Raw genomic sequence first — 144179 nt, forward strand, 5'->3', positions numbered from 1 at the left:
GCTTTGAGTAGGAAAACAAGTCATACAGTGAACTTGATGATTTTAGCCAAGGAACTTTGTGAAGAATTTTGGAAGTTGAACTTAGAGGTTGTAGAGTATGGCCAAGTGAACGCTCAGTTGAATGCAATGTCAGTCAAACCTACTATATATGATGAGATTCGTGAGAAGCAAATGTTAGATGAGTGGTTGACCAAGGTGAGAAAGATGAAAGAAGAAGGAACAACAACTGAGTTTGATGTAGATGATAGTGGAACAGTGAAATACAAAGGGAGATGGTGTATTCCTAAAAATGAAGATCTCAAAACGAAGATTTTAGAAGAAGCTCACAACACCCCGTACTCTGTACACCCAGGAGAAGTTAAGCTCTACAAGGATCTTAAGAAACATTTTTGGTGGCCAAACATGAAGCGTGAAGTAGCCGAGTTTGTGGCAAAGTGCCATACATGTCAAAAAGTGAAGATACAGCATATGAGACCTGGAGGGAAACTGCAATCATTAGATGTGCCAGGATGGAAGTGGGAGTCTATCTCTATGGATTTTGTGATGGGATTACCACTTACAAGGGCAGCAAAGAATGCTATTTGGGTCATAGTTGATCGTCTAACAAAGACAGCAAGATTCATAGCAATAAGGGATACTTGGAATGTGAATCAGTTGGCAGATGCCTATGTGAAAGAAATTGTGAGGCTACATGGAGTTTCTAAAGATATTATTTCAGACGAAGATCCAAGATTTTTATCAAAGTTCTGGAAGATGTTTCAGCAAGCATTTGGTACTATCCTGAAGTTTAGCACAGCGTTTCACCCTGCCACATGGACAGACAGAAAGAACAATCCAGACCTTGGAGGACATGTTGAGAGCTTGTGTGATGGACTTTGGTGGATCGTGGGACGAAAGATTACCTATGATCGAATTTTCATACAATAATAGCCATCATGCGAGCATAGGAATGGCACCTTATGAAGCGTTGTATCGGAGAAAATGTAGGAGCCCTTTGTGTTGGAGCGATGTCAGTGAGTCTTTAACTTTGGGGCCAGAAATGATTGAAGAAACAACGAAGCAAGTTAGGCTTATCCAGGCAAACATGAAGGTAGCTCGGGATCGACAAAAGTCATATACATACCAGAATAGGAGAATAGTGGAATTTGAAGTCGGGGAAAAGGCTTTACTTAAGGTTTCCCCTACCAAGGGAGTCATGCGCTTTGGTAGAAAAGGGAAGTTGAGTCTTAGATACATTGGCCCGTATGAAGTATTGAAGAGAGTTGGAGAGGTAGCATATCAACTAGCCTTACCCATGGAGTTAGCCAATGTTCACAATGTTTTTCATGTTTTCCAACTTCGAAAGTATGTTCATGACCCTATGATGTGTTCATTTTATATATATATTTATCCCCGTCCCTTGGTCGTAATTAGTAGTGTTTTTGGCTCCTGCGAGCCACTTTTATTACTAATTTGTGTTTTCCAGTGCTTTGGTAGTTTTGCTTGAGTTTTGTAGGGATTTGCGTACTTGGAGCAATTTCCCGGGCTTTTCGAGGAGCATCTACAAGTATTGGAAGACCGCGACCGCGTTTGATAGCCCAAGGCCGATTGGAGGGATCAAATCGGTGATTAAGGGCTCGAGTATGAAGATCCAAGGAGGAAACTCGGATTGGGCCAAGGAAAAGAGGCCCAATCGAGATTTTGGTGGCCCGAGCAGCTTGCCCGGACCAAATGCTCCGCCCGAAGGCGCGCCCGGCCGGGCGGGGCGAGGCAACAGTCCGCCCGGAGACGCGCCCGGACGGGCGCGAGAAGGCCTATGAGAATGAAAAGGCGGGCCCGGTCGGGCGAGCCACTGCCCGACCGGGCGCGAGTGTAGCTTAGGGATTTTGGCTTTCCGATCAGTTTTGTTTTAGCAATTAATACTTGCTTAGTATTAATATGTTATTATTAGGCAAGATTAGACTATCTTTTATTCATTATTATTACTCTAGTTTTATTTTCTCTTCCTTCTCTCTACTCAACTTTCTCTCTCTAGATTTTATTTTCTTTCTTGTTCCTCAACACAATTGTAATTCCGCCGTCTTGGTACGATTTCTCCCTTAATTAATCTCAGTATTTTATTCTTTCCAATTTCTTTCATTTCTTGTTTAATTATTATGTTTTGTTTAGTTTTGATTATGTCTGAGTAGTTTCCTTCTAGGGTTTATGGGGATCTAATAAATAATATGAAGGGGTTAATTTTATGATTGTTGAATATTAATGCTTAATTGATTTCCTATTGATTGTTTATATGCTATGCAATTAGATTTGGCCAGGTTTAATTGTATGAGTTTAGCAATATTGATTCGAGATTCGAGAGATGAGAATTGATGTTTAGGCTTAGTTTCAATAGGCAGATTAATTTATAAATGGTTAGGTCGAGATTCGAGAGATGAGATTTAATACCGGTAAATTAATTATGTGATTGTAATACGTAGCTGTTTAGGGTAAAAATACCCCAGGTACGTGGCCCAATCTCATAGTGACACGTGGCCCAATAAACAGGTGACACGTGGCCCTATGAGAGTGAGACACGTGTCCCCCTGTTATGGTGACACCTGTCAGCCATGTCTAAATACCCTAAAGCTACAATCAGAAAGAGAAAAGGGCTTTGATGACCTCAGGCCCAAATCCCGAGAAAGCCTTGAAAGCCGTAAAACGGCGCCCCCCACGACACGTGGCGACCTCTGATTGCGCAGCCAATCATGTCCCAATATTTTAGGGCATAAACCCTAAGGGGGCACATGCTCCCACCCCTATATATACCCCAATCATTTATGATGGGAGGGGTGGATTTTGAGGTGACATTAATACAAGAGCTCTAAAAACGCTCCAACTTCTCTCTACTTTCTCTCTCTAGCCTTTTCCGTTTCCGTTCTCTAACTTGAGCGTCGGAGGCGAATATTCCGATCACCGGAATATTCGTTATTTTGCAGGTGTCCGAGTCTTTGTCAACAGAGCGCGACCAGTATCCGAGGGAATCACAAAAAACCCCGAAACATTTGGCGCCGTCTGTGGGGATACTCGTCCGTTATGGCAATAGATGGTCAGACACCTAATCCTGGACCTCGTCCAGGTGAGGATGGATATGTAAAGGACATATGTACTACCATACACTCAAGCAATCCTTTGACTGCCTCATTTGAAGAGGCCGAACAACCTACCCCAGCTGCCTTAATGGCTGAGCTGACTAAGCTCCGCAAGGAGTTGGCGGCTGTCCAGCAAAAGGGGGGAGGAAGCACCTCTAAGAAAGCTAACAACAAGACCAATGCAACTGATGCTGGTAACACCCCATTCCGTCGTCCGCACGGAAGGTCTCCCCGAGTCCCACGGACCAATTTCTCTAGCCTGCTGGCGAAAACACAGTCGGCTGGGGGGAGGGGCAGACAGCCAAAAAGAGTTGAGGTTGAGCCGTCACAGTGCTTTAAGGACGCAAGGGATTACATTCGGCACAAGCAAAGGGAGAGGGCCGCATACTCTGACACGGCTTCTACCCCAACCATGCCGGATGAGGCCTCCAACCGATCTTTCTCCCAATACACCAACACGGCTGCTTCCAGCAAGAGCCATACTATTACTCCCCGTCCAATTCAGCCATTGCAATATCAGCCTCCTCAAGTACCCAATGGGTTGGTACAACCAACTCCTCAAGTCTTTGGGCAGTATGGGCCGTATGGTCAGATGTTCGGCCAGGCTCCCTGTCTGGCTGGAACGTCCGCTCAGCCTCAGCCTATTCATTGGCAGATGCGTTTGTTGAATTTGGGAGATAAGCCGCCTCCGTTTTCGCAAGACATACTAGCGTCCCCTCAACCAGCAAAAGTGAAGAGTGTACTAGTGGGTGCCTATGATGGTACGGGCAACCCAGAAGAGCATGTTACCTCGTACAGGAATCTGATGTACTTGCAAAGTGTAGATGATGCTACATGGTGTAGATGCTTCCCGGCCACTCTCAAAGGGGTAGCTCAGGATTGGTTTAACAGCCTTCCAGCCGGATGCATCAATTACTTTACCACCCTCAGTTTGTTGTTTGTGGGAAACTTCTCATACAACATCCCACCAAGAAAGACAAGTCTCAACTTGGCTACAATTGTCCAAGGAAAGAACGAAGGACTACGCTCGTATGTCCAAAGGTTTAACCAAGAAAAAGCCCAAATTCATAATCTTCTGGACGAAATGGCTTACTCAGAATTTCTCCAGGGATTAAGGCATAATGGTTTCAAGTTTGATTTGGTAAGAAAGAAGATTCGGTCATACGCAGGTGTATTGCGGGAAGCCGAAGCCTATATTGAGGCCGCGGACTTTTGTTCGCTCACCAAATCCGAACAGCCGGCCAAGGGGGCTAAGAAGAAGCAATCTTCTCAGCAAGACTCGGCCGGCCGAAAGAAAGAAGGAAACAAAAGAAAAGAAATCTGGGTAGCTGATGACAAGCAACCCAAGTCAAAGAAAAGCAAGACGTACGAACCTCAGTATGAGTTCAACAAGGATGGTTACTCCATTTTGATGGAGATAAAAGACAAGTTTGAGTTTGAGAAGCCTCGGCCTTTGAGAGGCTCGGCCCAATACAGAAACAAAAACAAGTATTGTCATTACCACAAGGATGTGGGTCATGACACGAATGAGTGTATCAACTTGAAGAGACTGTTGGATAAGTTGGCCGACAAGGGTCTGCTGAAACCCTATGTGACCAAGTCCAAATTCACCTTCAAACGGACAGACAACACGTCCGAGAAAAAGCAACAAAATGAAAAGAATGACAAGGAAGATGATGGGAATAACACTGATTCAGGCTTTGTGGCCGTCATATCAGGAGGCTTTGCTTCAGGCGGCCCTACCATGAAAGGAATCAAGCAGGACGCTCGAAATTTATCAAATTTGATGCAAACGGACGTTGTTAAGGCCGAGCCATTTCCTGAAGTGATCATAAGTGAGGCTGACCGTGGAGAGGTCAAAGCTTTGCACAATGATCCCATGGTCTTTGTAATGAAAATAACAAATTTGAAGGTGGGACGGATATTGATTGATACGGGTAGCTCGGCCGATATCATAAGTCTCTCTGCCTTGAGGAATTTAAGCTTCCCAGAAGATGCTCTCCAAGATATAACTCACCCCTTGGTAGGATTTGGGGGGAATATCATTCATCCAGTCGGACGGATTGACCTTCCCGTCCGTTTTGGGCAGAAGGGTGAAGGAAGAGACATGGTCGTCCGTTTCCTTGTTGTAAAAGAGTTGACTGGGTACAATGTAATCCTTGGCCGCCCTACTCTCAATGCAGCCAAGGCGGTCATAGTGCCCCATTTGATGTTGCTGAAGTTTGAAAGGTCGGACGGAAAAATTGGAACAATTCAAGGAAGCCAGAAAATGGCTAAGTAATGCAATCAGCTGGCCGTGAAGCCAACAGCACGCGGCCCAAAACTGTCCGAGGTTAAGGAAGAAGGAACCTCACTCCCAGCATACCAGGTCGGCCAGAAGCGTAAGGCGACCAGGGCAGAAGAAGCCTAGCAATTAATGATTGTCGGCCGGCTAGATGAGTTGAGGCCCCAGCCGGCCGGAAGCCACCAGGATATAGTGCTTGACTCCAACTACCCAGAACGGACAGTAAGTGTCGGCACTATAGCCCTGGAATTGCTTGGGGATAAGTTGGTTCAGCTGTTAAGGGATTTCAAAGATGTGTTTGCATTTGAAGTTGGTGAAATGCCAGGAATAAGTCTTGACCTGGCCGTGCACAAATTGGCCGTGAATCCTTTAATGAAGCCTGTCCATCAGAAGAAGAGAAATCACGGAGAAGAGAGGAATCAAGCGGCCGCAGCAGAGGTGAAAAAGCTGCTGGACGCCGGTTTCATTCGGCAATGTTTTTACCCAGATTGGGTGGCCAATGTAGTCCTTGTGAAAAAGCCGAATGGAACTTGGAGGATGTGCGTGGATTACACGGACTTGAACAAGGCGTGTCCAAAGGATAGCTTCCCCTTGCCTAAGATTGACCGTTTGGTTGACTCTACGGCCGGACACGCCCTTATGAGCTTCATGGACGCATACTCCGGATTCCATCAAATTCCTTTAAGGGAAGAAGATCAAGAGAAGACAGCGTTTGTGACTGAGCAGGGGTTGTACTGTTACAAGGTTATGCCATTCGGCCTCAAGAATGCCCCTGCTACATTTCAGAGGCTTGTAAATACGGTCTTTAGAGATCAGCTCGGCCGGAACATGGAGGCATATATTGATGACATGATTGTCAAGTCAAAAGAGTCGGCCGACCATCTCAAAGACCTACGAGAAACGTTCACCGAACTCAGGCGGCATAAGATGATGTTAAATCCAAAGGAGTGTGTATTTGGTGTTGCGTCCGGCAAGTTTCTCGGATTTTTTATTGATCAACGTGGAATTGAGGCCAACCCTGAAAAAATTCAAGCCGTCCTTGACATGAAGTCTCCAAGAACAATCAAGGAAGTGCAAAGACTGACCGGCTGCTTAGCAGCCCTTGGAAGATTTTTGTCAAGATCAGGGGATAAGTGTCGTTACTTCTTTCAAACCATCAAGAAGAAAGCCATGTTCGAGTGGACAGAGGAGGCCGAGGAAGCACTCGTACAGTTGAAAAATCACTTGCATACATTGCCTCGCCTCGTCAGTCCACTCAAGAATGAGAAGCTATATATTTATCTTGCCATCTCCGAACACTCTCTAAGTGCCGTCGTCCTTGCTGAAAGGGACGGCCATCAGGCCCCGATATACTTTGTCAGTCATGTGCTCCATAACGCCGAGCTGAAGTACCCCCCAGTAGAAAAATTTGGCCTGGCCTTGTATATGGCATCAAAGAAGCTGCGGCCATACTTTCTAGCCTATTCAATTGTGGTCTATACAGACCAACCCTTGAAGAAGCCGTTCTCAACCTTAGAGGCAAGTGGTCGCATGCTCAAGTGGGCCTTAGAGCTCAGAGGTTTTGATCTTGTGTTTGAACCAAGGAAGGCAATCAAGGGGCAAGCCTTTGCGGATTTTTTAGCTGAAATGACACGACCTGATCTTCAGCCGGCCAGGGACCAAGTCTGGAAAGTGTTTGTGGATGGTAGTGCAACAGCGACCGGGTGTGGCGCTGGTATTATATGTGAATCTCTTGAGGGAGATAAGTATGAGTACGCGTTGAGGTTTCAGTTCCAAGCGTCAAACAATGAAGCTGAGTACGAAGCATTGTTGGCCGGCCTAAGGATGTGTAAAGCGGCCGGGGTAACCAAAATTGAAGTATGCTCGGACTCCCGGCTGATAGTTCACCAAGTCAATGGTGGCTTCAAGGCCAGGGAGCCGGCCATGATGAAGTACATGCAGCTAGTTAAGGATGAGGCCGAGGGCCTAGAACTTTTTTCTCTCAAGCAAGTTCCTCGTTCAGAAAATCATCAAGCGGACGCCCTCTCCAAATTGGCTTCCTCGGCGTCATGTGATACTCCAAGATCAGTGTTTTGGGAAGTAAAGGAAAAAAGGAGCATTGATGCCGAGCCTGTTCAGATAATAGATAGAAGTTCAACCTGGATGGACGGAATTATTTCCTACTTAAGAGATGGAATACTTCCGGACGATCCAAAAGAGAGTTGGCTATTGAAGAGGAAGGCGGCCTGGTTTGAGATGAAGGATGGGGAGCTATTCAAAAGAGCTTTTGTGAAGCCCTACCTTAAATGTATAACTCCTGAAAGAGGGCATGATGTGTTGGATGACCTTCATCAGGGCCATTGTGGTTCACATATTGGAGGACGAGCCTTAGCTGAAAAGGCAACACATTTGGGATATTACTGGCCGAGCCTGAAGTCGGACGCCATGAAAATGGTGAAAAAATGTGACAAGTGCCAGAGATTTTCAACCCTTATTCATCGTCCAGCAAATAGTCTATCAGCCATCAGTAGTCCGCTTCCCTTTGCCAAATGGGGCATGGACATTTTGGGGCCGTATACTCCTGCATCCGGCCAGAGACGATATGTACTAGTGGCAGTAGACTACTTCACCAAATGGGTTGAAGCTGAGGCCGTCCGGGGCGTTAAATGGACGGATGTGTCAGCCTTCATTTGGAAAAGCATAATCACTCGGTACGGAGTACCTCAGTCAATGGTGTTTGACAATGGGCCCCAGTTTGAGACGCGTCAACTCAAAGAGTGGTTGGGAGACCAAGGCATTACTCATTGTTTTGCCTCAGTCGGCCGACCACAAGCCAATGGTCAAGTTGAGGCCTATAACAAGTTGATTTCAAACGGGATCAAACGCAAGCTTGAAAAAGCAGGCGGCCTATGGGCAGACGAGTTGGTCAATGTACTTTGGTCCATACGGACAACAGCAAAGAGTTCTACCGGGGAGACTCCATTCTTTTTGGTCTATGGAGCCGAGGCTGTACTCCCAATTGAAATGTACGAGCCCACCTTGCGAGTAATGCTTTATGATGAATCGGCCAATTGGGAGGCCATGAAGACCGCCCTAGATTTCCTTCCAGAAGCTAGGGGCAATGCGGTGCTTAGGCATGAAATTTATCGCTTAAGGATGACAAGGTAATATAATCGCCGAGTGTCTAAGCGGCCGCTCAAAATGGGGGACCTGGTATTGAGAAAAATGGAAGCTGTTGGCCGTGCCAATGAGGATGGCAAGTTGACTCCAAACTGGGAGGGGCCGTACAGAATCAGGGAAGAAGTCCGAGACGGCACATATCGCCTCGAGGCAATAGATGGTCGTCAGATCCCACGGACGTGGAACACTGATAACTTGAAGAAGTATTATGTTTGAGTTTTGTTTCTTTAAGTTCTTAGCCAAAAAGCTGTTTATACAGCTAGGTCTACTGACCGAGCCTTGTAATTAAATCCAGACGGCCACAACAATGTACTTTTGACAACATTAATGAAAAGTCAGGCATTGTTGAATTATTTGTTGTTTTACTTGTATTTATTTGCTTGTTTTTATTTTTAACGGCCGAATGAAATGACTCACCGAGTTGCTTCCAACATAGTAACACGGCTTATCATTCTTTTTGAATGGCCGAGGTAAAAAGCAGGCAAGGTTGCTCCCAATATAGCAATCCGGCCATAAAAAAAATGATTAAAATTCAGAGAACATTGCGTCCACCCCAATTTTAGGCGGACGATTAAGGCATGGTATTCCAAACTTGTGTAGAAAGCAAGTGTCCTTTACAAATAAGGCAAGGGCATACCAAGGCGTTTGGCCCGGCCGATCAAGGATTTCTAGGGTGCGTCCGAGCGATAGATTCAACGGACCACTCGTACAATAAAAGCCAAACGGCCAATTAAATTGATTCGGTGCTTCGCCTAGTCCAAGGGCAATCATTATTATGATTTGATTAACTTACTAGTCGTCATACCCCTTTAAGGTATAAAAACTACCAAGTTAATCAAACCACTTAGAAAATGGACTAGGCGAACACCAAATAAAGGGGCATACCCCTAGAAGCGTACGAAAAGGCATAATATTGAGACGTACGAAAAACATGCAAAAAGCAAAAAATCACTAAGTATGAAACAGAAGTAAAAACCGCTCAAAAGGCGGACAAAATTTCATTAATTAGACCGCACAAAGGCGGCCGAAATGTTTACAAAACCGCTCTAACAGGCGGCCTCAAAATAACAAAAAAAAAAAGAAGAGTACATGAAAAGCTAAGTAAAAAGTTGCAAAAGGAAAGAAGTTGGGAAGCTGGGCAGACGGCTGCTGGAGGACCTGAGCTCTACTGAAGTAACGACCAGCTCCGGAGGAGGCATGCCAGCCTTCAACGCATCTTCTCGAAGGCAGACGTACTGAAGCCGCTTTTTGAAGCGTTCCTCGTAATAGGCGGCCTCTCCTTCGTCCACTATCAAGTCGAAGGCATCAAAGAAGTATGCCTTAAGTCTGTCTTCCGCGTTCTGCTCTATGCGGATGACTTTGTCTACACTAATTGGCCGAGGAGCTTTAAGTTTCTCCTCATAGTCCGCAAGGGACTTCTTTAAGGTTTCCACCTCGGCCTTCAGCGCGTCCGCCTCATCTAGCGCAGACTTAAGGTTGGCTTGGGCCAACTTCAGCTCACTCTTCAGGGCCTCGGACGCCTCGAAGCCCAACTTCCACTTTTCCTTCTCCAGGATGGCCTCGTCCCTTTCAACCCTCATGGCCTCCCTGGCCAAGGACTCCTGATCGAGTACCTTGCCCAGTTTGACCAGGTCCTCTGTTTGCCGCGCCGCTTTGTCGGCCAGCGCGGTTATTTGGGTCTCAAAGTGTACCCTTTGGACGGCGGCCGTCCCAGTTACAACATCCTCGGCTTTCCTTATTTCAAGCCAAGCATTCTTCAACCGTTCGTTCTCCTTGTCCTTCCAATCTAGGAAGGCGTTCAGACGGAGGAAGAGCTGCGGACAGAAGAAAGAAACTTAGTCAAAAATATGGAAAAATTGGCTAAGTGTTGGAAAGAAAAAACATAAGGAGATAGAAGTATACCTCGGCGCTGCAATTTAGCATGGGGCCGAGGAAGCCTTCGTTGATCCCCCGCAGCTTATCACGCTGCGCTTGGGGGACCGCGCGAACCATGGCCTCGCGCATGGCCTTCCTGTCCGCACCAGTCAGTGACTGGCCGGGTACCTTCAACTGCATCTCCTCTGATATATCTGCGGACGACCGTGTAAGAAAAGTTAGCTAAAAATCACAAGTAAACAAAGACTTATGAAAAGTGAGAAAAAGGTGGCTAACCAGTGGAGAAGGTTGGAGGAGAAAGGTTGGTGGGAGGAGGCGACAAAGGAGTTTCCCCCTCCTCCGGACGGCTCCCTTCAGCGTCGCTGGACGGCGGGTTGACCAGCATTGTCCCGATCCAGCGACCGGTCATTTGTTCTAGGGTTAACCTATCCCCACTGTTTAGGGTAATTTTACCCCTCCCACGTGGCCCAATCAGAGGGTGACACGTGTCAGCCCGGGGATGGACCAAAATGGACCTATCCCCGTGTGACACGTGTCCTCCCAGATATTTGGGAGAATGTCGGCCTTCAGGCCCAAATCCCGAGAAAGCCGTAAAACGGCGCATCCCATCTCTGATTAGGGTTCTGTCACCTAATCAGGGGCACAAATCCCAATGACCCTATAAATAGGGAGATTCCCCTCTTTTGGAGGGCACGTTCCTTCATTTTACTAAAAACAGTCCCTTTGATAGAGACAACTGAGCTAGAAAACCTAGCAGATCCCCACCTAAATTTCCGCACCTTTTTCTCTCCTTCAAGTTACTAACTTGAGCGTTGGAGGCGGAGCACCTCCCAAACGGTGTCTCCGTTGATTTTGCAGGTACAGAAGCCCTCCAGACCAGTCTTCGAGTTGTAACTCTCCCAAGGGACAAAAACACCCAAAACATTTGGCGCCGTCTGTGGGGAGAGTACCTCAAGATGGTTCAAAGTTTTGTACCGATTCTCAATTCTACCTCTCTACGCCCGGGCACTCAGACGGGTGCCCCGGACGACATGCAACCGGTTATTCAGCCGATAGGGTTTGAAATCCCTCAGCCTCCCCCTCAGCCTCAGCCAGAGGTATTCACTGAGGAGGAGGAAGATGATGAAGATGATGATGTGGAGACCTACACATCTAAGGATGGCTCCCTCATCTCTAAATCCATTCGTTCCAGGGATCAACTGGAGCGAAATGAAGACCAGGCGGGCCCAAGCAGGCGCCCATCTGGAAGGTCAGAAGGGGAAACCCAGAAGGCCAAAGGTCAGGCCCCAGTCACCCGAGATGAGCTCATGAAATTCATGAACTCTTTCAAAGGTGAAATCAAGGCTATGATCAACCAAAACAAGGCAGGCTCTAGCAAGAGTTAGCCGGCTAAAAAGACTCCCAATGATGGGAAGAAGAAGAAGTCGGTCAAGGACAGGCAGCCAACTCCTCACCCAAAGGAGAAGGCAGCCGCAAAACTTGACTGGTCTAAGATTTTGATGCCCCGGCGACCCCAGCCGGAGGCCAAGAAGACGCCTACCTTCGATGCAAGAGAAGTCATTAATCGAAGGAGGCAACAGCAGTCTGAGTCAACCTCTACCTCGAGCTTTCCAGACAGTTTCAAGCAAGCATTAGCAAGGAACTCTATGTCCTTGCATGAGAGTCGGACAGGCGGTAAATCTGTCAACACCGAACCTCAACTGATGATAGGGTCGATGCCATACGCACCTCAGGCGCAGTATGGGCAATATGGCCTTCAATTCATGCAGCCACCTCCTTTTGGGGGTCAGGCGGCATATCCTCCTGCCCAGCCTCTGGACTGGCAGCTTCGGCTAATGAGGCTAGGCGAACAACCGTCTGCCTTTGCAGCCAATATAACCGAGGCGGCTCAGCCGGCCAAGGTTAAGAATGTACTGGTGGGCACCTATGATGGTACCACCAACCCCGAAGACCACCTGATGGCATACACCAACCTCATGTGCTTACAGGGTTGGGATGATGCCACCTGGTGTCGATGTTTCCCAGCTACACTGAAGGGCATTGCCCAGCAGTGGTTTGGCAACTTGCCAGCCGGTTCTATTGACAGCTTCAAGAGGCTAGCCTTCTTGTTTGCTACCAACTTCTCTATGAACATTCCTGCCAAGAAGACGAGCCTTGATTTGAGCACCGTCAGGCAGGGTGAGAGAGAAGGGCTACGCTCATATGTCAGGCGGTTCAACCTGGTCAGAATACAGATCCAGGGGCTGTCTGACGAGGTAGCTTTCACATACTTCTTCAAGGGTCTGAAGGACGGGTCGGCTTTTAAGTTCGACCTTGTCCGAAAAGGGGCATTCACGCTACAGGCGGCCCTGAGGGAGGGAGAGAGCTACATTCAGGCTACCGACCTCTGCTCGCCTGGTAGCAAGTCAGACTCCAAGAAGTCTGACAAGCAAAAAGAAAGCCGGTCTGCTCAGCCGGGTAACAAAAAAGAAGAGAGCAAGAAGAGAAAAGAAGTCTGGGCGGTTAGTGATTCTGACCAGCCGTCCCAGAAGAAGAAGAAAGAGTTTAAACCGTACGTCCCCAAGTACGATTTTAACAAAGACTGCAACTCCATCCTCATGGAGGTGAAGGATCGGTTGTCTATTGAGAAGCCGAATCCGATGAAGAGTTCCGTCCAGTCTCGGAACAAAAATAAATTTTACCAGTTCCATGAGGAGGTTGGCCATGACACCAACAACTGCTTCAGTCTACAGCGGACGTTGGACCGTCTGGCTGACAAGGGGCTCCTTAAGTCCTACATCTCTAAGTCCCCTGCCGGAGCAAAGAAGAAGAATAAGGGTCAGACCTCCAAGGCTAGCTCCCAGCCTGCTAGTAGCTCGGAAACCGACAAAGATCCGGTCTACACTATAGCAGGCGGATTTTCATGTGGTGGCCCTACCATCCGGGGCACCAAGAGCCATCTTCGAAAGATGGATAAGGATGATGATGAGCAGGCGTCTGCCTCCTCCACCTTCCCAGACATCCTTATAATTGAGAAGGATAGGGGCAGCGTCCGCCGTCCGCATGACGACCCGGTCGTCATTGAATGTAAGGTTGCCAACCAGCTGGTTGGACGGATCCTTATTGACACCGGCAGTTCGTCGGATATTATCAGCCTCCGGTGCCTACAGAAGCTGAAATATAATGTCAGCAGCATGCATCCGGTCACCCACCCCTTGGTTGGTTTTGGGGGTGGGATGGTCTACCCAGCCGGCAGAGTTGACTTGCCCATCCGGCTGGGAGAAAAAGGCCAGGGACGGCATATTGTCGTCAGGTTCTTGGTCGTTGAGGAGTTGACCGCCTACAATATCAACCTTGGTATGCCAACCCTCAACGAAGCTAAGGCGGTCATTATCCCGTCTCTCATGCTCATCAAGTATGAGCGGGATGATGGCTCTGTTGGTTCCTTGAACGGGGATCAGAAAACGGCAAGGGAGTGCTATCTCTCAGCCGTGAAAGATATTGTGGCCCCAGACGGCCAAGAGAAGGAACCAATAGACCTTGACGATGTCAAGGATGCCAACCCTGCCCCACCAGCCGTTGGTAAGAAAAGAAAAGCACCTCTGCTGGTGGAGGTGAAGAAAGAGAAGAAATAGCAATCACTGACCGGTGAACGGTCAGATGAGCTCCGTCCCCAACCGGCTGGAGAAAACATTGATCTCGTTCTGGACGACAGCCGTCCAGAGCGTACGGTGAAGGTTGGGACGGTTGCTTATGCTACTCTAGGTGCAAGCTTGCACCTTCTGCTGCAAGAGTTCAAAGACATTTTTGCCTTTGAAGTGGAAGAGATGCCAGGCATCAGTCCGGATCTCGCTGTCCACAAACTCGCCGTGGATCCCAAAAAGAAGCCCATCCGGCAAAAGAAAAGAAACCATGGCGAAGAAAGAAGTCAGGCGGCAGCTGCCGAAGTCAAAAAGCTGCTAGACGCCAGGTTCATTCGGCCCTGTAATTTTCCCGACTGGGTGGCCAATGTGGTCCTTGTCAAGAAACCGAATGGGACCTGGCGCATGTGTGTAGACTACACAGATCTCAACAAGGCGTGTCCAAAGGACAGTTACCCGCTTCCAAAGATCGACAGTCTGGTCGACTCTACAGCCGGTCACGCCTTGATGAGTTTTATGGATGCCTATTCCGGCTTCCATCAGATACCCCTCTGGAAAAAAGATCAAGAGAAGACAGCCTTCGTCACTGATTTGGGGTTATTCTGTTATACTGTGATGCCGTTTGGCTTGAAGAATGCGCCTGCCACTTTCCAACGTATGATTAATACGGTCTTCATTAATCAAATTGGGAGGAATGTGGAGGCGTACATAGATGGCATGATAGTCAAATCCAAGCAACAGGCGGATCACCTTGCAGATCTCCGAGAAACATTCACCACCCTCAGGCGGCATAAGGTCATGTTAAATCCCAAGAAATGCGTCTTTGGTGTTGAGTCTGGGAAGTTTCTCGGATTCCTGATCGATCAAAGGGGGATAGAGGCTAACCCCGAGAAGATACAGGCGATAATTGACATGAAGTCACCCCGTTCTGTCAAGGAAGTTCAGAGACTAACCGGTTGCCTGGCCGCCTTGGGAAGGTTCCTCAGCCGGTCAGGTGACAAATGCCTCTACTTCTTCCAAGCAATCAGGAAGAAGACCAGGTTCAAATGGGGAGACGATGTTGAGACGGCATTCCAAAAGCTGAAAGAGCACTTGCACTCTCTGCCTAGGCTGGTCAGTCCCCTACTTAGGGAGACGTTGTATATGTATTTAGCCGTCTCAGATCATGCTCTCAGTGCCGTTCTCCTTGCTGAGCGAGACGACGTTCAACTCCCGGTTTACTTCATTAGTCATGTTCTTAAAAATGCTGAACTCCAGTACCCTGTGGTGGAAAAATTTGGTCTTGCTTTGTACATGGCATTCAAAAAGTTGAAGCCTTACTTTCTGGCCCATCCGGTGGTGATTTACACCGACCAGCCACTCAAGCGGCCAATGTCCACTCTGGAGTCATCCGGCAGAATGTTAAAATGGGCTATTGAAATGCAAAGTCTTGAAATCACCTACGAACCAAGAAAGGCAGTGAAAGGTCAGGCGTTTGCCGACTTCATTGTGGAAATGACCCGTCCGGTGGCTCCGGGTAATCTCAATCAGGTTTGGAAAGTGTATGTAGACGGGAGTTCAATAAAAAATGGCTGTGGTGCAGGCGTAATTTGTGAGTCTCCTGAGGGAGACAGATATGAGTACGCACTACGTTTCAAGTTTCAGGCCTCAAACAATGAGGCGGAGTACGAAGCCCTGCTAGCCGGAATCCGCATGTGTAAGGCGGCAGGGGCCACAAAAATTGACGCCTACTCTGATTCACAGTTGGTCGTTAGCCAATATGAGGGCACATTTGAAGCAACTCACCCGGCTATGATCAAATATCTTCAGGCTGTCAAAGAGGAGGCTGGGTCACTTGAGGAATTTCATCTGAATCAAGTACCCAGGTCTGATAACAACCAGGCGGATGCTTTGTCAAAACTTGCATCCTCCGCTTGCCATGATACGCCTCGGTCAGTCTTTTGGGAAGTACTTGAAAGAAGAAGCATCTATGAAGATCCCATTGGAGTCCTAGACCGAAGCTCTACTTGGATGGATGGCATCCGGGCTTATCTCTCAGACGGGACACTTCTTGATTCGCCACAGGAGGCAGCCGTCCTGAAAAAGTGAGCTGCAAACTTCGAGTTAAGAGATGGAGAGCTCTTCAAGGCGGGGTTTCTTAAGCCTCTTTTGAAGTGTGTAACCCCAGAGAAAGGGAAGGAAGTTCTCGAAGATTTGCACTCAGGGTTCTGCGCCTCCCATATAGGCGGCAGATCCCTAGCCGTCAGAGCCAGACGACATTATTTTTGGCCCACTTTAGAGGCAGACGCCAAGGAATTGGTGAGAAAATGTGATAAGTGCCAGAAATTTGGCAAACTTATTCACCGTCCGGCTACTGATCTGACGGCAATCCACAGCCCAATCCCGTTTGCCAAATGGGGCATGGACATCTTAGGTCCTTACACGCCTGCACCAGGCGGAAAGCGTTACATCTTGGTGGCTGTGGATTACTTCACCAAGAAGGTAGAGGCTGAGGCGGTTAAAAACATCAGGACCTCAAACGTGATCTCCTTCATCTGGAAGAACATCATCACCCGGTATGGGGTTCCTATGTCTATGGTGTTTGATAATGGGCCTCAGTTTGAGACGCCTCAGCTCAAGACTTGGTTGGGAGATCAGGGGATCTCAAGTTATTTTGCATCAGTTGGCCGGCCCCAAGCAAACGGCCAAGTTGAAGCCTTCAACAAATTAATCTCATACGGTATAAAGAAGAAAATTGAAAGAGCCGGTGGCTTATGGGCTGAAGAAATAATTCATGTCCTATGGGCCATCCGGACAACTGTAAAGGGGGCAACCGGTGAAACCCCATTTCTCATGGTATATGGTGCTGAAGCCGTCTTGCCCATTGAGCACTATGAGCCTACTCTCCGAGTTATGCTATATGATGAAGAGGCAAACTGGGAGGCAATGCGCCTAGCATTGGACTCACTTCCAGAACGCAGGGGCAATGCCGCCTTACGTCATGAGATTTACCGTCTGAGAATGACAAGAGCCTACAACAAGAGAGTACACAGGCGTCCCTTGAAAGTGGACGACCTTGTGTTACGAAAAATGGAGGCAACCGGTAGGGCCAATGAGCTTGGGAAGCTGACCCCTAATTGGGAAGGCCCCTACCGGATCTATGAAGAAGTAAGGGATGACACTTACCGCCTGGAAACTCCAGACGGCAGGCGCCTGCCTAGAACTTGGAACGTAGATAATTTAAAAAGATACTACGTCTGAGATTTTGTAATAATTTTTTGTAAACAAGAAGTGTACTTTAATGAGAAATGGCTTTTTGTTTTCATTTTTGAAGTTTTTATCCCGTCTGAAACACAGACGGGTTGCATGTTTATTTTTTCTAAGTTTGATACTTGGAAATCAAATGAATGCCTGATTGGCAAAGAGGCCAATGGCCAGATAATTAAGCTGAGCACAAAAACGCTCAGTGGCTACACAGCCGGTCTAAATCAAGACCAATGGCCAACGGCCAGACGGCTGATTTTCCCATAAAACCGCCTGTCCCTACATGGACTAAGGCGTCCGGCGACACCCCTCCGGGTGCAATCGTCGCAGAGAGAAGCCAACATGCTTACTCTACGTACCAATGCAGGCGGCCACGATTGGACGGCTGAATCAGCCGCTCATAGCCGTCTGCCTGAACAACTTAAGGAAATATTAAGGTTGGAGAACCGTATGTCAATTGACATCAGTCGGCTTCCTCTACTGGCTGCATTCCTTACTTAGCGTTTTTTCGCATTAAAATTGTATGCATCCTCGTTTGGGGCAAAAGAGTTGTACAAATGGCTTAATGAACTTCACCTAGGCGGTCCTAACCGTCTAGGTAGAAGCGGAAACGCCTGTAAATGTACGGCTGTGCACTTGGTTTGGGGCAATCACTATTGTGATTGATTGACTTGCAAACGTATCATGCTCTCTGCAGCATCAGACGTTCCCAAGTCAATCAACCAACCCGGTTTAAAACCAAGCACACAGCCGTCCAGGGGCAAGGACAGCCGCATACTTTTGATAAGTTAGGCAAAAAATTGAAAAATTGAAGCCGCATGCTTTTGATAAGTTAGGCAAAAAATTGAAACATTGGAGTGCAAACACAAGCGCAGAAAATACCAAAACCGACTCAGTCGGTGCATTCATTAAGACTCCACCCAGCCAAACAGCTGTAGTGGATCAATTGTTATCCGGGTCCCGTCCGGGAAAAGAGAAATGGTTAAGCAAACACGGCTCCCTAGCCGGTAAAAATACAAATGTACTCGGCACACAGGCCGGAAAAGCAAGTTTGTTGGCATACTTGGCGCACAGCCGCTGAAACTATTGCCCTGCAGACGGCCCCTCCTGGTCCTTCCCGCCTTCCTCCAGGATCTCAACCTCTGGAGCTTCAGCCTCAACTTCGGCTTCAGGCTCAGGATGCTCCGTCTCAGCCCAGACGAGGAAGGATTCCGGCTCAAGCAGCCCCTTTTCTCTCAAGTAAATGACCTCGTCAGCATACTTGTGAGCCAGAGCCCAGACGCCATACTCCTTCCCAGGATTCAAGGCTTCCCAGGCAATTCTCATCATGGCGTCTTGGTCGTTGGACATCTCAGAGACCAGGCGGTTTTGCTCCGCCTCAAGAGTTTCCTTGAAGTTCTCCTGAGCCTTATCTGCCGCCTCCTCCAGCCGGGCCACTTTACTCTTCAGATCAGCATTTTCTAAAGAGGCGTTTTGGAGCGCTTGGAGGCTCTCCTGGGCCTTTTGGAGGTCCTCCCTAAGCTTGGGGAGGTCAGCCTCCGCCTGCTTCTGGGCCGCCTCTGCAGCTTCAGCCTTCTAGTTGGCCGCCTGCTGCTGCGACTCCAGCTCCGAGATCCTGGCCGCCTGCGTCATTTCGGTTGCTTTAGTTTTAATTTCATTAACTATAAACGTGTGTAAAGCAACGTCATTGGCATTTGTGGCAGACTGATTGGCCCGTCTTACCTCATCCCGTTTGCGGGTGTAGGGACGCTTGAGCCCGTCTACCCGCAACATGGCCTGCAAAAATAAACAAGGTCAGGAATACAGGCGGGGAAAGGGGCAGAAACAGATATAAAAGCAAAAGGAGAAAAATGGCTAAGTAAGCTACCTCAACCAGAAGGGTCAAGATGCGTTCCAGATTGAACGTCTCAATCCCCGGGATAGCATCTTTATCCCGCTTGCCCACAGCCTCCAGCATTGCCCGCGCATGCTGCTGGACGTCTGGCCAGCGAGGCGACCGATCTGCACCATAATCAGCATCAGATTGAGTTACTAAAGCTGCGCCTATCTGGTCTCGACCGTCTGAGGATAACGTTTGCTGAGAGTGTGATTTCACTCGCAACGGCCATCCTAGCTCAGGCGGGGATTCAAAAGGATTCTTACCTGCAGAGCCGGCGTGGCGAGAGCCGCTCACAGCCGTTGATTGCCCCCCGGTTGCAGGAAGACGGACCAAATCTAGGCCAAAGGGGCCTGACACTTGCTCGCTTCTTCCCCCAATTCTCATTTGCCTCCCAGACGGGGCAATAGGGGTGGTCACAGAGGCGGCCTTCTTGGAGGACTTATTGGTTTTGGAGACAGGCGTCTCCTCCCTAGCCCGTTTGAGAGATTTCTCAAACGTCTTGTCCACTATGCCTCCCTGAAAAAATAACAACATAATGTCAGCAGACGAAGAAAGGAAACTTGGAAAGAAAAATCTTAGAAAAGGGGTCAGGCGGTTACCTTGGCCCTGAGTTCTCTCGCCTGAGCTTCCGCCAAGTCCCGGCGGATCTGAGCGGAGGACCGCTTGGGGGTTTTCTCTTCTGGCAGCATGTTTAATGCGTCTTCTGCAAGTTCAGACGGGAAAACAGTTAGAACATTGTTAAGAAATATACTTCCGATACAAAAGTACTACAGACGGAAGTAAGTCAGGCGCATACGTCTATCAAACATGTGCCCTAGCCCGCAGGCGGCTAGAAAACACTCATCCCTGAACCAGGCGCTCTTGGGGATCCAATTTTTTGGAACCTTTATTGTTTCGCCGGTTGACAGAGTTGCGTCTGTGAGGCCGAAGAGATCAGCCTCAATTATTTTATCGTAATCCTCATCCGGGATTCGAGGAAGAAAGCATTTCCGGCCCATAAGCTCGGGCTTTTTATTGTACTGACGGAGTTCGTAATTCTCCCGCTTGGTGGGAGCTGTGCACAGGTAGAACCTGTGTTTCCAGCCGTCAAACTTGGATACCTTGTCCAAGGTCATCATATACTGGGGGAACGTGGTCAGAGTATACCACGCTCTGTACCCGCCTGGGTTGCGACTAAGATAGTGCATTTTGGCAAATGCTTCCCAGCCGGGGTGAACCCCTTGAAATTCGCAGGCGGCAACATACCCCAATATGTTTGCCCAAGAGTTGGGGGTAAGTTGCCAGACTCCGAGGCCGTAGCCCCTCAAAATTGCCTTCACCGCCTGGTGAAAGGGGAAACGAAGGCCCGCCTTGAACGTTGCCTCGTAACAGCCAAAATAGTCGTTTGCGTTGCGTTCATCATCTTCCCAAGAAATGGTGCCGTCTGGGGGAGGCACCCTTAGTTTCCACCCGTCTCCCATGGGGTGTGCCTTCAAGAATTTATCAAGACCTTTTTCCATAAGGTCAATGTCCTTTGAGGAGACGTGGATCTTAAAGGGATCATCTTTCTCCTTCCACGTCTTCCTCTCTTCTTCCTCACTATCCTCAAACGGAGGAAGATCATCAATATTTTCTGAAGAAGAGGCGTCGAGACCACTTTCCGTCTCCTCCCCAGATAAGGATGAGGAAACTGAGGCGGCCTCCTCACCGCCTTGGTCGTGGATCTCTTCCACGCTTTGGTCACATTCCTCCAAAAAGGAATCTGGAGGAGTTGGGGGGCCACGCGGTGGAGATCTCTCTGGAGCCGTCTGGTGTCCAGAGCCAGACGTCTCCCTTTCAGGCGTTTGGCCGCCTGAGGCATCACTTCTATAATCCGAATCTTGTGCCGTCTGCATTGTCCGAGCCATTGTGTCCTGCACAGACGCGCAAATGGTCGGAATCCAAGCATGTGAGGGTGGTCCCAACACCCTGAGACGGCACTATCAGTCCTAGACTCAGCCGTCCCTGGTGAACGGCTGGATTCTACCCTAGGTTGTGCCGTGTGTGTTGGTGATGAATCCATTTATTGCAAGGAATATATACAAACGAAAAAATATAAAAAGAGCTGAAAGAGTCAGAGACGGTACCTTTAGATTTGATATCTGAAGGTAGACGGGTCCGCCTGTGTTGATGTGGCTAAACTCTTCGGAAAATATGTCTGACTCAGACGGATGACTTCTGTTCTCTCTTTCAAGAATCTCTCTAAGTTTACTTTGAAAATTTTTGTAAAGCGTAAAATGTGAGGGTAAACGGCTACATAAAGAGGGTAAATGAAGGGGTATTCTCGTAATTTACCCAGAAGTTGAAAAGTTAAAATTAGGCGGTAAAATTACCACCACTCAGAGAGTGACACGTGTCACAGATGCCACGTGGCGTGCCACGTCACATCTGTGAGGGGCAAATGTTTAGGGTAATTTTACCCCTCCCACGTGGCCCAATCAGAGGGTGACACGTGTCAGCCCGGGGATGGACCAAAATGGACCTATCCCCGTGTGACACGTGTCCTCCCAGATATTTGGGAGAATGTCGGCCTTCAGGCCCAAATCCCGAGAAAGCCGTAAAACGGCGCAGCCCATCTCTGATTAGGGTTCTGTCACCTAATCAGGGGCACAAATACCAATGACCCTATAAATAGGGAGATTCCCCTCTTTTGGAGGGCACGTTCCTTCATTTTACTAAAAACCGTCCCTTTGATAGAGACAACTGAGCTAGAAAACCTAGCAGATCCCCACCTAAATTTCCGCACCTTTTTCTCTCCTTCAAGTTACTAACTTGAGCGTTGGAGGCGGAGCACCTCCCAAACAGTGTCTCCGTTGATTTTGCAGGTACAGAAGCCCTCCAGACCAGTCTTCAAGTTGTAACTCTCCCAAGGGACAAAAACACCCAAAACACCCACCGTCCGAATGGACGGACTCCTCATGGACCTGATCAGCAACAGGTTCCATGGGCTTGGAGGCCCCGCTTTGTGTCAGCCGGGGTTGTTCTCCTTTAGATTGTGTAGAAACAGTCTGCGGCTTTGCCGTTGCCGCGGCCTTGGAAGACGGCTTGGAAGCAACCGTCTTTCTCCGTTTGGGTGCGGACGCATCCGGAGTAGACGTGGCCGGCTGCTTCCGCCTGGCCTTCGGAGAGGAAGAGGAGGTCTGCAAAAATACAAAGTTAGAAAAATTTTTGAAGTCAAAGCATAAGATGGTGTCCGTGCGATTTGGGAAAGGAGCTCCCTTCCAGCATGCATGAACGGACATAAAGTGTCCGTGCAAACTCAGGAAGTGGGTTCCTCCCAATATAGCAGAACGGCCACGTCAAGGGATGAAAAATTCGAAAAATAATCTAAGTGTTTACCTCTTTGATCTGCTCGTACATCTTAAAACGAGCTATGTACCTGGCCAAGTCCACCTCGGACAACTCCACTTCAGCTTTCTGGGCCGAGTCAAGCATAGCGTACGCCTCCGCTGCAAAGACAAAAAGCAAAGTGTTAGAAAATTTTTCTAAAAAACTCTACATGTGTACAAAAAAGGGTCTATATTTCTAAATGTCCACCTTGGGGCATGTTTTGGTACAGGCCGTACGCAGACATGAAGACAGGGTCCCTAAGCCAATTGGCAAGAGGAACCCAATGGCTAGGGACTCGTTCAGTTTTGTTACCCCGCTTGACTCGGTTGACCTTGAAGTACTCAAACTGGTGTTCTTGGTTTGGGTGGATGGGCGGCTTGTCAGGCTTGTGGTCTCCACGTCCGAGTTGAATAGGCTCTGGACGACACCTGTTCATGCGAAGGTTGAACTCCGCATCTTGAGTTTTGATGCGGTAAAAACGGTGCTTCCAGTCCCTCCATTTGCTGACACGGTCGACCACGACCATATAGTCCCTGGTTGAACTCAAGATGAGCCAACCATCCACGTCCTTCTCCAGCCGAGTAAGTGAGTGCAGCTCACAGAAGACCGCAAAGTCTGGCGTGAATTTTTTGGCGATGCACGTCACCAAGTACCCAAAGATGTTCAACCAACTGTTTGGCGTCAGTTGGAAGAGGCCGATGTCATACTCGTCCAGGAGTGTCCGGACGAACGGATGAAGAGGGAAGCGGAGCCCCACGTCCAAGGTGGCCCTATAAACGCAAAACGCCCGTTTGCGCGGCCTCTCCTCATCCCAGGTAGCCACGGCCAGGGCCTTCCTGGGGACTTGAATTTCGAATCCCTCCCCCAAATGGAGGGACTCCTTGTACTTCTCGAAGTCCTTCCTTAAAAACTTCAGGGCTGTCTCCCCAACTGTACAAGCGTACGGGTCCCTGAAGTTGTCTACATTGGCGACGTTTTCCTCGACCGCCGCCTCACCTTCAGCCGTCTCACCCTCGGCCACTTTCTCAACTTCTTCTTCTTCCATTGGGTGAGAAGGGGCATTCCCAAACTCCGAGGACAGCACTCTGTCCAAGTCTGCTGCCTCGGCCGACATTGGGCCCCTTGAACTTGGGACGACCATTGAAGAAGGAACGTCCTGCTCGAACATTGGACGCTTGCCTTTATCCTTGGCAGCGTCCGCCTCATTTCCCAAAGCAGGGGCGTTGCGAATAGGCAGAGCGGACGGTTCTCGGATGGAGATTCCGGTTAAGGGCCTGTCCGCCCCACCCAGTGGAGGCCGAGGTCGAGAAGAAGAAGTGGGGACGGACGAGCCAGCAGCGTCCGACCCAGGATTGGAAGGGTTGTCTCTGCAAGCTACCAGCTCGGCCCCATCCATGACCGAGTTGGCAAACTGAGGGAACCTAAGTTCCGGGGCAGGAGCGGACGAGGCGCCTTCAGCTTGAAGGCGTTCCTCGAAGGAAGAAGTAACCTCCACGGCCAAATGTTGGGAGCCGGTGGAGGCGGTCGTAGTTTGAGTGGTGGAGTTAGTCTCCACCATAGTACTTGGGTTACTAGGGTCATAGGGGACCCTAGGATGAACCAGACTGCCGTCTGGGTTCCTGGCCGCATGACGCTCACGCATACGCATGGTTCTTGCCATTGCCTGTTGGGACAAAGAAGAATAAGTGGGGGTGAGTATGTACATATCAGACATAGACTCACTCCAAGGAGGAGACATCCCTTCTCCGTCCACTCTAGATTCCTCAGTCCCAGGAGAACGGGCGGCCTCATGAGAAGAGTCGGACGAAGCCGAGTATGGATCCAGAATTGAAGTAAAAGAAAAACAAGGAAAAATATTAAAAAAAAAAAAAAAAAGAAAGGGAAAATGTAGACGGCCTACCTCTGTACATTCTGAAAACTTTGAAGGTGGTGGTGAAGCTCTTGAAGATTGACCGGAAAACTCAAATATGCCCGGAAAACTCAACGGAAAACTCAAACTCACGGCGGCGCTCTTGAAGATTAGGGGAAAATCACTTTCTCTCACTAGAATGCTCTGCCTTCTCTCTAGAATTCACAATTGGGTAAAGTGTAAAAATGAGAATTTACTTCCCATATTTATAGAATGAATTCATGGGGGTAAAATGGTAAAATCATTTTTCCCGCCTAAACATTCAAACGGTAATTCTTTGAGAAATTACTCGAAGAAATGAGTGGACGACGTTAGGGTTCTATTAACTTGTGAAAAAGACCAGACGGACAATTAACGGCACGTTAAAGTGAATTGAAATGAGTTAAGTGGAAGATTCAAGAATTTTACACCTTCAACACTTAGTCTCCACAACTTGAGAAAATCTAAGTTGAAAAGCGTTCGCCCAGTTCTCAGACGTACAGTCCAAAACGGGAATTCAGACGTACGAAGCATGATTAGAAAGCCAAGAAGTACGTCTGAAATCAAGAAAGCCCAGGTCACCCCAAAAGAAAATATGTGGCCGTTCTGGGTGGTTAGGAGATAAGCTCCTCCCAGAGTACCAGAACGTCCAGTCTCATTTCTGTGGCCGTTCTGGGTGGTTAGGAGATAAGCTCCTCCCAGAGTACCAGAACGTCCAGTCTCATTTCTGTGGCCGTTCTGGGTGGTTAGGAGATAAGCTCCTCCCAGAGTACCAGAACGTCCAGTTTCATCTCTGTGGCCGCTCTGGGTTGGTAGGAGCAACTCCTCCTAGAGTGTGAGGACGTCCAGTGGACGACCGCATGAATTCAGAGGTTAAGCCTCTCTCAGAGTATGAGAGCGTCCATTACAAAATATGGACGTCTAAATAAGCAAAAAGCCAAGCTCATTCCAGACTACGAGGACGTCCAGGGCAAGATATATGGACGTCCACGTAGCGAAAAGAGCCTTGAATCAAAAGTATATGGACGTCCAGGGCAGGTGGGAAGCAAATCCAACCCAGAGTACCAGGACGTCCACAATGCAAGATCAGAGGAGGCGGCCAGTAAGTGTACGAGCCACCCCCTCTAAGGGGCAAAGGTTTAGGGTAAAAATACCCCAGGTACGTGGCCCAATCTCATAGTGACACGTGGCCCAATAAACAGGTGACACGTGGCCCTATGAGAGTGAGACACGTGTCCCCCTGTTATGGTGACACCTGTCAGCCATGTCTAAATACCCTAAAGCTACAATCAAAAAGAGAAAAGGGCTCTGATGACCTCAGGCCCAAATCCCGAGAAAGCCTTGAAAGCCGTAAAACGGCGCCCCCCACGACACGTGGCGACCTCTGATTGCGCAGCCAATCATGTCCCGAGATTTTAGGGCATAAACCCTAAGGGGGCACATGCTCCCACCCCTATATATACCCCAATCATTTATGATGGGAGGGGTGGATTTTGAGGTGACATTAATACAAGAGCTCTAAAAACGCTCCAACTTCTCTCTACTTTCTCTCTCTAGCCTTTTCCGTTTCCGTTCTCTAACTTGAGCGTCGGAGGCGAATATTCCGATCACCGGAATATTCGTTATTTTGCAGGTGTCCGAGTCTTTGTCAACAGAGCGCGACCAGTATCCGAGGGAATCACAAAAAACCCCGAAACAGTAGCGAAAGCCCTTTACGATCTGATTAATTAATGCATTGATGATTGATTATTGTGTTTTACCCTGGAATATTATTTATTAGTGAACCTATGCCCTAGACTTTATTATTATTGACTTCTTCCCTAATTATTCTCCTTACTCATAATCTTCGTAGTTTAGTTAATAATCACAACAATTATTGGTTACTTTAATAATTTGGATTATAATAATTAATTAGGAATAGAAAGACTAGTTTCCCTGTGGATTCGACCCTACTTCCCTATCTGCGTAAGTTAGTGGACTTAGGTAATTATTTTTGATTAGGTGATACGACTTTAGCCTGTCACCCTACCCATGTTATCCAACCCGAGACTATTAAGCTAGATGAGACCTTAACTTTCGAAGAACGCCCTGTGAAAATTCTCGACACCAAAACAAGAAGTACTCGAAATAAGGCGATAAAATTAGTTAAAGTGCTATGGTTTAATCAGAATTCTGAAGAAGCAACTTGGGAAGCTGAACATGACATGAAAAAGCATTACCCGGAACTTTTTGAGCAAGTATGCTAAGTTTCGAGGTCGAAAATTTTAAAGGGGGGTAGAATGTAAAACTAACTTAGCCTTTGTCATCGCATAAGCCTTGTTTGAGAGCTAACTTTAAAGTTCGAGGACAAACTTTTGTTTTAAGGGAAAGTAGATGTAATACCCCAATTTTCAAGCTAGTATAAACTTTTAAACTTAACTATATATGTTATTTTAATAGATTTTATGATTATTATTTTCGGATTTGATATTATATATATATAAAAAAAAAACAAAAAAAATACTGAAAACTGATAATTTTCAGAAAGTGATTTTTGGATTATTTCAAGAAACTGATTTTGTAAAAAAAAAAAATAAATAAAATAAAAAATAAAGAATGTGAAACCGATTTTCTAGAATTGGTGTTATCGGATAAAAAAGAAAAACAACAAACAAATTCTATTTGAAATCAGTTCTTATCTTGTAGAAGACCTTCTGGATGAATCCACCTTCACAATATTAAGTTTATAAAAGCTCAATCTCACGCACCCAAATTTTTATGAGAAAATATTAGCTCCAAGAAGCTTTCTTTTTCCCTCAAACCGATTACTATCCCTTAGTTTGTTTCATTTGCTAAAACACCAACTATAATTGATTGAGTATAGTGGTAAGCCATGATTCTTCTTCACCTACCATTCTTGATAATAATAATTGTTAGCCAACCCACCACGAACTACACCTTCGTCCCTTGACCTTGATTTATGTTTCTATGGCTTTTTCCAATTCACATTTTAAGGAGTATGGTTTTTATTATATATTTTTGTTTGTTAAAAAAAGGGGGGGGGTTTGTTTGGTCTTCTGTAAATTGTAAGATGATTCTTTCAATCATAGACAATGGTTAGGCGAGCAACAATGGTGGGGAAAGATGAGTAACTGATCTACAAAGTTAGAAAGAGTTGGCAGACATCTCTTTTATAACAAAAAAAAATCTACTTCCTTTCTTTTTTACGTAGTGGTGTACTAGTAATAGGCATCAAGCATTAATGATGTTGCCTAACTAATTCGATTGGTATACTAAACTAACTTGGACTCGTTTATTTATATACGGAGGCTACTAGGTGGACGTTTCGGAGGTTATTTACCTTGAGATATTACGCACGATCAAGGTAATTTTCAATGTCCATTATCTTTAGAATCCCGTTAGGAAATTGTTTTGAAATAATATGTGTCAAATACGTGCTTATGTAATTATATGTGATGAGTGTGCTATCGTATGATAATATGGAATCATATATATTATATATGAGTTTTTCTATTTTGTGAACTAGTATATGTAATTTAAAAAAAATATATGATTATTTGTTATCGTATGAGTTATTTTATATAAATATAATCTTGGGAATTAGATGATTGATTATATATAATTGATGGTCTCTAAGGCCTATTGAGAACCAAGTTATAATTAGTATGTCATGTGGAACGTCTATGTGCTAATAATATTGGAATTGAAATATTGTTACTTGGGATTAATTATTTGATTTGTGCAATAATGCTTGTGACCGGATGATTTAATCTAATAAAATGTACAGTGAAATTTAACTTAAGAAGGGAAATGAAACCCGAAAGGGTGAAGAACAGGTTGTCCACTAGTAGTTATGGTTGCTACTAGTTGGTTTAAATTATTGAATATTGCTGTTAGTCTTCCTCCTAATCACTGGGTATTAGTGAGGAGTGTGCACACTAGGGACATTCTGTTTTATTATATGGCCATTTGGGGTTACGCGCGACCCTTTGTAAAGTAGGTGGTGACAGAGACTAGTCCCGGCTTACTGGCATTCTCTTTCCCTTTCTTAAATAAAGTAATAATATGTTATGAGATAATTTGAACTTGGTTGAGTATTATGATGTTATATTATGTGTAATATGTTTTGAACTAAAATTATTTATTTTACGGGATGGAGTTGGAATTACTCAATTTATCTGATTTTTGGGAGTTTTCTTACTTTTCCTTGTTTCTAATTTACTTTGCAGGTTGGTAAGAGGGTACTCGGTTACGTGTGAGGAGACGTTAGAATATTGACGTGGGGAAAACTATGTCGTTGAACTAATCCTCCCTACGGTCAAACAAATTTATAATCACTCAACTACCTAAATACAAGTATAGAGGTAAGTCAAGGGTCGAACCACTAGGAACGGTTATGTTCAAGTATTTCTAATTAACGCCTAAGCTAGGTCGAAGTCTAAGGTGAAAGGTAGCGCTATTCTACTTCCTAAATCAAGAATCAAACAAATGAAACACTAGGGAATGGGGATCAACATGCATTCATGATAACCAAGCTAATTAGGGAGTCAAGCAATCCAAGCAATGCAAAGACAAATAGTAGGAGCAATTAGGGGCATTCAACTAATCATCCTCACACTCTCTAACATAGATTTCTCTAGTGCTAAACAATATGAAGAAACATAATCAAATACTCAACTAATTATGATCAAATCGATATCAAGTGGTCATGTCAATCAATTCAATCATGCAATCAATGCTAGCAATCATGGTTAGCTATTCCAATCAAACTTATGCAACATGCAAACCTCCATGAATCAATTTAATCACAACACAAGAACTACTCAAATTCCCAAATCAATCTCAATCCATCAATCACACATGTTTACCCAAACCCTAGCAAGTAAACTACTCAAGAAACATCATCATCAAATCTACTATCAACTATAGAAAACAAGAATCAACAAAATATCAAGAACAATTACTCTAATCAAACATCAAATATCAAAATCAAACCAAACAAACATCAAATTAAACAAAACAATTGAATGAGATAGAGTTTAGAAATGCTCATTGATAACTAGGAAGATCTCCAACACAATTGTCACACTTGCATCTTCAATCTCTCAATCACCATTGAAATTCTTCACTTTCTCTCTCTAAAACTACTCCTAAACTAGAGAGAGAAGCTCTCAACCTAAGAGAGAGAAAACTATTCTAAAACTAAAGAATTACATCAATCAAGAAAAAAGGAAACAAAAAACTATATATACAAAAGAAGAAAAGAAGCTTAAAAATCGTGAAAGACCCGGAAACCCGCGCCCGCGGAGGAAGACGGAAACCCCGATAGCCGCGTCCGCGGCAAGCCCGCACCCTCGGGGAGCCCTCGGGACAACCGCGGGTGCTTACTGCCCAAAAACGACAGTTTTGGAGCTGCAGCAACCCCGCGCCCGCGGGTACTGTAGCCCGCGCCCGCGGCAGAATTTCAGGGCTAACTTCGGAAGGTTGTAACTCTCAATCTATAAATCATATGAGGACGTGCGACCTATCATTGGAAAGCTCTTTAAGTCTAGTTTCCAACCCAACTTGAATCACATCAATCCGAGTTGTAAAACTTGAGATATGGCTGAAACAATGAACAAAGGTCCTATTTGAAACTTTGCAATCCTTCGTTTTCCTTTGTTTCAAACTCAAATTCAATTCCGAAAAGTGCATATTGATGCTAGTGGGTGCTATTTTCAATTTCCATGCATATGGCCCGCGACGTACCTACAAAACAACACAAAGAAACGGAGAAGCGAGAGAAATAGCCGAGAAATGAATAAAATGATAAGAAAACCATCAAAAGCATGCATTTCTCTAAACTAACACAAAATAACACAAATCGAGCATTATTTTCTATAAACACGACACAAACAACTAAAAACGAGCATAGAAATATAAAGAAAACATAGCCTAAAGGTGCCATAAATGGCACGGATCAAATAATCACGTAGCTAAGACAATTTAGTTATTTCCGAGTTTAATTATTTCCTTTTAACTAGTGTTTTCAAAATAATTGCAGTTTTGATGTAATGACTATATATATTTTATTTTGCCACAACTTAGACCACTTAGTTTATTTAAATATTATGTTATTTTTGCTTTGCATTTATTTTCTACGGAAAATAAGTGTAGCAGTAACACTCCCAGAGCTCGATGGTTGGTTTTTTTTTTAAAGTTAAAGGTTACTCTTATTGTTTTTAAAGACTCGAATTTTGGGTGTGTACAGACAAGCCTTGTCGCGTGGCGATAAGCCTGTCGTTTGGCGATGGCTTGGATTTTCACGCGCTTTCAATACGGAGTCCAATTATCAATCAAAATTGATCTGGAGAGTTCGTACAAAGGCTAAAATTGTAATTTTTCATAAGACAATATTTTATTCCAAGAAAAACTCATAAAGACACAATTATCAATCCTAATTCCATTAGGATTTAAGAGAACCTACTAGAGAGTTCTAGAAGACTATAATCAATCCTTATAGCTTTAGGAATGATAATTGACATTGGGCCCTCCCCTAGATCATTGGGCCGCATGTGAGGATCAAACCGAGCCCAGTTTAGTATTTTGGTCATAACTTCCTCAATATTCATCGGAACTGGGCTTATAATATGTCGTTGGAAAGCTCTTTGCGAGCCCCATACAACTACACTATTATTGGACCCTTATCATGGACCAAACTAAACTGGATTGGCTATTTTCATAAAATAGAGTTGATTTTCGAAAACAGAAAAGATTTTAATAGAAACTAACCGTATCACAAGACTTTTCACACTTTCACTTCATTCGATTATCATTCGACATGAAAGGTATTCGTCATTGGGTTTGGTTTTGGGGAGACATAAATGGGTGTCTACAATAACTAATTTCATGAATCATCTTATCTGTTACTAATTAATAAAGTTATATTCTACTGTTTTTCACTAACATATACAAGGTTACTAATTAATGTACTAACCAAATGAAAAAAGATGGGGTGGGGGGGGGGGTAGTAATATTAGTTATAAACATAATAAGTAATCATAATAATAATAATAATAATAATAATAATAATAATAATGACAACAACAGTGTTTCTTTCAAAAAAAATGAAAAAACAAAAATAACAATAGTGTTTACTTCATTATTTTTGCTCATGTATCTTATTTCCCACGCTAAATGATTATTTCAATTGCTAAAAATTCTTCATTTCTAAATTATTTATATTCTTAACTTGATAGGGCGGCCTTTTTTCCTCAAAACCATTATTTATTTTAAAAAATTATAATTTTCACTGTAACATTCCCTCAAAAAATATAATCGATTACTAAATAATGTACTAACCTAACTAAAAAGTATGAGTGTGTGGGGGAGTAGAAGTAGTAGCTAGTAATAATAATAATAATAATAATTACCAAAAAAAAAAACAATAATTTCTTGACCTGCCTTTGGTTTAACACCTCTTAAAAAACTTAAAACTGATTTTAATATAAGTTGATTAATAAGGGCTCAAGTTAAACACTATTTCCAAGTGAAAAGAGATTATAGTATTGATAACCTCTTTACCGTCTTTTAGTATTTTATTATATAAGATATGTCGCATATCAATAACGACTATTTACAAATGAAGACTTTTCAATTAAATATTTTATATAGAATGAAATACAAGCCAAAGATTATTTTTTCAGAGGACCATATCAAATCGTGATGCTAGTTTGTTAAGGATTTGAGAAGAAACAATACATTTATTACAATTTTATACTCTGTAATATAGAAAGTTCATTTGACAAGTATACACTGTTTAATTGTTTGAAAGTGATCTGTCAACAAATTTATAGTATTTACTCAATAATTTTGATTGTGACATATGACAAATTTCAAACTAAATGATTATTACAATTTCTAAAAAAATCATCATTGCTAAATTATCTATATTCTTACTTGATAGGGCAGCCTTTATTCCTCAAACCTTTGGTAGTTTAAATTACCAAAAAAATAATTACACAAGATCACTAAAAAGGTAACAAAAAAAATATAATAGAAGGGAGAAACATTGCTTTTAAACAATCACGTTACTGGGAATCGATATGTGCTTACCAAATGTACTTCCCTATGTTACTAAAATTTATAGTATGAATTGTTGTGTCGTTTTCAAATTTGTGCGTACCAAGTATAATTTCCTGAGTTACTAAAAAAATTTCTAATAACATTGTTCGAATATTTTGGGGGTTTTCCGCCATTGTCGACGACCTAACACCATTTTCAACCATTGTTGTTGTCGGCCTTCAAATCTCCTCATTATTTATTAATCAATATGCCCTCGGTTACTTGTGTGCCTATAACAAATAATTAATATAATATTCCAACATATAATCCAAATTTATTTGAAATCGATAGGAAGAGCATAGCCATTTCACTACTTCAATTGAAATTGAGTATATTCTGCAAACATACCCATTTACAAATTGAATACGATTAATGGAGAAAGAATAAGTCAATTAAACCGCAAAATATTTAGCACAATAGATTCTGCAAAATAATATATACACGTTTACATAATTAACTAGAATATATCCAATTTGAAAACCTCCAAATCGAAAATTCCGAAACCTAATTAACTTGTTCTCAACATTCTCAGGTACACACCGATTATTTTGTTCAATTAAATCGAATAACCTTTGCGGTTGATGTAAATTTATGCTTCTGCAAATATAATGAAGCAGCTTCAAGGATTTATTGTTCATCTTCCATCGAGACTCTATCGTCGCCCATTTCGCCCTTTCTCTCTACGAGGATTAATTGCTGCATTGGAAATGACAAATAATTTGAAATTCAAACCTTTGAATTTTCATTTAATTTGAATGAAATCTGAAACAAGTGGATCTTGGGCTCCCACATACGATGAATGTATGTGTAGCTTTTTCGGGCTACTGCTGTCTAGGTTACAAATGAGCTAAAGGGGAAGTATTTATACTTCCCGAAACACATAGGTAAACCCGTCAAAATAAAACGGATTCCCAGCAAGGAGCGGCCGCTCCACAATGAGGAGTGCTCGCTCCTCAGCTAGGAGCACCCGCTCCTGGGTGCTGCATGCTCTCTCCAGCTTCCTTCAAAGAAAGGCATATTCGAAGGTGCCTAGGAGGAGCGCTCGCTTTTCAAAGGGTGCACGCTCGCTGATATGTTCATTTTATATAGAGATTTACCCCCGTCCCTTGGTCGTAATTAGTAGTGTTTAAGCTCTTTCGAGCCACTTTTATTACTGACAGGCTAAAGTCGTATCACCTAATCAAAAATAATTACCTAAGTCCACTAGCTTATGCAGATAGGGAAGTAGTGTCGAATCCACAGGGAAACAAGTCTTTCTACTCCTAATTAATTATTATAATCTAAATTATTAAGGTAACCAATATTTTTGTGAATAAAATCTATGCTACGAAGATTATAAGTAAGGAGAATAATTAGGGAAGAAATCAATAATAATAAAGCCTAGGGCATAGGTTCACTAATAAACAATATTCCAGGGTAAAACATAATAATCAATCATCAATGCATTAATTAATCAGATCATAAAGGGCTTTCGCTACGTATTACAATCACAGAGTTAATTTACCGGTATTAAATCTCATCTCTCGAATCTCGACCTAACCATTTATAAATTAATCTACCTATTGAAACTAAGCCTAAACATCAATTCTCAAATCATCTCTCGAATCTCGAATCAATATTGCTAAACTCATACAATTAAACCTGACCAAATCTAATTGCATAGCATTCAAACAATCAATAGGAAATCAATTAAGCATTAACAATTAATAATCATAAAATTACCCCTTCATATTATTTATTAGATCCCCATAAACCCTAGAAAGAGAACTACTCAGACATGATTAAATATAAACTAAACATAATAATTAAACAAGACATGAAGAAATTGAATGAATAAAATATTGAGATTAATAAGAGAGAAATCGTACCAAGACGGTGGAATTACAATGGAGTTTAAGGAACAAGAGAGAAAATAAGTCTAGAGAGAGAAAGTCTAAGTAGAGAGAGAAGGAATTAAAAACTAGAGTAAGAGAAGTGAAAAAGAGGTATCTAATCTTGCCTAATAAAATTACATTAATACTAAGCAAGCATTATTCGTTAAACAAAAACTGAACGGAAACAACTAAGTCCTCAAAGCAACACGCGCCCGGTCGGGCAGTGGCTCGCCCGACCAGGCCCGTCCTTTTCTTCTCAAAGCATCTTCTCGCGCTCGGCCGGGCGCGTGCTCCGGGCGCGGGCTTCCTCAAACGGTGCCTCGCCGCGCCCGGCCGGGCGCGCCTTCGGGCGGCCCATGGTGGATCCGGGCGAGGCTTTTTAGCCTCGGGCTTCTTCTTTTGGGCCTCTGAACTTGGCTCAAGTGCCTTGTAACTCCAAAACTGAGCCCTTAGTCACCGATTTGTTACCTCCAATCGGTCTTGGGCCATCAAAAGTGGTTGCGGTCTTCCAACACTTGTAGATGCTCCTCGAAAACCCGGGAAAATGCTCCAAGTATGCAAATTCCTACAAAACTCAAGCAAAACTACAAAAACACTGGAAAACACAAATTAGTAATTGATGTGTTCATTATATATATATTTTTACCCCCGTCCCTTGGTCGTAATTAGTAGTGTTTTCCAGTGTTTTCCACTAATTACGACCAAGGGACGGGGGTAAAAATATATATATAATGAACACATCAATTACTAATTGGTGTTTTCCAGTGTTTTTGTAGTTTTGCTTGAGTTTCATAGGAATTTGCATACTTGGAGCATTTTTTCGGATTTTCGAAGAGCATCTACAAGCGTTAGAAGACCACGATCACTTTTGATAGCCCAAGACCGATTAGAAGAAGAAAATCGGTGACTAAGGGCTCGGTTTTGGAAATACGAGACAATTGGGCCAAGTTCGGAGGCCCAAGGAGGAAGCCTCGAGGCCAAGAAGCCTCGCCCGGATCCACCAGTGGCCGCCCGAAGGCGCGCCCGGCCGGGCGGGGCGAAGCAACCCCCAGCAGCTCTCACTCCCGGAGCACGCGCCCGGCCGGGCGCGAGAAAGAAGAGGGACCGACCGGGTGCGTGTGTTTGAGAGGGAGTGATTTAGCTCCGATTAGTTATGTTCAGTTTTGGACTCTTGCTTAGTATTAATGTAATTTTATTAGGCAAGATTAGTACTTCTTTTTACTTCTCTACACTTTAGTTTTATTTTCTTCTCTCTCTACTTAGACTTTCTCTCTCTAGACTTTTATTTTCTCTTGTTCCTAAAACTCCATTGTAATTCCGTCGTCTTGGTACGATTTCTCTTTTATTAATCTCAGTATTTCATTAGTTCAATTCCTTATGTCTTGTTTATTTACTTTGTTTTGTTTAGCTTTAATCATGTCTGAGTAGTTCTCTTTCTAGAGTTTAGGGGGATCTAATAAATAATATGAAGGGGTGATTTATAATTATTAATTGTTAATGCTTGATTGATGTCCTATTGATTGTTTAAATGCTATGAAATTAGATTTGGCCAGGTTTAATTGTATGAGTTTAGCAATATTGATTCGAGATTCGAGAGATGATATGAGAATTGATGTTTAGGCTTAGTTGCAATAGGTAGATTAATTTATAAATGGTTAGGTCGAGATTCGAGAGATGAGATTTAATACCGGTAAATTAACTATGTGATTGTAGTACGTAGCGAAAGACCTTTATGATCTGATTAATTAATGCATTGATGATTGATTATTATGTTTTACCCTGGAATATTGTTTATTAGTGAACCTATGCCCTAGGCTTTATTATTATTGATTTCTTCCCTAATTATTCTCCTTACTTATAATCTTCGTAGCATAGATTTTATTCACAAAAATATTGGTTACCTTAATAATTTAGATTATAATAATTAATTAGGAGTAGAAAGACTTGTTTCCTTGTGGATTCGACACTACTTCCCTATCTGCATAAGCTAGTGGACTTAGGTAATTATTTTTGATTAGGTGATATGACTTTAGCCTGTCACTCGCTCCCTTGTTCCACATCATAGACATATTTGATCTTCAAAGGAAGGATCGCCCGCCCGCTCCAAGGTGGGAGCACGCCCGCTCCTCACAGGTCAGGATTGGGCAGATTGTGACTTAAGTTGAGGAGCGCTCGCTCCTGGAGAGGTGCACGCCCGCTCCACCAGAAGCGGGCTCTCCTTTCTCTAATTTCTTGCCTTGAACACATTCCATGCTTTGAATGTTTATTGTCAAAATGAGTCATAAAACCTGCAAAACATGGACTAACAAAAACAAAGGGGGACAAGGCCGAGATAAAACATTTTCATTCAAAAACAGGTTAGAAAGAGGGGTAAAGATTGCAAAATCGGGTTTAAATCAATACTATAAGTGGTCAAAAACCGTGCATCGCACGGGCTTTATCTAGTTGTGCTATATTTAGAGCCAATAGCCAAATCACTCATGCACCAACATATGATGTAACACCCCGAGTCAACATGACACCACTACAAGATATAATCCTCTGTAGACCGCAAGAATTTGTTTTGGTGCAAGACAAAAAGTCTTACACAAAGGCCTCTATGTAGTTGAGGTATCAACCCTCATATATGGATGGCTTCGTTCTCCTCAACTTCCAATGTGGGAGAGTCATAGGCACATTCTCCCCTCCTTTGAAGAGCCTGCAACCTGAAGGCACAATAAGACACCGAAAATAGGCCCGTTATCAAACCGACCAACCTAAATCGATTTGACTTAAACCGATAATGACCAGACTTGATTTTATCAGATATGTTTTGAACCAATATCTGTTTTCAAAGAGACCCAGTTCAATTATGACTTGTATAGATGATGACCAACCCGATATCACCCGATCTGTTTTGAATCGAAACCCGTTTACAAACCGACCCAGTTTAAACTAGACTGATAATGACTTGAACAATTACAACTTGAAGCGATAATGACCCGTTTTGTTTTGAATAAAAATCCCCTTTAAATACGAAAAACCCATTTTTAAATCGATTTTGTTAAACTCGAGCTGATTATTATCCGAACCGATTACCACCCGACCTGATTAGGACCCAACTTATATAGAAAATGCAATAAAAAAAGCTAAACCAAGCCGACTGAATGATTTTCAAAATTTACCTGAATCGGCCTGCTAATCATTCAACTTTTTATACAGTAATCCATTATTGCGCGAAACTGATAAATCTAACCCGAAATCGACTAGTTAACCCGAATTGACATCCCCTTCAAGGCTCCGACGGTCCAACCCATTGAATTGCTCTGCCTCTAATTGGTAATTGTCAAATGTCAACAACTCAAAAAGGAAAAAACAAACAAACAAAAAATAAAAAAAATAAAAACCCGGATGAACGTAGCTATACCTCTTCCTTCTCTTTCTCAGTTCTCCATTAAAGCGCATATGATGTTCTAATACCTGTGTCCCCCTTTGAAGCAGCTCTCTGAGGTAAGTTGTTGTTTCCTTTTGTAATCATCGTATCAATATCACAATCTAGGGTTTAATTTAATATAATTAATTTGTCAGTGTAGTTAGTTTAGGGTTCGGAAATCTGAACTATTGGTTTTAATTACTAAGATCATGAAAGATAATAACCAGCGATTCTGTCGTTAATAAATAAAATTATGAGCCTAATTGATCATTGAATCAAATATGCCTTTTCTTCCTATCTTGTGTGATAATTGAATCAAAAATGGTTGCTAATGTATTGCAGAACCCTTTAATGTTAAGATCGAACTATGAAATAAGAATTAAACGTAGTTTTTCGAGATTACTTTGATAATTAAGTCAACTTTGGTTGCTAATGTGTTGCAGGCTTTGGTTTATACTCTTTAATGTCAGGACGAAAACATGAAAATGGCCCTTATTTCCCTGGGCAGGGCAGCTGCCCCACCTGCCCTTGCTCAGGGATGGGCCTGCTCATATAAGGTGCAAAATCATTAGGCATGTGAGAAGAAACTTGTATGTTACAGATAAATGATTTGTAAAATCTTATGTGACAAACATGATACATTGATATGGGTCATAAAATAAATTACTGAGCTTACTTGTTTCCGAAAATGAATCTAATTGTTGTGCACAATGAATTAACGAGCTAACACGTGTTGCATCAAGGCACATTATAAATTTTGCAACTAGTCTATGCCCGATTTGGGAATCAGAATAGGGTTCTTCTATTATTCATGTATGTAAATAATATACTAGTATTCCGACATTTTCACAATACCTAAAACTACAATTTACTTAGGGAAGAATAATCCAACCTTTGCCTGATTCTTCCAAAATAAAAATCCAACTCTTTAATTATTCTAGAATAATCCAACCTTAAGGGGTATTATACTCGTACACAATGTATAAAAAAGCTCAAGGCATAAAAAAGCTCAAGGCGCACTGAGGCGAGAGGGGTTTTGCTGCGCCTAAGGCGCGCCTCAGTGCGCCTCTTTGAAGTGAGGCGCAGTATATGGGCTGAAATTTGCCTCATGTGCGCCTCAAGTGCGCCTCGGTTGCGCCTAACCCAAAACGCCTCGTCCCCTGATCGCCTTGCGCCTCAAAAACACTGCTCGTACAAATCGACCGATTACATAAACATGATATTTTTTTCCCTTTTCCTTTTTAATTACATTATAAATATAATTAACTTATTTTTCATCAATAAAATGAAATTAAAAAATAAATTGCTCTCCCTTTACCACTACCAAAATCACCAATCCACCATCCACGCCTTCGCTGAAGCCAACTCCAAACCCAGCCTTTGTTTGATTCTTCCAAAATAATCCCACTTTTTAATTATTCTAGAATAATCCAACCTTAAGGGGTATTATACTCGTACAAATCTAAATGACCGATTACATAAACAACACGTTATTTTTTTCCCTTTTCCTTTTTATTTACATTATTAATACAATTAACTTATTATTCATCAGTAAAATGAAATTTAAAAAAAAGTTGCTCTCCCTCCACCACTACCAAAATCACCAATCCACCATCCACGCCTTCACTGAAGCCAACTCCAAACCCATCCACCATATCCAACACTTCCCCACCACCACTCTCCTTCCTTGAAAAAAACAAACATATCACCACTTTTGCTCCCCTCTACGCCAACTGCCCCCGCCCTGACCTCACAATCCAACATGGAAATCACCTCCGAACGCCTCCACCGAATGCGCACCTACCCCTCCGCCCTCAAAGCCATGAAGACAACCACCTTTCCCCAAAAAAATCCAAACACCAGCATTGCCATCGCCCCATGGAATCCACCCTAACCATCTTAAAGACAATATCAATCCCCCTTGGAAACCACCCAACCCAAAAATAGAAAGAGAGAAGAAGAGGAGAAGGCAGGTTAGGTAAAGAGGAAGTGGCGTGGTGGATTGATGGGGAGGAGAGAGAAAGGAGCAAAGGGGCATCTGTAGAGGAAGAAGAAGGGGAAGAAAGGAAGCTACGGTGGTGGGGTCTCATGGGAGGGGAAGACAGAGAAAGAACTAGGGAGAGGAAGACAGAGAAAGAGGGGGAGGGTTATTATATTATTGTAATTATTAGAATTATAAAAATAAAAATAAAATTATTTTCATATTTAAATAAAAAGTTTAAGTCAATTAGAACATGACACATAGATTGGCAACCGAAAATTAAGGTTTGGTGACTTGCTGGGTTGCTACGAGTACATAGTATCATAGCTTGGATTTTATTAAAAAAAATCAAAAGATAATATTATTGTGGGAAAAGTAGAAAAATGTTGTATTATTTTGGGCAAAATTTTCTGAAAAATAATAGATATCATGAAACTAACCGCTACGACGAATTAATTTTCTTCTTATAGTCAGACTTAAACTTTGACTCTCAATTAGCATATGGAGTTAATATTTACACTTTGTTTGGACAAAAGGAAATGAAGGGAAAAGAAGAGAAGAGAATGGGAGGAGGAAACTTTTTCTTGTTTGGGTAAAGTTTTGGGGGAAGGAAGGTGAAGGAGAGGAAGAGATCCATTTTTCTTCCCTCTTTAATAAGCATAATCCCCAAGGTTGGAAAGATTTGGAGAGAAAATGGAGCTCACCTTTTCCCTTCCCTTCCTCCCCTTTCCCTCCCCTTCATCCTCTTTCCCTCCCCTTCTTCTCCTTCCTTCTTTGTTAAACAAAATGCAACGAACGGAGGGTGTATATGCTTTAAAATTGTAGTGTGAACTGATGGTGTTTTATAGTGGTTTTCTGGTATATCTTATGTTCTATCATTAGACACCTATGAACGTAATTGTTTAATAAAACTGCTGTATCTATGTGCACAAATATTCCTGTTGGTGTTTTTTCTGCTGGCTTACTATTGGCGTGTGTCCCTATATGGTATCTTTAGATCTATTGTTGTCAATTTTTGGAAATTAAATGGTCTTGGATCCAAAAATGTGATATATATCCCCAACTAATGCTTCTAGAGATTCTTTTCAGATGCGATTTAGTGGAGTTTAGCACCGTATCTGATATTAGGTATCAACAAAGAGAATCAAGATTCTGTTGTGTATTGCCAGAGGTAGTGGATTCTGTAAAAGCCTAGGTATTTTAGCTTACAGCAATTGGGACTTGTGTTACTACTAGTGGGTGCTCCTTCATAGGTATAATACTTGTCTCTACTAGGCTATTATTTTGTGAGCAATGCTTCCACAAGCTTCTGAGTTGTGGGAATATGCTGTCCATCTGGAGGATGTCTATATTTGCTTTGGTTTTTGCATTTATTTTTTTTCCTATGCTATCTGCAGCATCTGAGAGTGAAGAGGATAATAGAATGGCACTATAAGGACAATGGAGGTCCTAGAGAAAAAATATCCTGTTGATGCAAAGGAATACAAGTTGTATGAGGAAGTTGGGGAAGGTGTGAGTGCTACTGTGTACAGGGCTCTTTGTATTCCGTTCAATGAGGTAGTTGCTATTAAGGTTCTTGATCTAGAGAGATGCAATAATGACCTGGTATGTGCTTACCGTATTATTTCTGCACTCATTGTATGACTTGGAAATATTATTTGAATCTAGTTGTTGCAATCATTTCATTTACTTGTTGCCTACTTTTTCATAATTGTAAAATACTTCGTTTGGAAGTATTCTTTCTAGAGCACGTGATTACTATTATTTGAATGTAGTTGCAACCATTCCATTTACTTATTGCCTATTGGAAATATTCTCTCTAGAGCATGTGATTACTATTGTATGTGTTTTCTATTTCATTATTTAAAGTTGTAAATATTTTGGAGTCCCTATAAATATGAGTAGGGCGATAGAGTTACAAATTTACAATGGTGGCCTATATGGGAGATGACCTGATTAGTAGGCTTATACCATGTACATTGGATTCTAAACATTAAAGACTTCTTCTGAGTTCTGGAGTGTACCCATCATGGCAGTCTTGTATGTTATTGAGTGGAGGACAAAATAAATGAAGTAAAAATTGGTTCAAGTAATGGCCATCTTATGAAAAATTCTATGTAAAGCCTTTCATTATTGCACTTTATATATATATATATATATATATATACATATACATATATATACATATACATATACATATATATATATATACATATACATATATATATATACATATATAGGGGAGGGATCCGGTGAGAATAGGTTCATATGTGAGAATTCATACTTATATGAGAATTGATCTAAAATTTAGAACATGTGAGTAAAAAATTTAGAACATATGAGTAAAAATTCAGAACATGCGAGTTAAAATTTAGAACACGTGACTCAAATTAAAATTTTGAACATATGAGAAATAATTTAGAACACTTATGTTAGTAATATGTTTTAGAACATCTGATTTAAGAATTAAAATAAGTGATTAAAAATTTATAAAATTTGCTTTATGAAATTTTAAACATATGTGTAAAATTTAGAACATCTGATTTAAGATTATGAACATGTGAATAAAAATTTAGAACAAATTGATATAGAATATTGAAAGTGCGAGTAAAGAATTTTGAATATATGAGTAAAAAAATAGAACATACGCTTTAAAATCTGGAACATAAAATTAAAAGTCTTAGAACACACGTTTTAAAATTTATAACATATAAGTTAAAATTTTAGAACAAGTTATTTAAAATTTAAGACATCAAACTTAACTAATTTATGGTTTAGAACATGTAAGTACTAGATTAGAACATTTGATTTAATTTAGAACACCTAAGGAAAAGTTTAGAACATCAGATTTAAAATTTAGAACATACGAGTAAAAATTTAGAACATAAAGAGTGTTCTCACATAAAAAAAAAATTCTCACATAAGAATATTCTCACGAGAGCCTTCCCCTACATATATATATACATATATATACATATATATATATATATATATATATATATATACATATACATATATATATATACATATACATATATATTTATATATAGGGGAAGACTCTCGTGAGAATTTTTCTTATGTGAGAATTTTTATATGTGAGAACACTCTTTATGTTCTAAATTTTAAATATGATGTTCTAAACTTTTTCTGAGGTGTTCTAAATTAAATCAAATTTTCTAATTAGTACTCACATGTTCAAAACCATAAATTAGTTAAGTTTGATGTCATAAATTTTAAGTAACTTGTTCCAAAATTTTAACTTATATGTTCTAAATTTTAAAACATGTGTTCTAAGAATTTTAATTATATGTTCCAGATTTCAAAGCATATGTTCTATTTTTTACTCGTATGTTCTAAATACTTTACTCAAACTTTCTATATTCTATATTAGTTTGTTCTAAATTTTTATTCACATGTTTATATACTTAAATCAGATGTTTTAAAATTTTATTCACATGTTCATAATCTTAAATCAGATGTTCTAAATTTTACTAGTATGTTTAAAATTCCTTAAAGCAAAATTTTCTAAATTTTTAATCACTTGTTCTAATTCTTAAATAAGATGTTCTAAACTTATTACTCACACAGATGTTCTAATTTATTACTCATATGTTCAAAATAGTCACATGTTCTAAATTTTAAAATTTAGAACATGTGACTCAAATTAAAATTTAGAACATATGAGTAATAATTTAGAACATCAGTGTGAGGAATATGTTTAGAACATCAAATTTAAGAATTTAAACAAGTGATTAAAATTTAGAATGAGTAAAATTTAGAATATCTGATTTAAGATTATGAACATGTGAATAAAATCTTAGAACAAACTGATAAAGAACATAGAAAGTGTGAGTAAAAAATTTAGAATATACGAGTAAAAAAATAGGACATACGCTTTAAAATCTGGAACATATAATTAAAATCTTAGAACACACGTTTTAAATTTAGAATATATAAGTTAAAATTTTAGAACAAGCTTTTTAAAATTTATGATATCAAACTTAACTAATTTATGTTTTAGAACATGTGAGTACCAAATTTAAACATTTGATTTAATTTAGAACACGTAAGGATAAGTGTAGAACATCAAATTCAAAATTTAGAACATAAGAGTTAAAATGTAGAACATAAAGAGTGTTCTCACATAAGAAAAATTCTCACGAGAGCCTCATATATATATATATATATATATATAGAGAGAGAGAGAGAGAGAGAGAGAGAGAGAGAGAGAGAGAGAGAGAGAGAGAGAGAGAGAGAGAGAGAGAGAGAGAAGGGTCTTATAATGAGAAGTAATCTGATACGTTCAGATAAGATGATCTAATGGCTCTCATTAAAAGACTCACTAATGGCAAAAATGTAAATAATGTAATCTAAAGTAATTCCCTGTTTTTCTTTCTCTTCCCGTATCCTTCCCTGTCCTTCCACCCCATTCATCACTCTTCCCCATTTATTTTTTCAGATTTCAAAAGAAGATTAGAAATTTTCCCATTTCTTTCCCCTCTCTTCTCTGTCTTCCTCTCCTCCCTACATCATCTCTTTTCCCACCAATTTTATTTTTTCAGCTTTCAAAGAATTTCATTCTCTTGAAAATAAGTTGTGGACATTAGCAAACATACAAAGGATTATATCAAAGAATAAAACTTTAACATGCATAACTTTAAAGCTATATGTGCATTTTTTTTTTTAAAAAAATGTGCGTATTAATTAACCGAAATATGCAAATCCTATGTATTAAAGATGCATATATTTTAATAAAATGAACAAATTGTTGAATATTCTTTGAATGAGCAAGGTTTATCTATTTATGATTTAAAAGTCAATTGATTGATGATTTCCACATTTCATCATTATAAATCGAGAATGGTTTCCAGAATTCATCATTATAATGATTCGGGAGTGTCCGCAATTCGACATTCGAACTCAACTATGTAGAGAAGCTTGGAAATTCGATCCTTATTACCTGGTTTGCTAGTAGCTTACAGCCACATTTAGTTTCTCATCTACAGTATAATATTAGAACTTATAGCTTGAATAAGCTTCAATGGAGGAGAGAGAGAGTTTATTACAGTGAGGAGGAAAATGACATTAAAAAAGAATGTGCTTAATTTTTGAATAAAATGTGCATAATTTATGTACTAAACGTGCATAACTTTTCTGCTAAATGTGCATGTTGCAAAAGTAAAATGTAAACCGTTGGATCAATTTGCACGGTTAAGATTACTTCTCATCCTTCTCATTATAAGATGCTTCTCATTGGATCTCAACCCTATATATATATATATATATATATATTCTCCTTGGCATATTCTAAATTGACCCTCTACTTTTTTTATATATCTCCAATGTGCCCTTGTACTTGTTAATGGCTAACTTTTGGTTGTATGGTTTTCTTTTGGTTAAATAAGTAAAATCACTAACAAACCTTCCTAATTATCAGAGAACCACACGTTTTATGGAGGTGGAAAGAGGGTCGTATTGCAATAGAATTGAATGACTGCTGCAGATGTGGTCTTAGCAATGGTTGAGTATTGTGAAAATCCACTGTATTTCATTACTGTATGAAAGATGGTGGTTTATGATACTTGACATAATTTTTTGCATTGGTCATATATTGGTTAGTTTCAGTATTTGGGAAAGCATTAGCCTTGTAATTTGTGTTGGCCATCTACTAATACTCGATAATCCCTTACAACTCAGAAATATATAATACCTTGTTGGCAGTGGTCAAGAACGAACCCTTTACTCAACTAGGTGAATGGAGAAATATTGTGGGCCTATATTGTTGCCTTTCATGTTAAGTGTCACTCAATAAATAAAAGATATTCTTTGTCCTTCATGTATTGGCATATTTTGACCGTATGATGTACTTGAGTCAACAGAGTTCTGTAATTAAGCTCTTGAACTCTGTAGGCATTTAGGTATGTGATGTTTTTGATTCTGCTTTGACCTCATCTGATTTTATGTGATGCAACAGAAATAATATCTGTATTTTTCTTAGTGGAAAATATTATAATATGTTTATTTTTTTATGTCATATCCAGGCCCAAATATATAGGATGAAGATTTTGTTTTTTGCTTGATATAATCTGGTATTCTGGCATAATTTTAATTTTACTACTGAGTGCATGGGCTTCATCTTATGCAGGATGGAATTCGTCGTGAGGTCCATACAATGAGTTTGATTGATCATCCAAATGTGTTACGTGCACATTGCTCATTTACAGCAGGCCACAGTCTCTGGGTTGTGATGCCATATATGGCGGGAGGATCTTGCCTTCACATAATGAAGTCTACATATCCAGAAGGCTTTGAGGAACCTATTATTGCTACACTACTTCGTGAAACTCTTAAAGCACTTGTTTATCTACATGCTCATGGTCATATACACAGAGATGTGAAGGTAGTATCTTCTGTCTTATTTAAATTTTTTGATATTGATTTTTTTTTTATTTATTTTAATTATTTAAAATCTTCGTTCAACATATTCTGATGCCTTTTTACATTGGATATTTGTTGGTGTCCTGCCTCTTCTTAAGCAAGCTTGAAATTATAATACCAAGCACCTCTAGTTTTTAGTTTGTTTCGGCATTGTGAGTTATTGAAGGATGAAGAAATAATAGTTAAGTTCTTTGTATGCTTATGTGCTAGTTCCTGAAATAATGCAAAAAAATTTATAGCCAGTGGTTCATTGCTTGAATTTGCCTGCCTTCTTGCCAACAGTTATTGATGAATCATAATGCTAAAGATCTAATTCTGTACTCCCTTTGTTCTTAGTTTCCAATTAGGAGGGTTTAAAAAGTTTTTCATTTGGAATCTTTCCATATTTCCTTCAATCTTCCTTTATATATTTGGTGAATGTGCCAACTTACTTTTTTCTCTTTTTCAGACAATTTTGTAAAACAACATTCCACTATTTTTATTTTCCCATGCATTCCCTATGCATGATTTCAAATTTAATCACCATTCTTTATTCCCAATCGACGCGGTTAGTGATTTTACTTATGTAACACAGAATTGATGTGGTTATCGCGGATGTGGTAACTAAATTTTAGTTATACAATTTTATATGTTTATTAATATAATTACTCATAAATTTTAAAAGTTAAATTTTTATTTCATTTTCTTCTAATACAAATTATATTTTTTATTATAATTATTCTAGTATTATATTAATTATTGGTACAATTCCTCTAAAATAAATTGTTTACTAATATAAATATTGGGTAACAACCGTAACACATAAAGTGTGAACAAATTTTCTGTTTAAAGTTAGTAGTCAAAAGGTGTCAAAAGCAAAACAAGTGGTATTGAAAATGACACCTCTCCCATACCCATTTCCCTACCCCCCACCTTTCTGACAGCCCCACTCAAATAGCACCCATCTCCTCTTCCTGCCTCTCTATCTCCTCCCCCTATTTCCCTTTTCACTCTCTGGTTTTCAATGGAGTCGAAGAAAATTTCGCGAATTCAAAGCGATTTTTCTGGCGATTCGTAATGAAATCGGCATACCGGCAGACTCGGTCTGAAAGTGCGGCGTATTTTAATAACCCACATCAAACCGCTAAATCTCGGTTCGGTGAAATTGAAAACCGCTACAACTCACCTGATACGTGATGGTGAGACTGCATTTTTGAACCCTGGCAGGATGGTCTTCAACGATATGGATGCATTAATAAGGTCTTAGGTTGTTTTTGGATGTTAGGCTCACAAATTTTTATATTCCCTTGGTGTTAAGTAAGGAAACTAAAGGAAGGTAGTGGAGAGTGTACTATCTTTATAGCTAGACATTTCAATAGAGTACAACCTTAACTTTTTTTATTTTATTTTATTATTTTTTATTTTAAATAACTGTTTACTACTCATTAATTCCTCATCTCTCTTCGAGGGATGGTATTACTTTTCTGGTGTTTCATTTCCGAAGGAACCCTCATGAGTTGTAGGAGCTAGCTTATTTGATGAGATCTCCTTATTTTTTTTCTTGTCACACCGATGATAGAATCTTAGAGTCTTTGCTTTTATTAGCACTTTTGGAGAATGATAATTTGAAGATTCTTTACTTAAGAGTATGGTTTTCCAGTGAATAAAAGCTTTTGTTTCAGTTGCTAATTAAGGTGAAATTAATGCTTAGGGTAGACCCCAGAAGAAATCAAGTCCTTACTTTTGCCTTGTATTTTGCTAGTGAGGACATATTTTTGATTTACTTTGGTTGGGATTCGTTGGATTGTCCTTTTCGAACTCATGTAATTGTTTGCAATAGTATTGGTAACTGTTTGTCCTTTGTCTTCCTTAGCCCATGGGTTGGCAATAACAAATGTTAGAAATGGTAGTTATTCTCTGATTAATTTTGCAACAATTTTCTCATGACAATGGCATGTTAATGGAAATCCATACTCGACTCGTTTTATCCTCAGAAATTTCTACCACCACTCAAAAAACTTTTAAGACAATGAGAAATGGTAATGCAAATTCATGAAGAAAAAGAGAGATTTAGGGCGGGACAATCATGGAGAAAAAAGCGATCTAGGTAATTAAAATTCATGGTGAAACGAAAGACTTGGGACTGGACATTGACATATCTTATTTCATATGATTTCATATAATTTCATCACCTTTTCCATCACCGCCTACCTAACATATTATAATATTAACTGAATTTTATGCCTTGTAAGGTTGTTCAGAATAATGAATGTTGTTATCATTCATATTCTAAATTCTCCTTGATTGCCTTCTTATGGAATCATGAATCAAAACAAAGTGTAAGAAGGATAAAGCTCTAAGTTTGTTACAGAAATGACACCAAATAACTAGTTGATTTGTTGAATAAATTATTTTTATTGCTTCTAATGTGATATTTCAGTATAAACTTTACATTGGATTTGCTCGTGATGTCTGACTCATGATGTGTTTTTGAATTTCGCATTGTAGGCTGGAAATATATTACTTGACTCCAATGGCACAGTGAAGGTGGCAGATTTTGGTGTCTCAGCTTGTATGTTTGATACTGGCGATAGACAGCGGACTAGAAATACCTTCGTTGGTACTCCGTGCTGGTACTTGTCAATAATTTCATTTATTTATTATCTGCAAGTTTTTATGTATCAATTCCTCTTAAGGATTACTCTGATTTTTTGCAGGATGGCCCCTGAAGTTATGCAACAACTGCATGGATATGATTTTAAGTATGTGCATGGCAATCTCAACAATGTCATTCCCTTTAATCTCAACTTAAATTAATTTGAAACTTACTTGGTCATAACCTGTCTTTACCCTTTTTCATTCATGTATCTATATCAAATGGATTCTCGGACATGGGGTTGGACTCTTTATTTCGGACCAAAGTCTGCAAAATATCTATAAAAAGTGTTGACTCTAACACCAAAAAATGCATCAGTGTTTGATACCAATACCCGAGTTTGATATAGAGACTATCATTGTTTTTGTCTTCAGGGATTTGTAGTTTTGATATTGATTTTGAGTCTGTTTGCTCTGCATTTTTTAAAATTGATTTATTACTTTGTCCTGCTGAAGTCCTAACAAGAATTTTACTACTTAAGACTGGTAGGTTCTGGCAATTTTTTAAAGTTTATTTTTATGTGTAAACAGAGCAGATATATGGTCTTTTGGGATAACAGCTCTTGAGCTTGCTCATGGTCATGCCCCATTCTCCAAGTACCCTCCAATGAAGGTGTATTAATGTTTACCTACTAATATCAGAGACCAATGCGTTGTCTAGATCATCATTTTATTATTTTTTTAATGGAATTTTATAGGTTCTTTTGATGACTTTGCAAAATGCACCACCAGGTCTTGATTATGAGAGAGATAAGCGATTCTCAAAGGTGGTGGTTCTATCCCTTTTCTTTGTTTCTTTTATTTTGTTTTTTTTTTTTTTTTTTGGGGGGGGGGGGGGGTTGCAGTTTAGAGATAAACTTTGCACAAATTGCAATTGTTTTCACCATTTTCCCTCAATTTTACAGTCTTTTAAAGAATTGGTGGCTGCATGCTTGGTGAAGGATCCAAAGAAACGACCCACTTCTGAGAAATTATTTAAGCATCCCTTTTTCAAACATGCAAAATCATCTGATTTTGTGGCTCGCTCAATACTTGACGGCCTGCCTCCACTTGGTGAACGTTTTCAAATGCTTAAGGTTTGCTGCTTTTCTGTTGCCTCTGCTGGCAGCTTCAAATTGCCAATCTATTAATTTTCTATATTTATTAATTAATTTTTTTATAAGTTTTTTTTTTTTTTTTTTTTTTTTTTTTTTTTTTTTTCTTTTTTTTTTTTCTTCTTCTTTGTTAACCGTTGTAGGCAAAAGAAGCAGATCTTCTTGTTCAGAACAAAGATTTGTATGGGGACAAGGATCAGTTGTCTCAGGTAACAACTTATCTTTCCTTGTAGAGATAACACACTTAGATCAATGAATTTCCCAAACAATTGTCTTCTTCATTAGATCTTGTCACGTGCTTTAAATCCACAATAAGATTCTTATTCTTCTTTAAATGTTATTGCCTAAGAGTTCAAGTCTTGTATGGACACCACTATCCCAGGAAGAAGTGTGATACAGTTCAAGTAAAAAACATTATAGCATGAAAGTAGATAAAGTAAATTCGAGGGGATCCTGTTACCCATTGCACTCTGTTCGTTTATGTGTTTGTGTGAGGGGATTTATCTGAATGACTATTGAGGAAAGGAAACATATAGGATTGCAAAAATAGGAACTAAAAAAAATAGTGGTCAGCTTGGCCTTCAATAGTGATATGCTGCTATGGTATAGGCACTTGTATAGTTGTATTTGTTCATGCCCAGTGAGTGAGCAGTGGAAGGTGAAGGAAGGAGCAAAGGGCTGTAGTAAGGAGGTCAAAGGTGAAGTGTCGGTTAGAAGTTAATTTTATATAAGTGGGTTGGGATTTTGGTTAATCTCAATATGTCTTTGGGGAAATGGATGGGTACATGTATAAGTCAAATTTAAGGTAGGTTTTTGCTATATTATTTGCTTGTCCATTTAATGTTTTTTTTTTTTTTTTTTTTTTTTTTTTTTTTTTTTTTTTTTTTTTTTCGAGTAAAGTTTTTATTTAATATTTATTTTTTTTAATTAAGAAGAAGGATTTAACAGGATAAGAAGGATTTATATAGTGTTTTCATTATTTTGGAGAAGCCATGTAATAAAGTACCAAAGAAGATACTTTGGTGGGCTTTAACAAGGAAAGACATTTTGCAGAAATATATTTATATTTTCATCATTAAGGACATATATGCGGGAGTTGGCTCGAGATTGTAGACCACTATTGGGAAGACTAAAGAGTTCCCGTTAAAATTAATTTGAGTTCATTAAGGTTCTACACCTACCCCTTTCTATTTTGTCATAGTCATGTATTAATGTATGAGTTCAATTCAAGCTGATATGCAGGGGTGCATGATTTTTGCTCATAATATTGTGTTGATTGATGAGAAGGAATGTGTGGAAATTAAATTGGAATTGTGGAGATAATTTTTGGAAATTTAAATTGGAAGGCTCTAAGGGGAGTAGAAGTAAGTCAAAGTATTTGGAATGTAAGTTTAGTGGTGTTGGAAACGGTGAGGCGATAAACATGGATCGAAAAATTGGTAATGAGGTCTTCCACAATCCTTTATTCAAAAGGATGGGGAAATTGAATGGAGATGTTGCTCATGGGTTCAAATGGAAGGTGCTATGGGGTTTTTATGTGATCCTGGCATGCCTCATAGATTGAATGGTAAATTCAACTGAATGACTTGTAGGCCCAATTAGGCCCGGTGAAGCATTGTCACGTTCATAAGATGAATGTGGCGGAGATGCATACGTTGCGATGGATGTGTACCATACAAGAAAGGATCGGTTGAAGTTGAGATAATTAGGAAGAAAGTAGGGGTTACGCTTGTTGAATACAAATTGAGGGAGAATCGCCTAAGGTGGTTTGACCATGTAAAATTGAGGCCAAGTATGATGGGATTGCAAGGGGTAGAGAAAAACCTACCAAAAAGTTGGAATTGTGTGATTGAGAGTGATATGAGTTCTTGGAGGATTAAGGAAATTATAGTGTTTGATAGGTCGGAGTGGAAGTAAAATATTCACGTTAAGGCGTGTTATGATTTAAAATTACTTTTTGGTTTGGAAATTTTGTCCGAAAGAACCATTTATAACATCTATTTTGTTAGAAAAAACCTTATAAATTTTTTTTGGCAGGAACTAGTTTGTAAAATATTTTTGTTGAACACAACCTGAGATTTCTAATCACACAATTAACCACTAATTTCACCTTAATTATTATAATTACTCTTAACTCTCACCAACTATTTAATAATTAAGTCAATTGATAAATTTAAAAAAAAAACGACAAAAACCATCCTCACCAAGTCATCACCACCAGTCAGCCACCCTCTCCTTCTCCCCCTCCCCATCCCCATCCGCTGCATAGAACCCCTCACCCCCACCGAACCGAACCCATCAGCCCCTCTCTTGAAAAATCCTACTTACAAAAGATCCCACTCAATTAGATGAATCTTCCCTTGATAACCCAGATATAGGACCATTTCTTTTGAAGCTTGCTAGCGATACTATTGCTTCTGAGGATGGCCCGATTAAGGCTTAGATTTTGCAATTTAAGCGTTGAAATTTTAAAGAGATGTACGGTTGAATGTAAACCCAGTTTGGATTTCACAATGAGTCTTCATGTTGTTGGATCATGCTTTAGTTGCGTTTAGGAAATCGGAGGTAGGGTTCGTCCGGCGAGTTGGACGCCGGCAGGGATGGGAAAGGGGGCTGCCTCCATGAGAGGAGGAGAAGGAGAGGGTGGCTGACTAGTGGTGGTAAGGGTGGTTTTTGTTTTTTATTTTTTTAATTTATTGATCAACCTAATTATTAAATAATTAGTGAGAGTTATGAGTAATTAGAAGAATTAAGGGAAAATTAGTGGTTAATTGAGTAATTAGAGACCTTAGGTCGTCTTCAACAAAAATTTTTACAATCTGGTTTCTCCTTGCCAAAAATTTTTTATAAGGTTTTTTTCCAACAAAATCTTTGTTATAAATGGTTTTTTCTAAGGTTTTTTTTCCAACAAAATGGTTGTATAAATGGTTTTTTCTGACAAAATTTCCTTTTGGTTTATTTGTTTTTGTAGTTTTTACTTTTAATTATTTTCTCAACTCATGTTTTGCAAACTCTACTCATTTCCTTTGTTAAGGTATCTCAAGCCTTTATCGTGTTTTACTCGCATATTTTAGGCTTTTAAGACAGTTGCCACATTCTTACTTTTGGTGATTTATGCAGCAAGAGTACATTCGAGGCATAAGTGCCTGGAATTTCAACTTGGACGATTTGAAGAATCAAGCAGCCCTTGTAAGCCTCTTATGCTCACTGAATTTACTCCAATCTCCTTGCTATGCATCTATGTGTAGATGCAAGTGTAGGTGTGAAACAAGCACCTGTTTTGTTTTTTGTTTTTATTATTATTATTACTTTTTTTTCAATGCAATTACCATATATTTTAGTGAATCTCTTGTGAATTATGTTTTGAATACTAAAGTGTTGCCGCAGATTCAAGATGACGACAATAGTTTAATTGAAGAAAACCCTAATTTAGGGTTAAAAGACAGGCTCGATGAACAATCTATTCATACAGATAAACCATCTTCCGAGGGGACGATTCATTCAAATACTTCAGATAGTCATGAGGTAATGTAGCTATTTCATTCACACTAAGTGGTTGGCATTTTTATTTGATGTATCCTTGATGATTGAGAACACTTCTTATCTCAGGATGGGTTTGATGATCTTGATAGCTTGGAAGGTTCGCTGGCTTCATTTCCTATTCAACCCCTGCAGGCACTTAAGTAAGTTTGATTTCTATTGTTTGCTCTAATGGAGACGTTGGCTAAGAGCTTTCTGACCACCTTCATTCCATTTAGAACTGATGGTGCATTTTAAATAATTCAATGAACCTTTCATGTGATTTACTTTTTCTTTTTTTCTTCAATGTGGACATAATGGGCCGGTCTTTAAATTTTCTGACTCAAAATATTTTGTATTTTTCATGAACCTCATTAAGAACCACTTACATAAGCTAACTTCTAACTACCAATAGCCTCTGCGTCCTTGCTCACTAATTATGTGTGGGAGCGTTCTGCATCCTAAATTTCAGCGCTGCAAATTTTTTTTAGAGGCCCAGAAACTGGTAAGGATTTTCAAACAAACATCAACTTGACAGATGGGACTTTTCTAGCTTTAATAGTGCCAGAATCACTTGCTGATACAATGTTTCTAAAGATTCTTGATATACATGTTCTAATTTTTCATCTGTAAAGTAAAAAAGTAATAAAGAAGAAATGAATCGTGAATTGTAAGAGCTACTTGCAGAAGTCAATACATCAGACTCATTTCTCTCTATCTGCTCTATTACTCCGTCGTTAAGCTCTTACTCCGTCATTCTTTTTGCCTCATTCACTAGCTTCTCTAGATCCTCTGGCAGCCTTCCTCAGTTAAAACAAAGGTGTCTTTTTTTGCTTGTGTATCCTTGTGTGTGTATATGTTTAAAAATAAATTCTTACCACTTGTTACTGACTTTGATTCCAGTTCTATGCTACATAGTTGCTTACCAGCACTTCTTGTTATTTCTGCAGAGGGTATTTTGATATTGGTGAAGATGATATGAAGAGTATTAGATACAAAAATGCATCTCTGACAGATGCTGAAATAAATTTTTCCAAAACTGAAAATGAGCAAGTAGGAATAACTAATGGTGACAATTTGGTTCGGAGCAGCTCCCTACCGCAATTTGTTAATGCTGGACAGAAAAAGGTTCTTAGTGGTCCTCTCTTCTATGAAAATGTGAGCTCATCAAGGAAGATGATCACTGATCGGGATAGGTAATTCTATCTTGCCCTTCTTTCTCTCTCTCTCTCTCTCTCTCTCTCTCTCTCTTTATTTTTTTTTTTTAAATTTTGTTTATTTTTTCTTTAGCTTTTTTTCTGGCTTTGCATTGCCAAATTCTTTATTTATTATACCATAAATATTGATACCATAAGAAAAGTTCTCTATCTAAACAGACTGTAAGTTGAGAGAGAAAGAAATGGTGTTTTATTTTTTTGTTTTGTAATATCTTCTTTTGTTTGTGTGTGTGAATGATAGAATTAACTTATTTCATTTTTTTTTTGTGGTGGTGGGGAAGTAGATTGTGGCATGTGGTAAAATAAAGGAACAATTATACCATGTTTAAATAACAACAGTAAAGGGTAAGGGAGGGGAAGGAAAAAGAGGAAAAGAAAGGGAGGGAGAAGGTGAACTTCCATTTTCCTTCCAAATCTCTCCAACAGTGGAGGGATTTGATTTATATTAAAAGGGGAAGGAAAATGGATCCTTTCAATTCCCTCCTTTAGGTATCCGAGCAAAGGATAATGCATCTTTCCTTTTCTCCTCTTCCTTTCCCTCCATTTCTCTATCCAAACATAGTGTTAAGAATAATTAAAATTGTATTTCGGTAGTATCCAGAATTTGATATGCCAGGGTAGATAAGGAGTTTTTGGAAGGAATGCAATTGGTAAAGTGGGTTTTTTCGAAAGTTGTGGTATAATAGGAATTCTTATTATGATTAATTTGAATTTCTATCACAGGGACAACATGCAACCAAGGCATCCCGCTGATAGAAATTACAGCGGCCCAATCTCATATCGTCAAAGGAGAGATACAAATAACAATACATTAGGTTTCTTATTTGCCAAATCTGATGCATCAGAATTTTTAATTTTTTTTTTTTTTTTTTAATCTTTCTTTTCTTTGTGAAACAAGTCTCTCTTCTCTTTTTTCTTCCTTGTTATTGTAGTGGAGGATTCTTCAGAAGGGGCTGTTGTTAAGCGCAAAGGTCGTTTTCAAGTTACTTCAGCTGATGTCAGCCAGAAGGTGTACCTTCTTTTTTGTATTTTTTTCTGTTTTTCTAGTAACTTTTTTTAATCCTTTGTATGAACTTATGTTAAAGCACCCAAGGTCAGGACTGAAGTTGGATTGGAATTTTTATGTATTACTTTTCTTATTCTGCAAACACATTTGGAGTTCACGTAGATATACTAGATAGCTATGTTACTCAGACACAAGTCCACAAGTGTGAGATCAGGTTCATATCCACGTAAATGACACGTCAAGGTTAGAAATTTTAAAAATAGGGTCATCGTCCTAAATTTGGATAAGAATTTGGGGACTTTGCATAAGTAAAACATATTCCTGTAATGTCATTTAGCATGAATTCTATTGTTGAATTACATAAAACACACTTTTTAGGCTGACTTGATTGTTAAAATGCTTATTGGAAGCCTATTTCTTGCACTTATTTTTCTCTTCCTTTTAATTCTACCTTTTCTTCTATGGTTATGTGGTTCAAATATTGTCTAAGTAAGGATTGAAGTGTAGGGTAAGGATAAACTTGCAACATTGTCAAGCAAGCATTTGAATATAATGTCTTTGTATGCAAGAGATAATCCTAGGCCTGAGGTCCGTTTTACTTATGCTAGGAGGAGCCAGGAATAACAGTGCTTCTGATGTGTGAAGCTGAGCTGGACAAAGTTAGTTATGCTGTAGGGCAGAAGAGTAATTCAGATTATAGTTTGTTATTTTGATTCCCTGTGTTAGCTGTAATAATTGAGTTTGTTAGGCTAATTTTGATTATAAATATGGCTAAGGGATTGGGGGGAAGTATCTAGAAAAATATTGTTAAGTTGTTTGGGAGAGAGCCTTCCTCTCGAAAGAGGACATTTGTGTTGTATTCTTTTCTGGAATTGCAATACAAAATATCTGGGTAGCTAATATCTTCTTTGATTGCTTGAATCATACTCTGTTTTTATACAAAATTCTAGCAAATTTGGTATCACAGCAGTAACGTTTCTTGCTGGAGAAGACAATGGCTCGCCTTAATCATGGTTAGCGTTTGGACTTGCTGGAACAGGAAATTGCAGGGGTGCCCTCGCGCGTTGCTCGTGAAATTTCCACAGCCATGGCGGCTTTTGAATCGAAGAAAATCCGATCGGAGGTGCGCGCCACCATGACCAATGCACCGAATTCTGGGGAACCTCTCAGGTATCACTGGGAAAACCTATTCTCTTCGCAACCTCGTGGGATCAAGGAGATGGAGGTTTTCAGGCGGGTCAATCTAATTGGAAGTTGAGGAAACATGACTTACCAATTTTTGATGGTGTAAATCCTGATGGGTGGATTCCCAGAGCTGAACGTTTTTTCCATTTCTACCGATTGACGGAGGAGGATCAGCTGGAGGCGGCGATCGTCGCTTTGGATGGCGATGCTCTGCTTTGGTACCAATGAGAGAACCGGAGGCACACCGTGTCAAGCTGGGACACCTTGAAGAAACTCCTCCTCCGCCGCTTCAGATCCACCGCCACGGGGTCACTTCATGAGCAGTGGCTCGCACATCAGCAAACCGGCTCAGTGGCTGAGTATTGTCGCCGTTTCATCGAGTTGCTTGCTCCCATTGATGGAGTTCCAGAAGAGATTGCTAAAGGGCAATATATCAATGGACTTAAGGAGGAGATCCGGGTAGAAGTTGGATCCAAAGCCCACCCACGTTGGATCTAACCATGGATCTCTCCATGCGGATCGAAGAGAAATTAAAATTAAGCCCAAAACCCAGAGCCCAAAACCCGACCTCAAAGACGTGGAGAACCTAATACCCAAACACACGAACCAACCTAAACACATCACCCACCACGAACCAAAACACTAGCCTAAACACGAACCCACATCCCATCGCCACCATCCAACCCTATCCCAACCGCAACCCCACCCCGCCGGTTGACTGAGAAGGAGCTCCAGCATAAGCGGGAACAAGGACTTTGTTTGTGCTGCGATGGCAAGTGGGATCTGAACCACCGCTGCCCACGCCGCGGTTTGAGTGTGCTATTGACGGTGGAGGACGACGACGACGAGGACTCCGGTGAGTTTTCTATGGCCGAAACTCTTCTTGATGAGTATATAACACCACCTCTTCTCTCGGAACCACCGTCGAGTTCTGAAACGCATGTCACCTTGAGTTCAGTGATGGGGTTAACCAGCCCGAAAACCTTGAGGGTGGCCGGAACTGTTAATGGTTGCTCCGTGGTGGTGATGATTGACCCCAGAGCAACGCATAATTTCATATCCTCTACCGCCGCGACGCACTTGCAGATTAAACCGATTTATGCCAAGAATTTTGGGGTAACTTTGGGTACAGGGGAGTCTATTGAGGGTGAAGGAGAGTGTAAAGGTGTTGTGCTGGAACCAACACTCTTGTCATAAAAAATTTAGGCCCATAGCTTGCTGTAACACCATCTATAAAGTAATTTCTAAAAATGCCTGATGCAAGTTCTTCTTTTCTGAATCAGATAGATTCGGCGAATCGCATCCCCGCGCAACGACACCGCTCTTTACCAACTTGACGATCCTATTTGGTCAAATACCTAGCGAAGATGCAGCTTGGGTTGACGTATAGTGCGGCTTAGGGGGTGACAATAGTGGAGGATTTTCTCGTGTTGCCTATGGGGAACTCCGACATTATTTTGGGAATTCAGTGGTTGGAAACATTAGGAAACACCACCACTTATTGGAAAACTCAGACTCTTAAGTTCCAATTAGGTGGTAATATAGTGACCTTACAGCTTGGAAGAACGGGGATTTCACTAAAGGCCATGCTCAAGAATTTACAGAAAGAAGGGCAGGGGTTTTTACTTGAGTTCAATCGAATGGAACGTGTGGAGGATGATAATGAACCTTCACTACCAGCAGTGTTTCAGCCCTTGGTGAAGGAGTTCCAGCAAGTGTTCAATATGCCTCAAGGGTTACCCCCACAACGACAAATTGAACATGTTGTTCTCCGCAGTGGTGCTGACCCCATCAGCGTTAGACCCTATAGATACCCTCAATCACAGAAGATGAAATTGAAAAATTGGTGTCTGATATGCTGATTGCTGTAATTATTCAATCTTCAACAAGTGCTTATTCAAGTCCTGTGCTTTTGGTGAAAAAAAAGACGGATCCTGGAGGTTTTGTGTTGATTACAGAGCTCTGAATAAGGAGACAATACCAGATAAATTTCCAATTCCTGTAATCGATGAATTATTGGGAGGAGCGGCCATTTACAAAACTTGACCTGAAATCTGGTTATCACCATATACGAGTGAAGGCAGAAGACATGCATAATACTGCCTTCCGCACGCATGATGGCCATTACGAGTTTTTGGTTATGCCCTTTGGGCTTACCAACGCTCCAGCTACGTTCCAGTCACTTATGAACGAAGTATTCAGGCCGTTCCTTCGCAAATTTGTCCTCGTTTTCTTCGATGACATGTTAGTGTACAACCCTTGTGAAGAATCCCACTTGGACCATCTTAGACAAGTGCTGGAAACCTTGGCCACACATCAACTGTATGCTAACTACAAGAAGTGTGAGATTGGCAAAACACGGGTGGCATATCTTGGGCATGTAATTTCTGCAGCAGGGGTTGAGGTGGATGCCACCAAAATTCAAGCTATGGTGGATTGGCCTCCTCCCTCGAATCTGAGAGCTTAGGGGTTTTCTTGGTCTCACAGGCTATTATCGGAAATTTATCCAAGGTTATGCCCTTATAGCTCGGCCTCTCACTGACCAACTTTGCAAGGATAGTTTCGGGTGGACAGAAGAAGCTACTACAGCCTTCAACTCTCTCAAGGAAGCTATGGTCAACGCACCTATCCTTGCTGCCTAGGCTGACCATCCGATAGATTATTTCAGCAAGATTATAGGTGTACGTAGCTGGAACAAGCCCATATATGAAAAGGAGTTGATGGCGATTGTCCTTGCCATTGAAAAGTGGAGGCATTACTTGCTTGGTCGCCACTTTGTGGTGAGGACTGACCAAAGGAGCCTCAAATTTCTTCTGGAACAAAGAGAAGTGGGTCAGGAAATGGGTTAGCAAACTCTTGGGCTACTCATTTGAAATTCACTATAAGCCGGGCCCTACAAATAAATCGGCAGATGCTTTGTCTCGTCAATTTTCACCAAGAGGTGGAGTGCTTGACTTTGGTGACTTCGTGTGGCCTTCGATGGGAATATGTGCAATCTTTTATTAAAAAAGATGTGGCCCTACAGAGATTAATCTCTCAAATTCAGGTTGGAGAGTCGGTTCCCAAATGGTTTTCTTTGGATAATGGGGTCTTGAAATATAAGGGCAGGTTGGTGATCCCTAAGCATTGTGAACTTACCAGCAAATTGCTTCGAGAGTACCATGATTCAGTAGTTAGGGGACACGCGGGTGACTTAAAGACTTACCAGAGACTTGCTAGGGAGTGGTTTTGGTTTGGTATGAGGAAGGATGTCCGAGTTTATGTGCAACATTGTCATGTGTGTCAGCAGAACAAAACCTCAACGCTCACTCCCTTGGGTCTCCTTCAACCTTTGCCTATTCCGGAGAGAGTGTGGGAGGATATATCCATGGATTTCGTTGAAGGTCTTCCCAAGTCGTTGGGGTGGGACACCATGCTAGTCGTGGTGGATAGGTTGACTAAGTACGGGCACTTTATTCCACTCAAGCATCCCTTCACTCCTCAGAGCGTGGCTGAAACCTTTGTCAAGGAGGTGGTCAAACTTCATGGCATTCCTAGCTCTATTGTCTCGGATAGGGACAAAGTTTTCTTGAGTATTTTTTGGAAGGAAATCTTTCGATTGCAAGGCACTCAGCTATTGCGCAGCACGGCTTATCACCCGGAGACAGACGGGCAAACTGAAGTGGTTAATAAGGGTGTGGAAGCCTATCTGAGGTGCTTTGTCAATGGCAAGCCCCACAGTTGGGCAAAGTGGCTTTCGTGGGCAGAATTTTGGTACAACACGTCCTTTCACACCGCCACCAATTGCTCTCCTTTCAAGGCACTCTATGGACGTGATCCACCTCACTTGGTTAGGTTCTCTGTTGGGAGTACCTCTGTTTCTTCTGTTGAAGAGCAGCTGCAAGAGAGAGATGCCATGCTTGATGAACTCAAGTACCACCTGGTACAAGCTCAGGTTTATATGAGGTTTCATGAGAATAAGGGAAGAAGGGAGGGCTCTTTTCTTGTTGGGGACTTGGTCTATTTAAAGCTTCAGCCTTATAGACAGAAGTCCTTGGTGCGCAGGTCGAATGACAAGCTATCTCCCAGGTGGTTCAGCGTATTGGGAGTGTGGCTTACAAGTTACAGCTGCCTTCTCATGCCAAGATACATCCTGTCTTTCACATTTCTCAGAAGAGGGCCCTTGGACCACATCAAACTCCATCCTAGCTTCCTGCTCACTTGTCCAGCTGACATGACCTTGGAGGTAGAACCTGAGGCTGTGCTAGGGGTGAGAAATTCTCAGACTGCCATGGAAGTGCTTATACATTGGAAGGGCCTGCAAGAATTCGAAGTTACTTGGGAATTCTTTGATGAAGTTAATTTAAGGTTCCCTTCCTTCCACCTTGAGGACAAGGTGAATCTTTGGGTGGGAGGTATTGCAAGAGATAATCCTAGGCTTGAGGTCCGTTTTACTTATGCTAGGAGGAGAGCCAGGAATAACAGTGCTTCTGATGTGTGAAGCTGAGCAGGACAAAGTTAGTTATGCTGGAGGGCAGAAGAGTAATTCAGATTATAGTTTGTTATATTGATTCCCTGTGTTAGCTGTAATAATTGAGTTTGTTAGGCTAATTTTGATTATAAATATGGTTAAGGGATTTGGGGGAAGTATCTAGAAAAATATTGTTGAGTTGTTTGGGAGAGAGCCTTCCTCTCGAAAGAGGGCATTTGTGTTGTATTCTTTTCTGGAATTGCAATGCAAAATATCTGGGTAGCTAATTATCTTCTTTGATTGCTTGAATCATACTCTGTTTTCATACAAAATTCTAGCATTGTATCAATATAACATGCACATTATCAGAGCGAGAACTTTGGGTCATCACTGTATGAAATCTTTAGTTGATAATGCTCCATTCGTTTTTGTTCAACTCACTTTCCATTTTAATGTGTTCTTATTTGTTCTACTCTGCTTTATTCTATTTTAGGCTTGTTCCTTTTACCATCATACCCTTTTTACCTCAGTAAATTCACCTTTCAACTCACTGCCTCTTACTTTATTCTTCTTATCCTTATAGCCACCCACCTTTCTAAGATTCTATCTCTTGTTTTATTCTACCTAGTATGTACTCACCTTTTTAAATATTATCTTAAATGTTGTATGTATAGCAATTGAGTAGAATATAGAAGAATAGAGGGAGTGATTTTTCATTGAGATGCTAACACTTATTGTTTAAAGTTGCTCCTTTGTTTGTGTATCATCATTATTCTAAAGAGTTGAGCTTAGAGCAAGTTTAGCCCCAAGTCTTAAGACTTGGATATGACATCATTTTTGGTGGTCCCCACTGAAAATGATGTCATCAAATTCTTGTTAAGACTCACTAAGATTTGTCTAAATTTATCACTTTAGCCCTAAGACTCACTAAGACTCAAATATATGACATTTTTTTTTTATTCTCTTTATACTATATAAATAACAATATTAATGAACAAAGCTAAATAATACTAATGTATATTAATTTAGAGTCATGCTTGGAGATGATTGGGGTTGAGATGAAACATTGAAAAAGTTGGCTAAATTTTGAACAGGGGAAATTTCATAATTCTGATTTTGGTTTTGTTGAGAAACTAGATTTTGAAATTGAGAATTTTGCATCAAATTCATTAAGGAATTCAAGTCAAAGTTTTGGCTAGGTTCCGCCATGTATGAACTGTAGTGCTTGATGTAGAAATGGTGGCTTTGGGTGTGCTGTAAAAGTGGTGGAGGTGGAAAATGTGAAAATTGGTTTTGGATGAAAATTAAAAAAATAGCCGTTGAATTCAACTAACTGTTCCAATGAGTAATTATATGTAGGAAAATGTAAAAAAAAAAAAGATTAAAAAAAAAAGGTGGGTCCCACTCACGTCTTAAGGTGAGTCTTGAAATTTCAAGACTCAACTTGAGACTTGGCTAAGATTTTAGAAGAAAAATGGGGAAAATCTTAGACATAGGTCTTAAGACCCAAAATGATGATGTCACCCCAAGTCTTAAGACTTGGGGCTAAACTTGCTCTTAGTAAGTTATATTGTAGGGCATGAGTTTATAACATTGCCTTTTAAATCTCTTCAGGGCCAGATTTGCCTAAGCTCTGGGAGCACAGCTGGGCTCACGCCTCCATACCTTTCTGCTAGTACAATCCTTCCAACCTTGCAGTATGTTTTACAGCAGAACAATTTGCAAAGGGTTCGTATATATTAATTTTGAAAAGGTAGCATTTAGGTAGGAGGTATTTGTTATGGTTATAATATGTATTTTTTCTTTGCAGGATGAATTAATCAAATTAATTAAGCATGTGGAGCTAGGTAATACTGTTCTTTGCTGCTTAATGTGAACTCCTTTTTTGTTTCCATTGTTTTTAGTGGACCTCACAATTTTCTCTTGTTATGCAGGCAACATCTGTGAGTCTGCTGACGCAACGAGTAATGGCATTTCACAGGTACCATTGTACAAAGCACTAACTGTAAAATTATCTGTGTATAGTATCTACTATACTGATAATTATTCTGATAATTATTCCACTTGATTGTCTAAAGAAGGGGGAAGAACTGGTAACAAATAAAATGCAATTTTTTTTTTTTTAATTTTATTTCTCTAAATTTTTCTTTATTTTCACTTTGTTGTAGGCTCACTTTCACTAAGTTAGCTTCTAGGACGTAGTTGGAATTTAGATAATAATCATGTTAAGAAGTCCTATGAAGTATCTAATCCACCTAAGCATGTTGAAATTTGGCAACTTGCTGTTAAGAACTAGCATAACTAGACTAAAAGTTAAAGGTAAAGTTGTGAGGATTTATAATTTGAAATTACAAACTATAAAAATATAAATATTAGATACTCAAGCTTTTGAGAGTCTTGATTCTCTTATAATCACTAATGAAAATGCACTATAATATTCATCCTCCCATTTTTCTCCTCGCTGATCTCCTCTTTATATAGCACTATTCTTTCTAACGTACTTGCTTTTTTTTCTCTTCAAACTAATTCTAATCAGTAAAACTGTATGCATTGCTTACGATTGCCCTCCAATAAGCATGGCTATTATTACATTACCATCCTCCTAAACTTTCATTTTATCCTTAAGTTGGTTCTTAACCACCTTCATCTAAGCGTTGATAACATTGTTCATCATTCCAGTAGTTGAATGGCAGTGGAGTGGTAAGTCTGTTGGTAGATGAAGACTGTTACTCTGACACCTTCCTTGGCCATGGGTGTCGCCTGTCGACTCGATACGACCCTTGATACGACTCTGGGAAAGTGTAGACTCGGGATCAGAAAAGTGTCTGAAATATGCAATGAACGCACCACCTCCACCCACCATCATCGGCCATACCCCCTAGTCAGGGCGGCAGCAGGACAAACATCTTTGCCATTGTGCTATTGTGGTAGAGTAAGAAAAGGACAAGAATAGTACTAATAGTAATTAAGGCATTGTTGCCAACCTTTGTAGTGTAGTGGTAGTATAAATAGAAGTGGTCTAGAGTAGAGAAGGGTATCCAGATTATTATTGTATTGACATTAGAGAGTCATGGCCTAAAGCCATGTTCGTTTTACGCAAGCTTTAAGCTAATACAATCACAACCTTCCTTCTTCTATCTTTATCTTGAGTGTACACTCTAGTCCGTTGCAGTTGGTATCAGAGCAGACGCCACTGACGGTGACCTCGGAGAGGGTGGCCGCACTGGAGGAGCGGGTGGAAGGGATTCTCGAAAAAATCGGAGATGGAAAAAACTCTATCCACCACGTTTTGATGCAGAGTCAAGCAGAGGAGGCTCGCTAAATCCGTGACGCAATCGACGACGTGAGACAGAAACTCGAGGCCGGGTTGATGGATTCCGGGAGGAACAAAACCAACAGAACACGGTGATGCAAGGAACCAAGTTCTTTGAGGAATTCAAAGCGATGATGGCGGCGCTACTGAACAAAGGAAAACCGGAGGAATTCAAACGGTACAACCGGGGTGGATGAAGAAGTAGAACAACCGTTTGGAGGATGGAATTTCAACGAACTACCAATCGTTACTGGGAACTCGATGCCGGAGTTGGGTTTAGGAATTTCAACAGGAGGGTCGTTCTTAGAGGAGAACAATTTTTTCAGTTTTATAAGCTGTCGGAGACCGAGAAGTTACAAGCGGCCATGGTAGCGATGGAGGGGGATGCCCTGCGTTGGTACCAATGGGAAAACCGGCGCCGTCCCGTGATTAGGTTGGAAGACCTTTGAAACGAATGTAGAACCAATTCCGGCCGGTGAATGCAGGGAGCCTACACGAGTAGTGGTTAGCGGTGGAGCAGACAACCATCGTTGTGGAGTACCGGAGAAGCTTCATTATGAAAGCGTCGCCCTTGCCTGATATCCCGGAGAGCTTGATGAAGGGGTAGTTCATTAATGGCCTCAAGGAGGAGATTAAAGTGGAGATACGGATGCTGAACCCTTTAACCCTTGAAGACGCCATGGATTTGGCTATTCGGGTCAAAGAACGGAATCGGGTAAGCCAAGTTAGGAAAACGGGGGGAGTTTTCTCTAAATTGGGTCCATATTCCTATTTTAATAGGAGCCCCGCCACAACCTTGCTTTGAGTTGGGCCGGGCTAGTAAACATCCTACACTAATCTAACCCTTACACCCACCAGAAGTAACCTAACAAACAACCAAACACAAGTCCACTACCCGCAAAACAACCAAACATGAACCCACTCACCTCAAACGAAATTTCAAACTCGCACCAACCCTAGTTTGACTCTATTCAACGGTGAAGTTAGGCATTTAATTGATAGAGAAATACAAGACAGGAGAGCGAAGGGGCTGTGTTTTCGCTGCGACGACCGTTAGAAGGGACCCACACATGTGTGCACCGCCGCGTCCTGCTAGTGGAAGAGGACGATGAAGATGGTGAGGGGGAATTTGTGGCAATGGAAACACCAACGCACTAGGAGGAATCAATCCGGCCACCATATCCATGTGTTCGATTGTGGGGTTAACTAACCTAAAGACAATGTGCAAGGAATCGATTCTAAGGGAAGGGCATATTAGTCTTAGCCTTAGGAATAAGTTAGAGTTAGTTATGAGACTTTTTCTATAAATAGGCCTCATTAGGTGGAATAATGATCATCTATAAAAATTATTGTTAAGCTTGGCTTAGTTTTGGAGAGCTCCTTTCCTCTCGAATGAATGGTGTATTGATTGAATTCTGTTAATCTTCAATACAATCTATCCTCCTTCTTCCTCTGTATTTTGTTGTTAGTTTCTGAGTATTCTTACACAAGTGAGGTTGTTCGGAAAAATTAAGGGGGAACGGTGGTGGTGATGATTGATCCCGGCGCTACCCACAAATTTATTTCACTAGGGGCGGTAACTAAGTTGGGAATTCCGGTGATCGAAGGTTGTATTTTTGGAGTTTCATTGGCAATGGAGAGACTATTATAGGACAAGGGCAGTGTGTTGGAGTTCCTTTACATATTAGTGAAGAGTTAGTAATTACAGAGGAATTTTTACCATTACAACTTGGTACTTCCGATGTAATCCTTGGTGTTCAGTGGCTCGAGAAACTTGGACCCGTGCTTACAAATTGGAAGTTCCAGGAAATGAAATTTTCGATTGGGGGGGGGGGGGAAGGAAGTGTTTATTAGAGGAGACCCAAGTCTAGCTAGGACTGGCATTACTTTGAAGGCATTGATCAAAACCATGTGTAAGCAGAAAGGGGGATTGTTGTTAGAATTAAGCAAGCTCGAGAAAGAAGGGGAAAGGCTTTCCGAGAGTGTGCTGCCTGTCTTTGGAGGAATTTAAGGCGGTGTTCGAAGAGCCTAAGGGACTACCTCTTACAAGAGGGCACGAACATGCCATAGTGCTCAAGGAGTGGAGTAACCCCGTTAGTGTACGGCCTTATAGTTATCCTCAATTTCAAAAGGATGAAGTCGAAAGGGAAATGCTAATGGCCGGCATTATACGACCCTCTACGAGTCTATTTTCGAGCCCGGTGCTACTCGTGAAGAAGGATGGGTCGTGGCATTTTTGTGTGGACTATAGGGCCTTGAACAAGGAGACCGTCCCCGACAAATACCCTATTCCGGTGATAGATGAGCTCTTGGATGAGCTAAATGGGGCTCAAATATTTTCAAAACTTGATCTCAAGGCCGGATATCACTAAATCCGGGTTCGGCCGGAGGATATCCACAAAACCGCATTTCGTACACACGAGGGCCATTACGAATTTCTAGTATTGCCTTTCGGGTTGACGAATGCCCCGACTACTTTCCAATCTCTCATGAACGAGGTGTTTTGTCCTTTTTTACGCAAGTTTGTACTAGTGTTTTTCGACGACATCCTCGTATATAGTGCAAGCAAGGAGGAACATGTATTGCATTTGAAAGTGTTCCTAGCTACATTGAAGAATCACACGTTGTTTGCTAACTTAAAAAAATGTGAGTTTGGCAAGGAGGTGATAGCCTACTTGGGTCATATCATATCCAAGGGTGGAGTATCAGTACTAAGAGAAAATTAAGGCCATGACAAGCTGGTAGGCCCATTTCATTGGCCTACTTCATTAAAGAGCTGAGAGGATTCCTAGGCCTTACTGGGTATTATCGCAAATTTATTTGCCAATACACTCACATAGCACAGCCATTAACCGATCAACTCCACAAAGATAATTTTGGGTGGTCGGAGAAGGCCGAGTAGGCGTTCATTAAATTGAAGGAGAACCTGACCATGTCGGATTTTTCAAGACCATTCGTGGTGGAATCGGATGCATCCGGCTATGGCTTAGGGGCCATCTTGATGCAAGGAGGAAGGTCGGTAGTGTTTTTCAGCAAGGCTCTCGGCCTGGAGGAAGGAGCAAATCAATCCATGAGAAGTCACTTATGGCCGTCTGTTTGGCCGTCCAAAAGTGGAAGCACTACCTCCTAGGGCGGCGGTTTATAGTGCGCAGTGACCAACATAGCTTAAAATACACAACGAAGCAGCGCAAGGTCGGAATGGAGTACCAACGGTGGGTAAGGAAGCTAGTCGGGTTTGATTTCGAACTACAATAGTGTCTAATCGGGTGGCTGATACGTTATCAAGAAGAGTAGAGGGAGTTGAAATTCAGGAATTAGGGGCTATTTTGGCGATACAGTGGTTAATTGGGATAATCTTGAAAAAGAAATAGAAGTGGACACCACGATACAGAAATTGAGGGAGGAGGCTGCGAAGGGAGAAGCGATTTCAGGTTACACATTGGAGGAAAATCAGCTATTGTACAAGGGGCGTTTGGTAATTCCCAGGAATTCGAGTGTGAAGGCCGCCTTATTTCAAGCATGCCATGACTCCCCGGAGGGAGGCCACGGACACTAAAACATACTTGGGCGGGGGAATGGTTTTGGGCGGTAATGTGACGTGATGTGAGTGACTATGTTAGAAATTGCGTGGTGTGCCAACGTAATAAGCATTCTCAACAATCGCCGGCGGGACTCTTGCAACCGCTGCCGGTGCCGGAGAGGATTTGGGAGGAAATCACAATGGATTTCATAGAAGAAATGTCTAAATCAAAAGGGGTGGATACTATTTTAGTGGTGGTGGATCGTCTCTCGAAGTATGCTCATTTTATTGGGTTGAAACACCCCTTCCCGATGCATAGTGTGGCTGAAATTTTTGTGAAGGAGGTCATGAGGTCACATAGAGTGCCTAGTAGCATTATCACTGATCGTGATCGAATTTTTGTAAGTAACTTTTGGAGAGAGCTATTCCATTTGCAGGGAACTCAGCTTGGTCGGAGCACTTCCTACCACCCCCAAACTGACGGCCTATCGGAGGTGGTAAACAAGCGGTTGGAGACATACTTGAGGTGTTTCGCAGGGGATCAGTCGAAGTCTTGGGCTTCATGGCTGTCGTGGGCCGAGTATTCGTACAACACGGCCACACACTCTTCAACCGAAACCACGCCTTTCAAGACGGTGTACGACAGGGACCTACCAGAATTAATAAGAGTGGGGTTGGGGCAAACCGCGGTGGACACTGTAGAAGAGCTACTCCAAGAGCGAGATATGATGTTGGACCAGTTGAAGTTAAACTTATTGAGGGCTCAGCAAGTGATGAAGGCAAATTCAGATTCAAAGAGGAGGGATGTAGAGTTTCAGGTGGGGGAACGCGTATTTCTCAAGCTCCAACCTTACCGACAACGTTCATTGGCCAAAAGGCCCTACGAGAGATTAGCTGCTCGATATCATGGCCCATTTGTGGTGATTAAACGAGTGGGAAAGGTTGCATATAGGCTGCTACTACCTGAGTAGTGCAAGATACACCTTGTAATTCATGTTTCCCAGCTCAAGGCAGCACGTGAGAATGCCCCAAGCTCTCCTAATATCCCATCTCAGATCACCCCTATGTTAGAGCTAGTGGTGGAGCCCGAAGCGGTGCTAGATTGTAGGCCTAAGTTGGGAAACAAGGAAGGATTGGACGTGCTAATCAAGTGGCAGAACCTCCCTGACTTCGAGGCTATGTGGGAAGATGCAATGGCGATCAAGACTCGCTTTCCTGTTTTCCACCTTGAGGGTAAGGTGGGTCTTTTGGGGGCGGGTTTTGCAATGAACGCACCACCTCCACCCACCATCATCACTTAAAGCAGGCGTCAGAGGAAACAACAGCAGCAGCAGACCGACAACAACAACAACAAGCAGTGCCCACACCCCCAAGTCAGGCAGCAGCAGGACAAGCATCTTTGCCATTGTGCTATTGTGGTAGAGTAAGAAAAGGACAAGAATAGTACTAGTAGTAATTAAGGCATTGTTGCCAACCTTTGTAGTGTAGTGGTAGTATAAATAGAAGTGATCTAGGGTAGAGAAGGGTATCAAAATTATTATTGTATTGACATTGGAGAGTCATGGCCTAAAGCCATAATCGTTTTACGCAAGCTTTAAGCTAATACAATCACAACCTTCCGTCTATTTCTATCTTTATCTTGAGTGTACACGCTAGTCCGTTGCAAAATAGGTGTCGATTTTAGAAAGAGGGGGTTAAGTTTGAACTTTGCATGCATCTAAATTAATGGAGGAGAGAGAAGATAGAAAGAGAAGATTACATGATAAAGAATTAGAAAGGGAAAGTGGGAGAAGGTGGGGCAGTGTGGTCATATGGTTGTTCTTTAAAATATTATACTTATGTCCTCACAAATTCTTTTGACTTTTGGAGCCACCTTTACTTTTATACTTTTCCTTAGTACCATGTGATTATTATGTTTGTTAATTGTTATTTACTTTTATTTTTTTATGGCTTATGTACTAGAGTACTTGTATGACACTATTTACTACTTTTATTAGTTTTATGATTTTTATCTATTTTTTATTTTTAAGTGTCGATTTAATTTTTTGGACACTTTATACCGCAGCCGTATCCTAAATATTAGTCAAGACACTCCTTGACCTTATCGAAGTGTCGACCAGAATTTAGTCGGATACAACACTTAAAGAAGAGTCCGAGTAACATTGGATGAAGGTATGGAAAGGTTATGTTGCATTGGCTGGGTAGACTGAACAAGGGATGGGTATTTGGATCTTGAAAGGCAGGTTAGTTAGACATAGGTTGTCTCATTAAGGATAGACCCACATGCATCCCTTTTACCAATTTTCCTTAGTAACATTTAGGATTTTCCACAAGGCCACGTAACAATTAGGGAGGCTTCTCCGATACTCCATCCTTTGTCCCCACCATTATAACCTTTAGTGCATATCACTATGACCACTTCCAAAGCAACCTCCACCCAGTGGCGATGTTCAATAATTCGACAAACTCAAGAAAAAAAAAATGATCACAAACTGTTTCAAGAAGGCCTGAGGTCTAAGCACACCTCTCATTTAAAGTAGACCTTACCTACTCCAAGGTTTATTTTTGTTAAATCCATTTTTTTCCTCACAACATTTAGCCATTATCATGAAGTTTTAGGTTTTTTCAATAAAGAAAGTCGCAAAGCATTGTGTTTGGGGATTGTTGGTAGGACAAAGCAAGTACAAAATATAGAATTTAATCAACTTTTATTACAAAACTTTTTGAAACAAATAATAATTCAAATACTGTTTGTATACTATAATCATAATTTACAATAGTATGGACATATGATGTATTCTTGTTTCAGTTTTAAATTAATATGTTCATCTTTTCCTACTGATTAAGGAATTAGGTAGGAGAGGAGTTGGTTATGACATCTATGTAACAGTAGTTGTAAGATGAATCAAGAATGTGGAAAATTTTCTTACATTGTCAATAAGTAGTGTCTTCTGGCTGTTCACAGCTGGGTCATGACAACCTTTTGTTGGAAAAATAGGGTTCTATTTATTTTTAAACATAATTATTCAGTTATTGTCTAACACTAAGATACTTTATGTTGTTCTTGTCAGACATTGCCGGTCTCTACTACAGAGGGTGAACTTTTGTCTCAAGTTATGCAATTACAACAAAGGTATGTTATTTTACCTCCGTTTTTTTAGTTGACATATTTTGACTTTAGCACTATTCATACATTTTCTTTTGACCAAAATTTGTGATTTATACGTGATGATAAATATGGTTAGGTTAAATCTTGTTAGATTCGTCTTGATATATATGTTCAAAATTTTGAACTTTTTATAAATTTAAAATATCGGTAATTAAATTTGTTAATGGTTCAATTTGTGCATTGACAAACCTGACTAAAGAAACGTGTCAACTAGACTTATGTTGAAAACTAAAAACAACTAATCTCAAGCGTTCATTATTAATACAAAAGATCTGACAGTTTATAAATTGAAAGATCTTTCCAACTTTCCATTATATCTATTCAATTGTTTAAAAGGTCACTATATACTCCCTCCGTTTTAAAATACTTGATCCATTTCTCCATGCACGAAGTATTAGGAGAAATTGTAGAAAGTAATAAAATATGGAGGTAATGAGATACTTGGAAGAATAAAAAATTGTAAAAAGTAAGAGTAGTGGACAATATTGAAGGAGAGAGAATATGAAAATAATAAAATATGATTTTGTTGGGTCCACTATTTGAGATAAATGAATTAAATATTGTAAATGTTTTCCAAATAAGGAAATAGAGCAAGTATTTAAAAACGGCCGAAAATGGAAAGTGGAGCAAGTATTAAAAAATGGAAAGAGTAAAAAATAGGTAACTTTATCATTAAATTTGACAACATTTACTTAGAGGTTACTAAATACAAAAGTAATGTAACTATAATACTATGTCAATTTTTACAACTTTTACATAAAATTCACTGTATACAAAATAAGGTGACTACTAATTTTTACAACATTTACGTAAAGGTTGCATATATAATTGATGACTATATACAATAGAGGTCATTCTTTTTAGAAAAAGGTAACTTTATCAATTTAAGTAGATCACTACATGTTAAAAATTATTACTATATGTAATGTAAGCCTATGTAATATTCTAACTTACATCCCGTGACTATACTGTGCTCGACAAATTGAGCTAATAGGCTTGCAACACGCCAAAAACAAATTTATACCTCATAAATTATTTAAATTAATAGAGAACAATGGTACAAATTTTTTCAATGAAAATTGATTTTTTTTTTTTTTTTTTTTTAATATTTTTTATTTATTTTTTTTTATTTTTTATAATTTGTTATTAATTGTTTTTACCAATCAAAACTTTTTGTTGTTAAAAACTTGTTTTCACTAGTCATTTTTTTAAGCTAATTTACTGATTGTATCCAATGCAATTACTAAATTACACTTGTTTTTACTTATCGAAGCTATATTATACTAATTAAAGCTAGATTTTACTCAAAAATATGTGATGTGTAACAAACAAAAGTCTTTAACTAAAATAAAAATCAAAGACAAGTGTCATGCATTCAAAACTAGAATTTTAGTGTGTAGTGACATCTGTTCACTTAGACCAACTAAATTAATAAACAATCAACTAATCAATTGTAAAATTCTAAAGAACTTATAATTTCCTATAAACACAAACTTAAACAATCAATTAATCAGCAACAAAATTGTAAATAACGTAATATTTAGATTAACACATAGAAGAATTGCAAAAATAATTAATAGATCACTTACACAAATTTCGTAATTTTGATAAACTTAAATTAAGTACCAATTAAAAAAAAAAAATTTATATAAACTGCATTTTTTTTTATGGATTAACCCAAAGTAGAATGATTAATTGGTTGCAATACTTTGTGAAATGTATAATCTAAAAGTAGGACAAAGCAAAAACAATCTTTTATCAACTACGAAACTCCAATAAAAATCTTATTACAAACCCTAAAATCAAATGAAAATTACTTGTACTACCTCCTAGAACTAAGTATATGATGTACCTCCTAGAACAAACTTTAATCCTAATCAAATTACTTGACTTCCTCCTAGAACTAAGTATATGATGTGCAATAATGTAGACCAACTCCTTGATCTTTCTAATCTTCAACAGCTCCTTGAATTGATTATTAGCCAAGAAAGTTTAAGCAAAAGCTAAACAAAGTAATTGAATAAATCTGAATTTTGTGTGCATGAACCCATGTTACAAGAGTATTTATAGCTAATAATAAACCTATTAGGACTAGGACAAGCCTCTAGCCTTTAGGTGCAAACATAGTTTGACTTGGTCTTTATTTCCTAAACCAAATCCTAATAAATTAAGGAAACATGACCAACTAAAATGACAGAAATTAAAACATAACTAATTATTTCAAATGAAAGGTAAAAAACTTGCTAGCAAAACTTCTAGTTATAGAATAAACTAGCTATAAAACTTACAAACAAAACTTCTGACACCGTGTAGGTGTGTCTTAAAATACCTACTTCACCTTCCTAGAATGTATGCAATTATTCCCTCTAAGCACCAAAATGATACATTTTGTTTATATATTACTCCTACATTTAATGCAAATCAAATTGAATAAAATTCAAAATCCGGAACTATAGATCAATCCATAAATCAAATAGAAAAAAAAACCAATCAATAAATCTCAAAGTTATTCAAAATATGTTAAAACAATTTCAAGAATTGTAGCCCCATCGAAGGCACAATTGAGATCTAAAGTAACGTTGGATTGAAACTGATAGAAAGAAATTGAAAAGATTGTAGATTGTGAGTTTTGTTAACATTGCTTTTGTAATGGGAGGTTTGCGTAGGTCTTATTGACAGCAATGTTAGACACATTGTTTATATATTATACTCCCTCCGTCCCCTATTGATGGTCACTTTTGCCATTTTTGGTGACTCAAAATGTTGTCACATTTGCTTTTTTCAAGTACCATTTATATTATTTTTTTACCAAAATTCTATAACATTTGTAAAAATATTTGTGCAAATTTAACTTTCCCATGTAAATTTTACTTTCTCATGTACTTTAATTACTTTCTCTCTCTACTTTTTTGCATACCCAATGTAAATTTACTTTTTCAATGCACTTTCTTTATTTCTCTTTAATTCCCGTGATTTTTTAGCAAAAGTGACCATCAATAGGGGACGGAGGGAGTATGATTCGTTTTTACTGTAAATCTATTTTTGGTAAATTTATTATCACCCGTTGTGCACCCTTTACCCCACAATATTATTACCTTTGCCCTCACTCTCTTTTACTTTATCCACCTTTTTTCTTACACCCACACATGTGCTCCAAATTTCTTAGAAATAAGAGTCTAGTAATCGAACTTTAGTTATGTGACAGAATTGTAATTGTTCTAACTTCTTTTGGTTACATGACAGAATTGGGAGCCTGGTAGATGAGCTGCAAAGACAAAAATTAAAGAATGCTCAGGTAAGTTGGGTTCTTAAGTTTCATTTTTGAAGCTGGTAATAGAGAGATTAAAGTCAAACAATTTTGTACATGTTCGTTTTATTTTTTATTTTTATTTTTAGTTTGGAGTATAATCAAACATTCAACACCGCTTTATTCAAAATTTCACCCTGCTGAGTCACATAATTTAACTCACAACTATGATTCTTGTGTCATGTTGCCACAAGTGATTATCCAAACTGTTAACATTCAAAGGGAAAGCTATTTTTCAGTGTAGCAAGCAGAGGCTTCTACTTCTTAATCTTCTGAACTAAAGCATGGATGATTACCATTGTCTTTCATTTCTGTTTTTCCTACCTACTATGGATGCTTTCAACTGGTAGAATGCAGAATCTAATGCTGATCTCTGTTTCTGTTTTATATACTAGATTTTTATCTAAGTATATGTTTCTTCTTTCTTTTTTACTTTTTAATTTATGTAGTCTTACTTCCTATGGCTAGTAATGAGTAAGATGCGATGCACTAAGAATGTCTACGATGTTTAATAGGAAAGTGGACGCAGGGTGGTGTCAATTGGCTGGGTAATGGTTTACCGTGTAACTGGAGACATTTTCACATAAAACAATTGTCATAGATGTCTTTATTTTTTGCAGTTGGAGCGGCAATTGGATTATTTTTACAAGAAAGCTGAAAAGACAAAAGATTGATCGCTGATTACCAAAAGTGCCTCCTTATGTAGATGGTGTTAATGATGGCGGCAAAATGTAATCAGCTTTGCCTATGACACAGTTTGTCTCCTTGTGAGGATGGGGATGGTGTTGAACTGGTGGCGGTAATATATTTTGATAACCAGCTTCTCTATACGGGGACATGCATAGCTTCCATATTTGCTGCATGTTGCAAGCTCTAAGGGTTGCATTGTTCATTTTTTTTGTATTGTGTAGAACATGGTACTTCTGTAAAATGTAAGTCTATTTTCTTCTTAATGCAATATTATATTTAGTATTAGGGAAAGTATCTCGCTCGGTCTTGCCATGATAAAAGAAATTGAAACATCTGCTATTTAAATTTTAAAATATATTGTATAAAAAAACAAAAGGATGAGGTTTGTTTGAACAATTGTTAACTTTGCACTTTTGCTTAATTTGCTTCCTATTTCTTATGCCCTACCAAGCATCACGAAGCCCACACCAACTGGCCTACCCTGCAGTACGATTTTATGTGACAAAACCCTCTGATTTTCCTCTCTTTACCCTACACCCTAATGGTTGTAAAGATATGTAAAATGCTGTGATATAAAATATTTCTATTGATAAACATTTTTTAGGCAATTCTTAATTGATATCGATTTAAATTAAAACTAGGAGATACAAAATAATTTGGACCATATGATATAGTAATTTGGCAAAGGAAAATCTGTCGTAAACTTAATTTTAAATGTGGGTTTTTTGTGATAGGAAAAATGTATTTTAATAATCCCAACTATGGGTGATTTACTTCTAATAATTTCAACTAAGGTTTATTTTTGCATAATCCCAAGGACTCCTAATTATGCTATGCGTTTGCCTCCAATGGTCCTGATGACTGGAAACCTGCTAAATGAGTTTTTTTTTTTCACATATGATTTTTTAAATTTAATTTTTTGTTGTTTATTTTATTTTATTCTTTATTATTATTTATTTATTGGTGTTACAATAACCATGTTTCACTAAGTAGTTAGTCCTTTTTTTGTAAAAAAAAACAATTAAAACTAAAAAATTTAAATAAAAACAAATAATAATAATAATAAAAATAAAACCATCCAAAATTCCCAAAACACTTTTCTTCCGTTGCCAAACCTTAACCTCTCCCTTAAACTCACTGAACATTGGTTGACCACCCACCAAAAACCACGAAAAACTCTCCCATTCCTCGACTCCTGTCGCATCCACCTTCTTTCTCAAAACCCTAACCACCCAACATCCTTCCCTGCTTCCTTACCCCAGCTGAAACAACCCCCAACTCCCTTTCTTACACTCTGAAACAACGAGGGGGGGTAGTTCTGAGGTGGGGGAAAAGGAATGGTGGCTATTTCTTGGTGGTGTAAGAGAGGAATGAGGGTGGTTGGTTTTTTGGGCTGGGTTGAGAGATTGTGTTCACTGTGGGGTAAGGGAGGAAGAAGGGCGGGGGAGAAAGGGAAGGGGTCACCGGCGGGGAGAAGTTGTCTGGGCGTCGGCCAAGGGTGGGCTTCGGGTCGTCAGCGCCGACGAGTTGGGTTTTTAATTTCAATTTTTAATTTTTTTATGGTTTTTATTTTTAATTTAATTTTTAAAATTTTTTTGGATCACTCACATGTTGGCATGTGTCATGATAACCTGTTATAACATGTCGTTGACTTGGTGCTGACCGGTTGGGACCATTGGTGGAAAACACAACATAATTGGGATTATTAAAAAATAAACCTTAGTTGGGATTATTAGAAGTAAATTGCCTGTGGTTGGGATTCTTAAAGTATATTTTTCTTTTGTGGCAAACCATTATTCCAAAAAAAAAAAAAAAAAAAAAAAAAAAAAAAAAAGGTCAAGAAACTTGTTCACAAAATTTTTGACCCAATTCACTAGATTCTGGCTTTTGACTTCTTTGCCGACCTGAAAACACTTGTGGCAATTAGGGTCGTCTTAGATGTTAGATCCACCAAGCCACAAAGTTGAGTTTGATTTTTATCACGAATTCGTGGACCAGTCTGTAGACGTACAACCTCAAGAAAGGTTGCTTATTTTTGCACCAAAACTCTAACCCATTATACCTCTTGACACCCTAATAACCCGACTATTTGGATGAACATAGAGCCAAGACACTTAGTTTGCAAACTTCATTGCATTATGCGTGACTACGTGCTTTTATGTACATATATCAATCATTTTGTTTTCTTTATTAGATTCGAGTCAAAAGGAAAAAAAATTGGTTAACCCAAACTTTTCATTCTCGTATACAGTATAAGGGGTCAATTTATTTCGGTCCACTTATGCATATGTAGACAGTATAAGGGGTCAATTTATTTTGGTCCACTTATGCATATGTAGCCTCAGATTTTATCTTTCATTTGACACTAGTTTCATCTCAATTGGTGTCTCATATCAAAAGTTAAGACCGAAATACTACAACTTGTCCATTTTAGCAATTTTATCTTGTGTATCTAATTTATAACTTTTTTCCTCTAATTGTTTCAAGATTTTCTGGATAAGCTATAGTCAATCTTTTACTTTAGTTAGGATTCTAATCTATGTCACACCTCCAAGTAAAATTGTAGATTTCCTCAAAAAAAAAAAAAGTAAAATTGTAGATTTGTTTAAAATAATATATTATATTTTTTTTTTTATCTCATGAGCCCTAACTCTTCTACATTTTTAGTCTACTTCATAATTTTCTAAGATCAAATTTTAGAATTCTAATCCTATTCTAATCTTCATATCTTAATGGTCCGTGACATGTTGAAAACAGTGAGAAGAAGGCTTTGATTTGAGAAAGAGAAAACAAAGAAAAGAGCAATGAGCCAATTTTGTTCTTCTGAGTCAAGAGATCCGAATGGCGAAAGCGAGACATTAGTGGAAGCAGCATTACGAGTGCTCAACACATCGGACCTCTTTGAGAAAGCCAAACTTGGAGACGAAATCGCCTGCAAATGGCTTCAAGGCAGTATTTCTCAGCCTTACAACCCTTCCATTGATCTTCATATCCCTCATCGTCCTGCTCGTCCCACTAATGTAATCACTTTCACCTTCTTCTTCGTCAAATTTTCGTCATCCATTGTTATTTTTATCTTTGAATTTGGTTTGCATATTACCTGTTTGATAAAATGCCCAAGAGAGTTTGTTTATGCATATTACCTGTTTGATGAAATGCCTAAGGTCAAGTTGTTGTCGCCAAGCTTGATGCCTAAATTGGGAAAAGCTGGAAGCCTTCAAAGTCGTCAAGCAATTGTTCACAGTCTCGTGCATACTGAAAGTTGGGCAATTGACTTATCATGGGTAATACTTTTGTTAATTCTTTCTTCGTTTACTTGGTAATTGCTTCGTAACTGATTCAAGAACTTCTGTTTGGTATTGCCTTATCCCTGTCCTGCTGTTGCTGAAAGTTAAAGTAGGCAAATTTTTTTGGATGTTGTGATATTGACTGGATTAATGACATGGATAAGTGGGTGTTAAGCTACTAGCGGCTGGCATCAATGTCTATCGTATTCTTAGTGTGGAGCACTGGCAAATCCTTGATTGTCTACTTGGAGCGTCAACACAGTACATAAAAATAAGATACTCTGTTTCATATGAATGACCGAATACCATGCTTCTTTTGGATTTTCCATTGTTTTTATAGAGCTCTTATTCAACATATTAGAATGCTAGGTTGTTATTCATGTCCAAATTCATAGAAGTCAATCAATCAATCAAAGCCTTAATCCCAAAAGTGGGGTCGGCTAACATGAACCAAATTTGATTATTCCGTGTAGTCATCAACATAAATCTTTCTCCTCCATCCCTTACGATCCAAAACTTCATCCTCACGTAAATCCATGCACTTCATATCCTTCCTCACTCCTTCCAACCAAGTCATCTTTGGTCTCCCTCTTCCTCGTTTAATCCCTCCATGGTCCCACTCTTCCACTCTTCGCACCGGTGCACCCTCGGGTCTCCGTCTTACATGTCCAAACCAACGCAGACGATTTTCCCTTAGTTTATCTACAATGCCCGCCACACCTACTTTCTTGCGAATAACCTCATTTCTGATTCTATCTCTTAAAGTGTTTCCACACATCCACCTTAACATGCGCATTTCCGTAACCTCCATCTTATTAATATGCTCTTTCTTAGAAGCCCAACATTCTGTACCATAGAGCAACACTGGTCGTATGGCAGTCCTGTAGAATTTTCCCTTCAACTTTAAGGGAATGCTGCGGTCGCATAACACTCCCGTGGCCGCTCTCCATTTAAGCCACCCTGACTTAATCCTGTGAGTCACGTCTTGATCAATGTCACCATTCTTCTGGATGATCGACCCTAGGTACTTAAAACATTCACTCATGGTCAAATCCTTTCCATCCAAACTCACCACTTCATTGCGTGTCCCCCTCTGAGTGCCAAAACGACATACCAAATATTCAGTCTTACTCCGACTTAGCTTAAACCCTCTAGATTCCAACCTTTGCCTCCATTGCTCCAACTTGACATTAACCCCATCCTTAGTCTCATCCACCAAAACGATATCATCTGCGAACAGCATACACCATGGAACCTCATCTTGAATTGGTCTAGTTAATTCATCTAGAACCGTTGCAAAAAGAAAAGGGCTTAATGCAGACCCTTGATGCAATCCGATTGTAATAGGGAAATCTTTTGTCAACCCTCCGCATGTCCTCACATTTGTTGACACATCCCGATACATATCCTTAACTAGGTCTACATACCTTCGTGGGATACCTTTCTTCAACATTGCCCACCAAAGTATCTCTCTTGGCACCTTGTCATATGCCTTCTCTAAATCAATAAAGACCATATGAAGATCTTTCTTCTTTACCCTATAAAACTCCATCATTTGTCTTATCAAATGGATTGCCTCCATAGTAGATCTCCCAGGCATAAAACCAAATTGGTTATCTGAAATGCTTGTGCATGCCCTCAACCTTTGTTCAATCACCCTTTCCCACAACTTCATAGTATGGCTCATAAGCTTAATTCCTCGATAGTTAGAACAATCTTGAGCGTCTCCTTTGTTTTTATAAACCGGGACCAAGGTGCTCTTCCTCCAATCTTGTGGGATCCTTGTAGCCGTCCATATCTTGTTGAAAAGGTTTGTTAACCAATCAATACCAATCTTACCCAAACACCTCCACACCTCTATCGGTACCCCATCAGGGCCAACCGCCTTCTTAGGTTTCATCTTCCTCAGTGCAATCTCCACCTCTACTCTCCTAATCCTTCGCACATACTCCATGTTGATTTCTTCATCACTCATAGAGGTATCTCCTATCACAACTCCATTACTTCCATTAAATAATTCATCGAAGTACCCCTTCCACCTGTCCTTGATGCCCTCCTCTTGCACTAGGACCATTTGGTTCTTATCTTTGACACACTTCACCATGCCAATATCCTTCCTTGCCTCTTGTCTTCTCTTTGCCATCTTATAAATGATCCTTTCTCCCTCCTTGGAATCAAGCTTTTCATAAACCTCCTGATATGCCTTTTCTTTTGCTTGGCGAACAGCTGCCTTTGCCTTGCTCTTAGCCTCCTTATACGCTGCAAAGGTTTCATCACTCCTACATTTTCCTAAGGCTTGATAGCATTCCCTTTTTTGCTTAATTACTGCTTTCACCTCTTCATTCCACCACGAAGTATCTCTCTGTACCGAAGTTCTTCCCCTTACTTCCCCTAAGACCTCTTTGGCCACTCTTAGGAAACAGTTCTTCATTCGTAACCAAGTCATGTCCGGATCCACCTCTCCATCCCAATCCGCTTCTTCAATTACCTTTTCTGTAAAAACCTTAGCTTTTGCATCCCTTAGGGTCCACCATCTTATCCTTGGTTCTTCTTGTCTAACTTTTTTCTTCGCCTTCTCTTTCAGACGAATAGTCATTACCAATAGCCGGTGTTGGGAAGTAGTTGTAGGAAATCCACACTAAAAAGGACTGCAGAAAGTGACTTTTTAGATGGATTGCATCCAACACCTTAATTCATAGCATAGGTTGATAAAGCATATCTACGTCAAAGCCATGGTTTTGTGGAACACTTCAGTATTCATCAGTATTTAGGCAATACCCGAAAAAGATTAAGATAACACAAGTCCTTGATTAAAAAAGCTTCATTATCAGTGTTAGTTTATGAAAGCATCATTATTTCATGTAACAATAGTGTTATCAATCAATACACACAATAAAATGAGTGAGAGAAGACTCATGAAAACAAATTCATAATTAGTTTTCACAACAGGAGCTCTAAAAATCACATTGATGAGAAAATCATTAAGCTCCAAAATTCTTGTTAAAGAAGAAAATCTTTAAGATAAGTAGTTAACATGCTTGTCACATACCTACCAAAAATGAACCTAACTACCTGTTAACTATGTAGATTGACAAGGGTCGAATCCCAAAAAACTATTTCTAACGACTAAGGGCTTCAGCTTAATTTCAATAAGTTCAGCTCCAAAACAGGCCCTAAGACAATTACTAAGTAAATAACTAAACAGAATATTGAGAATTGTAACAAACTGACTAAAGAATGCAATTAATCTAAATAATAAGAGAAATTTGATAATAAAAACATCTAAGATCAAGCATTACCGTGAATACAATCAATGCAATAATTGTTCAACCCCTAATTTAAGGAAAAACAATACTTAAATGATACAAAAGATCTCTCTCAAGTTATCAATGGTTTCCATAACCATAATCAAGCCTACTTTTGTGAAATCATGCATATTAAAGACATCAAACACATTACTTAGGTTCTTAATCATTCATCCAACTATTTATGTGATGAACTTTAAACCCATATTTGATCTATTCTACTCCCTTAAAACCCAACTCCCGTTGTGATTAGAATAATGGATTATAACAATAATAATTATCCCTAATTTAGTATCAGCATATGCACAATCATTCATGCATGTCATTGCAATTATTATTAAATAATTTAAAGGATTAGTTCATGCATCAATCATATTTTGGTTCCACTAGATCTTAAAAATACTCGCACATTATTATAAGAACAATAACAAGAATTAAAGAAAACATAATTAACAAATAAAGAAATTAAAGAGAATAAAAAAGTATCGAATCTTAAATGTGAATATGTATTAATTAAACCATGCAAAGGAAATAATAATCGGATACTTGGACACGTGGTTGAAACTTGAAATAAAGCTTGTAGTCATGGACAACTAAAGCTAGTCTTGTTTTTAAGCATGTGTATCAAAAATAACTAACAAAATATCCTTTAGATAGCAGGAACAAAGGGAAAGGTAAGTAAAGAGTGCCTGACTTGATGAACTTTATATAGGAACTCAACGGTTGGACTAAAATGTGAAGTATTGTCAGAGTCAAAGTGGGTCTTGAATAAAGGTTAGTTAGATGACTTATATTCTATTGCTGCCTAATTTTTATATGGCATCGATAAAATCCGAGGTCCACAAGATGTAAGCAAGTGTCTCCCTTATCATAATAGGCTTGGGGTTTAGCCCCCGCTTCTCCCGCTGGTTTGATGACTCATAAGTAAAATTAAACACAACTGAGCTATAATCTGAACCTTGACATAGCACTTATATAGATAGACATTATCTAGGCCTAAGCTATGCACAAAGGTCAAGAACTCACTATGAAAAGTTCTAACCGAGGTGCCTTCGAATCTTTTTCTTTGTTTTTCCTCATCGAGCTTGTACTGCTTGTGGGCTTCGGGAGGAATGTTGGCCAAAAGGTGACGACGGGCCCTCTCCATGATGAGAAGAGGCTCTATTTTAGAATGAAGATCGGAGATCTGCCGGGCTATTTCTTCGTCGGCACCAATTGTACAATTTTGCAAAGAAGGCTGGACGTGGAATGAGGGGGAGCAGCTCGATCGAACTCCATGCGAATATGAAGCGCATGGATACTAGTTATGCCTTGGAATGAAAGACAATTCCTAATCTTTTCTTCTTCTTCACTAGACAGAGTAAACCAAGAAGAAAGTAGGAATAGGACCAAAGCAGGGAATTCCCTAGGAGAAGGTCGTTCAGTCAAGGAAAGCATTACAAAAAAAGCCATGAACAAAGGGGATTGATGGAGAAGTAGAGCTTAGCAATCTACTGAATGAAGGGCAGAAATGAATGGACTGATTGAATGCCCCAGCTCAAAATTAAAAAAAAAAAAAAAAAGGGGGGGGGGGGGAGGGTGGGGGAAGATCAGTCTTAAATAAAAGAAGAGTTATCGTCGTGGACAGATAGACCTCTTACCAGAAGAAAAAAAGAAAGGAATTCCTTGCTCTATTAGTAAAGTAGAAATGAAAGTAGATGGTCTTAGGGACTTGTCGGCTATGTTTTTTCCATTGGGTTCTCTGAATAATTACGATTTGAGAGTAATGAATTATATTTCTATATCTAGATATAGAAATATTATTCATTGTTATTAATATCTTTTATATTTTAAACGGTACAGGTGCGATGCTGGTTGAGATGAAAATTTGTATAACTTTAAAATGTAGTCTCTAATGTGCAGCACTCCAGCCACTAATTCTAGTATAATTTTTTATGAATATGGTAGTTATTGTCAAGAGGTTATGGTGGGAATCCCATGTAATGGAACTTTTTATTTTATTTTTTTGTTTTTTCTTCTATAAATAGAACTAATGCAAAACCTATAAATATGATGAAGTCCAGGAGGGATATGGATATCTTGAATAGTTTTGGGTGACTTGTAAAGGGAATATTGCACCTAAATAGTTTTGGGGGAATATTGAATGGAAGCCAGGAGGGGTATGGATATTTTCCAAGTGCAGCAATAAACTAGCAGCTCTAACTAATTGAAAAAAAATTTGCTAACAACTACCACTTTCTGCGAAGCTCGGACTCGGCCAAACACCCAGCCGTACCGGTGTCGACACGACGCGACCCGGGTGCGGACACGAAATCTGGGTCGGACCCTTGCGTGAAAAAGTGGACTCGTCAATTGTGAACCCTAGATCTAAAATAGGAGGATAGATTCACCAAACCAAGAGCCTAAACCTTAGGGTTTTTGATCGAAAGTGAAAAACGAGCACTCCAACACCAAGAACTTGCCGGATTTCTTTGCCGGCGACGGAAAACTGGTTCTTTGAGTCTTCGACCAGTCAACTGCCATTTCTGATTTCTTTTATTCATTTTTTTAATGGGACTGGTGGGGTAGGTAGTCTTGAAAATTGAAATAGTAAGTTAGTGTGGGGGTGGGTGGGAGACTCACGTGATTTATTTACTGTATTTCTTTTGTTTTTTTTACTGTTTTTCTTTTTTTACAGCTGAACAATAAATACTGTACTCTATCTTGTACTTTGACCTTTTTATTTTTACTGTATTATTTTTTGTAAACAATCTACTTTGACCTAATTTTACTTACCTTAAACTCTGTATTTTTTAAATTGCCGTGTCCCCGAGTCCAAATTCAAAATTTAGACTCTTTTAAAACGTGTCCGCGGATCCTTAATTTTATAATATTTCGAGTCTGACACTTGGACCCATACCCGAGTCCGACACCCGTACCCGAGTCCGAGCTTCCTAGACCACTTAAATGACCACTTTTGAGAACAACTACCTTTTAAAATTTTTTTTTAAAAAAAACTACCACAAAGTCGCAAAAACTTTGAGTAGCACTACCACATTTTATTTTTCGGCAAAAATTCCGGTTGAAAAAGCCTTGTTTATAAAATTTCAATCAATTGTGGTATAGAAAACAAGAGATTTCGATAGTAAAACACAATTTTAGGTCAATTATCTTTAATTTTGCATTATAGTTTTTTTAATTTCTCAATTAAATCTTAAAAAGGGTTTATGGTAAAAAAATTGAATTTAGGGCTTTACGAAATTAGGGCATTTGGGGCAATTGAAGTGTATAATCCAATTAAGGGTTAATGTAGTGCAATATTGTCATTTTATTCGGGTTTTTTGAGGGAAATTTTATAAAATATGCCCCAAAAACGGATATTCTTGCCGAAAACAATAAATGTGATAGTGCTACTCAAACTTTTTGTGTTTTGTGGTAGTTTTTTCAAAAAAAAATTTTAAATGGTAGTTGTTCTCAAAAGTGGTCATTTAAATGGTAGTTGTCCGCAAAATTTCCAAAAAAACCCAATAATTTTGAATAAAATAGCTAGATTGAACTTGGCATGATGCATGAAATTAGATGATAACAATATATAATAAAAGTTAAGATTAACTACATAATTAGGCCCTCACTTCTTAGTTTTTTCACTCTTTGGGTACTCACTTTTTTTTCACTCTTTGAGTACTCTAACCCACATTCCGGCCAACTAACCCACCTCTAACTCAACCAAATTAAAAATTAATTATTTATTAAACAAAAACCAAAGTGCATTAAATTAGGCCCCACCAAAAAAATTTCTCAAAAAAAAAAAAAAAAAAAAAAAAAAACAACCTTAATGTTATTACAAGTATTGAAAAATTGATTTTGTTTAGGCTTCTAACTATATATGTTTAGGCTGCCTCCTTATGTAAATACCAAAATTGCAAGTATTGAAAAATTAATTTTTAGTTATGATGCTAGCATGACCCTTAGGTAACAAACATTCCTGTAACTCACAACGATGTCTTATCTTTGTCTACCATCAATTTAGTCATACTCACCCCGTTTTTAAATACTTGCTCCACTTTTCATTTCCGACCTGTTTTAAAATACTTGCTCCATTTCTTTATTTGAAAAACTTTTACAATATTTAATCTATTTCTCTGAATTAGTGGACCCAACATAAATTGTATTAATTTACTCGTATTAATTTCATATACTCTCTCCTCTAATCCTCTCTACTACTTTTGCTTTTTACAATTTCAATTGTATTTTACTCGTATTAATTTCATATACTCTCTCCTCTAATTCTCTCTACTACTTTTGCTTTTTACAATTTTTCATTCTTCTACCAACCCCATTCCCTACAAATTTTATTACTTTCTCCAATTTCTCTTGAAACTCCATGCATGGAGGAATGAAGCAATTATTTCTCCAATTTCTTTGCCTATCTATACCCATCAAAGCACGTCGAAAGAGTGTTCTCGGTGGCTTACATGACTTCCTCACTACTTGTGTTGTTGCTGATGATAAAGGCCCAAAGAAGAAAAATGAGAAACAAAGTTAGCTTTAGACTGTACATTAGTTATTCGAGTGCATCGATAAACGAGCTTAAATTAGTTGGAAATTAGTTAAGTTAACCCAAAGGACTCTTATTTTAACCCAAGGGATTCTCTTTTATCCCTAAGGACTCTCTTCATTGGTTTGGCTGGAATTTAAAAAAAAAGTGAAAAGTTAATAATTACCTCAAAATAATTAAGATCCTACAACTTGAGCAATTCCTCGATGCCTCCTTCATTATCATTATTTCTTTATCATACTGATCAATGTATAAATAAGCTAAAGGCACACTAATGTTATAAAGGTCATGACTTGGGCAGTTGGGCGTGCTTTGATGCCCCTCATATAAGCTTTGAGTGTGCCTCATATAGTCATATGTGCCTTATGCACTTCAGGTGCACCTCACCTAGAGCAAAAACCAAGCAAACTACCTTAAATGCCAAGCGCCTGCACTTTTTAATGCACTGATTCTGATCCATCAGTAATTTCTAAAAAGAAATAAACGTAACACAAACTAAACTTAATGAATTGCAATTCCAAAAATTATAAATTATAACTTATATGAACCCTAAATAAATCACCTAACTTTCAATAAATGTTTAGGCAAAGATGGGTTTATTGAATTGGAGGATAAAGATTCATTATTGCAGCAAAAATATGTAAAAAATTAATTTAAGAAATTACTAAGTGCAAACACAATTAAAGAAAGCATGAAACAAAACCCTTGATTGTAAAATGGTTATTTGATGATTAGAAAATAAAAATAATAAATTGAACATCTTACCTCGAGAGTTTTTTCAAGTTAATAAAGAAGTCAAAGTAAGCTTTATCGAAGGAAAGAGAGAGGTTGTCTAAGAATTAAAGTAATCCTTAAAATACAGTAATTTGTAAAACTAAACCAAAACTCCAGACTGTATGACGACTAATAACCTTAATATGTGCAGCTGGTGCTGATTGCATGTTCTTGTGGCTCATGGTGGTTGTGTTTTGCTATGGCAACATGTTTGTATTTGCTGCAAGGAGAGAGAGGGGAAGAGGAATAGATTGAAGTAACAGAACTAAGAGTTTATATTTGAGAAAAAAAATAAGGGCAACAATTTTGGGTAATCCATCCATGGCTTTGGGAGCCAAAATTCCACTAACTTGAATTTGGTTCATACATGCATATTCAAACCATGGGGTTTCATGGATGCTGTTATTTCACAAACAAACTCTTAACTTGGAATTAATACTGGAATATAGCAAATAAGGTTACAAAGCTGGTTATAAGAGAAAACAGAGTTACTTAAATGGTTATTCTTATACTCTCAAAATTTGTTAAACGTTTATATAATAAAAGTCCAGCAAAATGCTATATAATCTTTTTTCTCATAATGGCTATTGAGCTATCTAGATGTGTTCTAGTTCACAAGTTACTTTCTGTGTCTAATCTCTAATTGTTGTTGTGCTTTTTGTTATGATTGCTTTGTCAACATTATAATTTCTCATTCGTCCACTTCTTTTTTTTCTAGCTACTATCTCTACTTCCATAATTAACATCTACAATGATTTAGGATATAATTGCTCGTTTTGGAAAACAAGAAGCAATGCCAAGGGAATTCTTTACTGATTTTGTTAGAGTTGCACAGGATGAAGGTAGACACTTCATCCTTCTTGCCACCCGCCTTGAGGAATTGGGCTCCTGTTATGGTGCTTTGCCAGCCCATGATGGTTTATGGGACTCGGCTGTTGCAACATCAGATGATCTTTTGGCACGGTTAGCAATTGAACATTGTGTGCATGAGGTATGCATGATTTTTTCCTTCATACTAAAATCAACTGTTTGCTTTCCTTGCACTGCTATCGTGAAGTTGGCCCAATACTTTCTGTTGTCAAATGATTTTTATGATGATGCCTTTGTGTTGTATTGGAGCATTGTTATCATGTTTCTAAACTATGATCACCATATTAGGTACATAGAAATATGCTTTGCTCGTCTGACTAACAATTATGATAAATCTCTAAATCTGATGACCTTGGATACACTGCGCAGGGATTCTGTAAAAGAAATACCAAAAATAAGAGCCTGCTGACAAAATATTTTGTTGTATAGAGATGGGAGATTTGGGCATAAATTTTTTACCTTATCTTGAATTCATACATTGTGGAAAGGCTATCTAAGAATGCCCTTGGGCCTTGGATTAACAAGCTTGTACTAAGGTTTGATGATTTACCTTATGCATGATGGTGTGTGACAAACCAGAATTATAAGCTTCTACAAGCTTCACTCCATAAATAGTTCTAAGGGATAATAACTTCTAGTTCAAGTCACCCTAAATTTATACAAGGGTCCCATTACTGTCAATCTCAGCTAGAAAAGTTTTTCCATACTCTAAATCATCTGTCCTTGCTGCTATTCTATCAGTTGTTCGACTCTTGCCTGGATCAATTTTTGGAGAATGAAGTCCATTCTGGCCACCTGAAACTCTATTGAATAAACTGGTAGTCTGGTACAGTGTATATGCTCCCTCCCTTAGATACTTTTCCTGGTTCTGGATCATTTGTGACCTAGTAACTCCATTCACCACATCTTGGAGTGTTCCTCCAACTGTGGCAAATGCAGCATTGACATATGGATCTCCCGTTAGAGATTGACCCACATTTGCATCCTAAGGTGGTTGCACCTCTTCACCTTGCCCCTGGCCGGGCTTGCGGCATTGTTATCCTTTTTCTTACATTTTCCGCATTTAAATTTGCTGATTGGAAAACTGGTGCTTACAAAGGTGGATTAGTGATCTGGTCATCAGGCTCTATGTTTCTTTCAGTCGATGACATTGCCCTTAGATGAAGGCTTGTGTGAATGCGTCCGCATCAAATACAACATCTCTTCATACTTGAATTTTACCCAAATCACAACTCCATTGTCTAATTTTAGGAATCAAAGGTTCCGCCACCTTGAGCACGAAATAGATCAGACATGATCCTAGGCACTAAGAGTCGCAACTTGCAAGAGGAGATCCCGTTATCGTAATTACATAATTGATGTGAGATGGTAGTAAAGGAGCAAATGGAGTTATTGTAAATCGCAAGAGAATCTCTCTCTCTTTCTCTCTCTCAACTGTGGTAGCATGAGATATTCTTTTATCATTGATGAAACTATTTCTGTGTTTGTGTGTGTGCGTGCATGTGTTTGCATATGTGTGTGTGTGTGTGTGTGTGTGTGTCTGTGTGTATTCTTCATGATTCCAACTATTGACAAGCTCATGAAATAAGGTTGAGTCAGTTATTCATGTCATTACTATTCTAATCTACTCAACTTTTCTAAGATCAATGTGTAAATTATAATTCTCATACTGTATATTATGTGATAGTATTCAAATTCTGGCTCTGCTGAAGTATGTGTACCCTGCAAAATATGTTGAATACAGGCTAGAGGACTTGATGTGATACCAACAACCATTGCTCGTTTCCGCAATGGTGATGACCATAAAACAGCAGATTTACTAGAAACTGTGATTTATCCCGAGGAGATCACTCACTGTGCTGCCGGGGTGAGATGGTTCAAGTATCTTTGCTTGAGATCTACAAATGTTGCTCCTAAAGAAGAATGTGTGGTTGAGGAAGTTGCAGATGATGATGCAGCTATTCAGAAGTTTCACACGACAGTCAGAACTTATTTCAGGGGGCCCTTGAAGCCTCCTTTCAATGTAGAAGCAAGAAGAGCTGCTGGATTTCTCCCTGAATGGTATGAACCTCTTGCTGTTAAAGAACTGGAAGCTTTTCCTCCAAGGTGAAATTCAAAGTTTAACTGTTTTAGCAGTGCTTGTCTTCTCAAAAAGAAAAGACACCTTTTCTTTTCTTTTTTTTTGTTTTTGATTTTGTATTAGTTACTTTTTTTTTTTATTATTTTTTATATCTTGTTTTATTCCCCCTTTTCTCCTTTTTATGATTTTTTTTTTAGAGAAAGTAAGATATACAAAGATTGGGGATGTCTTTTTTCAATCCTACCTTATTTCTTTATATGTACTACTTGTGGGGTAATACCCATGGGCATAGGCTCTACATTAGCTCTTAATTTGGGGGATATTTAGTTCACATTAGGCCAACAGAGAGATTTCAAAAAGATATAAACAAGGTCTCCTACCTATTTGAATTTGTCACATTAATGATTCTCTTTGTGATTGTTTGATTCAAAGCTCGGAATCAAATTATAATTTGTTTATATTCATTCTTTATGAGTAGCAGCATGTATTTTTTTGTAAACAAGACCATATCAATGTATCTTGCGACCGGAAAAAAAGGAAAAAAAAAAAAGGGGTTTTCTAAGCTATGCCCCTAAGTTAGTCGAGTTTTTAAGGTGTATCCATGCTTTTTCAAATTTCTAAGTTGTGCCCCTCAACTTACTACCATTAATGAATGGTACCCTTCTTGGAACTTTCATGTTACCTAAAGTTAACTATAAATTTAATAAAAAGATGATAAAAGGTAAGGAAATGATACGAGAAAGAAATCTTAACTACAACAACCCTAATAACGAAAATTGAAGCCACGAAATCACACTCTTAATCAACTTTTAAATAACTAATAAGAGTACATTTTAGTATTGATAAGAAGTTGAAGGGTACAGCTTAGAAACTTGAAAAAGTATGGGTACACCTTAGAAACTCAACTACCTTAGTGGTATAGCTTAAAAAAAAATAAAAAATAAATAAAAAAAATAAAAAAGTTCATTACCAACTTAGTTGTTGTTTGGTTGGAAGATAATTTCCTTGAAAATGGAATTTCCTAGGAAGTATTAAAATGAAGGTGTTTTGTCATTTTGTGTTTGCAATTCCTTTTGCATGCCCCCGGTTTACAATATATTTATTGTAAATCGGGGGCCCCGCAAGTGCCACCCATTTACTTCTTTTTTTTTTTAAGAAAAAAAATAACAAACTCGCGGAATTTCATACCTCAAAAAAAAAAAAAAACACAGAACAACAATGGAGGAGAGAGAAAGTGAGAAAGCGTTGAATTCGATCATCAATTGAGGAGAGAGAAAGTGAGAAAACGCACAAATTTCAAAATTCAATCAGCAAAATTCGATCATCAATTGAGGAGGGAGAAAGTGAAAAAACGTACAAATTGGAGAATTCGATCATCAATGGAGAATTCGACTTTTGATACCACAAATTGCAGCACTCTCATCCACGAATTGCTACAAAAACAGAAGCAAATTGAAACTGAATTTGAAATCGATTTAAATCGATCGATTATAGAAGAAGAAGAAACTAAGGGTTTTGGAGATGAATTCGTACCAATATTTTACGATAACAACAATCTAGACAATGGAGACGATGTAGAAGAAGCAATGAACAATGCAAAAGAAGCAATTGACAATGCAGAAGAAGCAATTGACAATGCTGAAAATCAAGTGGTTCCTGGTAAATCAATTGATTCAAGTTCAGAACAAACAACCAAATCAAATGCAAGTGAACGTAATTTATATAAACTTTTGAGATTGTATGCTAAAAGTAACCCTTTGAATGCATAAATGTTACCCTTTTCGTGCATAAATGTGGCCCTATTTACGCACAAATGTTACCCTCAGATTGTATGTAGAAAATTCAGATTGTATGCAAAAAGTAACCCTTAGAATGTCTTAGTGTTAACCTTTTCATGCATAAAAGTGACCCTATTTTCGCACAAATGTTACCCTTTTGTTGCCTCCAATTTGAATGATATGCTGCCTCCGGTTATTATCTGATATGTCTGTATTAAATCACAGATACAAATCCGATTCATCCTTTTGGGTTAGGTCTTAGAGGATCACTTATTGGTGTGATAAGAGAAACTTTTCAAAAAGTTTTGGAATTGTATGAAAAACATGCTGCTATACTGGGGTTTTCAATAAGAAAGCATACACAAAAATAGTAACTGAGAAAAACTATGTGTGTTTTGCTGAAGGAAAGAGAAATTCAGGTGAAGAAATCAAATTTAGTTGAAATGGTTGATGAAGAGGATGTAAATATAAAAACAAGAAAGCCAAGACAAGTAGCCATTACAAGATCGAATTGCAAGGCATGCATAACAGCAAAAGTGAATAATGAAGGACAGTTTGAGGTGGTGGCTCATGTTATTCAACATAACCACGAGCTAACAAGGTCACAGTGGCATTATTTGCATCCTTCTGAAAGAAAAATGACAGAGGAAAAAGCTGAAGCAATCAAAACAATGAAATCTTCGGGTGTAACTACAATGGACACTTACAATTACATAGCTACAGAGGCTGGAGGAGAACAGAATGTAGGGCATAGTGTTGTAGATCACCTGAATTTCTGCTCAAGGTTATGAATGGAACAAATTAAGGCTAGAGATGCTCAAACTTTAGTGAACATTTTGAATCGGGAACAATCAGAGGATCCAAACTTCTTTTTTTAGAGTGAAGTTTGACAATGAAGGGAGAATTTCCAATATCTTTTGGAGAGATTTAATGATGTTAGAAGACTATAGGATATATGGATCCGGAGATGTTCTTATCTTTGATACAACATACAGAACCAACAGATACAATCTTAAATGTGCTCCATTTGTTGGCATAAATAATCACTAGCATAATTGTATGTAAACATGGGCACGGACCGTGCCGGCACGCGGGCGGCACAGGCCCGGCACGACTCCGGCACGGCCCGGCACGGCACGGGTGGCGGCACGGCACGGCACGGCGGCCCACCTGTGGGCCGTGGGCCGTGCCGTGAACAATTTTTGGATTTTGGCACGGGCACGACCCGCCAGCACGGCACGTGGCACGGCCAGGCACGGTACGGCACGGCACGTGCCTTGACCGTTGGAAAGTTCGCTGTTTTTGGCCGTTTTCCAACAGCTCTAAAACGGCTAGTTTCCCCCCCCCCCCCCCCCGTTTTCCAACACCGATATTCCTATGATTTATATTTTTGCTTCTATTTTAGATCCTAGACAAAAATATGATGACACCTTTTAATTAATTGATATTTATTATAGTAACATGAATTTTGAAGATGATGTTGAAAATTTTAAAAATAAGGTGATGGATGAGTTTTTTTCTTTATATAGAGTTTATGAAAGTAAATATGGAACCGTGTCTCGATTTGCCCCTTCTCAAACATCCAAAAATGTAAGTAAACGGGCCAAAGGTTTATTTGCATAAGCTGCTAACATGATGTCCAAGTTTTTCAGGTACGGAATCATCATCAAGTAAGAGAACACAAAGCGATGTTTCGGAGTTGCAAATGTACTTAAGTTACGACTACATGAAAGGCATGGACGATAAAGAGAAGTTTGGCCTCGACATCCTCGATTGGTGGAAATCACAAGCCGTGAAACATCCAATTTTGTCGGCAATGGCTCGTGATATTTTTGCTATCCAAGTCTCCTCCGTTGCCTCCGAAAGAGCTTTTAGTGCGTCGGGAAGAGTTTTAGACGATAGAAGAACAAGACTAAAACCCGAAACACTTGAAATGTGTGTTTGCTTCAAGGATTGGTTGGATGCCGAAACTCGTTCTCAAGATCGTACTTATGCACAAAACGACGACGATGAAGGAACGTCGACTTCTTTTAGTTCTCATACTTCTCAATCCACTCAATTAGCGGATGAACTTGAACCTCTAAGAGACGAAGACGAAGACGAAGATGAAGACGAAGGCGAAGACGAAGACGACCAATAATAATTACATGATTACATATTTACATTATACACTATTGTATTCTTTTTGTATTATCGAACTTCGTATTCCGTATAATAAATGAAGTTATTCAATATTCATACACTATTGTACGATTTTTAATTATCATTACTTATTTTGTAATTTTGTATTATTGAATTATCGTAAATTCGTACCGGCTACCGTCATATAATAAAATAAGTTATTCTTCAATTTTTTGTGTTTTTGGATTATCGCACTCGTATTTTTTTTTATTATATGCATTGTTCGTTGTTTTTAATTCGTTTTTTTTTATCATTTATTATTTTTTTTTTAAAAAAGAAGGGTGGCACAGTTTGGCCCGCGGCCCGGCACGGCACGGCCGCCGTCGGCTGGGGTGTGCCAATTTCAGGCACGGCACGGCACGGCACGGCACGTCGCGGAGCCGGCACGACACGGCCCCACCCTAGCACGGCCAGGCACGGCCCATGTTTAATTGTATGTTTGCATGTGCTTTTATTGGGGATGAAAAAATAGATTCATTTGTGTGGCTCTAAAAACCTTTTTGAAAGCTATGGAGAATAGAACACCAACTTCAATAATCACTGACCAGGACCAAACAATGGCAAATGAAATTGAGCAGGTAAAAGATTTATATTGACATTTTAAAGATTTTAAGTTCTGACAATAATGTTTTCCTTTTTCCCATAAAGTTACCCTTTTAATTGCATAAAGTTACCCTTTTAACTGCATAAAGTGACCCTATAGCATAAAGTGACCCCCTTATTTTCAATGTAGGTGCTTCCTGATACAAGGCATAGACTTTGTATCTGGCATTTGGAACAAAATGCCATAACCAGATTTGGGGCTCTTAATAAAGACAAAGAATTCAATTATGTATTCAACCATTGCTTAAAGATGTGTGTGTGACAGAACAAGAATTTGAAGCAAAGTGGCAGGCAATGATACAAAAATATGACTTGACAACACACTCTTGGTACCAAAGAGTGTACGAGTTGAAAGAAAAATGGTATCCTGCCCTTAGTAGAGATTTCTTTTCAGCAGGAATCTTATCGTCACAAAGGAGTGAAAGCACTAATCATGCTATAGGATTCAGAGCAAGTAAGCAACTACCTTGACAAAATTTATACCATATTTAAGAAAACAACCAATTGTTGGAGAAGCACAGAGAAATATGATGAGTTTACCAGTAGCAAGTCAATAGCATTGACTTCATTGCCACTGTCCGGAATGCTAAAGCATGCTGCACAGGTAAAAAGTTAATTGACACACTGACAGGGTAAAGTCGTATCCCCTAATCAAAAGAATTACCTAAGTCCTCTAACTAATGCAGATAGGGAAGTAGGGTCGAATCCACAGGGAAGCAAGTCTTTCTACTCCTAATTAATTATTATAATCTTAATTACCAGGGTAACCAATGTAGTTGTGATTAAAGATTATACTACGAAGAATATGAGTAGGGAAAATAAAGTAGGGAGAAAACAAATATTAAAAGGCATAGGGCATAGGTTCACTAATAAACAATAATCCAGGGTAAAACATAATAATCAATCATCAATGCATCAATTAATTAGATCATAAAGGGCTTTCGCTACGTATTACAATCACAGAGTTGATTCACCGGTATTAAATCTCATCTCTCGAATCTCGACCTAACCATTTATAAATTAATCTGCCTATTGAAACTAGACCTAAACATTAATTCTCATCTCTCGAATCTCGAATCAATATTGCTGAACTCATACAATTAAACCAGGCCTAATCTAATTGCATAGCATTCATTCAATCAATAGGAAATTAATCAAGCATTAACAATCAACAATCATAATTTACCCCTTCATATTATTTATTAGATCCCCATAAACCCTAGAAAGTAAACTACTCAGACATGATTAAAAATAAACAAATCAAAGCAATTAAACAAGTCATAAGGAATTGAAGGAATTAAAATACTGAAATTCATAAAGTAGAAATCGTACCGAATCGACGGAATTACAAAATGGAGTTAAGAACAAGAGTAAAAGTTTAGAGAGAGAAAATCTAAGTAGAGAGTGAATAATAGTAAGAGTATGTAAAAGATGATCCTAAACTTGCTTAATAAAATTACATTTATAAACATCTCTTTAAGATAAGAAAGAGGGATAGAATGATCTTCATTGAAAACTTGAAAGAATAGTGTAGGAGGCTCATCATCATCATCACCACCACCATGAACATCTAGTGAAGAAAGGAACTCAAATGTAATTCGAGGAAAAGTTGGAGCATTTAGATCAATGAAGTTTTCAAGGCCCAAGTTCCTTGCTAGCATCCTCACGTCTTCGTCAATTCCCAAAAGAGTGGTAGTCCCTTGATCATGAAATCGAGTGGAGTAAAGTTTCCTTGATGATAGATTTTCAAATCTATCCCAATGCTTCTTTCCAAACCTTATACCATAAGTTTCCTCAATAGACGGATCGGAGGTGGCTCAATTACATCCCGAGGGTTGTAATGTTTGGCACGTTTCGTTCGGCGAGGAGCAACCATCTACAAGCAACAAACAATGAAAAGGGCTTCAAAAATATAGCAAATAATGTGCTAAAAACTAATCATGATAATGGTGAGACAAACAAAGTTCACAATAATCAAAGAGTTAAGCAAATATTCAACTAAATTGAACAATGCATAATCAAATCACAATAATTGTCACAATTGTTGTCCCATAACACAATTAATTGAAGCAACATTTATCACATTTTATTACTAGCAAACCCTTGTCAACATGAACACTATCAACACCAACAATAAACCCACAAACTAATCTATACACAAATCCAACAAAATTCATGCCAAAATATTCAATTTGCTCAAGTAAAACCATCATCATAACAAAAATAAACACCATCAACATCATCATCTTCATAATCATCAAGCATTGAAGCAAGTAGTAGCAACATGGGTATGTAAGTAAAGGTAGTATTAACAAAATCAAATTCACATGAATCATAAAAATTGAAAATTTATCACATAATTAATGCAATTACACCTTCAATTGATAAGAAAGCACAAGAAAACAACAAGAAAAATACTACTACTTACAAACATTTCCCACAACATACTACTAAGCTTCAATTGAAAAATACCCAAAAATCTCAAATTTAGGAGAGAGAAAGTTACCTTGAATGTGTTAGAGTGAGGATTTGAGTAACAAAGACTTGAAAATTATGAACTTTGATGAAGAAATATATGATGGAGATGAAGGAAGAACTATAGCAATACCAAATAGATCTAGAGGGGAAAATAAAATGAAGTAGGAGAGAGAAGGAGGAGAGAGGAATTTCGGATTTAAGGGGGAAAAAGGAGGGTGCACCACCCAGTTATGTGCGGCCGCACATGAGCTTGGTGCACCCGCATAAGCCTCGTGTGCAGCCGCACATAGCCTGTGTGCGGGCGCACCCACGAGGGTCTTTTCCATCCCTTTTTCCTTCCTCCCTCACCATGGTGCGCCCACCTATATGATGGTGATGAGCAACCATATAGGCAGTAGCAAACCTTCATATTGGTGGGTATAAAGCATGAAAATCAAGAATTTAATCACAAGAACCCACCAAGCTCCATACTTACACAATTTTCCAACTCAAGAAATGGGACAATTTTACCTCAAAAATGGCATCAAAGTTGTTGAAATTCAACTCTGGCTCTAATTCTCTAAAGTTCAAGGAAATGGGTTAAGTCAAAGAGGGTCCATGGTTATGAGTCCAGATACATCGTGCGGAAGCCTAACCTGGAAGGGTTGGCGCGTAAGGATGGGACCCCATGCACAAGTTAAAAACTTGCTTCTACGGTTTGGTGGATTCACAAACTTGCATGTACCCGTCGTTGCCAGGAGCGTTCGATTGGGTAGATGAAGCGTGAACCCCCAGAGGGTTATGGCCATATGTATAACACATATGGGTTTCAGAAAAGTGAGAAAAACTCAATCAGGAAGTAGAATCGAGCCAACAATACTAGAAGCTCGGTATTGGAAGAACATGGCGCCAGACTATAGGAGCTGTCGCCGCAAAAGAACCTCTGTCGCCAAGCGACAGAACTGTTGACAGGCGACAGAAGCTCTTTACAGGCGACGGTCTCTGTCTTCTAGACGCTAGTTCCTACATGCCTCAGCAAGTATCTGTGTTCTTAGAATTTTCCAGATTTCGCAGTATTATTTCGATTCTAGTTGTGAAAGAAATTTCTCAAATTTCCTACGTGTAAAATCCTATGTTTTTTACTCAGTTCGGATGGTCTATCCAATGAGGACCTTTTTTTATGCATATGAAAATAATGTTAATCAAAATTACGCACATGAAATACTTAGAATTTTTCGAGTCTCATTCGCTCATTCTAAATCATTGCCAAAATAAATTTCAGGAACTAAAATAGAAATCCTCCCCAGTGGAGTCGCTAAAAAACTGTAGGGAATATTTCAAGTACTATGATCCCAAGCTTGAACCCCACTGTGATCATACACTCAAGTATGGTGGCGTTCCAAAGGGAATAAAGATAGAGCAAAAGAGTCGCCAACAAGTTTTAGGAACTTGTAAACCCAAAATGATCCAGGAGATCGTCAACTCCATAAGGTCAGGAACCAAATAGGGTTCGGGGATGAAGGTACGAATCCAATCTACAAAAGAAAGGACCCGCCCTATAAAATAGGCCTCTACTTTGTTCTACTCGTATTCATGTGCGCTTTTTGACTAACATGCAAACATTAGGTTAACCCTAAACCTGTTTATCTATGTTGGTTGAATATTAATGTACAAATAAAACTATTATTGGCGATCACTTGAATTAAAATCATATATTAGCCTAAAGCAAATTATTAATTATCTTATTAAGCGTGATTTCAAGTACAAATTCCCTTTAACAAGCACAAAAGGTGTAATCAAGCAATAATTTGCTTAAAAAAAGCAATAATAATAAAATAATATCAAGCAACATAATCAATAAAGACCATGATAGTAATAACAATAAAAATCATGTTAATAATAAAGCTTAAATATAATAGCAAGATCCTACGCATGATACTAACAAGATTAATAACAAATCCTAGCATGTCACTAAGCATTAAAGATCACAGCTTTAAACCTAACATGACACTAACATGCTATTAGGAAAGAGTAAAGGCACCCTAAACATGATACTAGAAAGCATTAAAAACATCCTAACATGATACTAGGAATTAAACATTAATAAACATGCTTTCTACATTGAAAGAGAGAAATAAGATTACATACTTTGAAGCCTCGTACCTCTTTCTAATAACAAAATACACAAGTTAGTAAACTTCAATGAAAATAATAAAGAATAATTAAAGAATTAAATTAAATAAGAATCAAATTAAATAAAGTTTAAACTAGATTTGGACCAAACCCTCAGAAATGTATAAACCTTGCACGTCTAGGGCGAAGGCAACTTCGAACTTGGCTAGGTGTTTCTAGATCTTGTGTATGCGGAATTGTGTTTAAAAGGTTGGTTTAGAAAGAGAGAGAGAAAGAAAGCATATATTGCTCAAGAGAGAATAGATAGAATTGGTGATTGTCAAAATGAATAAAAACGGAGGTTCATGACCGTATTTATAAGGAAAATAGTCCGGAAAAGCATAGAATTTGATAAGGAATAAAACTACATACACGTCGCCAGAAATACACTCTGTCGCCAAGCGACAGACTTGTCGTTTGGCGACAGTTTGGCTTGCATGCGCTTTCCACGCGGAATCCGATCTTTAACCAAATTGATCTACGGAATCCGAACAAAAGATAAAACATATCTTTAAAAATAATAATATAATAATATTTTATTCCAAATAAAAATCCATCTTAAAATAATTATTAAATCTAATAATATTAGAATTTAAAAGAACGTTATAGAAACTTCTAGAAAGTTATAATTAATCCTAATAAGTTTAGGAATAATAATTAACATTGGGCCCTCCTCTAGATCATTGGGCCGTATGTAAATAATGAACCGGGCCCAGTTTAGTATTTTGGCCATAAATTTCTTAATATTCATCGGAATTGGGCTTATAATATATCGTTGGAAAGGTCTTTTCGAGCCCCATCCAATTACACTATTATCGAACCCTTATTATGGACCAAACTAAACCGCAACACTTGACTTTTCCACACTTTCACCTTATTCGATTATGGTTTGACGTGAAAGGCATTCATCACTGGGTTTGGTTTTGGGGAGACACAAATGGGTGTCTACAGCGAGACACGGCCGTCCTGGAGGGGGAGAAGTGGAAGGCTGAATTCGAAGCCTCTGAGAAGCTGAAGAGCGACTTAGCCTTAGCACATGCCAATCTTCAGTCGGCTTTGGATGAAGCGGACGCGTTGAAGGCCAAGGTGGAAACCTTGAAGAAGTCCGTTTCGGACTTAACTGAGAAGCTGAAGGCTCCTCGGCCGCCTAGTGTTGAAGAAGTCGTCTGCATTGAGCACAATGCTGAAGAGCGGCTTAAGGCTCACTTCTTCGACTCCTTTGAATTGATGGTGGCCGATGGTGAAGCGGCCTACTACCAGGATCGCTTCGCTAAGCACCTGGCGTACGTCTGCCTTAGGGAAGAGGCAAAGAAGGCCGGCCAACCTCCTCCCGAGCTAGTGGTCACTTCCCTTGAGTCCGGAGAGGACGAAGAGGAAGTTGAAGAGGATGAGGAGGAGGAGGCAGGCGACAATGCTGAGAAGCCCAAGGGTGAGATGTCTGTCCTTGCCCCGGCCAACGAAGAGAAGTCAGCCATGGAGGAGCCTGCCAAAGATAGATGATACGGCTAAGTAGAGCTCATGTCCTCCATCAGCCATCTGCTTAGCGTCCAGCTTTCCCTTCTTTCAGCTTTTAGTTTGTTTTTCCTTAGCTACTGTTAAACAATTTTCATTTTTTGTTTGAAGCCGCCTATTTTGAGCGGTAATGTAAGATATTTCGGCCGCCATCTGAGCGGTCTTATTTCAATGTTAATTTGTCCGCCTTTTGAGCGGTTTTTTATATCTGTTTCATACTGCAAAATTTTTGCAATTTTATGCTTTTTGAATGCTTTCGTACGAACCTAGGGGTATGCCCCTTTATTCGGTGTTCGCCAAGTCCATACTCTGAGTGGTTTGATTGACTTGGTAGGTTTTATACCTGAAAGGGTATGACAACTAGCAAGTTAATCAAATCATAGTAATGATTGCCCTTGGACTAGGTGCAACGCCGAATCAATCAGATTTAATTGGCCGTTCAATTGAGTCGTCCGTTGAAACTATCGCTCGAACGTACTCGAGAAATTCCAAGTATTATCTCAACTTAGAAATTTCTTGGCTCAGCTGCACTAGACGCCTAGGTATGTTCTTATTGTAAGGGACATTTGTGTTTTACAATTTCAGGATACCTTGCCTTTAATGTTCGTCCTGGATTGGGATAAACGTTCGTTTCTGATCTTAGTTAGATTTTATATACTATGTTCATTTTTTTTTACCCTAGCGGCCGGGTTGCTTTGTTGGAAGCAATCTTGTAACCCTTTCACCTCGGCAATCTTGCTGAGTCTTTTGTAGGCCGAGTTGCTATGTTGCAAGCAACCTAGTAACTGATTTCACGCGGCCTTTGAGCTTTAATCATAAAGTGCAAATAAGAATAAGTAAAATAGCAAGATAAAATAACAATGTTTGACTTTTTCATTAATTTGTCAAAATTACATTGTTGTGGCCGTATGGCTTTAATTACATTGCTCGGTCGATAGACCTAACTGTATATACAACCTTTTGGATAAGTACTAAAAAAGAAACTTAAACATGATACTTTTTCAGATTGTCAGTGTTCCACGTCCGCGGGATCTGACGGCCATCAATGGCTTCAAGTCGATATGTGCCGTCTCGGACTTCTTCCCTAATTCGGTATGGCCCCTCCCAGTTTGGAGTTAATTTGCCGTCCTCATTGGCTCAGCCAATAGCTTCCATTTTTCTCAGCACCAGATCCCCATCTTCAGCGGACGCTTAGACACTCGGCGATTATATGCCCTTGTCATCCTTAATCGATAGATTTCATGTCTAAGCACCGCATTGCCCCTAGCTTCTGGAAGAAAATCTAGGGCGGTCTTCATGGCCTCCCAATTGGCCGACTCATCGTATAGCATCACCCCGCAGAGTGGGCTCGTACATCTCAATTGGGAGTACAGCTTCGGCTCCATAGACCAAAAAGAATAATACACTAAATGTAATCCCCCGTATTTATAAATATGTTATAAATGAATTTTTATTTTATTTATAATATTTATGTGTGTTTTTCCGGGATTTAAGTTTTAAAGTTCCAAATTATTTTTGGGTTGATAATTGATTTTGTTCTAAAATGATTTTTAATTGTCCACTCTACAATTTATGCCATACATATTAAACAAAGCTAGTCCATCTCATTTACCTAATTGGCCCATAAATTTTATGAGGCCCAATCTTAAAACTAACCCTACACCACTCTCTCTCCTATAAATACCCCATTATTCCCCAAAATTTTCCCCACACAAAAGGTTAGTCTTATTTTTCCTCCTCTTTATTTTCTTTATTTTATTTTTTTTCCCTTTATTTTATTTTCCATTTATTTTTTTTCTTTTCTTTTTCCTTTTTCTTTCTTTTCTTTTTCATCCTTTCTTTTTCCTTTTCACGTGAGTTAAAACTCACGGTCACCACCACCGCCCAACACCAACTGCCGCCAACCCTGCACGCCGGAAACCGGCGCCGACCCCCACCGGCCGTCGGCGACCCACCACCAGCCCATCAGCTGGCCCACGTGGCTCCTCCTTCTTCTTCCTCCTTTTATAATTTGTATAAATTTATATGTAATTGTTTTGGGTTTTGATTTTGTAGTATAAAGATTATATGTTTAGTATCAAAATCATGTTTTTGATAGCTTAAACCTATAATTTCATATTTTAATTATCTTATAAATTTTCAAATTTTATAATTTTAAAACCTAGGGTTTTAATTTAATCAAATTGAGATTTTAGGGTTCTAATGAGCAATAAATTTGGGGCTTTTGTTCCTATTGGATTTCTAATGCATAATTAACCATAAAAACATGTTTTTAATGAAGTATTAAGGACTTTTATTGTAAATTATATTGCTGGAAATTTTTGTAGGTATTAATTTGTGATTATTGGTTGTTTTCTAGGAAGTGATTTTTCTCTAGGAGACTTTTAAGTAATTAAAAGTGGCGCAAAGGATTGTTTACACGAGGTACGTACATGTCTACTTCGTTGTAAGTAGTATCATGTTTAGGTACCAAAAGAAAAAAGAACTTAATTTCATGATTAGAGAACACTTGGATGGAAATTGTTTGGTTATATATTTAATTAATTTATGTATTTATGTTTATGAGGCATGTTTTGGTGAATTAATTATGCTTGTATGGAATTATGGATGCAAATATGTTGAATTATATTGGATTAATTGTTTGTATGGAATGTTGATACAAACATATTTTATTGGATTGGTTTGTTAACCACATTTGGATTATTAAAGGATTGGAATTGAATGGTTTAAGTGGAATGAATTTATTAATTATTCCACAATGTTATTATTTATTTATTTATTACTCAATCATGACTTGTTAGTATGTTGAGTAAAGGTGGTTTATTAAGCCGAAATGCCTAGGTGGGTTGACTATGTTCAACAATTTTGGATAATTTGGAAGTTTAATGGAATTAAAGGTCAATTTGTGTTGTGATCACCATTGTCCTAAATAAGATTAAAAGTGAGTTGATGTATGAATGTTATTGTAGACACCTAAAAATGTCTCCCCAAAACCAAACCCGATGATGAACAACCTTTCACCGCCATTATTGGTCGGGTTTAGTATTTAATCCCGAGAGTGCTTAAAAATCATATTTAATTAAATTCGTAATTCTGAATAGCCCATGGATCAGTCTTGATGTTTGGTAAAAGCATAGTTTTAATTTTAGCCCAAAATCTTGTTTATTTTATTGTTTTATTATTTATTTTTAGTCTAAACCCTTTTATTTATTTATTTTTAATTATTTTCTTATTTTAGTCCATTTTTAATAAATCTGAAAATGGCCCGAAATTATCAATCGACATTTAAAAGCTGAATGAAATTAGGGTTAAAAATGAATTTAGACGGAAAAATGACAAAAACTGTCCCGCGCCACGGCAGGAATTCCCGCGTCACGGGATTATCTCCCGTCTGACGGTAGGAAATCCCGTGTCACGGGAAACCTGATGTGACACGGGTACAGTTCGTGTCTTTTCCGTGTAAACCCTAACGCATTTTCTTCCCCCGTTTGTTTAAAAGTATCCCGCGTCACTCAAAAGGGCACCGTGTCACGGGATTCTCTCCCGTCTGACGGTGGAGTTTACTGTGTCACGGTACAGTTTGCCGTGTCACGGGAAACTTTTTTAGGGTTTATGTCATTTTAGGGTTCCGTGTGTTCCCTCAACACTTTTTTCCTATAAATAACCCCTCATTTCTGATGTACGGGGCATGAAATAATTCTCTCATTTTCTCTTCTATGCTCTAGCCTAAACACTAGCCTACCCTTCTCTCTTTCAAAATACCTTCCTTAAGCACTCCAAGGAGTCCATACTTTACCCGGGGTTCTGTCCTTAAACCACGGCGTGAAAGGTAGAACTGTTTGAGGGTTTGGCCCCAAATCAATTATCATTTAATTTAATTTAATTCCATTTTAATTATTTGTCCCTAATCATTTTCCCTTATCGTAATGTCAATTCCCACTTCCTATGAGTGCCAAGCATATTCACCACTATGCTTTAACGTAGGCGCACTTCAAACGACGCCTACAATTTGGCGACTCCACTGGGGAGGATTCTTGGTTATTTATCGATTTGAGTGATCGGTATTTAATCGAGATGAGTGGATGAGACTTGAAAGATTCTTGAAAAATATTCCTGTGATTAATTTGGCACTTTTGCATAAGCATAGACGTTTTAACGTTGAATTTAGATCTGTCACGTAGGAAAAATTGAACAACTTGATTGCGTACGAAGAAAAACAGGGCACCAGTCAGATTTTCTGACTGCCGTGTCACGGCAGAGTCTGCCGTGTCACGGTACAGTGTACCGTCTGACGGTACACTATACCGTGACACGGGAATTTCTGCCGTGTCACGGCAATCCTAAAATAAGTCCGGTGGCTTATTTTCTTTCCTCACAGTCGACTTCCTTCGATTTTTCTGAAAAACCGTATGTGTTCTACATGCGTCTTAGCCCCGGGGGATTTAAGCTCTATCGACCCAAAAACGCTCATGGCAATAAGGGTTCATCCGAGTTATTAAATCCACCCAAACCATGGAGTCGAGTTCGGTTTCATCACGAACTCGCGGAGCCGCCCGTTGGCATACACCCTCAAGGGAGGCTACCTTGCTAACACGTCCAAACTCTTAACCATGGTACCCTTTTGACACCCAAAGCTTGACCAATAGTTGAACATAGATCTTGACTCTAGGTTGCGAACTTTTTACATCATCGTGCCTAAATGCTATGTGGATGTTTGGTGCTAACCCTCATGCGTTTGCTCTTTTTGTTTAACCCATGACCTGGAACTGCGCACCGTGTCACGGCATGTTCTGCCGTGTCACGGTGAACAGTGCCGTGACACGGGAAAGTCTACCGTGTCACGACAGTCTGCACCGTGACACGGTGCCCAGGAAAGTGTCTTGTCAGTCTTTTTTTTTCGATTTTTGTGCGAATGTTGTGTCCAGTTTGGTGTCATGTCTAGCTATACGGTCAAAACACGCGTCCATCACTCACATATCGTGTTCACACACTTTTAAGTCGTGCACCACTTTTTTGACCGTATTTTAGGGAATTCTTGTTTTTGTGTCGTTTTTTTTTCGGAGAAAGTCGGACGGTATCCTCCTTTTTTTTAAAAAAAAAAAAGTTGACCGTGTCACGGTACAGTGCACCGTCTGACGGGGTACCGTACCGTGGCACAGGAATGTCCACCGTGACACGGTGGATTTTTCAAAAAAAAAAAAAAAAAAAAAAGTTGACCGTGTCATGGTACAGTGCACCGTCTGACGGGGTACCGTACCATGGCACGGGAATGTCCACCGTGACACGGTGGATTTTTCAAAAAAAAAAAACAGTTGACCGTGTCACGGTACAGTGCACCGTCTGACGGGGTACCGTACCGTGGCACGGGAATGTTGACCGTGACACGGTGGATTTTTTAAAAAAAAAAAAAATGAAAGCGTCAGTCAAGTTTTCCGTGTCCTCGCATCAGTCATTTTGGTTACTGTTGTAACACCCTAGAAATTTCTTTCCTTAAAATACTCACTTTACTCTTTCAAAATACGACTTAGGAAAATCTAAGACATTACCGCCACCGTGAAAACGGCTAAGGCAAATATCAAAGAATCACAGCGGAAGACTTGAAAGTCAAAATTTAGAAATAACATAATTTTAAAACCAAAACCAAACCAAGGTAAAGTTTAAAACCAATAAAACCAAGTTAAATAAATTCCAATACAACTTGGAACCTCTCAAGGCCCTTATTCAAAACCAAATCAATCAAACATTAGTGTTAGTCTAACAATCAATAAAACAAATTATTCACAACATAAACATTTCACATCCTAGTGAAAACTAGCATAGTTCTCTCTTCACTCATGCCCCATCATGAACATGCCTCAATACCTGAAAAGAGTATCCCTACTTGCCCCCACTACTCTCCATTAAAATGGATCATCGTAGGGCCAAGATAAAGACATAGCCAGAGACAAACAATACACACAATCAACAAAGCTGAGTACAAAAGCGTATTTAAACATACTAACATGAAATTCCTAGCATCACACATACTTACCTCATTGCACCTGTTTACAAGCATACACAACAAACAACATGACTCTTTAACTGGACACAGATTAATTTATTTAGTGTTGATTACACATCGAACGGGTTTCCAACCAAACCTGCCTCAATAAATTGAGGACCACTGACACGGGAGCTAACCGTGCCAGTATCACCTGTGCCACACATTGGTGGCGGAATTCCAGCGCATAAAAATAAAAAGGGAATATACAGCGTCCTGTACTCCATTAGAAGTTATGGTTAAATATAAAACCCCATAACTCCCCCCATATGTTCATACTCAAGGTATATACGTTCCAAGAGTTTTGGTGCGTAATCTCTTTCACTTTACGTTGTTTACATATTATTAGACTTGGTGATGACTCACAAAGCATAACAATTCAATCATCCATAATAATTTAAACAAACACACATACCAATTTAATTCTTGAATGATTAGTGACCACATATAATTTAATGTTGAACCCTTTTTAAATCTACCTCAGTGTCAAAGACACCTTAAGCGCATAAAGCGCCAACAATCCTATCCCTCGGTGTTAAAACACCTTAAGTGCACAAAGGCACCGACATACAATTTATTCTTTGTGTACATAGACACTTGCATAGCTCCTTCCTCATGCTTAAAGCATCAATAAAAATTATATGAACCATAATAAAATTCCTTTTCAATAATCCAAACATAACCAAACATTTAGTTTGACTAAACATGCTCTCTATCACGCCATAAATAAATATGTAGTCCATACAATCATGCCAAAATATAATTTTCCAATCCACAGATCATCACCAATAATTCATGCTTCACAATTCAATTATCAACACCAATAATTCACAATTCAACACATGAACCTTAGCATGATACTACTTGTAATTAATTGGTACCAAACCTAACACGATTCTACATCATCAAATATGCTAAGTACGCGAACGTACCTTGAATATGATCTTAAATTCGCCACGACTAGTAAAAATCGCTTACTTCAAAGTCTCCTACACATTAAAATTATAATAGTGTATCAAAATCCACTCTAAACAAATTTCCAGCAATATATACTATTTTAAAACCTTTCATAAATTAATTAGAATAGGCTGAAATTATATTTAGAACACCATAATTAAGTCCCTTTTAATGGGTAATTTAAATCCCCTTTAAAAACATAAAATTTAGGTTTCTACTTAAAATTCCTGCACTATTTTTATAACTAAAACTTGCTGAAAATTAGTCTTAAAGCACTTAAATTGAAGGTCTAAACATTAATACATCATATACTTTCATAATTTCATAAATCAAGAACCTAGGGTTTCAAAAATTGGGGCTTTTTAATCAAAATCAAATCTGAAAATTAATTAACATGATTACAACATTCAAACATCAAGATTTGATCCCAAAACTCATAAATTTATAAATAAATCTAAGCATAGATTAAATAAAACAAGGAAAGATAAAATTTTTTTTTTAGAAGAACCGACGGCAGCAACAGCCACCACGGCACGGCTGGGCTGCTGCCGCCTGTGCCACCGCGGCTGCTGGCCGTGTGCTGGTGGCGCGCGGTGGTGTGTGGTGGTTGCGGCCCGGCCACGTGCAAGGGGGTGGTGGTGGCCGGCCGTGAGAAAGGGGAAGGGGAAAAAGGAAGAGAAAAAAAAAAGAAAGGAAAATAAGGAGAAAAGGGGGAGAAGTTTACCTTGGGTTTTCTCCACTCTGGGCAAAGTTGATTTGCCTCATAAGTGGGATATTTATACCCCTTCTCTTCCAACCCTTTTACCCTAAACTTTCCTCTTTTAAATTTTCCTAATCCCTTCCCAAATAAAACTTGTTAATTAAAAATAACTTTCTTAAATTAAAACCCCATCTTTAAAATAGAAATAGTTAAATAAACTTACCTTTTATAATAATATTAATAAAAATACTTTAATTAAAATGATTATAACTAATTAAATGTTTCCTTAAATACATACTTTAAATAAAATACGTATAATAATACGGGGTATTATAGTCCATCCCCCTTAAAAAAGTTTCGTCCCGAAACTTGGATAACGAAATTGAAACCTTTTTCTTAATAATGTATAATATTGTTGTACTTTTTGTCACCCTTTTTCTGTTTTATGTCCCTTGAGGGCATAAATACTTGAAATACTAGTTAAAATTTGTGCAAAGAGCACCAAAAATGACTGAAATTTGGGTAAAAAGCGCGAAATTCTACCGCATTCTACCCCCCTTAAAGAGAACGAGTTACGCCCCCGTAACTCTACATACCTGAAACAACTCTGGGTATTTCTTTTTCATTTCATCCTCTGCCTCCCAAGTGGCTTCCTCATATTCTTGGTTAGACCACAGTACTTTTACAATCTTAACATTCTTGTTGCGTGTACTACGCACCTTGCTGTCAAGAATCTTAACAGGTCTCTCCTCATAGGTTAAACTTTGATCTATCTCAATGGTTTCTGGTTGAAGCGCATGGGACTTATCAGGGATGTACCTTCTCAACTGTGATACGTGGAATACATCATACACTTTGCTAAGTTCCATAGGTAAAGCTAACCTATAAGCTACCTTGCCTATTCTTTGCAGTATTTCATATGGACCGATGTATTTTGGACTGAGCTTTCCTTTCTTCCCAAATCTCATAACTCCTTTCATTGGTGACACCTTTAGCAACACCTTATCGCCTATGTTAAATTCTTCTTCTCTTCGCTTTGAGTCTGCATAACTCTTTTGGCGATCTTGAGCTGTCTGGATTTTAGCTTGAATTTCTCTTACTTGTTTGATTGTATTTTCAATTAGTTGAGGCCCAAGAACTATAGTTTCACTAATGTCGTTCCAACAAATTGGGCTATGACACTTTCTCCCATACAAGGCCTCGAATGGAGCCATACCAATGCTCGCATGATAACTATTATTATAAGAGAATTCAATTAAATCCAAGCTATCCTCCCATCCTCCCTGGAAATCTATAATGCAGGCTCTCAACATATCTTCCAAGGTTTAAATGGTTCTTTCGGTTTGCCCATCTGTGGCAGGGTGGAAGGCTGTACTCATTTTAAGTGTTGTACCAAAGTTTTCTTGCACACTTTTCCAAAATTTTGAGAGAAACCTGGAATCCCTATCAGATACGATATCTTTTGGAACTCCATGTAATCTCACAACGTGCTTGATGTAAGCTTTTGCAAGTTGTTCCATTTTCCAAGTTTCTTTCATTGGTATAAACATTGCTGATTTTGTTAGTCTATCCACCACTACCCAAATGGTGTCATTGCCGCTCTTGGATTTAGGAAGACAGGTCACAAAGTCCATTGAAACGCAGTCCCATTTCCAGCTTGGGATTTCCAATGACTGTACAGTTCCTTGAGGCCTTTTGTGTTCTATTTTCACCTTTTGACAAGTTAAGCATCTTACCACAAATTCAGCCACCTCGTTTTTCATCCTAGGCCATCAAAACATTTTCTTTAAATCCTTATATAACTTGTCTCCTCCTGGGTGTACTGAATAAGGTGTATTGTGGCCCTCTTCCATTAACTTTCTTTTCACTTCCTCACATTTTTGTGGCACACACCATCGACCCTTATACCTTAAACTCCCATCCTCATGAACTTTGAAGTCTGTAGCCTTTCCTTGTATGATCTTCTCACGGATCCTGTCCAACTTTACATCTCCCTCTTGGTTTTCTCGAATCTCATCGAATATTGTTGGTTGGACACTCAGATTTGCAAGAATACCTGCTGGTACTCCCCATTCCACGACTTCTAAGTTCAATTTTGCCATTTCTCTACATAACTCATTAGCTACCACTAACGAGTTTAATCCATGACTAGTTTTATGACTTAAAGCATCCGCAACTACATTTACTTTCCCTTCGTGGTATTGTATGTCTAAGTCGTAATCCGTTGTATACTCTAGCCACCTTCTTTGACGAGAGTTCAAATCTTTCTGAGTGAAAATATACTTTAGGCTCTTTTGGTCTGTGTAGATTCTACATTTCACTCCATACAAATAATGACGCCAAATTTTTAGGGCAAAAATGATGGCAGCTAATTCTAGGTCATGGGTTGGGTAGTTTACCTCGTGCGTCTTAAGCTGCCTAGATGCATATGCTATTACCTTCCCGTTTTGCATAAGGACGCATCCCAAACCATTCTTTGATGCATCACTATACACATCATACAACCCGCTATCATCTGGAAGTGTAAGCACTGGTGCTGTAATTAATTTGTGCTTTAAGAGTTGAAACGCCTCTTCACACTTCTCATCCCACTCAAACTTCTTGTCCTTCTTCATTAAAGTAGTCATAGGTTTAGCAATTTTGGAGAAATCTTTAACGAAGCGCCTATAATACCCTGCTAAACCTAAGAAACTTCTCACATCAGATACCGTTTTGGGTGTAGGCCAACTTTTCACAGCTTCTATTTTGGCTGGGTCTACTTCTACTCCATCCTTAGACACAAAGTGCCCTAGGAATGCTACCTTTTCCAACCAAAATTCACACTTAGAGAACTTAGCATAAAGGTGGTTTTCTCTCAGGGTTTGCAGAACTGCCCTTAGATGTTCTGCATGCTCCTCTTTGGTCTTGGAGTATACCAAAATGTCATCTATGAAGACCACTACAAACTTATCCATAAATTGATGAAATACCCTATTCATCAAATCCATAAAGATTGCTGGAGCATTAGTCAATCCAAAAGGCATAACTGTGAACTCATAGTGTCCATACCTTGTCCTAAATGCCGTTTTAGGAATGTCCTCATCGGCAATCCTCAATTGGTGATATCCGGACCTCAAGTCGACCTTAGAGAACACCGTGGCTCCCTTCAATTGATCAAACAAATCATCTATTCGTGGTAAAGGATACTTATTCTTTATCGTCACCTTATTTAATTCCCTGTAATCGATACACAACCGCATGCTTCCATCTTTTTTCTTCACAAATAGAACTGGAGCTCCCCAAGGAGAAGCACTTGGTCTAATGTATCCCTTCTCCAGTAAGTCCTGCAACTGCTCCTTCAACTCACTCATTTCCGCAGGTGCCATTCGATATGGTGCCTTGGATATAGGGGCTGTTCCGGGAACTAAATCTATGGTAAAGTCGATTGCTCTCTTAGGTGGCATCCCCGGAATTTCCTCTGGAAATACATCCAGGTACTCATTCACTACTGTTATATTCTCTGGGTTTGTCACTTGCTCATGGTCCATATCCCTAACACTGCAAAAATATACTGGATGCCCTTTCTTCATGTATTTTGCTAATTTTAGGACAGAAATTAATCTTGGGCACTTAATACCACCCTTCATCCAGTATGTCACTGATTCATTACTGCTTGTGACCATCTTAACTTTTCGTGACCTACAACTAATTTCAGCATTATACTTACTCATCCAGTCCATTCCTAGAATAATATCGAAGTCACTCAACCCAAACTCAATAAGGTCAGAAGGGAATATCTTTCCCTCTATTTCTAAAGGCACATTTCTAAATGCTTTAGTACAATTCACTACCCCACCTGTCGGAATAGTTATAGGTATATCTACTGCTTTTACTGCTGTTAAGCAGTTCCTAAGTTTTGTCACAGTACCTTTAGAAACAAAAGAAAAAGTTGCACCAGAATCAAACAATACTTTAACAGGAAGAGAGTTAATAGAAAAAGTACCAGTAATAACATCATTCGTGGCCTCAGCCTCATGTCTACTCAGCACATTCAGTTTCCCAACAGCTACACCCTTATTTTGGTTATTGTTATTATTGGGATTACCGCTCCTTACCCCATTCTGTTGTGCTCCCTTGTTCCCATTAAAGTTGTTGCTGTTGTTGTTTCCTTGGAAATTCTTCTGGTTCCCTTTTGAGGTGAAATTGTTCTGCCTATTCCCATTAGCATTCTTAGAGTAACACTCGTACTCCCTATGCCCCAGTTTGTTACAAGCACGACAAGTAACCAGATTTCTCTCGCAATCCTTCCCAGGGTGGTTGTTATTGCACCTCCTACAACGATAAACCCTTCCATCTATGTTATTCCCCCGGTTATTGTTTCCAACCCCTCCATTGTTTCCACGTCCACCCTGGCGGTTATTATTCTGGAAATTATGATTATTATTGGAGAAGTTATTATTGTTGTGGTACTTCTGCTTCTTAAAACCATTCTGGTTTCCATGCTGGTTACCAGAAACTTGCACCACCTCCTTTCTTTTCTCTTTCCCTTCCATATCAGTCAGCTCTTTCTTCTTCTTTTCCTCCAACGCATACAGGTGTGCGGCTCTCCCATACACTTCATCCAGAGTTTCAAATACTTGCCCGCAGAGTTTTAATTGCAGATCCGTAGTTAAACCACTCTCAAACTTCCTAGCCTTGGCTTTTTCAGTAGCAACAGTTTCCTCAGCAAAACGGGACAACTCTATAAACTTAGTATAGTACTCCGTGACTGACATCTTTTCCATTCTGAGGTTTGAGAACTCCTCAGCTTTCTGTTTCTGCAAAAAGGTAGGGTAAAACTTATCCCTCATTCTCTCCTGAAATTTGTTCTAGTTGAATCCAGGTAGGGTCCTAGTAGTAGCTTCATTTTGCTGCCACCAGAGGTCAGCTTCACCCCTTAGGTAGTAGGTAGCACAGCCCACTTTCGAATCTTCAGGGCATCCCACCGCCTCAAACAGTTTTTCGAACTCTCTCAACCAGTTTTCTAAAATAGTAGGGTCGGGCTCCCCTTGATAAACGAGTGGCTTACTCTGGGCCACTTTCCTAAAAAGCTCCCCCCGAGTATCCCTGTTACCAGACGTGTTTCTAGCCAGCTGCTGGGCAACTGCTGCTAATTGTCTTACTATCTCACTAAGTTCATTTCCACCGGTGTTGGTGCTGCTTCCTCCTGCCATCTTTCTTCTCCTGAATTAAAAGAATCAGGTTCTAAATTAAATGTTGTTTAGGTTAGCTCCCAAGGCATTCACTCACTAAGTCTAGAATTATTAAACTTGCACAATTCCTTGAAGCTAATAAATTTTTGAATTGGATTTACCAAATTCATAGTTCATAGCTTTATCAATTAATTATTGATTGCTAACCAACCAAGCATTTAATAAAGCATCACAAAAATAAATGAAATAGTCCCCGTTAACCCTCGATATTTGAGACTATAAATTTGCTGGAATATGGTTTGTAGGATTGGAATGGCAATATAAGTTAAAATTATTTGGAGATGGATGGATTGCTGTAATTGAAATAATTATATTATTAGGAAGTAGTAAGGAAAGAAAAGTGGAATTTTATTGATATGAATAACGAATAAATACTGGAATATAAATGAGTATAATCACTAGCAAGTGTTCATAGGATCACTAAATGTTTGTGGCAATACCACTTATTACCTAGACTGCAAATAGTAAGGGTAGTAAAAATAAACTGAGAATCTAATAAAAGAAATTAAAATAATCAGTCCTTTCGAACGTTGTCCCTTTTGTCAGTAGATTGCCTATAACTCGAAGGATCGAAATCATTGTCATTAGAGTCCTCCATTGGTTCAGGTGACTCAGGTTCAGGCTCTACTTGGACGAATTCTCCTTCCTCTTCTTCGTCTGATGATATGTCGATTATAACTGGAGTTGGAGGTGGGTTAGGATCGGATATCTCCATCATTGAACTGTCCCCCTCTTGTTGCTCCCCATTTTCCGCTTGGTTACCCCCTGATGATGCAGAAGAGGAACTTTATGGTTGTTGATTTAAAGGTGGGTTGTTTACTGGGTTGTCATAATAGTAGTTAGGGTAGGGAAGATTTAAACGCTGATAGTGAGCTCTTTCCACCCTTACAATGTAGTTTGTTAAATAAACATAATCGGGGTACCACTGTCCATAATAATTTTTGTACTTGTAGTAGTTTGGAATATCTCCCGGAAGATAAAAGTCAGCAAATTTTTCCTTAATAGCAATATAGGGAGGCTCCTCTGGCAGACAGTGTACAATCATTGCCGAAATACGATCAGGGGTCTCAAATATTTTATCCCGCAAGACATTACTCCTATAAGAACAATAATATCTGATTTTCTCTACGAAGTCATAGGGGTGCTCATCGTTTTTCTTAATTAATGACCCCATTTGTGTAAACTTACTAGGAAAGTTAGGCATCCTGTAGAGGAAAAAGCTTAGAAAGAATTCCCTTCCCTAAAGAAACAAAATAGATAATGCAATTCGTGCAAAAATTTAAGTTTGGTGTTCAATCATACAATTTGAATAATTCCCACAAAACAATACATATATTTCATGCTTCAATCAACAAACATTTACTCATACAACATGCTTGAACACCCTAAAATAAAATTAATGCACGCAGGGAAGAAATTAAATTCTAGCCTATATGCCCTTTCCTTTCCTACCCAAGCTCACCGACATGTTGATAAAAACTTTTAACACATAATTCTTACCTCAATCCTTGCTCCCTGCAAAAATTAACAAACTAAAAGTATTTTATCCTGCTTAAAAAAATTTTTTTTTTTTTGAAATTAAAGGGCAAAATTTTCGGCGCTACTAAAAAAAAATTGGACACTTGAAAAAAAATTTCGAGTGTCTAAAAAAAAAAAATAATTTCGAACCAAATGAAAAAAAAAATATTTTCGGCCCAAATTAAAAAAAAAATTTCGGACCTTCTTAAAAGAATTATTTAAAATAAAATCGGAATGAAATAGACATAATAAAAATTAAATAAGCACTTGGCCAAGTTTAAATCATAAATAAAAAAAAAGTTTTCGTGTTAGTGGTAATTTAAAATCTTAACCAAAGCTCCCAGATACCACTTTGTAACACCCTAGAAATTCCTTTCCTTAAAATACTCACTTTTCTCTTTCAAAATACGACTTAGGAAAATCTAAGACATTACCGCCACCGTGAAAACGGCTAAGGCAAATATCAAAGAATCACAGCGGAAGACTTGAAAGTCAAAATTTAGAAATAACATAATTTTAAAACCAAAACCAAACCAAGGTAAAGTTTAAAACCAATAAAACCAAGTTAAATAAATTCCAATACAACTTGGAACCTCTCAAGGCCCTTATTCAAAACCAAATCAATCAAACATTAGTGTTAGTCTAACAATCAATAAAACAAATTATTCACAACATAAACATTTCACATCCTAGTGAAAACTAGCATAGTTCTCTCTTCACTCATGCCCCATCATGAACATGCCTCAATACTTGAAAAGAGTATCCCTACTTGCCCCCACTACTCTCCATTAAAATGGATCATCGTAGGGCCAAGATAAAGACATAGCCAGAGACAAACAATACACACAATCAACAAAGCTGAGTACAAAAGCGTATTTAAACATACTAACATGAAATTCCTAGCATCACACATACTTACCTCATTGCACCTGTTTACAAGCATACACAACAAACAACATGACTCTTTAACTGGACACAGATTAATTTATTTAGTGTTGATTACACATCGAACGGGTTTCCAACCAAACCTGCCTCAATAAATTGAGGACCACTGACACGGGAGCTAACCGTGCCAGTATCACCTGTGCCACACATTGGTGGCGGAATTCCAGCGCATAAAAATAAAAAGGGAATATACAGCGTCCTGTACTCCATTAGAAGTTATGGTTAAATATAAAACCCCATAACTCCCCCCATATGTTCATACTCAAGGTATATACGTTCCAAGAGTTTTGGTGCGTAATCTCTTTCACTTTACGTTGTTTACATATTATTAGACTTGGTGATGACTCACAAAGCATAACAATTCAATCATCCATAATAATTTAAACAAACACACATACCAATTTAATTCTTGAATGATTAGTGACCACATATAATTTAATGTTGAACCCTTTTTAAATCTACCTCAGTGTCAAAGACACCTTAAGCGCATAAAGCGCCAACAATCCTATCCCTCGGTGTTAAAACACCTTAAGTGCACAAAGGCACCGACATACAATTTATTCTTTGTGTACATAGACACTTGCATAGCTCCTTCCTCATGCTTAAAGCATCAATAAAAATTATATGAACCATAATAAAATTCCTTTTCAATAATCCAAACATAACCAAACATTTAGTTTGACTAAACATGCTCTCTATCACGCCATAAATAAATATGTAGTCCATACAATCATGCCAAAATATAATTTTCCAATCCACAGATCATCACCAATAATTCATGCTTCACAATTCAATTATCAACACCAATAATTCACAATTCAACACATGAACCTTAGCATGATACTACTTGTAATTAATTGGTACCAAACCTAACACGATTCTACATCATCAAATATGCTAAGTACGCGAACGTACCTTGAATATGATCTTAAATTCGCCACGACTAGTAAAAATCGCTTACTTCAAAGTCTCCTACACATTAAAATTATAATAGTGTATCAAAATCCACTCTAAACAAATTTCCAGCAATATATACTATTTTAAAACCTTTCATAAATTAATTAGAATAGGCTGAAATTATATTTAGAACACCATAATTAAGTCCCTTTTAATGGGTAATTTAAATCCCCTTTAAAAACATAAAATTTAGGTTTCTACTTAAAATTCCTGCACTATTTTTATAACTAAAACTTGCTGAAAATTAGTCTTAAAGCACTTAAATTGAAGGTCTAAACATTAATACATCATATACTTTCATAATTTCATAAATCAAGAACCTAGGGTTTCAAAAATTGGGGCTTTTTAATCAAAATCAAATCTGAAAATTAATTAACATGATTACAACATTCAAACATCAAGATTTGATCCCAAAACTCATAAATTTATAAATAAATCTAAGCATAGATTAAATAAAACAAGGAAAGATAAAAATTTTTTTTTAGAAGAACCGACGGCAGCAACAGCCACCACGGCACGGCTGGGCTGCTGCCGCCTGTGCCACCGCGGCTGCTGGCCGTGTGCTGGTGGCGTGCGGTGGTGTGTGGTGGTTGCGGCCCGGCCACGTGCAAGGGGGTGGTGGTGGCCGGCCGTGAGAAAGGGGAAGGGGAAAAAGGAAGAGAAAAAAAAAAGAAAGGAAAATAAGGAGAAAAAGGGGAGAAGTTTACCTTGGGTTTTCTCCACTCTGGGCAAAGTTGATTTGCCTCATAAGTGGGATATTTATACCCCTTCTCTTCCAACCCTTTTACCCTAAACTTTCCTCTTTTAAATTTTCCTAATCCCTTCCCAAATAAAACTTGTTAATTAAAAATAACTTTCTTAAATTAAAACCCCATCTTTAAAATAGAAATAGTTAAATAAACTTACCTTTTATAATAATATTAATAAAAATACTTTAATTAAAATGATTATAACTAATTAAATGTTTCCTTAAATACATACTTTAAATAAAATACGTATAAAAATACGGGGTATTACAACTGTTCACATGTCTAGCCGTACGATCATACCACGAGTCTTATAACATCACTTAGTCACTTACGAGTCAAGTATAGTCCACACACTTTCTTTATGTTCCGACTTGAGTCGTGCACCATGTCGTTTATGATCGTATACTAGGTTCATGCACCCTTTTTCCATCATAATAAAAAATGAGTGGAGTTTTCTCACCTGTTTTCAAATGTCTTTTTCCTACCTTTCCTATCTTGAGCAATGAGTCAAACAATTAAGTGATTTTATTTCATTTCACAGCACTTGGTCAAGAAGCAGGGGAAGACTGTTACGGTTTGAGTCGCTACCTCACCAACCTCTTATACCTAAGAGGCGTACAAGAAAACCACCACAAGCATCCCCACAGAATCCATCTCCCATTTATTTTCAACCAATGGCCACTAAGGAAGATATGGATAACATGAACCAGGCCATCGAAAGGTTGTCTACTATGATGGAAGCACTCACTACCAGGGTTCTCACGGTAGAGCAAAACAATCAAAGCAATGCCACTGTAGCTGCAATAGATAAGATCAGAGAACATATGAGTAAGATCTCTGAAGAGTTTACCTATGTAGAGCAACCTGCCACTTCTCTGAACATAAGGGATTGGCTTCCTGAGAAGTTTTCCACCGGTGACATTCCCAAGTTCAAGCCTACTGATAACCCTATGTTTCATTTGAAGGCTTTTTCTGCAACCATGGCTCTTAAGGGATTGGACGTAACACTCTTCCCTACGGTGTTCCCTCTCTCCTTAGAACATGCTTGCCAACAATGGTTTTATTCCCTAGATGCCAAGTGTACTGCGACTTGGCAAGATGTCACCGACAGTTTTATGAACCATTACAAGTGTAACATTCAAAGTAAAACTTCTGAACGTGAACTCTCAATTCTCAAACAGAAAGAGAATGAAGGCTTCACTGCTTACCTGAATAGGTGGAGGGAAACATCTGTACTCTTGGTAGATCCTCCCAAAGAAAAAGAGATGATTCGCCTCTTCATCCAAAATCTAACTCACAAGTACAAGCAACATCTCAAATTTCTTCCGTTGAACACTTTTGAAGCTGTATATGACATTGGCATCAATATCGAGGACGAGCTAATAAAGACTGCTGGTAGTAACAATAACAACACTTGGAAAAACAATAAGAACGACCTTCCTTCTTCTTCGTCTTCTAAGTAGGAAAATACTACCAACAATATAAGCCAAGTTGATCTCAATGAAGTATTAGCTCTTGATGCTCCATTGCCTAAGAAAAGGAGAACCTACACTCCTTTAGGAATGACTTATGATGCGGCCTTTGATCGCCTTTACGGACAAGGCTTGATCACACCTATTGGGCCATTTCCAGAGCCCAAACCTGAAGAAAGGAGCGCCAAATGGAACCCCAACGCACATTGCAAGTTCCATCAAGGAAGGGGTCACTCTACCGAACAATGCTGGAATTTGAAGGATGCTATTCAGGATCTTGTTGATGCCAACAAACTTCCAGTCCCTCCAGGTGGTAAAAAATGACCAGCAGCAATGAAGACAAGGCGCACGACGAGCTCCTCGTGCAAGATTTCATGATTTTTTCCTTTCCCCCCTTTTAAGTCTAACATAGATTTCCCATCCTAAGTTTAGTGTTTAGATTCCCTTTTTCTATAATTTGATATTTTTGTTAACTTATTCACCATTTCCATCAATAAAATGAGCATTATTTCTTTATATCTCGATCATAGCAATTTTCTTTTTTTAAAAAAAAATTGCCGAACTAAACACAAGGTACACCCATGATTTGGCGCACCTTTGCAACCCACTCATTCCTTCAAAACATTTTCAAACACTCATTCCATTTCTTCGTCAACCACTTTGAGCCTCGTCTAACGATTGACCTTATTTATTCAACCCACATTCACTTAACCCAGGGATGGAAAGATGTGCAATTTGTGTAACAGTAAGAAAGCAAGTTCATAATAAAAAAATAAAATAAATAAATAAAAAAAGTAAATAATAATAAAAAACAATGTCTAAAGGCAAGTGTTCCAATGTCTTCGATATGAACACGTCTCAAATTGCGTCTCTCATCGAGTGCTTGGTACCGTGCCTGAGAAACATGAATGCTAAGTGAGTGATGAACCGCATGATCTGAGATTGCCTACATTGATTCAAAAGAATGAAAAAAAAAAGAAAAAAAAAAAAAAAGAATTTCAAAGGAAAAAAATATAAGAAAAATAAAACTTGCAAATTCAAAGTTTTCAAATACACAATTTCACATCTCGGGGGGGTTTCTCTCGGGTCTTGAGCCTTTTATCCCTTTCTTCCTTAAACCATTAACTTAACCACATTACAACCCTTGAAAGACCTCTTTGAGGTGTACATACACTTGAGCAAAGTTCGGTTAGAGCTACGTTCGGCCTGATTCCTAACGGATACGTAGGCAACCTCGCATTGAAGTGCGGCCACATTCATATTCATATCTATGCATGATTGAGTCAAAGTATATCCAATGCTTATCCCTACCCATTTAAAGCTAGACTTGGGGGCTTGAACCCACATCACTTAGCTTACCCAGCCTAAAGAGAGACATCATCTTTGACTCTTCTCACATCTATTTCCATCACCACAACCTTTGCAGCCAACCTTAGTATCACTTTCACACACTTCACTCACACATACATAGCCATATCATCCTTCCCTTTAAGAACCCTTTATCATGAAATCTTGTTTTAACACTGTGCATGTCATCATATTTCAAGACAACATTCATTAGAAAAAAAACATTGTATACTTGCTTAGCTTCCTGACCTGAGCAATATTCATTATTTCATGCATCGCATAATGTGCTGAGCAACATTTATATATCAGTGATTTTTAATCATACAAAGCATATCGTGCTTAGCTCCTTGACTTAAGCAACGTTCACTATGCAATAATCACTTCGTCTATATACGTGCTTAGCTTCTAGATCTAAGTGACGTTCAAGATCGTTTCTTTACACCATATATGATGCTTAGCTCCATGACTTAAGTTCATTCATCTATCGTGTCACATGATGTAATTGTCCTTAGCCTCCTTGCCTAAGAACATGCATCATGCATACAAGACAAGCAATTCAATCCATACGATTCATTTCGTCTTGCTTAAGGAGGAAGTTCAAAACTTCTTCCCCTTTTTCATTATTTTCTTTTGGGGAAGTTCAAAAACTTTTTCAAAATTTTCACATCGAGGGAAGTTCGAAAATAAAATCTTTTTCATGTCTTTCTTTTTCGGGAGAAAGTCGGTACCCTCCACTCATGACAAAAATGACGGAAAATTTTTGCTTTTGAATTTTTGGTTTCTTGTGTCAGTGCACACACTCACTCGAGACACCCACACACACAAGTCGTACACATGTCATGTCATGTCGTGTCAAGTCAAACTTGGTCAAGTCAGTTGGTCAAGTCAATCATAGTATATACGAGTCCCTTGGCAAGTTTTATTTTGCAAGTCTCAACTACACCCCACGTCCGGGGACAAGCGGACCATCTATAGCCCACGTCCGAGGACAAGCGGACCATCTGCAGCCCACGTCCGGGGACAAGCGGACCATCTACAGCCCACGTCCGGGGACAAGCGGACCATTTACAGCCCACGTCCGGGGACAAGCGGACCAACTACAGCCCACGTCTGGGGACAAGCGGACCAGCCCACGTTCGGGGACAAGCGAACCTTCTACAACCCACGTTCGGGGACAATCGAACCATCATCTTTTTAGTGATCATCTCCCAAGCGAAGACGATTCACGACGCAAGGTTCTCGATACACAAAGACTTGCAATTTCATCATCAGACAAGTTTTTCCTCAAGCATGGAAAATTGTCATCTCTCGACTTTCCTCAAGCATGGAAAGTATCTCAACCGGTGGGTTTCTTCAAGCATAGAAAACTACCAACATCATCTGTCAACTTTCCTTAAGCATGGAAAGTATCATCCGGTGGATTCCTTCAAGCATAGGAAGCTACCAAACTCATTTGTCACTGATACACTGGTGTCAGATAAGTATTCTATCCCTTTACACTTTTATCTGTAGAACTAACATTTTTCTGCAGGTATCGGCGTGTACAGAGTGATTTAGGATCGCAGAACGTCTTAAATCATTCTCCGTCTCTATCGACTACTTTGACTATCGTTTTCGAAACTGACGTTTCTACAAACTCAGTCAAAGTGGGGGCTTCTGTAGACACCTAAAAATGTCTCCCCAAAACCAAACCCGATGATGAACAACCTTTCACCGCCATTATTGGTCGGGTTCAGTATTTAATCCCGAGAGTGCTTAAAAATCATATTTAATTAAATTCGTATTTCTGAGTAGCCCATGGATCAGTCTTGATGTTTGGTAAAAGCATAGTTTTAATTTTAGCCCAAAATATTTTTTATTTTATTGTTTAATTATTTATTTTTGGCCCAAACCCTTTTATTTATTTATTTTTAATTATTTTCTTATTTTAGCCCATTTTTAATAAATCTGAAAATGGCCCGAAATTATTAATCGGCATTTAAAAGCTGAATGAAATTAGGGTTAAAAATGAATTTAGACGGAAAAATGACAAAAACTGTCCCGCGCCACGGCAGGAATTCCCGCGTCACGGGATTATCTCCCGTCTGACGGTAGGAAATCCCGTGACACGGGAAACCTGATGTGACACGGGTACAGTTCGTGTCTTTTCCGTGTAAACCCTAACGCGTTTTCTTCCCCCGTTTGTTTAAAAGTATCCCGCGTCACTCAAAAGGGCACCGTGTCACGGGATTCTCTCTCGTCTGACGGTGGAGTTTACTGTGTCACGGTACAGTTTGTCGTGTCACGGGAAACTTTTTTAGGGTTTCTGTCATTTTAGGGTTCCGTGTGTTCCCTCAACACTTTTTTCCTATAAATAACCCCTCATTTCTGATGTACGGGGCATGAAATAATTCTCTCATTTTCTCTTCTATGATCTAGCCTAAACACTAGCCTACCCTTCTCTCTTTCAAAATACCTTCCTTAAGCACTCCAAGGAGTCCGTACTTTACCCGGGGTTCTGTCCTTAAACCACGGCGTGAAAGGTAGAACTGTTTGAGGGTTTGGCCCCAAATCAATTCTCATTTAATTTAATTTAATTCCATTTTAATTATTGTTTAATTAATTTTCCTTGAAGTTACTAACGCGTTTATTGTTTTTATAGTAGCAAGCAAACAAAATCAAAGTAAGGAATTATGTTCCTTTTATTTCTATTATTTTTCTAACAATTTTATATTGTTGGATTTATTGCTATATTCCTTCCCATATTAATGTTTGTTTATTCTATATTTTTTATCACCATATTTCATGTTAAAGGGAATATGTATTTGAAAATCACGACTAATAAGATAATTTGAACGACCGGTTTAGGTTCCTTTAATCTTATTATTAATTGAAGTGATCACTAATAATTAGAATTATGTGTTGCATTAATATTTGACCAATTTAGCATAATAATAGTTTGGAGCGAATTGAATATTTTGTTTGTATGCCTTTGAGATCACAGGAATGCTTTTCACAATAAGAATCAAGTAGAGGCCAATACGGGCGAATGTGACTCCATGACTCACTTCGTACCATCATCCCCGATCCTCCTTTCGTGGTTCCGAACCATATGGAGTTAGTAATCTCATGGATTATGAATGGGGTGTAACCTTCACGGGTCAATCGTTGTTGCCTTCGTTGTCCCTTAATCGTGGTTGCCTTTTATGATCCGTGAACGGTTTACAAGTTCCTTAAAAACTTGTTGGCGGCTCCCTACTTTATTTGTCCCTAATCATTTTCCCTTATCGTAATGTCAATTCCCACTTCCTATGAGTGCCAAGCATATTCACCACTATGCTTTAACGTAGGCGCACTTCAAACGACGCCTACAGTTATGTATGGTCTTCTGAATGAGTCGGCTATTAATTAAAATTGTAATCATGTAAAGTGAAACATGGATGAGCAATTAAACTATGGAAAGGGTGCACTTCTAGAGTATTGACAATTATGGGTTGGGGTACACGATGGTAGCCCGTGGCTTTTTTAGGCTTGTTTGATCAACATGTCCTCTTCTCTTTAGGTATTTACATTTTATTTTATAATGAAAGTTAGATGAGATCGTAGACTAACTTTGTGAGAATGGAATCGCGCCCATTCTTGCATCGCACTAAAGTTTTATTTTAAATGGTCATTTGAGACCAAAATGATTTGGTGGATTGGACAACCTCGTCTATTGCTTACTCCAAACTAAATTGAATTAATTAAATTGAATATAATGAGTCAAGTGTTTGGAATTGGTTAGTAAGTATGTTGAGTCAATTGAATTGTTAAAGTGTGGAGTCTTGATTAATGAATTCGTGTTGTATGTTTATTTATTATAATTAATTGAGCATGCTAGGTTTTGGTGCGTTGTAGCTTGTATGTACTTAGCTTTGCTGATTGCGTGCTTTTGTGTGTGTTTTCTTTTGGTCGTGGCCTTCGCCTTTCAATGACCCTGTGATGATCCAATTATTACACTTGTATTATTGGGGAGCAGTATTGCACAGGATAGCTTGATGATGTGAAGTTTGGGGATTTGACATACGCATTGTCAAGGGATGGTGTGATTGAGTGTATTCGTTCTTTTTTCGAACTTATTTATGCTTGGCTATTTTGTTTATGTTTTGGGATTTTGAATATTGGTTTGGTTTTAATAAGGCCTTATATGGTTCCAATTTGTAAGCTTTTACTTATACAAAAAGAGCATTTTCTCGACGATATGGCCTCGACACTAAGGCAAGAGAGTCAATTGTAAATAATGATATCCGTGTTTTCTCGACGCTTTTTAATGTCGAAAGTAAATTTCGACATCAAAAAGCGTCGAGAATGTTAACATGTGCCTTGCACGTGGACCCGATTAGCTGAACTCACGAAATTGATAAAAAAAAAAAAAAAAAAAACCGCCCAATTCAACATCACAGACCTTCAACTCATATTCTTAAATCTTAACCCTAACTATTCTGTATTCCTTTTCCTTTATTCGATCTGAATTCTACAAAGGGATTCATGGAGTCATGGCCTAGATTTTGTTAACAAATTTTCTTTCTCATAATTCTGCTTTCTGAAGTTTCACTACTCGTCCTCAATTGTATGGAGTAATCAATTTCATCCTTCTCTACGTCGATATTATTGAGGTTTGTCTAATTTTCGAATTGTATCTCATAGATTGTTTTCCGATGTTGATAATTTTTCAATAATATCTCAAAATATTGGTCAGATTACTCAGATATGGGTTAGATTGAAGAGCATAATTTTAGGGATGGTTTGTATGTGTATACATATTATTATGTTAAATTATTTGCTGCTTTTTTAATTCAATTTTGAAACCATTGATCATCATATGTTTGAAGCACGATTCGGGTTTATTTTTATTTTTGTGACTCTCTTTGATTATAGATTTAGAGTGTTAATTTTTCTGGGTTGCGTTTTGTAGTGGGAAAAGATAATGATTTGGTTATTTTTATTTTCTTCAATTGTTTAGATTCATAAAAATATTAGTCTTATTATAAAGGAATTTAAGCTCTTGAATCATAAGAGATTGAGATGAGATAGCTACCTAATTCGAATCTCGCACCGAAAAGAACAACGTTCCCACTTCTATCAGATTGTAGAACTAGTATCTTTGTCTCTTTGTATGTAATGCAGAGTTTTTTTTAATTGTACTACTACTTTTTTTATTTTTCAAATTTGCGATTCACTTATGCTAGATAATGATAATGATTGGTGTTATAATTTATAATAATTTGTATCTTTGTATGTGATGCAGAGTATCAAGGGGCCTGCTAAATCAACTTATCCATTCGAAACTTTATGTAAGTGTTAAATTTGTCAATCTTAATTACCAATTCTTTCCTCCATCTTGTCTAATTTGTTTATTTTTTGGATTAATTTCTAATAATTTTCTACATACAAGATAGATTCTTTCAAGAATTAAACCAGATTTGAATTTCTACAACTAATAAGTAGTAATAGCTCCAATTCAATAGTCATGTGTTTGACATGTTTTTATCCTTGTTAGGATTTATATACGATATAAATTGTGCTATAAAGTATGTTTAGGATTTTTTTATTGGAGTTTTATTTAATCACTCTTTTTTTTTTTTTTTTTTTTTTTGAAGAGTATTTGATCACTCTTTGTTATTACATAGTATTGTGTTTTGGGGTGTGTTTAGTTAATGATTTTGTGGTCAGTTGATTGTCCATCATGAGAACAAAATAGGGGTTCCAAGGAATAAATGTGCTCTGGACCTATATTTTCTAGCTAGACATCCATCTTCTACTAGTTTAATTTCTCAGGTTCATGAAGGCAAAGCTTTTTATTTTGGAGTGAAGATTTTGTGTTCAGTTTGCCTAGAACTTAGTTTCTGCTTAGTAATGTTGACATTAAGGCCGATTTTATTGCATTATACTAGTAGACAAGAGTGTGGTCAAAAGGCCATTGTTATTATTTGGACTATAAATTTAATTTGGTGACTTAACAAATTGGGCTAAAGCTTTGACTAAGAAATTTTATTACCGAATTGAGTTAGTTTACTTCTATAATCACTCTGGCAATGCTGGCCTATTTCTAATCAGTAATTTCCTTTTGCAGGTTCTCCTTCACGTATAGACAACAAGGTCTATACTTTGTCTTCTTTGAGTTATGTGTCATTAAAAGATAATATGTACTTTGTATTAACTATGATGTCCTTATTAATTTTCCCAATGGATTTTCAGTGAGCTGCATCAATGAAATAGTTTAGAAGATTTGAATTAGACGCAAGACAATTTCCATACTACATATTGCACAAGAAAGTGAAATGAAGATCTTGGCATTACTCCGTAACATACTATAATCAAGCAGGAGTACGTAAGTTCCAACCTTTATTCCCTGCAATATTGTTACGATTTGAATTTCTGTTGTAATACTACTCAAATCTTATAAGACTTGGGTTGAATTTTTAGATGGAAGATTTACGTCTACAACAAGCATAAGTTTAGAATTGTGTCTAGTTATATTTGACTTTGGATTTAGTTTATGGCTGGAATTCGATTTCAAACAATGAATTGGACTGAATATTGAACTATATGATTTGGTTGATGCAATCCCATGTCCATTATATGTTATATATGACATGTTTAACTTAGAAGATTTGACAAATAATATGCCTTGAATTGAATTTCCATGTAAGAGGGGTTTAAGTGCTACATGCCACTATGGTTGCTCTGAAGCTAGTGATATCTATTATATTTTAACTACCCTTTTCTTATTGAGTTGTGTGTTTTCCTGTCTACTTTATACAGGTTTATCAAAAACTTTGTTAACTCAAACATGGTTACAAGTGACTGACCCTACTGAAGTTTCAGGTGTGAAAAACTGAAAATTACTACTTTTCCTCTGTTATCCCCCCAGCTTCCCTCACTCCATTCAAAAGAATTGTCTCTTTTGCATTTGCTCGTTGCAGTTTTTATGCGTTGTGATTGTGATTTATTCAAACGGTTTATATGCTTCTGCATAATCTACTATCAATGATGCTGAGTTTCTTGCAGATCGATTGCGAACGAGAGGAATACCACAACCATAGTTTAATTTCGTCAAATCTGTTGGCGCTCCACCTTGCTATCTTTGCTCCAGCTAATGATCCAGAAACATCAAAGGATGTGTTGTGAATTCAAGGCCAACAATTGGTCACAATGTGAACTTTCCTTGCAATGCAAGTAGATTAAGGAGCAGCAAAGTTGGAGATTTAATGAAGTTTTTTTTGTGAAGAAATGAGTAAATTTATTCCACTTCAACTAGTCACCAATGAAGTATATATAAGTTGGAATCAAATCTTTTGTAATCGAGAACTCGTGACTATGAGATATTGTACAAGTACTATAGTATTTTTATTATGGAATAAGAAAAAAAAAATGGCCTGACTGTGCTGTGTATATATTGGTAATACAAGTTTCACTATGAAATTTTTTATTGGTTGATATATTCTAGATCTTTTTATAAAGAATATGGAGAAGAGAAGAACTTCTCAGCCAAAAAAATATAGACAGAAAAAAGCGTCGCCAAATTACTAAACATAGATTATATGAAATTCTGGACACAAAAAAGTGTCGCCAATAATAAGATTCTAGACATAAAAAAGCGTCACTAAATTTGAGAAAGTGCGCCAACTATTGTAATTTCGACGCTTCCTATAAAAATTTGGACGAATTATAGCGTCGAGATTTGCGACGCTTTTTTGTGACACCAAATTTTCTCGACTCACTTTTTCTCGACGCTTTTTTACAACGTCGAGAAATAAATTTTCGACGCTTTTTAGCGTCGGAAAAAAGCCTAAAAAGCGTCCATAAAAGACAGATTTTCTAGTAGTTATTGATTTTCTAAACTATGTTATTTTAAGACTTAAGTTTGATTTTCCGCTGTAATACTTTGATAAAGCCTTAACATTTTAACACGTGGCGGTAACATGTCAATGGTTCTCCCCTATTTTATTTAAAGTAAGTGGTTTGGAAAAGGTAGAATTATTGGGGTGTTACAAAGTGGTATCTGGGAGCTTAGGTTAGATTTAATTACCACTAAAGGCAATTTAAAGTTTTTAGGCGCCTAACGTTTTAAGTCTACTGAGTTTTATTTAACTACCTTATTTAGAGTTAACTTAGGTTTTCAAAATATATATATATATATATTCTATCCTAATATATTTATTTCGGTATTTATAAAAATAAATAGAGTGTATTTATTTTTTTTTTATTTATTCGAACTGTTTAGTTATTTTGAATATATGAATTTAATTATTAATTTTATTCTTACTTCGTGTTCTTATTTTATTTATCGGCGAGATTTGGGAAGAATTAGGAAGGGCGTATAGAATATATTATTTATTTTTGTACGCATTGTAATTAATTACTTTAATGCTTTTATTCATGTATGAAGCGATCATGCAAGTTATTTAATTTATGTATGTTTCATGTAATGGTGCAAACTTGAGTGATCACTTAGTATCATGTTTAAGACTAAAGCATGTAATATGGAATGGAATGAGATTCTTTGTGCAATGTGAAATGTTTAAATGATTTGTTTATGTGAAACATGTAATTATGTGCCTATTATTAGGTGTTTGTTTAATTGCTTAATGCTTGGACTTTGATGTGAGTTAAATCAAGGGAATTTTTTTTTTTTTTCGCGTGCGTAGGAATGATTAAAATTAAATAATCATTTCCTTTAAAAGTGACTTATTAGGGCGATTGTGTGGTCGTGTCCACCTTTCTACCTTAATATATATATTTGATGATTATGAATGTGACTTATTAAGCAATTAGAGTTCTTTTGTGTTGATGTCGGCTTAAGAGTGTATTACATTTCTAGGCAGAGAAAGAAGATGGCTAACAACGATGCTTTAGCTGCTGCTATTAGGCTACTAGCTGAGAACTTAAACCAAAACCGCAATGATAATCCTGATCCTGCAAGTGAGATGTTTAAGAAACTTGCTCAAGTCAAGCCACCATACTTTGAGGGAGGTGGAGACCCAACTTTTCTAGAGAATTGGATTAGGGAGTTTGATAAGATTTTTGCTGCTTTGAATTGCCATGAGAATATGAGAGTGGATCAAGCTGCCATGTATTTGAAGGAAGAGGCAGATATTTGGTGGAGGGATAATGGAGATGTAATTCGTGCCGAGGCTAATTTTGGGTAGGAGACTTTCAAAACCAAACTAAGGGAGAAATTCTATCCACCATTCTTAAGGAAACAAAAGGCTCAAGAGTTCATTACTCTGCAAATGAACAATATGTCGATTACTGAGTACTATAACAAGTTTATGAACTTGGCGAGGTTAGCTCCTGAGGTAGTGCCTACTGAGGAGTTGAAGGCTCAAAGATTTGAGCAAGGTTTGACTAAACAATTGTAGAAGGACTTGGCTGGAAAGACATTTAAGACTCTAGATAAGGTTTATGGGAGAGCAGCGCACTTGTACGGTCTGAATGTCAGGAATGCACCTGAGAGTGGAAGTGTTGGAGAAAAGCGTAAGGATTCTGGGAATTCGAGTGACCAAGGTAACTCCAAGAAGCCAAGGAACGAGAATTTCCGGAATAGGAATGTTCAAAACAATGGAGGGTCATCTAGAATTAATGGCGAAGCTGATAGGCATTACAACTGCAAGAGATGTGGCAAGGATCATCATGGAAAGATTGTGATGGGAACTTGGTTGTGTGTAGATTCTGTAACAAGAAGGGCCATAGGGAGTTTGAGTGTTTCTCCAAATTAAAACAACAAGGAAATGGGAACAAGTTTACTCCAATAAACAATCAAGGAACTCCATACATTCTAACGCAACTTGCATTAGAACTCCATACATTCTAACGCATTTTGATAGAATTTCACAAATAACTCATACATTATGCATAATTAATATGATCCATGAAAGGAATCATATAAGTCAAAAATATATCCACACTTCCATTTTCCATGTAAGGAACTAATTTATTCCATGTAAGGAATTAATTAACTCACAAATTCTCCAACCAATTCCTATATTAGGAATAGTTATACCAAGTGATTCATAAACCAAATTTAACCAAACATTTGCAATTAATAAATTCAAAAATATACAAAACATCTGTTTCGGTGTTTTTTGAGTCCCTTGGGAGAGTTACAACACTAAGACTGGATGCTCGCTTGGATGCCTATACCTGCAAAACAACGGAGCACCGAATGGTCGGTGGTCCGCCTCCGAAGCTTAAGTTAGTCTAAGTCCGAAGAATAAGGTGCGGAATGTAAAGGTTATCTGCTCGGATTCCGAGCTCGAGTGTATTGTTCTCTTGAGAGTGACAGTTCTGACAATGATTAGTAATCACTGAATATTCCTCGGAAGGAGTGTAAAGGGTTCTTTGTGTACGTATCACGTAGCCATAAATGAGGAGGTCATCTCCTACTTATAGGCTTCTCGAAAAACGTGCACTCCCTAGGGTTTCGTGCCCAAGGGAATATTCACGCAGCTTTTGCAGACCTCGGGATTTGGGCCTGAAAGCCGCCAATCCCAGGTCCTTTTATCCATCTGCCACGTGTCGTTCCCTGAGAGGTCCAAGGTGGCGCTCCTTTCAGTGACACGTGGCGAATTCTGATTGGGCCAACTGGCCTAGGGTATTTTTACCCAAATCATTTGCCCCTCACAGGTGACACGCGCTTGCCACGTGTTGCCTGTGACAGGTGTCAGCATCCGATTGGTCGGATTTTGAATAGTTACTGTGGAGGGAAAGTTTTAGGGTTTTTAACCCCTCTATAAATAGAAAGTTTTCACCCCCCGAATTTTTTACACCTTTGCGAATCTTTGGAGAATCTTGGACTTTTTGACTTTAAGAATCTCAAGATTCCCTAAGTGTTTCTTATCTTTCAAGCATCTGACACTCGGCCCGCTGTCCGACCGTTCTCAGTCAACCAAGCGTCTCTCACCCTTCTTCTAAAGGTAACGCCTATTTCTTCTTTTACTCTTCATTTTTTCTTTGTTTTCGAAAAAATGGTATCCCAATCGCATGCGGCACAGCATAGGATAGTGATCAGCCGGTCACCGGGGACGGCTGAATCTAGAATTTGCAGTGCCGACTGCTTGGCCAGCGACTGTGCTTTGCGAACTTCTCCGAATCCGACTGGTTTCGTGTCTGTGCAGGACACAATGGCCAGATCCAAAAGAACAGCAAGAAAACCTAACTCCGATGGATCTTTTTTCCCGTCGGATGGTTCAACTCTTTATTCTGACGGCTCGATGAGGGTGCCTCGAAGTGAGGTGTCGGAACACCCTGATAGCCCTTCTTATCTTCCTCCTACCCCCACCTATTACCATTCGCCCTCTTCAAGCGGTACTCCTAGTGATAGGATACTGGAGGAGGCAGATGAAACCTATGCAGCCGGGCCTTCTGAACAGGCGCCGGAAGAGAGTCTAGGCGAGGACCCTGCTGGCACCAGTCGACAGTCCCTTAACTCTGATGACAGTTCTGATGACGAGTCGGCCTCGTCATCTTCTTCAAATAATGCCTCCGCCTCTTCAGGGGAGGCAAGGGCCAGAATAGATACTGCCAGGGAGTCCTTGGCAGTTGAGAGGGGGGAATCCTGGGCCGAGCCGAGCGATTCCAGGCGCTTGGAGAAAGCCCCCTACTATCATCATGTTCCGCAGAGCAGGCGGAACACCATGGCAAACGGCCTTACAAGTTTTAAGCGTAAGGTTGTTCTGGGCCATGGCTTTACTTTGTGCGTCCCCAATAAGGACGACACCATTACTTGGCCGAGTATGGCCAGCTATGAAGACCGAGCATTCGGTTGTTATGAGGCGGCCTTTCAGGCTGGCTTGCGCTTCCCTCTCCATCCGGCCGTGGAGAGGATTTTAGATGGATACCAACTTGGTATCTGGCAACTCGTACCCAATTCCTGGATCAATATTCTGGGGTACGTTGCCTCCTGCGAGATGCTAGAAGTGGAGGCGAGCTTTGAAGCATTCGCCCACATGCATTATCTTAGCAGGGCGCCTACTAGGGGTGGCGAGGGCTGGTACACCTTGACTACTTGCAAGGGGTACATGATGGCTGTCGGCAAAGAGAACAAGTGGAAAGACTGGAGAACTAAGTTCTACATAGTCAAAACTGCCAACCGCCGCCTGAACCAAAAGTATAACAGGTGGAACAAGGATCCACCTCTCCTAGCAGGCAGGAGTGCATTGCCAAGCCTTCCTAGACGAGCAAAGGAGGAGATCATGGACGCGGGTTTGTTCACCGTCTCTGTGAAGACGAATGATGAGGGGGACAAGGAAGTCACCCCTCAATGCTATCTCCCTTTGTACAAATGGTTTGAGGAAGGGACATTCTTGGCTGCTTGTAGGCTAAGTACTGAGATGCCGAGAGGTAGTAGGTCGTCTGTTTAATATGCCATTTTTATTTTGCTTGTCTTCACTCGTTAAATGTGTCTAACACTTGATTCTTTTTTGCAGACAAAGCAATGGAGAAACTCTCGGCCTCCAGGAAGCCGGCTGTATCTGCTGCCAGATACAGATCAAACGTCCTTAACAGGACGGAAGCTACCACTACAAGGGTGGATGAGAAGCAACCAGCCGGTACCCCAGGGGTGAGATTTTTATACTTAGCATTTTTCTGATTAATGCTGAGTTTTTGCCGAATGTTCTCTGACTTTGTTTTGTCTTCAATGATGCAGGGTACCTCCTCCAAATCCTCGTCCAAACCATCCGACCCTAAGCTCCAAAAGACTAGGGCGGGTGATGTGAGCACATCCGGCAAGGGCAGCCGGAAGCACATTGCTCATAAGCCCAAGAGGCCCTCAGACGCCCCTGCCGGTGAGGCGAGGTTTTTGGGGAAAGAGCCCCCCTCCTCTACCGGTGAGAAGAGGTTCCTGGGGGAAAAGCCCCCCCTCTTCTTCCGGTAAGGAGAGGCTTTTGGGGAAAAGGCCCGCCTCTTCTACCGGTCAGAAGAGGGTTCTGGGGGAAGAGGAGGTGGATGAGGACGACGGTAAAGATCATTCGTCCTCTCTTTCTTTTCTTTCAAGTTATCCAAACTTGAACATTTTTCTAACTTTTTCCCTCTTGCAGCTCCTGTACAGAGACCGACTGTAGTTCAAATGGCCAAGTCCATGCTGAGGACGATTGATCTGGATAATAAAGCATCCGTCAGAGGAGTCGGCACCCTAGACCTTGATGGCATTCTAGGGAACCTTTGTGAGGTATAGACTTAGCCTTGAATCACTTTCACATTCGTCTCTTTTATTTTTTTTTTTTTAAAAGTCTTTGTCCGCCTGGTTCTTAACCATCCGGCTTCTTTTTGCAGGCCTTGCTGCGCGTCCAAGGGCTCGGGAAACCCCTCAAGGAGAAGTCCAAAGAGTTAAAAGCTGCTAAGGCTCAGGCCGAGTCCGCCTTGGATAGGGCTCAATTTGATATTGCTCAGAATGAATTTCTGACGCTTGATATATGATGTATTCGCAGTCGGAGGCCAATCTGCAGGTGAAGAAGGACCTAGACTCGGCCCGCCTTCAGGTCTCCAACCTCAAGAAGGAGATCAAATCCCTTAAGACGGAGCTCGAGCCCCTTCGGGATGCCAAGGATGAGGCCGAGAGGGCCCAGAAGAGGGTGAGCCGTCTGGAGCAGCGTCTCACCAACCAGGAGCACCAGCTGAGGGCCAAGTTTGAGTCCCGTGCTGAGCAAGATAGATCTGAACTGGTCAAACAAATGATCAGGGACAATAAGGCCATCATGCGGGACACTTGGGCGGCTGTTCAGCCAGGCTCGGACTATCAAATTTGGAAGTCCAAGTTTGATGAGCTCAGCAAAGCTCTCGACGATCGCCTCCTTGAGGAGATGGAAGAAGCTTCCAATGCTGATGCTGAGGCCGAGGCTGCTGAAGGCTCTGGGTCCGACTCTTCTGGGGAGTCGTCCTCTGGGGAGGAGGAGGAAGATCAGGCGGAGGAGCGAGAGAAAGATGATGAAGAGCAGCCGAAGGACAACAGGCCAGCTGCCAATGAAGAGGCTCTCCCCTGATCAATTAAGCTTTTTATTTTCTGTTTCTGCGGCCGAATGGCCAAGTACTTGCTTTTCCGGCCTGTGTGCCGAGTATTTATGTATTTTTACCGACCGAGGGGTCGGGTAATTTGACAATTCCTCTGGCTCTGCCAGATAACAATTTCAACCAATCGTCTAGTGGCGATTGGTCATTTTAATTTGAATCATTCGGCCATTTGGCTGAAGTTTTTCATATTCTGTCCTTTGAGTTGTTTTGAAATTTTTGCATGCGAATGTTCTTGCCCCTGGACGGATGTCGAGTGGTTTCGGTTTATGAGATTGATTGACTTGGAAATTATTGATACTTAGAAGAGTATTCATGGTTTCTAAGTCAATCAATAACTATGGTGATTGCCCCAAACCACGCGGCAGACGTCCATCCAGAATTAGGCAAAAATAAGTGTTCATTCGGCCATTGGCTCGAACAGAACTCAAATTTTCAACTTAGCTGTTATGCTAAGGAAAAATCCCCGCATGTTCTGCCCCATAGGCAAAAATAGGCGCATCCGGCCATTGGCCTCATTGAGATTAAAGTGTTAAGTCTAGGACTTAACTAATTTTCTTTAAAGTAATTGTCCGCCTGTCCTGCCCCAGTGGTAAGAATCAGACGTCATCCGGCTGATAGCCTCAAATAAGTGCTAAGTAGTTAACTTAACTCGCATTTTTTTTATATAAAATTATTCCGCCTGTTTTGCCCCTGAGCTAAAACAGGCGCATCCGGCTTTATGCCTCGATTAGCCTCTACTTATGAAACAGTGACCATTTCCGAACTGTGCTAGAACAGATAGAAAATTTTGGCCTTTTAGATTTCACTTTCGATTAAAACAAACGACTGCGAGTGCTGCCTTAGCATTCGGTTGGGCCGCTTGTATATTCGTAGAGCACTGTGCCACCCAAATGGGAGATGCTTCTCCTCGACGAATTCACCCGAATGGGCGTCGCCGGTTATCTGACTCATGTTGGAACAGACGGTCATACTCATGTTGGAGCAGACTGTGACAATTCAGTCTTTTTTTAATTTTATCTGGCCTTAGGCCTCGTAATTGACTAAGTAAATGTTGATATAAACATAATAAAATTTCGTAGGAACGACTGTTTAGAACAATCGGCTCCTTCAAAGGGTTTGGGGCGTCTGCTGTTGGAACAGACGCCTTTCAAACATATTGGCCGTCTGTAGCTGGTACAGATGGTGCTGAAAAACATAAAATAATAAAAGTTGAAAAAGGGAAGCATATTCTCATTAACAAATCTTTGAGATAACAAAATTGAAGTATTTACATTCGTACTTAAAAGTAGTACTTTTTCAAGTTGTCTACATTCCAAGTTCTGGGCAGCTGCCTGCCGTCTGGTTCTTCCAGGCGGTAGGTGCCGTCTCTTACTTCCTTATAGATTCGGTAGGGGCCTTCCCAATTTGGGGTTAGCTTTCCCTGTTCATTCGCCCTACCGACTGCTTCCATTTTCCGTAGCACAAAGTCCCCCACTTTGAGAGGACGCTTGTGTACTCTTTTGTTGTAAGCCCGAGTCATTCTCAGACGGTATATCTCATGGCACAAGGCAGCATTGCCCCTGCGCTCTGGTAGTGAGTCCAATGCTAGACGCATGGCCTCCCAGTTCGCCTCTTCATCATACAACATGATTCGAAAAGTCGGCTCATAGTGCTCGATGGGCAGGACAGCTTCTGCACCATACACCATAAGGAATAGGGTCTCTCCAGTTGCCCCTTTAGTAGTCGTTCTGATGGACCAGAGGACGTGTGGTAATTCATCCGCCCAAAGGCCACCAGCCCGTTCAATTTTCTTTTTAATCCCGTCTGAGATTAACTTGTTAAAAGCCTCGACCTGGCCGTTTGCTTGAGGCCGGCCGACTGATGCGAAGAAGCTAGAGACCCCTTGGTCTCCCAGCCAAGTCTTGAGTTGAGGTGTTTCAAATTGAGGACCATTGTCAAAAACCATAGACATGGGCACCCCGAAACGAGTGATTATGTTCCTCCAGATGAAGGAAATGACATCTTTTGTCTTAATGTTTTTGACCGCCTCCGCCTCTACCCACTTAGTAAAGTAATCCACAGCCACCAATATGTAGCGCTTGCCGCCTGGTGCGGCTGTATATGGCCCCAGAATTTCCATGCCCCATTTGGCGAAGGGTATTGGGTTGTGGATGGTCGTCAGGTCTGTAGCCGAACGATGAATGAGCTTGCCAAATTTTTGACATTTGTCACATTTTTTCACCAATTCCATTGCATCCGACTCCAGTGTAGGCCAGAAGTAGAGCCGCCTGGCTTTGGCAGCAAGGGATCTGCCCCCTATATGGGAGGCGCAGAATCCCGCATGCAACTCTTCGAGGACTTCCTTACCCTTCTCAAGGGTAACACACTTCAACAGAGGCTTCAGAAAACCAGCCCTGAAGAGTTCTCCTTGTCGCAACTCGAAGTTAACCGCTCGTTTTTTCAAAACAGCCGCCTCCTGTGGTGAGTCAGGGAGCGTGCCGTCTGTAAGGTAAGCCCGGATGCTGTCCATCCTGGTTGAGCTTCGATCAAGAACTCCAATGGGGTCTTCCTCAGATATACTCCTTTTTTCCATGACCTCCCAGAAGACTGACCGAGGCGTTTCACAAAAGGCGGATGATGCCAGTTTGGACAAGGCATCCGCCTGATTGTTGGAAGACCTGGGCACTTGACTTAGAGTAAATTCTACAAGTGTCCCAACTTCAGCCTTGACCGCTTGCAAATATTTTAACATGGCCGGATGAGTGGCCTCGTACGTTCCATTGACTTGGAGTACGACCAATTGAGAGTCTGAGCAGGCGTCAATTTTCTTTGCCCCTGCTGCCTTACAGTACCGAATGCCAGCAAGCAGGGCTTCATATTCGACCTCATTATTAGGGACCTAGAACTTGAACCGTAGTGTGTATTCAAATTTGTCCCCCTCAGGAGACTAACAGATAATCCATGCACCACAACCGTTCGCAGTAAAGCTCCCGTCTACATACACTTTCCAAACCTGACTAGTATCATCCGGAGCAACCGGCCTTGTCATTTCCACAATAAAGTCGGCGAATGCTTGCCCCTTTATTTCTTTCCTGGGTTCGTATGTGATTTCCAATCCTTGCATTTCAATCGCCCATTTGAGCATTCGTCAAGAAGACTCCAAGGTTGTCAGAGGCCGCTTGATCGGCTGGTCAGTATAGACCACTACCGCATGAGCCAAGAAGTAAGGCTTCAATTTCTTGATGGCCATGTAGAGAGCGAGACCAAACTTTTCAACCATGGGGTACCGAAGCTCAGCGTTCCTGAGAACATGGCTGATGAAATAAACTGGGAGCTGAGTGCCGTCTCTTTCAGCTAAGAGAACAGCGCTGAGGGCATGATCGGAGACGGCCAGATACATGAAGAGCGTCTCTTTGGGCAAAGGGATAACAAGCCTTGGCAAAGAGTGCAAATGAGTTTTTAACTTTTTAAAGGCCTCCTCTGCATCATCACCCCATTCAAAATTAGTCTTCTTCTTGATTGCCTGGAAAAAGTAGAGACACTTATCGCCTGACCGACTGAGGAATCTTCCCAAGGCCGCCAGACAACCTGTAAGCTTTTGAACCTCTTTCACAGTACGGGGCGATTGCATGTCGATGACCGCCTGTATTTTCTCAGGATTGGCCTCTATTCCCCTTTGATCAATCAGGAATCCGAGAAACTTCCCAGACTCAACACCAAAGACACACTTTTTTGGATTTAGCATGACCTTGTGCCGCCTGAGTGTGGTGAATGTTTCTCGGAGATCAGCAAGGTGATCCGCTTGTAGTTTGGATTTGACTATCATGTCATCAATGTATGCTTCTACATTCCTCCCAATCTGATTAATGAAGACCGTGTTAATCATTCTTTGGAAAATGGCAGGCGCATTCTTCAAACCAAACGGCATCACAGTATAACATAACAGCCCCTGATCAGTGACGAATGCCGTCTTTTCTTGATCTTTTTTCCACAGAGGAATCTGATGAAAGCCTGAATAGGCGTCCATGAAACTTATCAGGGCATGCCCGGCTGTTGAATCAACCAGGCTGTCGATCTTTGGCAATGGATAACTGTCCTTCAGACATGCCTTCTTCAGGTCGGTGTAGTCAACACACATCCGCCAATTACCATTCGGCTTTTTTACTAACACAACGTTAGCTACCCAATCAGGGAAGTTGCATGGCCGAATGAACTTGGCGTCCAGCAGCTTCTTAACTTCAGCTGCTGCCGCCGCCTGACTTCTTTCTTTGCCGTGATTTCTCTTCTTTTGCCGAACGGGCTTCTTTTTGGGATCCAACGGCGAGTTTGTGGACAGCGAGATCCAGGCTAATGTCAGGCATCTCTTCCACTTCAAAGGCAAAGATGTCTTTGAATTCTTTCAGAAGCTGGTGCAAGCTGTCACCTAGCTTAGCAAATGCAACCATCCCTACCTTAACAGTCCGCTCTGGCCGAGTGTCGTCCAGAGGGATATCAATGTGTTCACCAGTCGGCTGGGGACGGAGATCATCCGACCGTTCCCCGGTCAGTGATTGCTATTGCTTCTCTTTTTTGACCACCACCAGTTGATCAACTTTTCTCTTTTTCTCAGCTGGTGGGGCCGCTTGGTCTTCCCTGTTATCATCAAGGTCGACTGTTTGTTTGCCCCGGAAGGTTGTTGCGACCTCGGGCTTGACATCCAAGAGATAGCACTCCCGAGCTGTCTTTTGGTCCCCGTTAAGGGAACCGGCTGTGCCATCATCCCTCTCATACTTAACAAGCATGAGGGCAGGAATAATGACGGCCTTGCACTCGTTAAGAGTGGGTCGACCAAAGATGAGGTTGTAGGCAGTAAGCTCTTCAACCACGAGGAAACTGATGGTCATATGCCGACCGTTTCCCTTTTGCCCCAGACGGATGGGCAGATCTATCCGTCCGACTGGGTGCACAAGCCCTCCCCCAAACCCTACAAGGGTGTGAGAGACCTCCATCATGCTGTCTGGCTTGTATTTGAGATTGGACAAGCATTTGAGGCTGATGAGGTCAGAGGAGCTGCCTGTGTCGATCAAGATTCGACCAACCAGTTGGTTGGCCACTTTGCATTCAATGACCACAGGGTCATCATGCGGCCGACGGACTTTGCCTTTGTCCTTTTCGGTGATGATGACCTCGGGGAAGGCGGATGTGCCTGCCGCCTCTCCCTCTTCAACAGAATGGATCATCTTTTTCAGATGATCCTTGGTGCCCCGAATGGTCGGGCCATCCCCGGCGAATCCGCCTGCTATGGTATATACCGGATCTTCATCGGTGTCGGTACTAACAGTCGGCTGGGGAGCCTTCTTTTTGGACTGCCCCTGATTCGCCTTTGAAGTCACTTTGGACTTCACATAGGACTTCAGCTGTCCTTTGTTGGCCAGACGGTCAAGCTCTCGTTTAAGGCTGAAACAGTCGTTGGTGTCATGGCCGATGTCTTCATGGAAATGGCAATGTTTATTTTTGTTCCGATTTTCAACGGAACCTCTCATTGGAGTCGGCTTCTCAAGAGTCAGCCGATCCTTTATTTCCATCAAGATGGAGCAGCAGTCCTTGTGGAACTCGTACCTTAGGACGTACGGTTTCCATTCTTTCTTCTTCTTCTGGGCCGGCTGATCAGAGTTATCAACGACCCAGACTTGCTTTTTCTTTTTGCTCTCTTCTGGCTTGGGAGCCGGCTGAGCAGGCCGACTCTCCTTTTGTCGGTCGGACCTCTTAGAGTCCGACTGCCTGTTGGAGGAGCAGAGCTCGGTCGCCTGTATATAGGCTTCCGCCTCTCGCAGCACTCCCTACAGAGTGAAGATTTGTTTTCGGACGAGTTCGTACTTGAATGTAGAACCTTCCTTCAGACCTTTGAAAAAGTCTGTGAAGGCGACCTCGTCAGATAGCCCATGGATCTGGATTCGTACCAGATTGAATCGCCTGACGTAGGAACGCAAGCCTTCTCTATCTCCCTACTGTACATTGCCAAGATCAAGGCTTGTCTTCTTGGCAGGGATGTTCATAGAGAAGTTGGAAGCAAACAAGAACGCAAGCGTCTTGAAGCTATTGATGCAACCAGCCGGCAAGTTGCCGAACCACTGCTGGGCTATGCCCTCCAGGGTGGCTGGAAAGCAGCGACACCATGCGGCATCTGTAGGGATTTATAGGTACTACGCAGCGGAAATAAACATGAATCATATTCATACAGTACCTAATCCAAGGATCTAATTCATAACACATAAAGAACAAATAATTGTACCTTTGAAGCGTGATTCCACGTGCGATCGAGCAAGAACAAAGGGAGATAAAGAACCCCAAGTGTGATTCCTCTACTTGGTCCACGGGCACAAGTTAAACCTCCACTAATGCTAGTTAGTCGTGACTGAACGCTTCAATCAACCTTCAACGGAGAGGAGAGACACGAGCTAACCACAAACCACCATGACGAACACCACGAGCCACCATGAGGGGCGCCGCACGTACGGACGTGAAGGGGAGAGAAGAGGGCCGTGAGTGAGGAGAGTGTTTTAGGGTTTTGGGATTGGTTGCCTTGATGTCAAAATTCACAGTGTGTGAATTATGACTGCTTACTCCAAACCCTAGGCATGGATCTTATTTATAGATCACATCTCTAAATAAGAGCCCATGTCAAAAGCCCAGAACCCTTATCCTAAACACACTACTCTAGCCCAACACTCTACATGGTATGTCATAATCTCATGAGGCCCATTAATGGGCCTATTACTTGTTTAACCCAATACCCTTGTGTGTGACCAATATAGGATCCATTCTAAAGGGCTTTGGGCTATTTAACTAACCCAAAGATCAATTATCATATCTAGCACCAGATATTGACGACCCAATAGAATGAACTTATTATCTCCATAATAGTGATCCTTGATATATCTAGTAATTGCACTTATCGAAGACATAACTCCTTCAATCTCCCACTTGTCTGAGACAAGTGCGCAATATTCAAATTCCTTAAGTCAATGTGTGTCGATTTGATAATATGATTGCATCTTATGTCGTGATCATATTAATCTACAAATCTTTTCTTGAAATCTGAGTTAGAATTACAAAACAAATGTTTACAATGTAATCCATTTGAGCACGGCCATGCATTTTCTGAATTCTCCCTCTTCAAGGGGCCAAGACACATTCCTAATTAAATAGGTAGACTCAATCCAATCTTATGGCAACCAAAGCTCCCACTCAATTCATGAAGTGACCGGGAAACATCCTTTATAATCTCCAGTTACGGCCAGACGTTTGAATGTACCACAGTTAAAACAATCATTGAATGAGATCAATGTTCCACTCATGTTAAAGGAATCCACTAATATATCCGGAAGCTCTATACTTGAACTTCAAAGTAGGTCTATAGTTCGATCATGCATCATTCATGCATATCCATGAGATTGACCGAGCATCACTACGCTCCTATAGCCCATGAAACTGCGCTATCCAATCAATCTTAACATGCTAGTCCATTATTGAAATCATTTATGTCCAGTTTAATGATTCCGAACTAGGAACTTAAATAATATATGAATTTAGTTCACCTGTGGGGTTTCATTCAAAAGGTCATCAACCTAGTGAGCCCATCAATTCATAATTATTTTGGACATTTTATTTAATCTTGAAACCATGATTAAATAAGATTGAAACTTTGTTTCAATTGATAAACATAATTCTGCAAGCTAATGTATTTACTTTTGTAATATGCTTTCTCAAAACATACACAACTAAAATTACATAACTTGTTTCAATCCAAAAACCTTAGTATGACTCTCATACCTTGGTCATGGAAGGGGTTTAGAAAGTAGAGTTCATGAGACATTCTCATAAACATGAATTTTGCAATTTCTAAATTTTATAATCATTTTCATCTCCATACACTAAGAATTTTCCTTCGCCCTTTCGCAAGGAACTTAGGGATTTCTAATTTGTATTCCAACGTTGCATTGGATTTCGATTGAAATCTATCATCACTTGTTCTTAGAACACGTGAATCAAATAGACGAGTATAGTCCATGGCATGCATGATGCATCCTTTGCAAATTGCATAAGGATCATCACTCAAAGTCTTAATTTCATCAACCTTTCTCAAGGTATTGAATCATTAATCAACGTGCCATGTCACATGGGATTGAAACTCTTTCAATATAATGTTGAACCTTATAAGAATCTTATCAACATAAGCTTCTTAACCAAAACTCAACCATCCTTCGAGACTTATCTCTATAGATTTTGAATCCCAAATGTACTCATCTTCTTCTTCAAGATTTTCATATAAAATACATTACCCACCACTTGACTCTTCAAGCAATGAATAATTGCTCTTTATACTAGACCAAGAAGACTTCATAGCTCCCACTAAACGTCTGCAAGACCTTTTCTTCATTTTACAAGAACACCAAACGATTTGATTAACTCACAAAATTAAGAACATTAACTCCCTGATGCTAACTTCAATCCATTATTGATCTTTTATGCATCCCTAGGATTATTGGATCTCCAAACTTTTGATTGTATCATATACAAATCTTCTTTCATGAACAATTTCAAGAGAGTGTTTTGAAATCCATCTACCAAATCTTATAAGGTAGAAATCACTAAGTATCTTTAATAGATCTTTGCAACATGTAAAGGTTTCATCATAATCATAGTCATACTATGAATTAGTTGAATCCTTTAACAAGTCTTTGCTTTAGTTAGAAAACATTTTTCTTTCTTGTCTGCTCTGCTTATATGGGTTTCACCCAACTTAGGCAAATTATTCAAGTGTCATACGCTTGCTTACAGACTTAGAATCTATTTCAGATTTCATGGTTTTAAAACCACTTGGAGTCATAACTTGTCAAATCATCCTTATTACTTGCATAATCATCATGTTCCAAAATGAGTATTTTAGAACTCTTAGTCAATATGAAATCATATTTCTTTGGCTAAGTTTTACGTATGCTAGTCATCATTGTGGGTTTTTATGCAACAATTGAAACTCATACAACAACTTTGTTTAGCTTTCAATGAGAAATGACAATAGAGGATGTGCACTTGGAATGTACTACCTTCAACACATGGTTATTAATCCCATTACACTTAATGAGACCATGCGTTGTCATTTGTAACATGAGGTGAATCATGCTCATATTGTTGCTTTTATTCGATTACTTCCCAAATTTCTTCGAGATTTTCAAAATCACTTTTCTTGAACTCTTTCAAGGCTCTCGAACTTTTCAAGATTCTTATACTCCCACTTGCCTTTTGAGGAGGCATATTTAGCATAGGGTGAACCAACCATGGTTTGAACCACGTTTGTTTATTGCTTTTCTCAAACTCTTTTGAGACTTACACTACTCCCACT

At 39.5% G+C, this 144179-nt stretch overlaps 2 protein-coding genes across 2 annotated transcripts; both read left to right on the forward strand.

Moving 5' to 3' along the window:
- The first annotated feature begins 37712 nt into the window (after nt 1–37712).
- LOC145604542 (uncharacterized) lies at nt 37713–75711 on the forward strand. The gene is made up of 22 exons (XM_081660429.1): nt 37713–37869; nt 40863–41026; nt 41171–41378; nt 45919–46173; nt 48699–48823; nt 48908–48952; nt 49377–49458; nt 49544–49612; nt 49751–49921; nt 50083–50148; nt 53060–53128; nt 53327–53464; nt 53549–53622; nt 54409–54654; nt 55399–55490; nt 55608–55684; nt 62931–63044; nt 63127–63163; nt 63251–63297; nt 71221–71282; nt 74562–74613; nt 75246–75711. The coding sequence occupies exons 3-22, from the start codon at nt 41214–41216 to the stop codon at nt 75297–75299; spliced, it is 2040 nt and encodes a 679-aa protein (XP_081516555.1). The 5' UTR covers nt 37713–37869; nt 40863–41026; nt 41171–41213; the 3' UTR covers nt 75300–75711.
- Nucleotides 75712–78034: 2323 nt separating this feature from the next.
- On the forward strand, nt 78035–90551 carry LOC145605525 (3-oxoacyl-acyl-carrier synthase-like protein (Protein of unknown function DUF455)). Its single transcript, XM_081661594.1, has 4 exons — nt 78035–78335; nt 78480–78599; nt 87979–88209; nt 89833–90551. Exons 1-4 carry the CDS (start codon nt 78120–78122, stop codon nt 90196–90198), a joined length of 933 nt encoding a protein of 310 aa, XP_081517720.1. The 5' UTR covers nt 78035–78119; the 3' UTR covers nt 90199–90551.
- The last annotated feature ends 53628 nt before the right edge of the window (nt 90552–144179 follow it).

Source organism: Chenopodium album, chromosome 22 (assembly GCF_948465745.1).
Source record: "Chenopodium album chromosome 22, dcCheAlbu1.1, whole genome shotgun sequence".
Lineage (NCBI taxonomy): Eukaryota > Viridiplantae > Streptophyta > Magnoliopsida > Caryophyllales > Amaranthaceae > Chenopodium > Chenopodium album.

Coding starts and splice junctions, on each gene's coding strand:
- LOC145604542 (XM_081660429.1), top strand. CDS start 41,214: ATGGAGGTCCTAGAGAAAAAATATCCTGTTGATGCAAAGGAATACAAG. Junction 50,149..53,059: donor ACAAGGATCAGTTGTCTCAG/GTAACAACTTAT, acceptor TGATTTATGCAG/CAAGAGTACATTCGAGGCAT. Junction 55,685..62,930: donor CAGCTGATGTCAGCCAGAAG/GTGTACCTTCTT, acceptor AAATCTCTTCAG/GGCCAGATTTGCCTAAGCTC.
- LOC145605525 (XM_081661594.1), top strand. CDS start 78,120: ATGAGCCAATTTTGTTCTTCTGAGTCAAGAGATCCGAATGGCGAAAGC. Junction 78,336..78,479: donor GTCCTGCTCGTCCCACTAAT/GTAATCACTTTC, acceptor GAAATGCCTAAG/GTCAAGTTGTTGTCGCCAAG. Junction 78,600..87,978: donor GGGCAATTGACTTATCATGG/GTAATACTTTTG, acceptor ACAATGATTTAG/GATATAATTGCTCGTTTTGG.